We start from the raw sequence: 144179 nt of genomic DNA, 5'->3' as shown, positions 1-144179 counted from the left end.
AGAGGTTCTCGTCCGCACCCAAGCCCAGGCCCAAGGTCGCCTGTGAGTCACCGAGCCCTGCCCTGGGTCTCTCCCAACCCAGATCAAAACACACACCTAGGCTTGGCTGCCAGCCAAGTCTGGAAATGTACCTATTGTAAGAAAAATTTAACCACTACGCTTCTAGCACACTAGAGGGTGCTACATAATAAATTAATTTATATAATTAACTATAATTGAGAATATGCTATTACACACAAATCCTAACTAATTGACTATATTAAATAACTGTATTATTGATTACCAATGATTTGCTTTTAAAAATATGTTACTATATTTCTATGTTAACTCTTAACTGCATTCCAATGCAAGTATTTTTGTCTAGAGAATTTCCTGATCCACTGATATCTCAGTTACAGGAATACATAGTACACATAAATACCAGCTCACAGAGCCCAATCACATGCCTAATTTTTATGACTTTTGCACAGTAGTAGTGTATTTATAACCTTCATTCCAAAAGGAAAAAAACATTCTATGCATGAAGGAAAAAACCTTCTGTGCGCAGCAGCCCCCCCAGCCCACCTTAATTCTTACCGAGCCCCATCTCCAGGGCCGTCTTTAAGGCAGGGCAAAAGGGGCAGCTGCCCTGGGCTCTGTCATTGTTGTGGGGCCCAAAGCAGCTGCCTCATACTTGCCAACTATCCCAGTTTAAATTCCCTCCTCCCTTGAGGTTTTTGTCCCATGCTCTGTCCCAATATCTCAGTGTGAAGTGCTGCTACTAATGCTGCCCAGCTCTGCCCTATTGTTGTGTACAGATGACTCGCCTACAGACCCTGTGTTTACATGTAAATTACTGGCATTCATATGTAAATAGCGGTCAACAAGCAAAAATCATGTGCTGTAACCTCTAGCAACTAATCAGTGAGCCGTAATGTGTGCTGTAACCTCCAGCAACCAGGCAGTGAGTGATAATGATACACTGTAACCTCTGGCGACCAATCACAATAGCTGCCTGATCTGATTCAGTAAACCGATTTTGAGCCTAGCTGCTATTTATTGTATGTCTCAGAGAAGGTGGAGAGCAAAACTGCATGGGGGGGGGGCAAGAAAATATTTGCCCAGGGTCCAATCAATATTAAAGATGGCCCTGCCCATCTCTATTCAGAAATGTGCCTGAGAGCCTCGGCTCTCCCTGGGGACTCTTACTCCTTACATTGGCTGAGGCCATTGACTCCGCTGCTGTCAATCACAGCAGGTGAGTTGATCAGGAGAGGGAGGAGCCAAGCCGAAGCTCTGTGTGTAACTGGACACACAGAACCGTGGCTCAGGAACAAACCTGCTTGGGTGCCCCCAAAGCAGCCCCCAAGCTGCATGCTCTGGAGCACTCGGCAGGAGGGAGGGGCCAGAAGGGGGGGGTGAACCCGAGCAGAGCTGCACAGAGCAGGTAAGTATAACAAGTTTGTTATTTTAAAAATAAAACAAGAAAAAGGGCCTCTATGTGTACTGTAGATTAATACATCCGAAATGTTTTTTTTTTTAAGTAGTAATGTCTAATACAGGTTCATAAAAATTGGAAATAGGGTAATTAAATAAAACTGAGAAAAACAGCAAACAATAACATACAGAAAATATAACAATGGGCACACTTGAATTGGCTTCCTGCCTAACAATTAAAATTCACAGGTGTTACAACTCCCTCTACTGTCCATTCACTAAACACACAAGGGCAAAATGTATTCTTCATTTCCTAATGGAATACCATTGCTTAGAACTCAGTACTAATTAAGAAAAGAAAAAAGGGGTTCCCTAAAATGCATTAATATGTTATGAACTCGGAATGTTTCTGCACATGTTTTATAATGAACTGTATAGAATATATTACATGGTACGTATATAATTTAATTTCTTTTCTCTTAGACTAATTTCACACTGAAAGCACTGGCTGTTTAAGCGGCACTTTTTCGCCGCTTTTTGGTGCTAGCGGGGCACTCCCCCCCCCCCCCCAAAAAGGGTAAAAAGTGCAGTTTTGCTTTCAAAGCACTGCCAATTCATTCCAATAGGCAGGGTGTTTTGGGAGCGCTAATGCTAAATGGTTTGCTAAATGCAAACCCACCGCAAAGATGCTGATTGCATGACTTTTTGGAATGTCGCTCAAACGCACTGCCCCAGTGTGAAAAGACACACTAGAATGAATGGGAAGCAGTTTTCAGGTGCTTAGCAGAAGCTATTTACAGCGCTAAAGCGCCTGAAAACAGCCCCAGTGTGAAGCTGGTCTTACAGTATAAATACACTAGATATTTAATGAGTGTAGTGCAATATAAATGTCAGTAACTTCAAGCAGCAGTCGACACATTTCACAGCTTAGCAGCTTCCTCAGGACTACAAGCTTGAAGATAAATTACATTTATAAAGATAAGTAAAATTGGCAATAATAAAAAATTATATTATCACAATTCTTCACAATATCATTTCAGTCAATACACAAATATCCGATTTCTCTTTTCATATACGAATGCTTTCAAAATGTGCCATTTATGGGGAAATATAAAGAGGCTTGGCTGCCAAAAAAAAATAGATATATGTATTATGAATAAAAATTTAAACAGATACATTCTTTACATACGCAACATAAAACCCCTCACAGGGTGGACCACGGTGGAGTGCCAGCACAAACCCAGGATGTGGGAAAAAGGGGTAACACTAGCCAGAGGGAACTGAGAAACAAGGGCCAAAAATTCATATAAATGCAAAAAAACAAAAAACAAAACAAAAAAAACAGGAGTTAATATACAATTATATTTCCCCAAAGAAAGAAAAAACAAGAGAAAGCCAATATTAGCAGAGAAAAAGTTCATAATAATAAATCCCTATATACCTGACAGTATTTCAGGTATAGATGAGCAATGAAGAATGCACTCAATCAAATCCAGTCATCATATACTTCAAATATGTCTGAGGCTCAGCAGGAGCATCTAACATTGTCAGGATATGGGCATACTTTATTTATTTATTCTTTATTTCTGTACATGTACAATAAGAGGGAGACTGCCATAGCTAAAAAAGCAATCCAACTCTAACACATTTCTACCACAGATTCATAGTTAAACAGATAAAAATGACCTGTGTGCACTAATCTGGGGGTACCAGGCTTGCTTCCACCACAGGACAGGTTCTAATAAGGACAATTACCTGCCTCTATCTCTCCACTAAAACCGCTAGGTACTGGACAATGGGGGCTAAAAAAAAATCACGAGGGCTGGCCAAGGAGGTCCTTTGCCTCTGCTCCCACCCATCGCCCCAACAAGAAGACACTGGCAGAGCACCTTCCCCAGGAAAGGGAGAGGTGTTTTGTAGTCTCAACATAGCAAGCTCACTGAGCAGAAGTGGGTGCGGGTACATATCAAAACCAGGTACCCCCCCCCCCCCCCAAAAAAAAAAGTGCCCAAAAGTTAAAGAAGATGGGGTGGGGGAGGAGGCCAAAAAAATACTCCAGAGAGCCCATGTACAAGAGCCCTTAGAGTTACACTGAATAAATTCTATTTAAGTATGTATTTTAAACTCAACAAAGTGCCTAATATTGCTCTCAGCCTCTTCTAAATCTCCAGATTCCTTTTTCTTTTTTTAAGTGCTGAGATCTGACTTCCTGTTAAAGAGTGGCCATGTTTGTTCTCCATGGTCAACTGTATGTAGGAATGTAGCCACCCTCTCTTGCTCCTTCCTTAGATTGACTAGGGTGGAGGGGGGAGCGGTTTGGAAGCTCACAAAGGACGTTACATAGAGATAGAATGATACAGTAAGAAATGATTTAATGAAAATAAATTGCATGGCCATAAAGTAGTGGATGTGTATGGATAATTTTTAGAGAATAAGGATATCAAGTGTCACTTGCAGCTATCATTAAAATTAAACATGTTGATCTTTCCATGAAGGTTCTTGTTTGGGCACTTCCTGTTAGCGGTGACAATGCTCTGTACCTGTTCTGCCTCCAGCAGGATAATAATTAAATTGATTGCAAAGTCTTGTTTTTTTCCTATAAAAATAATAAACATGTTATACTTACCTGCTCTGTGCATTGGTTTTGCACAGAGAAGCCCAGATTGTCCTCTTCTGTAGTGATGGCCGAACGGTTCGCCCGGCGGTCGTTTCGCGGCGAATTTCCGACTTTCGCCGTCCGCGGGTTCGAACGCCTTTTTCCGTCGTTCGCCCCGGCGGACTTACGTGTTTAATGTATACAAGAACTTTAACCTTTCGTGACACGTTTATCATGTGTTACAGGACAACCAATTGAGACATGACAGCTCATGGACACTTGGACATTCCCCCTAACCTATAAATACACCCGATCCGGTGGCCATTTTACATTCTTTCTTCTGTCACTGTAGGGAAAGGATCCTGTGTGGAGTAGGGACAGAGAAAACGCTAGCTATTTGGTACACAAAAGTTCTTTTCAGGACTGGTATAGGTGTTAGGTCAGCAGCCTGAGTTTCTTTTGTCAGTTTAGATAAAGGGACAGAGCGCTGTATGCTGCTATTTTAGGGACAGCTCAGCCAGATTAGTCTTTCTTCATCATCATCATCATCATCATCATTAGCTGTTACTATCAGGTCCACAAAAGAGCTGTTCCAGCTAATCGTTCCAGCCTACTCTTTTTTGCCAATTTGTATAGGGACAGGCAGGAAGCAGTGTGTCAGGCAGTGAGGATAATTTTAAAGACTTGCTGTTACTATTAGTTCCACAAAGGTTCTTTTCAGGACTGGTATCAGTGGTACGGTAATAGGCTTGTACACGTATAATATTCTTTCTTCCAAATATAGAAAGAATATTATACTTGACTGCTGCCCTTCTGCTGCAGTCTGCTAATCATTCACAACTCACTTGTTCCACAAAGCTCTTTATCAGGACTGGTAACTTGGTCTGTCTAGGGTGCTACGGTACATAGGCTTGGGTGCGGTACAGTCTGCTGTTCTGTAAGGACCGCTATCGGTCCACAATACATAGGGTTGCCGTGCACTACTGCTGACCGCTGCCCTATACTGCAGCAGTCCTTCATTGGTATAGGGACTGACGTACAGTCTGCTAATCACTAACACACAACCTGCTTGGTCCACAAAAGTTCTTATAAGGACTGGTAACTTGGTATAGGGTGCTACGGTACATAGGCCTGAGTGCGTTACAGTCTGCTGTTCTGTAAGGACCGCTATCGGTCCACAATACATAGGGTTGCCGTGCACTACTGCTGACCGCTGCCCTATACTGCAGCAGTCCTTCAGCGGTATAGGGACTGACGCACAGTCTGCTAAACACTAACACACAACCTGCTTGGTCCACAAAAGTTTTTATAAGGACTGGTAACTTGGTATAGGGTGCTACGGTACATAGGCCTGAGTGCAGTACAGTCTGCTGTTCTGTAAGGACCGCTATCGGTCCACAATACATAGGGTTGCCGTGCACTACTGCTGACCGCTGCCCTATACTGCAGCAGTCCTTCATTGGTATAGGGACTGACGTACAGTCTGCTAATCACTAACACACAACCTGCTTGGTCCACAAAAGTTCTTATAAGGACTGGTAACTTGGTATAGGGTGCTACGGTACATAGGCCTGAGTGCGTTACAGTCTGCTGTTCTGTAAGGACCGCTATCGGTCCACAATACATAGGGTTGCCGTGCACTACTGCTGACCGCTGCCCTATACTGCAGCAGTCCTTCATTGGTATAGGGACTGACGTACAGTCTGCTAATCACTAACACACAACCTGCTTGTTCCACAAAAGTTCTTATAAGGACTGGTAACTTGGTATAGGGTGCTACGGTACATAGGCTTGAGTGCGGTACAGTCTGCTGTTCTGTAAGGACCGCTATCGGTCCACAATAGATAGGGTTGACGTGCACCACTGCTGACCGCTGCCCTATACTGCAGCAGTCCTTCAGCGGTATAGGGACTGACGTACAGTCTGCTAAACACTAATACACAACCTGCTTGGTCCACAAAAGTTCTTATAAGGACTGGTAACTTGGTATAGGGTGCTACGGTACATAGGCTTGAGTGCGGTACAGTCTGCTGTTCTGTAAGGACCGCTATCGGTCCACAATAGATAGGGTTGACGTGCACCACTGCTGACCGCTGCCCTATACTGCAGCAGTCCTTCAGCGGTATAGGGACTGACGCACAGTCTGCTAAACACTAACACACAACCTGCTTGGTCCACAAAAGTTTTTATAAGGACTGGTAACTTGGTATAGGGTGCTACGGTACATAGGCCTGAGTGCGTTACAGTCTGCTGTTCTGTAAGGACCGCTATCGGTCCACAATACATAGGGTTGCCGTGCACTACTGCTGACCGCTGCCCTATACTGCAGCAGTCCTTCATTGGTATAGGGACTGACGTACAGTCTGCTAATCACTAACACACAACCTGCTTGGTCCACAAAAGTTCTTATAAGGACTGGTAACTTGGTATAGGGTGCTACGGTACATAGGCCTGAGTGCGTTACAGTCTGCTGTTCTGTAAGGACCGCTATCGGTCCACAATACATAGGGTTGCCGTGCACTACTGCTGACCGCTGCCCTATACTGCAGCAGTCCTTCAGCGGTATAGGGACTGACGCACAGTCTGCTAAACACTAACACACAACCTGCTTGGTCCACAAAAGTTCTTATAAGGACTGGTAACTTGGTATAGGGTGCTACGGTACATAGGCCTGAGTGCAGTACAGTCTGCTGTTCTGTAAGGACCGCTATCGGTCCACAATACATAGGGTTGCCGTGCACTACTGCTGACCGCTGCCCTATACTGCAGCAGTCCTTCATTGGTATAGGGACTGACGTACAGTCTGCTAATCACTAACACACAACCTGCTTGTTCCACAAAAGTTCTTATAAGGACTGGTAACTTGGTATAGGGTGCTACGGTACATAGGCTTGAGTGCGGTACAGTCTGCTGTTCTGTAAGGACCGCTATCGGTCCACAATAGATAGGGTTGACGTGCACCACTGCTGACCGCTGCCCTATACTGCAGCAGTCCTTCAGCGGTATAGGGACTGACGTACAGTCTGCTAAACACTAATACACAACCTGCTTGGTCCACAAAAGTTCTTATAAGGACTGGTAACTTGGTATAGGGTGCTACGGTACATAGGCTTGAGTGCGGTACAGTCTGCTGTTCTGTAAGGACCGCTATCGGTCCACAATAGATAGGGTTGACGTGCACCACTGCTGACCGCTGCCCTATACTGCAGCAGTCCTTCAGCGGTATAGGGACTGACGCACAGTCTGCTAAACACTAACACACAACCTGCTTGGTCCACAAAAGTTTTTATAAGGACTGGTAACTTGGTATAGGGTGCTACGGTACATAGGCCTGAGTGCGTTACAGTCTGCTGTTCTGTAAGGACCGCTATCGGTCCACAATACATAGGGTTGCCGTGCACTACTGCTGACCGCTGCCCTATACTGCAGCAGTCCTTCATTGGTATAGGGACTGACGTACAGTCTGCTAATCACTAACACACAACCTGCTTGGTCCACAAAAGTTCTTATAAGGACTGGTAACTTGGTATAGGGTGCTACGGTACATAGGCCTGAGTGCGTTACAGTCTGCTGTTCTGTAAGGACCGCTATCGGTCCACAATACATAGGGTTGCCGTGCACTACTGCTGACCGCTGCCCTATACTGCAGCAGTCCTTCAGCGGTATAGGGACTGACGCACAGTCTGCTAAACACTAACACACAACCTGCTTGGTCCACAAAAGTTCTTATAAGGACTGGTAACTTGGTATAGGGTGCTACGGTACATAGGCCTGAGTGCAGTACAGTCTGCTGTTCTGTAAGGACCGCTATCGGTCCACAATACATAGGGTTGCCGTGCACTACTGCTGACCGCTGCCCTATACTGCAGCAGTCCTTCATTGGTATAGGGACTGACGTACAGTCTGCTAATCACTAACACACAACCTGCTTGTTCCACAAAAGTTCTTATAAGGACTGGTAACTTGGTATAGGGTGCTACGGTACATAGGCTTGAGTGCGGTACAGTCTGCTGTTCTGTAAGGACCGCTATCGGTCCACAATAGATAGGGTTGACGTGCACCACTGCTGACCGCTGCCCTATACTGCAGCAGTCCTTCAGCGGTATAGGGACTGACGTACAGTCTGCTAAACACTAATACACAACCTGCTTGGTCCACAAAAGTTCTTATAAGGACTGGTAACTTGGTATAGGGTGCTACGGTACATAGGCTTGAGTGCGGTACAGTCTGCTGTTCTGTAAGGACCGCTATCGGTCCACAATAGATAGGGTTGACGTGCACCACTGCTGACCGCTGCCCTATACTGCAGCAGTCCTTCAGCGGTATAGGGACTGACGCACAGTCTGCTAAACACTAACACACAACCTGCTTGGTCCACAAAAGTTTTTATAAGGACTGGTAACTTGGTATAGGGTGCTACGGTACATAGGCCTGAGTGCGTTACAGTCTGCTGTTCTGTAAGGACCGCTATCGGTCCACAATACATAGGGTTGCCGTGCACTACTGCTGACCGCTGCCCTATACTGCAGCAGTCCTTCATTGGTATAGGGACTGACGTACAGTCTGCTAATCACTAACACACAACCTGCTTGGTCCACAAAAGTTCTTATAAGGACTGGTAACTTGGTATAGGGTGCTACGGTACATAGGCCTGAGTGCGTTACAGTCTGCTGTTCTGTAAGGACCGCTATCGGTCCACAATACATAGGGTTGCCGTGCACTACTGCTGACCGCTGCCCTATACTGCAGCAGTCCTTCAGCGGTATAGGGACTGACGCACAGTCTGCTAAACACTAACACACAACCTGCTTGGTCCACAAAAGTTCTTATAAGGACTGGTAACTTGGTATAGGGTGCTACGGTACATAGGCTTGAGTGCGGTACAGTCTGCTGTTCTGTAAGGACCGCTATCGGTCCACAATAGATAGGGTTGACGTGCACCACTGCTGACCGCTGCCCTATACTGCAGCAGTCCTTCAGCGGTATAGGGACTGACGTACAGTCTGCTAAACACTAATACACAACCTGCTTGGTCCACAAAAGTTCTTATAAGGACTGGTAACTTGGTATAGGGTGCTACGGTACATAGGCTTGAGTGCGGTACAGTCTGCTGTTCTGTAAGGACCGCTATAGGTCCACAATAGATAGGGTTGACGTGCACCACTGCTGACCGCTCACCTATACTGCAGCAGTCCTTCAGCGGTATAGGGACTAAGAGTTTTGTCACAGGGTCATTTAAAAAATGACATGCAGAGGAAGAGGCAGGCCCTTCCGCAGGGGTGGTAGGGGTAGGGCAGGAGCAACAGGCTTGAGCCAAAGTGGGAAGTTGCAGAAGGTGCGTTCAATTACTTTAAAGGATGCACCAGACTTGGTTGAGTGGCTCGCTCAGCCTTACTCTTCTGCACCCTCCTCATCCTCTCGATCTGCACCCTCTTCTTCACTCTCTGCTATGTGCACCCCCAAAGACACTACCACCAACAACACGACCACCACCACCACCACCACATACCTTCCGCTTGAGTCACTGGAATTATTTTCCGATCCATATCAAGAGGACATTTCTGATGCGCAGCCACTCTTGGTATTGGATCAGGAAGAGGAGGTAGCAACAAGCGCTACTCAGCAGTCTGACGCCAGTACCCAGATCAGCCCAAGGAGGAGGTTGGTCCCCGGTGTTGCTGCCTACTCTACTTATAGCGGTGGGGAAGGTGACGTTGATGATGACGTGTCTAGTGATGTCACGTGGGTGCCCACAAGAGAGGAAGAGGAGGGGAGTTCAGAGGGAGATATGGACCAGCAGATAGGGAGGAGAAGCAGCAATGACTTACATTGCACAGCAGGGACAAAGCAGACTGCAAATGTATCAGGAGCGAGTCATCGACCATGTACGGTCACATCTGGCGCTCCCAGGACACCGGCACATGGCTCCGCAGTGTGGGCTTTTTTTAACGTGTCCGCTGCTGACAATAGCGTTGCCATCTGCAATCTTTGCAGTCAACGCGTTAGTCGCGGTAAGCCCAATACTCACCTAGGGACGACCGCCTTAAGAAGGCACATGAGCAGCCATCACCGAGCCCAGTGGGAGCAACGGAACACACAAAGCCACACTGCAGGCTCTCACCGTCCAGCCTCGTCTTCTACTTCTCCTTCTCCTCTCTCCTCACAATTGTCCTCCACTCCACCTTCCATCACGCCAAGCTCACATTTTTCTGCAAAAAGGCAGGCTTCCGTGGGCCTAATGTTTGAGCGTAAAAAAATGATGACGCCGGATAACCCTCTTGCCCAACGGTTGGCGGCTGGCTTGTCAGAACTCATAGCCCGCCAACTACTGCCATATAAACTGGTGGACTCGGAGGCCTTTCGCAAATTTGTGGCCATTGGAACACCACAATGGAAGGTCCCAGGAAGGAAGTATTTCTCAGAGAAGGGCATCCCAGAGCTATATGGCCATGTTCAGCGGCAAGTGAATGTATCTCTGGCACACAGTGTCGGTGCCAAGATACATCTGACCACAGACACGTGGTCTAGCAAACACGGGCAGGGAAGGTATATCAGTTTTACTGCCCACTGGGTGAACCTTCTGACGGCCGTCAAGCATGTAACCCGTGGCACCCGTGTAGATTTGGTTTTACCGCCACGGATTGCATGCAGGCCTGACTCTTCTTCTCCTCCTCCTACTCCATCCTCCTCCCTCTCCTCCTCAGCTGCCTCCTCCTTTTCCGCTGCTAGCGTCTCTTCCACTGCACCGCCCAAGCTCCCCAGAACCTATTCCACATGCCAGGTGAGACGTTGCCATGCCGTGCTGCGTCTGTTGTGCCTGGAAGCAAAGAGCCACACTGGCCCGGCACTCCTTTCAGCTTTGCGTTCACAGGCAGATGAGTGGCTAACACCGCTCAATTTGACAGTTGGTAAAGTGGTGTGTGACAACGGTGCCAATCTGCTTAGCGCATTGAAACAGGGCAAAATCACGCACGTGCCGTGCATGGCACACGTCTTAAACTTGGTCGTGCAGCGATTCCTTGTCAAATACCCTGGGGTCCAGGACATCTTGCGGCAGGCAAGGAAAATCTCGGCCCATTTCAGAAGATCTTACACGGCCATGGCTCGCCTTGCTGACATTCAGCGGCGACACCATCTGCCGGTCAGACGTCTTATTTGCGATTGCCCGACGCGATGGAACTCAACCTTCTATATGCTTGATAGGCTGCTCCAGCAGAAACGTGCAGTTAACGTCTACCTGTATGAACTCTGCGAAAGAAACGGTTCTGGGGAGCTGGGTTTTTTTTCACCGCGCCAGTGGCTGCTCATGCGCGACACATGCAGACTTCTGCGGCCATTTGAGGAGATCACCAAACTGGTCAGTCGCAGCCATGGCGCCATCAGTGACATGGTACCTTATGCCTTCTTTCTGGAGCGTGCATTGCGTCGTGTCATTGATCAGGCTGTGGAGGAGCAGGAGCGGGAAGATGAGGAAGTCGCAATGCTGGATGAATTCCCAGGGGGGGCTACTCTATCTGAGACAAGTCAACAACAGGAGTCTGATGAGGAGTCAGAGGAGGATGGTGCCGGGGCGGATGAGCAGGAGCAAGAAGAGCATGCTTTAAACCTTTCTGGGATCCCTGTTGTGCGAGGATGGGGAGAGGAGAATGAAGAGGACGACATTATCCTGGATGATGAGCAGGAGCCAGGCCACCACACCGCTTCCACTTTAGTGCAAATGGGGGCCTTCATGCTCCAGTGTTTTAATAGGGACCCCCGTATAAAAAGCATGAGGGTCAAGGACCAGTACTGGGTGGCAACGTACTTAGACCCCCGGTACAAACACAAAATGGCGGAAATGTTACCGCCGTCGCAGAGGGCTGTCAGAATGCAGCACTTCCAGGCCTTGCTTCGAGAAATGCTGCATTCTGCTTTTGCGTGCGCTGGCAGAGGAGCAATTCCCACTCCCAGAGAAGGATTTGCGGGTACCAATCCAACAGCGCCTGCAAGAAGAGGCCGGTTTGAAGATGTGTTGGTGACTTCGGATATGAGGTCATTCTTTCAGCCGACCCATCGACAGGTGTCATCCGGATCCAGCATCAGGGAACGCCTAGACCGTCAGGTGTCCGACTACATTGGGTTAACGGCCGATGTGGACGCTCTGAGGAGTGATGAACCCCTAGACTACTGGGTGGGCAGGCTTGACCTCTGGCCAGAGCTTGCCCAATTTGCAATCGAACTGTTGGCTTGCCCCTCATCCAGTGTCCTGTCCGAAAGGACGTTCAGCGCAGCAGGGGGGATTGTGACCGATAAGCGTACTCGCCTAGCTCACCACAGTGTTAACTACCTCACATTTCTAAAAATGAATGAGGCATGGATCTCGGAGGAATTCAACACATGTGATCAGTAGACCATGTATATGTCTATAAACAATTTTTGGAATCAAGCACACAGACCTTCTTAATTCATTTGGCTCACTTCCCTGACCCAAAAAAGCACACCGTACTATATGCCCCTACCCTCCTCTTTGAAGAGGTTGAGCGGTGTCATATTTCTACTGGGGCTGCTTATTATGAGGGGTTCCCACCATCCCTGTGCTGTGCTGACTTCCTCCTGGGTGTTCTTATTATGAGGGGCTCCCACCATCCCTGTGCTGTGCTGACTTCCTCCTGGGGGTTCTTATTATGAGGGGATCACACCATCCCTGTGCTGTGCTGACTTCCTCCTGGGGCTGCTTACGGTGCTGCTGTCAGCGCTGTATGTCACGGAGCTGCTGTCAGCGCTGTATGTCACGGAGCTGCTGTCAGCGCTGTATGTCACGGAGCTGCTGTCAGCGCTGTATGTCACGGAGCTGCTGTCAGCGCTGTATGTCACGGAGCTGCTGTCAGCGCTGTATGTCACGGAGCTGCTGTCAGCGCTGTATGTCACGGAGCTGCTGTCAGCGCTGTATGTCACGGAGCTGCTGTCAGCGCTGTATGTCACGGAGCTGCTGTCAGCGCTGTATGTCACGGAGCTGCTGTCAGCGCTGTATGTCACGGTGCTGCTGTCAGCGCTGTATGTCACGGAGCTGCTGTCAGCGCTGTATGTCACGGAGCTGCTGTCAGTGCTGTATGTCACGGAGCTGCTGTCAGCGCTGTATGTCACGGAGCTGCTGTCAGCGCTGTATGTCACGGAGCTGCTGTCAGCGCTGTATGTCACGGTGCTGCTGTCAGCGCTGTATGTCACGGAGCTGCTGTCAGCGCTGTATGTCACGGAGCTGCTGTCAGCGCTGTATGTCACGGAGCTGCTGTCAGCGCTGTATGTCACGGAGCTGCTGTCAGCGCTGTATGTCACGGAGCTGCTGTCAGCGCTGTATGTCACGGAGCTGCTGTCAGCGCTGTATGTCACGGAGCTGCTGTCAGCGCTGTATGTCACGGAGCTGCTGTCAGCGCTGTATGTCACGGAGCTGCTGTCAGCGCTGTATGTCACGGAGCTGCTGTCAGCGCTGTATGTCACGGAGCTGCTGTCAGCGCTGTATGTCACGGAGCTGCTGTCAGCGCTGTATGTCACGGTGCTGCTGTCAGCGCTGTATGTCACGGAGCTGCTGTCAGCGCTGTATGTCACGGAGCTGCTGTCAGTGCTGTATGTCACGGAGCTGCTGTCAGCGCTGTATGTCACGGAGCTGCTGTCAGCGCTGTATGTCACGGAGCTGCTGTCAGCGCTGTATGTCACGGTGCTGCTGTCAGCGCTGTATGTCACGGAGCTGCTGTCAGCGCTGTATGTCACGGAGCTGCTGTCAGCGCTGTATGTCACGGAGCTGCTGTCAGCGCTGTATGTCACGGAGCTGCTGTCAGCGCTGTATGTCACGGAGCTGCTGTCAGCGCTGTATGTCACGGTGCTGATGTCAGTGCTCTGTATTACGGTGCTGCTGTCAGTGCTCTGTATCTCCTGCACCCTCTTGTTTGCCTACCCTGGTCCCTGACCTTCCCTCTCCTCCATTGCCTTCATTAGCTCCATAGTCCTGAATTGTCAGAACAATTTCCCAAATAAAAAAAAAATGCTTGTAGTTATCGATCCCAAATTCACCTCATACATGTATTATGCTATTGTCCAGGTGGTGGGACTACGTGCTACCCCCTAATAATTACCCCGTGGCCGCAAATTCGACCTAAAGGTTTGCGAAATTCGCCTCCCATTGAAGTCAATGGAGCCCGCGGCGAACGGTCGTTTTCGCGAACGTTTGTGTCCGTTCGCGTTTCGCGTTCGCGAAACGTCCCGTCGGAAGTTCGTCCATCACTACTCTTCTGTTCAGTGCCCCCACATCAAGCAGCTTGCTATGGGGGCACCCTGAAGCTGAGTCACAGCTCCCTGTGTCCATCAGACACGGACCCTGACTTGTTCCTCCCCTCTCACTCCTGATTGGCTAGCTGACTTTGATTGACAACAGTGGGAGCCAATGGTGCTGCTGCTGTGTCTCAGCCAATCAGGAGGGAGAATCTTCAATGGCTAAAATACTTGTGGACATCACTGGTCAGAGAGGGACCTCAGGTAAGTGTTAGGGGGGCTGAGGGGGGCTGCTGGACACAGAAGGCTTTTTACCCTAATGCAAAGAATGTATTAAGATAAAAAAATCCTTCTGACTTTACAAGTCCTTTAAGTTGTTTGCCTGCAATATCAGATTTCACCACATGATGGTGGCGGTGGTAAATTTAAATTTTTTGCAGAAACTACAGTGTTTCCCAGAATAAAAGACTGGGTCTTATATTAATTTTGGCTATAAAAAATGCATTACGGCTTTTTTTCAGGGGATGTCTTATTTGTCCCCTGTCTTCTCTCCCCCTCAGCATCTCTGTAATCTCCAAAATAAACCCTAGTTAAAGTCCTTGAAAAATAATTTATTTGCTATGTAAATTGATTATATAATGTCCAGTGTGTGTCTTTATGTAACATTGTAGAAAATAGCTTATTTATAGCGCCGCTGCACCCTCACATGACCCACCAGATCTTTTCTTCCCCGCTCTGAGCACTGCTGAGGGAGATGCCGAGATCCCCACTGACATCAGCCCTGCTCTGAGCACTGCAGAGGGAGGGGGCGCTGACGTCAGCCGGGAGGAGAGGAGGAGAGCTCCAGCGGGTCACATGTGCACCCAGTGGCGCTGTAAATATTATATAAAAATTGTAAACAATAATGTTACATAAAGACACACACTAGACATTATATAATCCTTTTACAGCGTGGATTACATGGACTTTAAATAGGGCTTATTTTTGGGGTAGGGCTTATTTTTGAGGAAACACAGTAGAAACTGTTCACCTTTAAAAAAAGTTCCCATTATTCTTCAGTCTAAGGAAAATAAATAGGTGGATCCTGGGATCTCAGACTCCATCTTAGAGACTGAAAGAAGGAACCAGCTATCAGAGCACATGTTGGACTAAAACTTGCATCTGCTTTCTTCCCCTCAATGCAGCATCGCTTATGAGAATTACTTATCGCCATCTACAGCCTAGCTTATTCATTGCATTTCTGCATATATGCGTATATTTCATATACTGTTTATATGCTTGTTTTTTCGCAATAGTTTCACCCCACCCTCTTTTTTTTAATAAATCTTCAAAATTAAACTCAGTCTGGTTTACTTCAGAATAAGAGAGTTTAGCTGCATGTCGAGCTACACATAGGGAAACGTGTAGCGGGGACAGAACAGTAATGCCGTGTACACACGGTCGGAAATTACGATGGAAAAAGTTGATTGGATTATGTTGTCGGAAAATCAGATCATGTGTGGGCTCTATCGGACTTTTTCTGTTGGAATTTCTGTTGATTGAGAGCATGAAGTTCCGCTTTAATTAGCTAAAAAAGCCATCAAGTCAGATGAAATCGGACCCCAGCAACAAAGTGAAACTAAATCAGAAAGAGACACTTTTATGATAATAAAATTAACAGCAGACAACCTGTGGTGTCTGCTCTTAGCAAGCATTTTCACATCAAAACTTAAAAATGTCGTAAAAGTTCACTTTAAGTACTGCTGCATGCACTGGTAATGTGTTTTGGTTCTGCGCCATCTAAGTCTGCTGTTTAACAAATACCAATATCCCATCTGGCATAGAGAGAAAACAAAAGCAAGCACCTCTTCCCCTCTCATGGGGCCAACCGAGTTGTCATTCCGCCATGCCTCTAAAATGCAACAACAAAATATTTCATAAGATAAATGTCATTCTTGAAATGTGTCAGAATTTTGTCTTCCAGCACAGTGTGCTTTAGGCATTGTGAATTTGTGACATTTTCATTAAATGAATAATGATAAAACGAATAATAAACATAATGCTTAAATGTGCATTCACACCTTTTTGGTGCTTTGTGGTTGAGGTGGGTTAAAAAAAACCCTGCTTACTGTATCTTTGGTGTGGTTTCATATAAACTGCACCTTCATAAGCATATAATGTATGTAAAATGGCACGTCAAAGATGCAATCTACCTAAAACATATTATGGGGAGGTTTAAATCCAAGCTTCTGCTGTTCAATGCTTCCTGATGATGCAGATAGGGTTGCTGATATGATGTCTTCAGTGCCACTCTCTGCATCACTAAACAGTGAGTACAAGGCACGTTGGTGATGCCTCCTCAGGGGCGGGGCCATAACATGCTTTTAGTCTGTTGAGTTGAGTAATTCTGGGCGTCATTTTATCTGGAAGATTGAGGACATCTTGTGGCGGAGAGGAGGTGTTGCAGGGGACAGTTCAAAGGTGAGTAGTGCAGCAAAAACTTAATTTTATTTATCAACTTTAATTTAGACTCATTAAAAAATCCAGAGTAGGGCTTTAAATAATAAAAGGGTACAATAAAGACATAACATGTAGTAAGACATTACCTACTACTGACCCATTAGCCATGTTACTTTTTAAATTGCTGCCCTGAAATGTACACAGATTAAGAAAATCAGAGATTAGCATTTTCCTAAAATTGTGACCAGGCAGGCTTTTTATCACATAAGAGACATGCAATGCACCTACCTGCCTGTTTGCAGCAGCATGTTTTTGGAAACGGCTCCACTGCTACTTTAGGTGTGGTTGCAGTTTGATTCGGCCCCCTTATACTTCAATGAAAATGTACCAAACACATGTACAATGCACGTACATGTGTTTTTGCTGCATTTATGCAAGTTATTAAAGAGGAATTGCAGTCTTCTTACATAATTTGTAATAAAAACATCTTTGCCATCCTGAAGCTTCCCTCCAACCACTTAGCATATTATTTTATATATACTGTGATTCTGTACTTGCCAAATATACTGCAGAAATCTCCCTCTACTGAGTTTGGCTGCATCCAATTTAAATGTGGGCAGTGGGAGCTGCTGCCTGTTCATTTCGTGGATTTACACAGACACACAGAGGCATACCTCCAGCTCTGCAGCTGTCATTGGCCCTCTTATGACTCACTCGCCCCTCATGGCAAACTCCCAGAGAGCTGTAAATGATGTCATAAGCCTCAGCTTTTTACCAGACAAGAAACAGCAAGTGGGCTGTATAAGGTATTTACTGGCAGAAAAAAAAAATGACTATCCAAAGTAAAACTATCCAACAAGGGCAGAAGATTTAATAGGTGGAAAGTTGAAAAAATGACTGAAGGTCCGCTTTAGGGATCTGGGACTGCCGGCACCCTAACAACTAATGGGGATTCTCGGCTGACAGTTGAATGTAAACAAAGGAGCCTGACGGTAAGAAAAAAATTGCCTTGCGCTGAATGACGTCCATGATTCTCCCTGACGCTGAAGAAAAAAATTCATCAACCCAGGGCCCTGGGCTGTGATTGGACACAGACGATCAGCAGGTGATTCATGGCCGCAAAGTGTGCAGGGCTCTGCCCACACAGCTACATCATTCATTCACAGTTTCCTCTGAATAAAAGAACTGCAACTACTGTCAGCCACTGCAGCTGATGGCTTAAAGTGGTTGTAAACCCTTACAAACCACTTTGACCTACAGGTAAGCCTAGATTAAGGTTTACCTGTAGGTCCAAGAAATATCTCCTAAACCTATACGGTTTAGGAGATATTAACCCGAAGACAGCCACCGCTGTCTACGGCGCATGCGCCGTACACAGCGGTGCACAGGTGCACTGGGCAAGCTGCAGATCGCGGCAATATGCTGCAGATCGCAGCGATATGCCGCGAGTGTCGGCTCCCGTGACGTCATCGCGGCTCCGGCGCCGGAGCAGCGAGACCCACCAAAAAGATGGACGCTCGGAACTACAGGGGACAGCGGTGACTTCGCTGGCTCCTGTGGCAGGTAAGTGACACATAATGGACTACTATGCGATGCATAGTAGTCCATTATGCTTTACCTTTGGGCATGGTTTATATAAAATAGTGGGCGTGACTTGCATGGGCGTGGCTCAAATGGGTGTGGTTAGAGTCTGAGATGAATGCGGGATGGAGAGGGAAAGGAGGGGGTGGAGAGAGGAAAGGAGGGGGATGGAGAGAGGGAAGGGGGGGGGGAGAGGGAAAGGAGGGACAAACCGAATTTCACGGGACCTTTCCCGGGACAAAATTAATTCGGGACAAATGTCCTAATCGCGGGAATGTCTCGCGAAATTCGGGACAGTTGGCAACTATGCAGGAGCCCTGCATTGCACCCCTGATCTGCTGATCTTGCTTTGCAAGCTCTTTAGAAAAAAATAATAAATGCACATTTTTTTACCTGCAAAAAACTGTGCATTTATTATTTTTTTTTTATGAAAAAGTGAACTTATCCTTTAACCGCTTCCTGCCCGCCCTATAGCCGAATGCCGGCCTTAGGGCGGGCGGCTTCCCGTGCCTGGCCGTCCCTGGACGGCCTGGTGTTTACTTCCGCAATGCGCGCCGCCGCGGGCGCGCATCGCGGAAGTTCTGTGTTTGCCGTGTCCCCCGGGGACAGACAAACACAGATCGCTGTAAACGGCCAATCACAGCGGCCGTTTACAGCGTGATCGGCGTGTCCAATGGGAGATGATCTCATATGTAAACATATGAGATCATCTCTCAGCGCCGCTCTCCCTCCTCACACAGACAGCGTGTGAGAGGGGAGAGAAGAACGGCTGCAGCAGCCGTCAGTGTAAAAAAGAAAAAAAAAAAAAAAAAAGTAAAAAAAAAGTTTAATAAAAAGTGCCATCCTCCCCCAGAGCCATCCTCCCCCAGTGCCACCCCCCCCCCCAGTGCCATGCCCCCCCCCCCAGTGCCATCCTGCCCCAGTGCCATCCTGCCCCAGTGCCATCCTGCCCCAGTGCCATCCGCCCCAGTGCCATCCGCCCCAGTGCCATCCTGCCCCAGTGCCATCCGCCCCAGTGCCATCCGCCCCAGTGCCATCCACCCCAGTGCAATCCACCCCACCCCAGTGCCACCTGCCCGCAGTGCTATCTGTCCCCAGTGCCACCTGTTGTCAGTGCCATTTGTCCCCAGTGCCATCTGTCATCAGTGCCACGTATAAGTGGCATCTGTCATCAGTGCCACGTGTTATTAGTGCCACATAGTGCCATCTGTCATCAGTGCCACGTATTAGTGCCATCTGTCATCAGTGCCACGTATCAGTGCCATTTGTCATCAGTGCCACCTGTCAGTGTCACGTGCCATCTGTTGTCAGTGTCACGTGTCATCAATGCCACTTATCAGTGCCATCTGTCATCAGTGTCACGTGTCATTGGTGCCACGTATTAGTGCCATCTGTCACCGGTGGCACGTATTAGTGCCACGTATTAGTGCCACATGTCATCAGTGCCACGTATTAGTGCCACGTGTCATCAGTGCCACATATTAGTGCCACGTGTCATCAGTGCCACGTATTAGTGCCACGTGTCATCAGTGCCACGTATTAGTGCCACGTGTCATCAGTGCCACATATTAGTGTCATCTGTCATGAGTGCCACGTGTCATCAGTGCCACGTATAAGTGTCATCATTGCCACGTATCAGTGCCATCTGTCATCAGTGTCACGTGTCATTGTCCTGGTATTTCAAAAGTGTAATAAGTAGTCAACAAGTTAGATGTGTAATTTATGCTCCTAGAACACGTGATGGCGCTCCCTGCATGTTGGGCCTCTCTATGTGGCCAGGCTGCGAAAAAGTCCCACACATGTGGTATTGTAATACTCAGGAGGAGTAGCAGAATTTTTTGGGGGGTGTCATTTGTGGTATACACATGCCACGTGAGAGAAATAACCTATTACAATGACAATTTTGTGGAGAAAAATAAAGAAAATGAAAAATCTTCATTTTGCAAAGAATTGTGGGAAAAAAATGACAACATCAAAAAGCTCACCATGCCTCTTACTAAATACCTTGGAATGTCTACTTTCCAAAAAGGGGTCATTTGGGGGGTATTTGTACTTTCCTGACTTGTTTGGGTCACAAGAAGCGAGATAGGCCACCAGTACATCAGATGTGATCAATTTTGTGCGATTCGCACCACAGCTTGTAGACTCTCTAACTTTCACAAAGACCAAATAATATCCACTAATTTGGGTTATTTTTACCAAAGATATGTAGCAGTATAAATTGTGGCCAAAATTTATGAAGAAAAATTAATAATTTGCATAATTCTGTCACAGAAACAAAGAAATATGCGTTTTTTTTAAAAATTTTCGGTCTTTTTTCATTTATAGCGCAAAAAATAAAAACCCCAGAGGTGATCAAATACCACCAAAAGAAAGCTCTATTTGTGGGAAAAAAAGGACACAAAATTCATTTGGGTACAGTGTTGCATGACTGAGTAATTGTCATTCAAAGTGTGAGAGCACCGAAAGCTGAAAATTGGTCTGGGCAGGAAGGGTGTTTAAGTGCCCAGTAAGCAAGTGGTTAAGAAGAAAATAAAAACACACACACACATACAAACACATGGTAATAAAAGTAGAAAGCTAGTCCGGTAAGGGGAGGAGTGGGCTTTGGAATGGGGAGAGGAGAGTAAAAGTCACAGAGGTGAGAATGATCATAAAACTATTTGATAGTGTGTTAGTGCTAATGAAAAATATATCACAGACAGTACTCAATGGAGGATTCCAAGAATCATAAGAATGTGCTACGGTGTAAACTTTATTTTGCTGATAGGATTCAGTAAATGAGAATGCAATGTACCTATGTTGGGAAGGGACGGAAGTGTTAGATGTTATGGGAAAGCCATATATCACAAAAGCAGGTGTTCCATGAGGCAGACATGGAAGATTGCCATAGATAACAGAGGTGTCCTTACACAGCCCCTGTGTTATATGGCACACCTAAGTAATGGGCTCTGTTTGCTACAAATAAGTAAGGAAATGCAGTACCGGTATATTTTTTAGTATAGTCAGTAATTCCAATGGATTTCTGTAAAAAATACCATTATACTTTGAACCAGTGAAAGGGTTAAAATGTATCCAAACCCAAGAGCAAAAACGTTATACAGTGGGAAAAATAATTATTTGATCCCCTACAGATTTAGTAAGTTTGCCCACCTACAAAAAAATGATGGGTCTATCATTTTTTTTCATAGCTGTATTTTAAATGATAGAGACAGAATATCAACCAAAAATCCTGAAAAAAAAACCACATAAAACAAATGCTCTACATTAAGTTGCAGTTCAGTGAGTAAAATAAGTATTTTCTCCCCAAGCAAAACAGGACTTAGTACTTGGTGGAAAAACCTTGTTGGCAAGTACAGAGGTAAGACGTTTCTTGACCAGGTTTGCACACATCTCAGGCGGGATTATAGTCCACTCTTCTTTACACATCTTCTCTAAATCCTTAAGGTTTCTTGGCTGTCTCTTGGCAACATGAAGTTTCAGCTCCCTCCATACATTTTCTATAGGATTAAGGTCTGGAGACTGGCTAGGCCACTCCATGACCTTAATGTACTTCTGCTTGAACCACTCCTTTGTTGGCTTGGCGTTATGTTTTGGGTCATTGTCATGCTGGAAGACCCATCCACAACCCATCTTTAATGTTCTGGCTGAGGGAAGAAGGTTCTCATTAAATATTTTACAATACACGGTCCCGTCCATTGGCCCCTCAATGTGACCTGTACATTTAGCAGAGAAACAGCCCCAAGGCATCATGCTTCCACCTCTGTGCTTGACTGTAGGGATGGTGTTCTTAGGGTCATAGTTAATGCCAAAGAGCTCAATTTTGGTCCCATCTGACCATAGCACTTTCTCCCAATCCTGGGGGAATAATCTACCTAATAATTAGATGTTCATTGGTATGACTGTACATGCGCCTTCTTGAGGAGGGGGACTCACCGTGTTTGGAGAAATGCTGTCTGAAAATCAATTTATAACATTTGTTTTAACATTTTTTTTCTGTAGATATTCTTTTTTTATAATTTAAAATATACCTGTGATGAAAATTATAGACCATTAATTTCTTTGTAAGTGAGGAATTTTACAAAATCTGCAGGGGATCAAATAATTATTTGAAATAGTGAAATTATCAAGAGGTAACGATAGTCATCCCCAGTAGTGTCTATGAGATAGCCGCAGCTATCAAAAAGCAGCATTTGGATTATTTCACTATTTTCGTTGGTTAATTATTTGAATATTTTCAATAACTATCAAAAAGCTGGAAAAAAAAAGGACTAAATGAATGATCCCCAAGCCATGGAGTAGCGACAAAGGCAGTTCTCAAAGCAAGTGTTAACTTTCTTCTTTTTTCCTTTTTTCAGCAGTTCTCTATCAGCAAGGGCAACAGTCTTAAGAGACCACAGTGTTGATCAGAGGACAACAATATTAATGTACAGTCAATAGAGAACACTGTCAGCCACAGTCATCAGCAGGCGACTTAGCCGCCTGACAAGTCGTGTTCCATTCTGTACAATAGAACCATTCCAATAGTCACTCTGACATAGAAAAAGGTTCCTGTACTACTTTGGGGGCGACTTGAGGCGACTTGCATTGACTTCTATATAGAAGTCATTTTGCAAGACGCCGCCGCTGTATTTTTTAAATACATTTGGCTTGATATACAAGTGATGTCTTGATATACAAGTAGCCTCATGTCACAACTGAGTATAAAAGAGAATCGAGGCGCCTATAAGTGTTGCAACATGGTTACATTTAATGAAGGTACAACATTTAGCAACTCACATGGTTGAGGATTAAAAGAGGCACATCTAAGTCTCAATCGAAAGGTTTTACTGTACTTGGATAAAGTGGTGAGTTGTTAGAACCCTTCGCAGGTTTTTATTGCAGGCTGGTTACCATTGTTTTTGGGACAGAAGTTCATGAGAAATTTAGAATGTTATACTTGTCACCTGACAAACAGAATAGGGAGAATTTTCCAATTTCATCCATGTATTTAATCTCATCCAAGTCTTTATGGACCTTGCTTTGTGCACTGGTGCGCAGTCATGTTGGAACAGGAAGGGGCCATCCCCAAACTGTTCCCACAAACAGGGAGCATAAAATTGTTCAAAATGTCTTGGTATGCTGACGCTTTAAGAGTTCCCTTCAGTGGAACTAAGGGGCCAAGCCCAACCCCTGAAAAACAACCTAACACTACAATTCTCCCTCCACCAAATGATTTGAACCAGTGCACAAAGCAAGGTACATAAAGACATGGATGAGCGAGTTTGGAGTGGAGGAACTTGACTGGCCTGCACAGAGTCTTGACCTCAATCCGATAGAACACCTTTGGGATGAATTAGAGCGGAGACTGTGAGTCAGGAATTCTCGTCCACATTAGTGCCTGACCTCACAAATGCGCTTCTGGAAGAATGGTCAAACATTCCCACAGACGCACGCCTAAAACTTGTGGACAGCCTTCCCAGGAGAATTGAAGCTGTTATATCTACAAAGGGTGAGCCAACTCAATATTGAACCCTAAGGACTAAGAGTGGGATGCCATAAAAATTCATGTGCATGTAAAGTCAGGTGTCCCAATACTTTTGGTAATATAGAGTGATTTATGTAATAATGTCTTAATGCTGACACCTAGTGGCAATCCTTTAGTACCATCTGCTTTTTCTGTGTTTGTCTATGGCAGGCATGTCCAAAGTCCAGCCCGCGGTCGGGCTTTGAACAGCCCACCTGGTCATCTAAACCAGCCTTTCTCAACCAGTGTGCCGTGGGATCAGGGCTGTCAGATGAGCCCGATCCCCTGCTGAACTGTACATTTTTAAAAGGGATTTATTCATGTGTCTGTGCATGTGTGACTGTATGTGTGTGTGCATGTGTCTGTATGTATGTGTATGCATGTGTCTGTATGTGTATGCATGTGTCTGTGTGTGTGTGCATGTGTCTGTATGTGTATGCATGTGTCTGTATGTATGTGTATGCATGTGTCTGTATGTGTGTGCATGTGTCTGTATGTATGTGTATGCATGTGTCTGTATGTGTGTGTGTGCATGTGTCTGTATGTGTATGCATGTGTCTGTATGTGTGTGCATGTATCTGTATGTATGTGTATGCATGTGTCTTTATGTGTGTGCATGTGTATGTATGTCTGTATGTATGTGCATGCATGTGTCTGTATTTGTGTGCGTGCATTTGTCTGTGTATTTGTGTGCATGTGTGTGTATGTGTCTGCATGTGTGTGCATGTGTCTGTATGTTACTTTTAATCCGGACCCCCCATACCTGTACCATCAGAACTGTTTTTGTAGGGCTTGTGTGTGATAGCAGTCAGGACTGCTACTCCTCTGAAAAGCAATCCATGCACAGATCGCATGCACTATACCTCAACTGTGCAATCCACACAGTTGTGGGGTAGTTGCAGTGCAGGCCCATTCACCCTGGGTATACCTCCCGCTGCAGTCACAGCATGTGTACACCCCCATCTGCTCCCTCTGCAGCTGGGGAGAAGTTGGGGGTGGTAAAAACAGCTTAACCATGTGATTTTACTGCCCCTCCAACCTGACATGTGAACAAGCCCTTGGTTCACATCTGTGACAAAGGCAAGAGAATTCTTGTTGGGCAGTGTATTAGGCACAAGTCAAAGAAGATTATGGCCTTTTCATACTTCATATGATTGGTGAACATCCCATCTATGCCACATGCCTTGATCAATGTTGTACACCTGCTGTTGATCTCTGGTGTGGTGTGTTTTGCCTGTGTGTATGAGCCTCATAGGACGAAACACTTTGCACGGAGATACAGTCGTGACGTCATCATGCCCGCTGAGGCATTGATTGAGTTTTGCAGTCAGAGAAATGCTTGTTTTCTGTATATGCTTGTGGGTATATTTTGGTTTCTAATAAATACTGGCGTTACGTACCGTACCATTGAAGGTCTTGCTCCTTTTACATGTTATGGGCTGGCAGACTGTTTGAGACTTGCTGAGACCACTGGAACGTGCTGTAATAGTTAAGTTGGAGAGCTAATATCTTTCCATTCATCTTTGTGGGATTTCTTACCCTAAGGCCCCTTTCACACTGGGGCGGTTTTCAGGCGCTACAGCGCTAAAAATAGCGCATGTGTAACGCCTGAAAAAAACTGCCCCTTTCACTCCAGTGTGAAAGCCGGAGGGCTTTCACACTGGAGCGGTGTGCTAGCAGGACAGTGAAAAAAGTCCTGCTAGCCGCATCTTTGGAGCAGTGAAAGGAGCGGAGTATTCACTGCTCCTAAACTGCTCCTACTCATTGAAATCAATGGGGCAGCGCGGCTATACCGCCGGCAAAGCGGTGCTGCAGTGGTGCTTTGCGGGCGGTTTTAACCCTTTTTTGGCTGCTAGCGGGGGTTAAAACTGCTAGCGGCCGCAGACCACCGCTAAAACGACGGTAAAGTGCCGCTAAAAATAGTGGCGCTTTACCGCCTGTGCCCGCACCGCCCCAGTGTGAAAGGGGCCTTAGTGCAGCCAGACCTCCTTCCTTTCAGGTCAAGGGATCTGGTAAGCAGTTTATCATTGTGGGTGTACACGGTGGTGGAAAACCTGTTCAATTCCTTGGCGAAATTGAGTAGCCACACCACTGCCTTTGGTGTATGGAATTTTTTTGCCCATAGCACTTTACTAATATCTGGGACTTTCTATATCTATTATGAACACATTTAATAAAGTATTGGGGGTTGTGTCTTGAAGAAACACCACCCCCTTTGGTATATGGACTTTTTGACACAAAGCACTTTATAGATATATATGTATGCACTCATTTTTTATGAACACATATATGAATTTATTGTGGATTATACATGAGTTCTCACTTTTTGTATTCTTCCACATCAGTTATTTCTATATGATTGCTGGTTATGTATTTACATAGATTTTTAATCTCTGGTGAAGCACTTCATTTGTTGTGCACTTATTGACAGCACAACACATTTAGATTTAAACTTTGTGAGTATATCTGCTTTTTTAAATCATGTGATTTTTATCCTACTACTCTAGGGTCCTTTTGTCAGGAAGATCCTGCCTGTAGCAAAAGATCTGGACTAGCTGGTGCACGCTTGTGGGTGCCATTCGCGAGCGCGCATTTGCGAGCGGGCTATTTAAACCAGCCTAACACACAGAGACATTTGCTGTCTGATCTACAGTGTTCCTGTGTGTACCCTGCCATCTGAACCTGTTCCCGTGTACTCAGGGCCGCTGATAGAAATCATGGGGCCCCGTACAGCCTATCTGACGGGGCCCCCTTTAGCTCCACCCTGGCCCCACCCCTGGTCCCTCCTTTAGCCCCACCCCTGGCCCCACCCATTACCCCTCCCCAGACCCCGCCTTGAAACAAAGTGTAGGTTTGTCTACAAGTGATATTTGTTTTTCTCCAGTCAGTTATAGTTTTGATTATCCAAAAGAAATACTGTTTTCAGATGAGAACATACCTCTTTAATATCTATATGTAATACAAACCATTAATGAATAAATAAAATGGTATTTTGGAGAGTATTGGCAGGGTAAGTATTGCAGAGTATTGGCAGGGTAAGTATTGCAGAGTATTGGCAGGGTAAGTATTGCAGAGTATTGCCAGGGTATTGGCGGGGTATGTATTGCAGAGTATTGGCGGGGTATGTATTGCAGAGTATTGGCAGGGTAAGTATTGCAGAGTATTGCCAGGGTATTGGCGGGGTATGTATTGCAGAGTATTGGCGGGGTATGTATTGCAGAGTATTGGCGGGGTATGTATTGCAGAGTATTGGCGGGGTATGTATTGCAGAGTATTGGCGGGGTAAGTATTGCAGAGTATTGGCGGGGTAAGTATTGCAGAGTATTGGCAGGGTAAGTATTGCAGAGTATTGGCGGGTATGTATTGCAGAGTATTGGCGGGGTATGTATTGCAGAGTATTGGCGGGGTATGTATTGCAGAGTATTGGCGGGGTATGTATTGCAGAGTATTGGCGGGGTATGTATTGCAGAGTATTGGCGGGGTAAGTATTGCAGAGTATTGGCGGGGTAAGTATTGCAGAGTATTGGCAGGGTAAGTATTGCAGAGTATTGGCAGGGTAAGTATTGCAGGGTATTGGCAGAGTAAGTATTGCAGAGCATTGGCAGAGTATTGGCAGGGTAAGTATTGCAGAGTATTGGCAGGGTAGGTATAAAGTATTGCAGAGTATTGGCAGAGTATGTATTGCAGAGTATTGGCAGGGTATGTATTGCAGAGTATTGGCAGGGTAAGTATTGCAGAGTATTGCCAGGGTATTGGCGGGGTATGTATTGCAGAATATTGGCGGGGTATGTACTGCAGAGTATTGGCAGGGTAAGTATTGCAGAGTATTGCCAGGGTATTGGCGGGGTATGTATTGCAGAGTATTGGCGGGGTATGTATTGCAGAGTATTGGCGGGGTAAGTATTGCAGAGTATTGGCGGGGTAAGTATTGCAGAGTATTGGCAGGGTAAGTATTGCAGAGTATTGGCAGGGTAAGTATTGCAGAGTATTGCCAGGGTATTGGCGGGGTATGTATTGCAGAGTATTGGCGGGGTATGTATTGCAGAGTATTGGCAGGGTAAGTATTGCAGAGTATTGCCAGGGTATTGGCGGGGTATTGGCGGGGTATGTATTGCAGAGTATTGGCGGGGTATGTATTGTAGAGTATTGGCGGGGTAAGTATTGCAGAGTATTGGCGGGGTATGTATTGCAGAGTATTGGCAGGGTAAGTATTGCAGAGTATTGGCAGGGTAAGTATTGCAGGGTATTGGCAGAGTAAGTATTGCAGAGCATTGGCAGAGTATTGGCAGGGTAAGTATTGCAGAGTATTGGCAGGGTAGGTATAAAGTATTGCAGAGTATTGGCAGAGTATGTATTGCAGAGTATGTATTGCAGAGTATTGCAGAGTATGTATTGCAGAGTATGTATTGCAGAGTATGTATTGCAGAGTATATATTGCAGAGTATGTATTGCAGAGTATGTATTGCAGAGTATGTATTGCAGAGTATATATTGCAGAGTATATATTGCAGAGTATTGCAGAGTATGTATTGCAGAGTATTGCAGAGTATGTATTGCAGAGTATTGCAGAGTATGTATTGCAGAGTATTTGCAGAGTAGTAGTAGATGTTGAACTTCAAGCATACACCTCACCTGTGTAATTGTTAGCTCCAGCAGGGCAGCAGAGATCACTTCCTCCCTCTTCTTGAGTGTCCACAATAGCTCGATCGCCGGCCCCTGCACTATGTGCTCCTCTCACTCTGCTACTTCTTCTCACGCGGAGAGAGAGAGAGAGGAATATCACTCCGCAACACCATAGGGTATGCTGGCCTGGACTTGAGCTGTGTGCGGAGCAGGAGGAGCGGGCGCAGAAGGCGTATTCTTCCGCGCCCGAAATACAACAAATAGTCCCTCCCCTGCAGCCTCATACAGCACAGACTAATCACATCTAATAAAAAAAAAAACCTTACCGAACGGGGGTGGGGTTGTGCGGACGATGATCGGTGGAGGAGAATCTTTTTTTTTTTTTTTTTTTTTTTATTTACTTTGCAGTTCAGGTTGCCCGGGCCCCCCTGCTGGTCAGGCCCGGTACAGCAGGGCCAGTTGTACTGGCCTATCAGCGGCCCTGCGTGTACTACCCAGCTTGCCTCTGACTATCCCAGCTATTTGCCTGCATCTGACCCCAGCCTGTCTTGACGTTGCTCCTGCTTGCTCCTCTGGTCCTTCTGTTGTCCGCCTGATACCGATCTGGCTTGTTCCAGTGACCCTGCTTCTGCCTCGGCCTTGTTCTAGTATTCCTGTCTGTGTATGACCCGGCTTTTCTGACCCTTCTGAGCTCCACTCCAGTGGGAGTCTCCTTCCAGTCTGCTGCTCCAATTTCCAGTCTGCTGCTCCAGTCTCCAGTCTGCTGCACTTGCCTGTTGTTCCGGTCTGTTTCAGTCTCCAGTCTGCTGCACCTGTCTGCTGTTCCAGTCTGCTGAGCTCCCTGCACAGTGCCACCTGGAATTCCAGATTGTCCTCCTTGCTGTTGATCCTGCCAGGCACTCATGCTACTCTACACTCCTGTGTTTCTTGTTTATTCTATCAGGGGCCTCGGGTCAGAGGCGTAAGGGAGGCCTTCCTCTGCAGTTCGGGCTCCACTAGGTACATGACACCTTTGTTGTTTCTTCTACCCATTGTTACTCTGAGGTGCTGCCTTTGCATAGCCAGTGAAGGATTGTGAAGGTAGTGGAGTCAGTGGTTCCCTGCGTGGTGGCCCCTTATTTGGATGAATTCTGCAATGTTGATCTCTTGTCATTTGAAGACCATTACTAGAGCGCCCCCCTCCTGAAACATTCCAGGCCACATGCCCTAAACATGAGGGGTTTGCTTTGTTGATAGGTACAAGGGTCTCTTCCTCAGAACCCTGGGCGGTGGTGGTGGGCAGGCAGGGGGGCTTATCGGAATCTGGAAGATCCCTCAGATGCAGGTGTTTGGTCCCCTGGGGGAATTTAACAAGCTGTTTTACCTTCTGGTGAGACTTTTTTGTATACCAGTTACACAAGACATATCATCTTTTTAGATGGAGTTTTCCTAAAAGTTTAGCCGATGTAAGGTCGATAAGAAAAAGTTACATAATCAACTTAAAATTATGCAAATGAGAAGTTAGCTTGTAATTGTCATGTAATTGTTATGTATATACTACATATGTGTCTGTGATATACTTTATTTAAGTGTATTTGGGTGTGAGTTTCAAGAATTGTTTTTAAAAAGTTGGATTCAGACCAAGTCCCACTTTGTCACTGCTTGCCAGTTTCATTTATTTCCTAAGACAGATCATGTTAACCCTAAAGCAAACTTATAGGTGAGACAAGGCAATTAAAGTATAGGCTGTAGCATATAGCTCACAGCTTAAAGTATGTAAAAAAAAAAAAAATACCATATTGCAGTTACCAGTTGTTAGATATGGTGGCTACGTTTGTTTTCTATTATCAGGCTTCTTTTTTTTTAAATTTTCATCTGGTGGTCTTGCAAATAACTTCAACACGCAAATAATGACACTGACACACACCATTATATCTATGAAAGGAACTATGGTTGTCACTAGGCTATTCTCCTGAGTTGAACTACAAACATGTCTTTTTTTTTCATTTCCATGGGGGGAAGGTTGGGATGATTGATTGAGATGATTGATTTACATCATGGGATATGTTTCATTTGTGTGTGTGTTTTTTAAATAAAGAACGTTTTAAAGTGTGTGTGTTTATTTACTAATTATATTTTCTCTATCATACATCATGGGACACAGAGCAGCCCTATTAATCCTCACTTAATTGCTTATGTGCCTCCTACAGGTGATTGGACACTGCCAAAAATAAAGACAGGAAGTACTTCCCTATATAACCCCTCCCATACAGGAAGTACCTCAGTTTTTTTTTGCCAGTGTCTAAAGGTGATGGTCAGTGATGTGCAGCTTTCTGCAAAAAATCTACCAAGTACTCTGACAGTTCCAATAGGGATCAAGAGATTGCTGTTATCCGGAACTGATCCTATAGCTATCATATGAATGGTGCCCGGACCAAACTGCAATAGAAGAAGTCTGGAAGTAGGACTGCCTGTAATGCAACCTCTTGGCTCTGGATTAAATAAACAAAGTGTAACTCTGCGCAGTAATAACTAGCCAAGGTGTTTCTGTTAGGGTGCTATACAGGTCCAGGGCAGTGGTCCCTAAAAAAAGGGATTGAGTCCCTGAGGGTCCTAAGAGACATGGCCCACCATGATGGGTGAAGATAGGATCTTTACCTTCAAAAAGGGATTCTGGGGCAGGAAATGGTAAGTGCCAAGTTTACTTTTGCTAGTAAATGTGTGTGACTATGCCTAGGTGCCTTTTGGTAGGGTCCTTTCTCTGTGGCCACTAGATAGTGGTTGTGACAGACCCAAAAAGGATAGGGGCTTTTGGAGGGGACTGCAGGGCAGCCTCCTGCTTACTGACTATAGGCCCTCTCTGATGATTAAGGTGTCCTTTTCTCATGGTATCATTTCCCCAGTGTGTTCCCATTGTTAATTTAGTCATCTATTGTTTCTGTCCATCTGCTAGTATTGTGCTCCCTTCATCTCCTTACTCTGCAAGTGCAGCTGCTCCAGAGCTTAGTAAATGAGCAGAAGCTCTGCTGACTTCAATCATTCAATCATGTGCAAGTAAAAATGCATTTCTTTTTCTTTGCATGTTATTGGGTACTCTTTGCAAAGTGAAGCTTTACTTGATTTACTAAACTCTGGAACAACTTCACTTTGCAAAGTGCACAGTCCATTTGCCTTTAGTTAATCAACCTCTCAATCTCAACAAGAAAGGTTACCTATCAACATTTTAGAGCTGCAAGCAATCTGCCTGGCTCTGTTGCACTGAACAGTTCAACTGCTGGGTTTTCTGGTAAAAGTCCAATCAGACAACAACACGACTGTGGCATAGATCAGTCAACAGGAAGCTCCGGAAGCCAGGCAGCCCAGGATCAGGTGGTTCTTATCCTGCCTTGAGCAAAACATGTCTCTGCTCTGTCCACAGCCAGCCCATGGGGATTTGACAGGCAGACCTTCTAGGCCAGTGATGGCGAACCTTCGCACCCCAGATGTTTTGGAACTACATTTCCCATGATGCTCATGCACTCTACAGTGTAGTTGAGCATCATGGGAAATGTAGTTCCAAAACATCTGGGGTGCCAAGGTTTGCCATGACTATTCTATGCCATCAGTATTTAGCACTGGGGAAAGTGTGTTATCCACTTGTTGACGTGTTGAAGCACACTGGACGGGGATCTTTTGGAAATCCAGCTCAGTGTGAGTCTGGACAGATTCATTGTTAAGTCCAGGGATGCTCAGGTGTTTAAAGTAGATGTGCCCAGTGACTCCATAGGATCAGTTCTCCCTGATTTAAACTATTACAGTTTCTTCCACGTCTGCTTCACTGGATTCGGGTAGAAGAATTATGGTTGTTATTGAGCCAGCTTGGACCTGAAGAATGTTGTATATCAACGTCATTGGGGGAGGGGCTTTAAACCTATTCAAACCATCTGTTGTAGGGTCATATCTTCCGTCCTTCCTTGTGATCTCTAGCTTTTACTGCATGGCTATGGCAGCCAGAGTCTTGGATGTTAAGCTTGTGTCTGATGCAGTTATTCTCATGCATTTAGAGCCAGGGAAGCTACTTAAAGGAGGCTTGCCATATGACCTGGAAATCAAGGGTTGATATGAGATTGGTCTTAAGTTCAATTGAGGGACAGGTTCTGGCATTGGCAGAAAGTTTCAGAGTACTCAGTATCTGGGGTTCAGGGCCCTACACACTTGGGTAGTCGGGCTGTTGAATGGATCTGTTATTTACTGTTGTACTCAGGAATGCTGTCTCTCTATTTGTCCTTCTAGAAGGACCAAAGAAGGGTCACATAGTTTCTAGTACTCAGTTTCTCTTTGGATTCATCTTTGCATCCTTCGGGCCTATGGTTTGAAAGTGAGATTTGTCATTCTCTGGTGACAGCTTGGTCTGTCAAGGGCATTGGTACCTCTGGGGCTATCAGTCATCAGGCTACAGTGGCTCAGAGTTTCAAGGCCACAATCTGGTGTTCAATTCACCTTTGCATCAGGTAGGTGTTAGAGATTAGGCCTCTGCCTTGGTTGCAGTCTATTACAGGCTGCTGTGTAGTTTTTTTTTTTTTTTTTTTTTTTTTTTTTGCTGGCCTGTCGGTGGTTGCTACAGTTGCAAAAAAGAGTATGTGAACCCTTTTGGAATGATATGGATTTCTGCACAAATTGGTCATAAAATGTGATCTGATCTTCATTTAAGTCACAACAATAGACAATCACAGTCTGCTTAAACTAATAACACACAAAGAATTAAATGTTACTATGTTTTTATTTAACACACTATGTAACCATTCACAGTGCAGGTGGAAAATTATGTGAACCCCTAGACCAGGGGTCTCAAACTGGCGGCCCTCCAGCTGTTGCAAAACTACAAGTCCCATGAGGCATTTCAAGACTGACAGTTACAAGCATGACTCCCACTGGCAGAGACATGATGGGACTTGAAGTTTAGCAACAGCTGGAGGGCTGTTAGATTGAGACCCCTGTCCTAGACTAATGAGATCTCCAAGAGCTAATTGGAGTGAGGAGTCAGCCAACTGGAGTCCAATCAATGAGATGAGATTGGAGGTGTTGGTTACAGCTGCCCTGCCCTATAAAAAACACACACCAGTTCTGGGTTTGCTTTTCACAAGAAGCATTGCCTGATGTGAATGATGCCTCGCACAAAAGAGCTCTCAGAAGACCTACGATTGAGAATTGTTGACTTGCATAAAGCTGGAAAAGATTATAAAAGTATCTCCAAAAGCCTTACTGTTCATCGGTCCACGGTAAGACAAATTGTCTATAAATGGAGAAAGTTCAGCACTGCTGCTACTCTCCCTAGGAGTGGGCGTCCTGTAAAGATGACTGCAAGAGCACAGCGCAGACTGCTCAGTGAGGTGAAGAAGAATCCTAGAGTGTCAGCTAAATACTTACAAAAGTCTCTGGCATATGCTAACATCCCTGTTAGCAAATCTACGATACGTAAAACACTAAACAAGAATGGATTTCATGGGAGGATACCACAGAGTAAGCCACTGCTGTCCAAACAAAACACTGCTGCACGTTTACAGTTTGCACAAGAGCACCTGGATGTTCCACAGCAGTACTGGTAAAATATTCTGTGGACAGATGAAACCAAAGTTGAGTTGTTTGGAAGAAACACATAAAACTATGTGTGGAGAAAAAGAGGCACAGCACACCAACATCCACACCTCATCCCAACTGTGAAGTATGGTGGTGGGGGCATCATGGTTTGGGGCTGCTTTGCTGCGTCAGTGCCTGGACGGATTCCTATCATCGAAGGAAAAATGAATTCCCAAGTTTATCAAGACATTTTGCAGGACAATTTAAGGCCATCTGTCCAAAAGCTGAAGCTCAACAGAAGATGGGTGTTGCAACAGGACAATGACCCAAAGCATAGAAGTAAATCAACTACAGAATGGCTTAAACAGAAGAAAATACGCCTTCTGGAGTGGCTCAGTCAGAGTCCTGACCTCAGCCCGATTGATATGCTGTGGCATGACCTCAAGAAAGCGATTCACACCAGACATCCCAAGAATATTGCTGAACTGAAATAGTTCTGTAAAGAGGAATGGTCAAGAATTATTCCTGACCATTGTGCACGTCTGATCTGCATCGGCAGGAAACGTTTGGTTGAAGTTATTGCTGCCAAAGGAGGTTCAACCAGTTATTAAATCCAAGGGTTCACATACTTTTTCCATGTGCACTGTGAATGTTAACATGGTGTGTTCAATAAAAACATGGTAACATTTCATTCTTTGTGTGTTATTAGTTTAAGCAGACTGTGATTGTCTATTGTCGTGGCTTAGATGAAGATCAGATCACATTTTATGACCAATTTGTGCAGAAATCCATATTATTCCAAAAGGGTTCACATACTTTTTGTGCAACTGTATGTCTACCCTCCCCTGTAACAGGGCCTCCCTCTCCTCGTGAGCATTGCTTTGGGACATCTAATCAAATGATTATTAATAAAGCTGCTTTATTAACCACTTGCAGACCGGACCATTTTGCTGGTCAAAGACCAGACCACTTTTTGCGATTCGGCACTGCGTCGCTTTAACTGACAATTGCGCGGTCATGCGGCGTGGCTCCCAAACAAAATTGACGTCCTTTTTTTCCCACAAATAGAGCTTTCTTTTGGTGGTATTTGATCACCCCTGCGGTTTTTATTTTTTGTGCTATAAACAAAAATAGAGCGACAATTTTGAAAAAACGCATTATTTTTTACTTTTTGTTATAATAAATATCCCCAAAAATATATAAAAAAACATTTTTTTACCTCAGTTTAGGCCGATACGAATTCTTCTACATATTTTTGGTAAAAAAAATCGCAATAAGCGATTATTGATTGGTTTGCGCAAAAGTTATAGCGTTTACAAAATAGGGATAGTTTTATAGCATTTTTATTAATAATTTTTTATTATTTTTTTTTTTACTAGTAATGGCGCGATCTGCGATTTTTATTGTGACTGCGACATTGTGGGGGACCCATCGGACATTTTTGACACATTTTTGGGACCATTGTCATTTATACAGTAATCACTGCTATATAAATGCAGTGATTCCTGTGTAAATGACACTGGCAGTGAAAGGGTTAACCAGTGGGTGGCAGTGTAGGGGTTAAGTGTTCCTAGGGGTGTGTTACTAACTGTGGGGGGGTTGGGCTTTCATTTAGTGTACACTGATCTCTGCTCCAATCACATGGAGCAGAGATCAGCGTCACTAGTTGCTAGGCAGAATGGAGAAATGTTGTTTATACAGCATTTCCTCCATTCGGCCGCTCTGTGAGACGATCGCGGGGATGCCCGCGGCGATCGAGTCCGCGGGTCCCGCGACCGGACTCACGGGGGTCCCGACCAGCGCGGGAGCGCGCCGCCAGCGGCGCGCTCCCGATGGCAGGGCGGCATCGAATATTGGACGTACCTGTACGCCAATATGCCTGCCCGTGCCTTTCTGTCGACGTACATCGTCGTGCGCTGGTCGGGAAGTGGTTAATGAAATTGTGTACTAATCTTCTGTAAATTCCATTTCTTGGAGTACACCAAAGGACACAGAGATCCCTCCCTATTTTGGGATATATTGCTTGCTACAAAACTAGGTACTTCCTGTATGGGAGGGGTTATATAAGGGGGGAAACTTCCTGTCTTTTTTTACCAGTGTCCAATTGTCCAGTCACCTGTATGTGGCACATAACCCATCAAATGAGGATTAATAAGGCTATTCTGTGTCCCCTGATTAACTAAATTAACTGGATTTCACAGGGAAGTACAAAAATATATTTTAATAATTAATGAGCAAGGGTACCCCATTATTCATTTACATGGTGGCATGGTATCGGGGGGTTCCTTTATTTTCAAAGAGGGTCCTCAGATTCTGGTAACCCCTCCCCCCAGCATGCAGAACTCCACAACTACTGGGCTAAGGTTGTGAGGAAAAGGCCTATCGTGTAACAGGTGTGGGAGACCAATGGAGAGAGAGCTTCCCTTGTGACTAAGCTCCAGACTCCCCTGAAGGTGGAACAGGAGGAGTCAGGCTCAAAGAAACATGGGTCGCCTACTGGAATTTCTTGCAGGGATGTTTCTGACTGGAGTGTTGTCAGACAGGATGTTCAGATACTCAGATGAGAAACCAGGATAGAGTCTGCAGACCGGTGGCACCTGTGGGAAGAAGCAGGACTCAAGCAAAACAGTAGTCAGGAGAGAAGCTGTTTCAAAGCCAAGGTCTGGTACCAGGTGAGGACAGGAGAAAGCATGGTCAGGTGGATAGCCATAGTCATACACAGGAGAGCAGGATCACACAGTCTGTTTAACAAGCTGAGGTAAGATCAGGAGCCAGGCAGAAGACAAGTCCAAGGGCAAGCTCAGTCAATAACGGGTATCCAAAGATACAAGGGTAACACAGGAACAAACAAAAACACTGGAGAGCTGAAGATCAAGCGGTACAAAGAAAAAAAAAACCTTTTGATGCCAGTCCAGGCTGGTTGTGTGTCAGCGCACATTTGAAGGGCCATGTATGATGCTGTCTGGAATGCCAGGTCTTCATGAGCTTCTGCTTTGGATCCTGACAAGGCACTTGTCCTAATCAACATGGGGACATGATGCTTTGCCAAGGAGGTCCCCCCTGGCAAGGTACTCTATCCTTGTTGAGTAGCCTGGTATGGTTCAGGAGGGGAGATGTGGGGAGAGGGGATTATTACTGAGGGTGGAGAAGTTGAGAGGGGGGTTATTATTGAGGGTGGAGAAGTGGAGAGTGGGGTTATTATTGAGAGTGGAGAGGGGGTTATTATTGAGGGTGGAGAAGTGGAGAGTGGGGTTATTATTGAGAGTGGAGAGGGGGTTATTATTGAGGGTGGAGAAGTAGAGAGTGGGGTTATTATTGAGAGTGGAGAGGGGGTTATTATTGAGGGTGGAGAAGTGGAGAGGGGGTTATTATTGTGGGTGGAGAAGTGGAGGAAGGTTATTATTGAAGGTGGAGAAGGGGGGAGGGTGGTTATTATTGAGGGTGGAGAAGTGGAGAAGGGGGTTATTATTAAGGGTGGAGAAGTGGAGAGAGGAGTTATTATTGCAAGTGGAGAAGCAGGGAGGGGGGTTATTACTGAGGGTAGAGGAGTGGAGAGGGGGGTTATTATTGAGGGTGGAGAAGCAGGGAGGTAGTTATTATTTAGGGTGGAGAAGTGGGGAGGGGAGTTATTATTGAGGGTGGAGAACCAGGGAGGGGGTTTATTATTGAGGGTGGAGGAGTGAAGAGGAGGGTTATTATTAAGGGTGGAGAAGTGGGGAGGGGGGTTATTGTTGAGCCCACAGCTGTCAATCACTGCCCTGCACTACAACACACGGCAGCCCTGCACTCCCCCAAGAAGTTCTGCAACAGCTGAGATTCCCTGAAAAGTTATCAGAGGTGGTGGAAGGGGGAGCCTGGCTCAGGACAGCACACAGTGTCTCTGAAGGAGACAGTATACTCACTGTGCTGAGCGATGTAGTCCGGCAGTCCACAGAGGAGGAATGAGAAGGGCAGAATGCAGCATGTCACTGGGGAAGAGACACTGTGGGGACGTGACTTCACTTTACATGTGCCAAGCTGTAAAGAAAGGCATTTTTATTATTATTATTTTTTTTACTAGTAATGTCGGTGATCTGCGATTTTTATCGGGACTGTGAAATTATGGCGGACACATTGGACAATTTTGACACATTTTTGAGACCATTGGCATTTATACAGTGATCAGTGCTATAAAAATGCATTGATTACTGTAAAAATGCCACTGGCAAGGAAGGGGTTAACACTAGGGGTTGATCAAGGGGTTAATTGTGTTCCCTAGTGTGTGTTCTAACTGAAGGGGGGGGGCAGCCACTAGTGGCCACAGGGAAAAGCGATGTTACATGACATCGCTTCGCCCAGCCGTGCCATTCTGCCGCAGTACAACTGCGGCAGCTGGTGGGCAAGTTGTTAAGTGTCAACCCACAATTTTCTTTGGAATTTTCTTTCACTTTCACTGCCAATGTAACGGAAAGCATGACAAATAGAGAGGGTGGATCTTCCTAGCTGACGCACAGACAGCAATAAAAACGTGATAGGTATTCTAAATACTCTCCACTCTACCCAACACTCCAACACTAAAAAAGGTTTTGCCTTTAGTTATACTTAAAGCTTTAAGCACATATCTCAAGGGAACAACTTCTGTCTCCAACCACAGTGAAACACTAGATGGATAAGTGGTTGGATGTGCTTAAGGCTATGTTAAATAAATGTAAATAGTGACTTGAAAAAGCGTAGGTTATTAGGAGAGCTCCAGGTGTCTCAGATTAGTCACAATGTAACACAAACTTAATATCTTAAACTGAAAGCTATCTGCTACAAGTTTTCTTTCCCACAGGTCTCCACTAAGCATTTTTGATTCTAAATTAATCACGTAACCCTGAATACAATTTTGAGAAAACTAAAACCTAAAACAGTATTTCTCAACCAGCACACATGTGACCCAGTTTGCTCTAGACCAGCATCGTGAGTTGCCATGGTGCGGGTGGGTCGACAACCATAAAATCCAATGACGCACTAAGGCCAGGACACATGGGATCATTTGTTACTATGGTGATGGCAGTAGGGCTCTAATATTAACATGTGTAATTGGGGTTCTCTATGATGGAGGGACTGTGTGATTGGGGGGCTCAGTGATGGGGAGCTGTGTGACTGTGGGACTTTGATGTGATGGGGGGGGGGACTCATTTACAGGGAAGCCTCTGATATGGTGGAGGCATCTGACATGAAAGTGTGACTCTGATGTAAAGGTGAGACTCTGATGTGATGGGGAACCTCTGACATAATGGGGGACCTCTGATATAATGGGGTACCTTTGATATGAAGGGAGGACTCTGATGTCAACGGGAACCTTTGATCTGATGTGAACTTAATTTCATCAAGGCAGCTGTGTGCATTGTCCCAGGCTCAGGTCTCCCATTGATAATTAACATTTAAATGTTAAAAATTTTATACGGGGTGCCTTGAGATTTAGCTTGCATTAAAAGTGTGCCGCAACTGAAAAAAGGTTGAGAAACTGTAATCTAAGAGATCTTGTAGATGTCCTCTACATATATGATGCCAGGGGCACCAAGTAGATTATGGCTAACTCTGTAGGCAGTAACCAGTGGATTTGACAACCCTGCACTTCTATAGCGAAAGAGAGCTCTGGATCCATGACATATGTTTAGGAGAAACTTTCTAGCCTTGATTTCTGGATAATCCATAGTAGCTGGGTTGGAGGAGTTAATAGATATTATGGGCCATTCCTGGCTCGGTTGTGGAATAGTGGTCCCAACCCAATTGCTTGGATTACTGTCTTTGAACTTCCTCCCGTCCCCTTATTGGCAGGTGAAAGATCCCTTTATTTGTTGTCCCTCCTTTAGGGATGCAGTGGGTGGAGTTGGTTCCCTTTATATGCCAGCTGTGGGTGGCACCTAGTGAAGTTGGAGTATGGGAGCAGGACACCCCTGATCAGCAAGATGTAGATCTGTGTTTGGAGGAGAAAGAGAGAGCCCTCTACAGGAACGAACTATCAGGGTGACCAGAGAAGGACACATAGGGGGAAGATGAAGAAACCTTGCTGTCCCTGACCTTCTCCTAGCAGGTCCTATGGTTTGGTTTTAGCCATCATTAAGGATAATAAAGGTTTTCTTCAAAGCAAATTATTCAGAAAGCTGACTGCTGGCAACACTATTCTGTCAGTAACCAGCTTTCACCCCAAACCGTTACTCCAGTCCATCCCATTTGCTCAGTATCTGAGAGCAGGACGAATTGTTCTACTGATGCTCTTTTTGATCAGGAAGCTGCTCTATTGAGAGACAGACTCCAAGCTCGGGGCTACGCCAAAAAAATACTAAAAATCGCATACAAAAAAGCCAAGGCTAGACCTAGACGTGACCTTCTTGCTAAAACACAGGCCACACAACACTCTCCCCTACGCATCATTACCACATATTCGCAACAGCATCACCAGATTAAACACATATAGTCTAAATACTGGCAGATACTTACCACAGACAATTGCCTTGCACCTTTCGTACCTACACAGCCATTCCTCACATACAGGAGAGCTCCATTTATACGCGACAAACTTGTTAATAGTGAATATTCTATAAACACTTTTAACACCACTAAATTTCGAGGCACCTTCCAGTGCGGGAACTGTGGATATTGTAAATATATGGATACTGCAAAAAAAGTAGTCCTGCCCAATGGGCATCCTTTTCGTCCACATCATTATGTCAATTGTCGCACGACTGGTGTAGTTTATCTCCTGTCATGTGAATGTGGCTGTTATTATGTAGGGAAAACCATGTTACCATTTTGGAAACGGATTTATTGTCATACCATCAGTATTAACACAAAAGATCCTGATTTTCCCATCGGGCGCCATTGTCGCCTAGTCCATCCTGACCATACCCCAAAAATACATTTTTTGGCCCTAGACCAGTGATGGCGAACCTTGGCACTCCAGATGTTTTGGCACTACATTTCCCATGATGCTCAACTACACTGCAGAGTGCATGAGCATCATGGGAAATGTAGTTCCAAAACATCTGGGGTGCCAAGGTTCGCCATCACTGCCCTAGACCATATCCCCCAATTCCAGAAATTGTTGTTGCAGAGTGAATTGAGGTGGATATTCCACCTCAATGCTACCGTACCCCCTGGCTTTAATGAGGCGTTCAGTTTCAAACCTTTTCTTGAGGGCTTTCAATCTGGGGCTTGTGAATTAGACTTATAACATTGTGTCTCTTTTTGTCTATTATGCTACACTGCCTGTTATTCATCACTTTGGTACCGCAATGTCATCCTGGTCCCTTTGTCTACATTCTATTCCTACTAGACCACTGTACTGTTGACCGTTTATATTTTATTATAATACTGTTATACAATGTAGCGAACTTAGCGGTCATTTTTCTACTACCCATTTGTTTTTGATCATACTTTCCTGTTATACATTGATGTGTATGTTTAATTTTTGCAAATTTTCATGATGCATTTTTATAAACTTTTGCTGTACTAATTTTCAATGTTATTCTACATTATGTGTTATATTTATTTACAACAATGTTTCATATATCATGTTACCACCATTACCTCTAATGCCTGTCTGTTTTTTCATCGATGTACTGCTTTACTTGCAAGCCTGCACTACCCTTTGCTCACCACCAGGGGTTCTTCAGGGCCTTCCCCTATACTTTCCCTCCTTACATATGTTTTGTATTACTGTCCGGTTCCTGTCTATGCCTGCCCGGCACGTGGGTGACTCCACAGGCCCCTCGCGATTGCCGCTTGATGCCTGTGGATCGTTTGCCCGCTCGGCGCAGGGGTCCCCTGCGCTCTTCCTGTTTGCGCTCCATCCTGGAGCGCAGGCAGCCGGGTGTCCACCCCGCACCGTCCCATCGGGAAGCTCACCAGACGGACTTAGGGCAGCCAATTGGCACACCAGTCCGTCTCAAATGGCCTCAGCTGTGGAGGCTGCCAATGGCGCCTGCCCACAGCTGATTGCAATGGCGATTAGCACGCCGTGGACTGCACGCCATCAAGCACTGCTCTTACTTGCATGTTGCTCTCAGGTTAGTACCTTTTTCACCAGCATACTCTCTATCGTATACCTCAATACCCAGGCATACCAGTTTGGTTGCTAATTATCATACAACTTTTCTTTTTTTGCCAGACTTTTATGCTGTGTACTCCTGCTGTTTTTCCTGTTGTTCGGGTCATATAACCAGACAGCTGAGCTCTTGCAGCCATAGCATTTCCAGACTCCACTGCATAGTAATCTGGTCTGCCATTTTTGGCTTAAACATTACCATACCATCACGTGCAATCCATCGCCATACTCCATGTTTTAAATCTACTAGAGTACTTTTACCCCCCGCTGTTGACCATCAGTGTTTGTGCTAGACTTGTAAGTATCTCCATTTCTGGTAACACTTATTATCAATGAAATTGTTGAGCTATGCACATTCTTATCTGTTCTTACCTTCTTACATGTATATTTTAGACAATGTATTTACAAGATGTTTGTTTTGCCTAAGAAAAAGGACGGATAGTCCGAAAAATGTCAGCAACATTCTCTATACTACATGGGTCCAAGCCTGTTCCAATTCAGCATTGTGAAGTACTCTTTGTATATACGTAATACGTGTTATACTATTTTTCTTTATTTAATAAAAATGATATATATATATTTTTAATTACTGACTGGTCTATTTGAATTAATATCCCCAGGGGTATCTGCTGTGCCTTGTGCACTAGGCTTTTTTTCTTGTTGTCTTATTTTGGGATTTGATAGACCAGCCTTGACTTACCACCATCCTGCACACATTTCTCATTTTTTATGGTTTGGTTTAGGACAACCTCTGAGCCTAAGTGAAGAGCATCCAGTGTTGGTACAAGGTCATCCAGCACCCAGGCGGAGATGGTAAACTACCCCCCCCCCCAGGTGGAGGGGACAGGGCTAAAAGCGGTGCACAGAGCACCTTTGCAGATGTGATAGAGTGCATGGTTTTGTGCAGCACATATACACTAGGGCAGTGCATTAATTTCAATGGGCTGCCCTACGCGTGAAGGATGGAAAAAACAACCTTATTAAAAATCACGCTGCACTAAAACGCACGGTACTTTATCATGCATTTTGTTGCAGGTGACTGAGCACAAAAACAAGGTGTGTGTTGTGCAATTGAGAATTAACATTGCCAGTGCACACCTGTAAAATAGCTGCATGCATTTGTGTATTGCAGGAATTTTGCACATATTTATGCAATGCACAAATGTCTACCTAAGGAAGAGGGAATTAATTAAAATTCAACGAGGTTCGGTTGCTAAAATTCCCAACTCTCTCTCTAATAAAATATTAAAGTAGGCCAATCACATCCACATTTCAAGTAAAAGAAAATAAAACCGCTTAACATAAGGTGTCCTCATCAGAGTCCCCCTTTACATCAGGTGTCCCAATCAGAGTCCTCTTTTACAACAGTTGTCTCCATCAGCATCCCCCTTTACATCAGGTGTCCCCATTAGAGTCCTCCTTTAAATCACGTGCCCCCTTTTACCTCAGAGGTTCCATCAGAGTCCTCCGTTTACATCAGATGTTCCAATCAGCATCCCTCATATCAGCAGGTTTCCCCATCAGTGTCCCCCTTCACATCAGATGCCCTCATTAGAATCCCCCTTTACATCACGTGTCCCTATCAGTGTCCCTCTTTACATCAGGTGTCCCCATCAGCATCCCCCTTTACATCAGGTGTCCACATCAGTGTCCCCCTTTCACATCAGGTGTCCCCATCAGCATCTCCCTTCACACCAGGTGTCCCCATCAGTGTCCCCTTTCACGTCATGTGTTCCCATCAGCGTCCCCCTTGACATCAGGTGTCCCCTTCAGCATCCCCCACTTGTACTCACAGCTCTCCTGAATAAAGGCAGCTTCTTCTTCCTCTCTTCAGTCATGCGATGTTACATGACAGGCGGAGAGAGGAAAGGAAGTCTGCCAGCTGCCTATGTCCCTCTGCAGGTTGGAGGGAGATGAAAGCCTAATTCTCCCTCCACAAGGTTTCGGCAGCTGCTCCTCCCAACAGGAGTGAAACTGTGATCACTCCCGTCAGTGAAGAGCGGCTCCAGGAGTGCCCTCCCTCACCACAGCGCCAGGGGCAGGTGCCTGCTTGGCCCAAGCCCTTGTACATGCCCTAGGAGAACCCTATGTATGAGAGATGGACATCTTCTGTGTGAAACAACGGTTGGAAGAGAAACATCTGGGAAGATGGCTGCAATGGTACTGTGACTATACCAAGTGTTCTGCGCCAAAGGTTCTACTGTCAGAGAGTTCTGTTATGAGGGTATAGTGTTTCACGCTAAACACTTCTTTCAGGGAGTCGTGGTAATGACTGTCATTTATTGAAGAAGAACTGTCATTGTTTCAATGTCAATGTGATTAAACTGTTGCAGTAAAAATGCTTTTGGACTGTAAATTCTTTATCCTGGGTAACAGGCCTCAGGCCAGGAATATGTACAAAGGTGGGCCTCTGGCCAGCAGAGTTCTTTCCTGAAGACAGGCATGTGACTATCCCATCTGGGGGAATAGTGGGGTGGGACCCGAACAACCTTGGCGAGAACAGCCACCCAATCAGGCCCCTCTTAGCCCCTGTACACATGGTCAGAGATTTCCACAACCAAATCAGTTGGATTTTGTCTGGCGGATCTTGTCCGAAACTGTTGCATACACATGGTCGGACAAAGTTGGCGAAAAATCCGATCTTTCAGAACGTGATGACGTAATTTCGTTACGATGGGACTATATTCAGGCTAGTAGCCAATAGCTTTGATGTAGGAATTTGATCTGAGCATGCGTGGCACTTGGTCCGATCAAAATTCTCTACACATGATCGGAGTATGTCTGATCGGCCCAGTTGGTCGGGAAATATTTCCAACATGTTGGAAAATTGGGTCCAACGGATATTCCGACGGAATCAGTCCGATGCATACCACACACAGTCGGATTATCCGACGACACGGTCCGATAGGGCACATTCCGACGGATTCTCCGACCGCGTGTACAAGGGCTTACAAATCCTCACCCATCTTTCCTGCTTTGTTGTAATGGCAAGGTTTATTGTGGGGTTTACCTTGCAAGTGTCTGGCCTCAGATATTCGGTATTCAAAAGCTTGTCCTGAACTTATCATTAGGACAGGAATTTAGGTGAGGATATAACAGTTGAGAGCTCACTTTTCTGGGACCCTTTTGCTCAAATGTAACGTTTTTATGTGCTGTTCTGATAGGATAGGTGTGTGGGTGTTTTTTTTTTTAACAATTGGAGCTGTAACCTTGCCCATTCCAACCTTATTATTGGGCAAGGTCCTCTTTGAACAGTTCTAGTATGTTATTAATGAAAAAGACACATGCCGAAGCACCAAATATGTAAGAAGAATGTAGTATTATAGAAAATGGCACACAGCCATGAGATCAAAGCATCTTTCTGTAGATGGCATGTCATTTTTCAAGAATTGAAATCTCATGAAAACAGAAACAAAAGCTTGTATACAGCAGGTAAAATAAGTATTGAACACGTCGCCATTTTTATAGGTAAATATATTTCTAAGGGTGCTATTGACATGGAATGTTCACCACCACATGCCAATGACAATCCATGCAATCTATACATACAAAGAAACCAAAACAAAGAAGTTCAGAAATGAAGTTATAATAAAATGGAATGACACAGGGAAAAAGTATTGCATACGCTAAGTGAAATTTATTTAACACTTCGTACAAAATCCTTTGTTGGTAATAACAGCGGCAAGGCACCTCCTGTATGGAGAAACTAACCGCATGCGTTGCTCAGGTGTGATTTTAGCCCATTCTTCCACACAACAGTCTTCAAATCTTAAAAGTTCTGTGGGCCTCCTCCATGAACTCTGCTCTTTAGTTCTTTCCCTAAATGTTCTATTGGATTCAAGTCAGGTGATTGGCTGGGCCATTCTAGCAGCTTTATTTTCTTTCTTTGAAACCAATTGAGAGTTTCCTTGGCTTTGTGTTTGGGATCATTGTCTCACTGAAATGTCCATCCTCGTTTTTTCTTCATCATCCTGTTAGATGGCAGCAGATTTTTATCAAGAATGTCTTGGTAAATTTTTCCATTCATCCTTCCTTCAATGATATGAAGTTTGCCAGTACCATATGCTGAAAAAGAGCCCCATACCATGATGTTCCCACCTCCAAACTTCACTGTTGGTAGGGTGTTTTTGGGGTGATGTGCAGTGCCTTTTCACCTCCAAACATGATGTGTATTATGGCATCCAAAGAGTTCACTTTTGGTCTCATCTGACCAGACTATTTTCTCCCAGGATTTCACAACTTGTCTAAATGTTGTGTAGCAAACTTTAAACAAGCTTCAGCATGCTTTTTCTTCAGTAATGGAGTCTTGCGTGGTGAGCTTGCATATAGGTCATGATGGTTGAGTGCATTACTTATTCTTTGAAACAATTGTACCTGCTAATTCCAGGTCTTTCTGAAGCTCTCCACAATGGTCTTTGGCTCTTGGACAACTCTTCTGATAATTCTTTTAATTTCTCTGTCAGAAATCTTGCGAGGAGCAACTGGTCGTGTCCGGTTTATGGTGAAATTATGTTCTTTCCACTTACAGATTATGGCCCTTACAGTGCTCATTGGAACATTCAAAAGTTTAGAAGTCCTTCTATAACCAATGCCATCAGTATGTTTTGCAACAACAAAGTTGCAAAGGTCTTGAGATAACTCTTTGCTTTTACCCATCATGAGATGTTTCTTGTGTGACACCTTGGTAATGAGACACCATTTTATAGGCCATCAACTGAGACCGAACCAGCTGATATTAATTTGCACTGACAAGGGACAGGATTGCTTTCTTATTACTGATAGATTTCTACTGGTGTTTTGGCTTTCCATGCCTTTTTTTGCACCTCCCATTCTTCATGTGTTCAATATATTCTTTCCCTGCATCATTCAATTTTATTACAGATAACTTTATTTCTTATTTGTTTCAGTTTCTTTGTATGTATATGTAGCACTAACCCCCGAAGGAGCTGCTGGTTATTTTTGGTCTTCCTGTTACCTTCTGTTCTCCTTGTGGCACGTCTAGGGGATGTCCCATGGTAGATGGCCCAGTAACTTGAGACTGACAATAGATCCACTTGAATGGATTTTATTTGCAAAACTCAAACCATTGAACAGTCTTTCAACTTGGGATCAGAGAATTGGAAAGGAGGTTCAGGTACTCTCAATGTCAAAGTCCAAAAACGTTAAAGAACTTGCTTGCTTTGACTGCATCCAGAGAATAGCCATTCGCAGCTGGATAAACACTCAGGTAGGACAGTCCCTCTCTCACAAGGCCTAGCAGCCATCAAGGTGCTTGCTCGGGAACAAAGTCTTTGTCACAGACGTTGTTGCAGAACACGTAGGGAAACTAAGCTATAGAACACTTGTAGGATACCAGGATCTTTCAGCCTGCTCCTATTCATAAGACCGGATTCTCTCGGTTACTTCAGCCCTTCCAGGCTCTTGTTAAGAAAACCAACCCATATGTGGTGTTCTTCTAAAGAGTCCTCCCCTGGAATGCTTGAAGCACAATGGGTCTCTCCCGAACCGGAGACGGCACCCATCCACCTCAGAATCCTCCTTTAGTTTCCTTGTCTTGGGCTAGCCAGCCCCGAGACATTAAAGTCATGTGGATTGGCACCCCAGGCCATAACCTTCCTGGGGGCTGGTCAGGAGGACCAGGACCATGTAATCAGCACTTCATACTGGACCGGAACTCCGAACCACATGACGTCCTCTCCCAGAGGGCACAGCGAGAGGGCCACTCCCACTGACCTGGCTCCAAAAGAAGAGTAATTTAAGCACCTGACCAGACCATAGTTCCACGCCTGCCAGAAGAGACAGTGCCCCTTGTGGCCAGGCTGAGCATTTCACAGTCCAGTCAGACTGATGCTGAAGTCCAATTTAGACAAATAGACCTAAACCAAAACTGCAGTTTAGACAACTTTAATTTTAGAAAAAAACATAGTGTGTGCTCCTCAGGAGCCGCCGCTACATATAGATTGCATGGGTTGTTACCGACATGTGGTTAAAATTTGATGTCAATCGCACCTTGGGAAATATATTTACATAGAAAAATGGTGACGCGTTCAATATTTATTTTACCCGCTGTATACTGGGATAAATGCACAACTCCATATAAAACCTCTGTTAAAGATAGGGATGAGCTTCATGTTCGAGTCGAACGTACGTTCGACTCGAACATTGGCTGTTCGTCCGTTCGGCGAAATCCGAACACTTGGTCCGTTCGCGTCAAAATTCGCGTGGCGCTCACGGCCCACAATGCACTGTGATGGCGCAGTGCATTGCTGGCTCATGATTGGCCAAGCATGCACTGTGACCCTGCATGCTTGGCCAATCGCAGCGCCAGCAGCGAGGAGAGCCATGATTGGCCACAGGCAGGATGCCTGTGGCCAATCATAGCTCAGGCTGTGTAGTGCACGCCCCACACTATATAAGGCCGCCATTGAGGCGGCCTCATGTAGTATGTTGGCATCTGAAGCAGTGGGTGTTCTGTGTACCTTCAACACAGTACACACCGATCTTTTTTTGGCTGATTTCCTATCTTGCTGTTGTGTAGTGGTTATTGTCTGTGCCCTGACAGCAGTATACACCACTATATTCACCTCACCTATATAGCTAGTGATCTATCTTTAATAATAGAGCTTGCAGTCAGTAGTGTTAGGAGATAGTGCGTGCTGTCTGCGTGCTCTGTACCCAGTACATACCGCTATAATCCACCTACATAGCTGTTCTCTATTTGAACCCAATTGCCATCTGCAGGAGTTATTGGAAGTTGTGTGTGCCTCCAGCACAGCACAGTATACATCTGTATATACCCCTTTATCTCTGCTGTTTTCTGGTTATTGTCTGCGTGCCCTGACCGCAGTATACACCGCGATATTCACCTCACCTATATAGCTAGTGATCTATCTTTAATAATAGAGCTTGCAGTCAGTAGTGTTAGGAGATAGTGCGTGCTGTCTGCGTGCTCTGTACCCAGTACATACCGCTATAATCCACCTACATAGCTGTTCTCTATTTGAGCCCAATTGCCATCTGCAGGAGTTATTGGAAGTTGTGTGTGCCTCCAGCACAGCACAGTATACATCTGTATATACCCCTTTATCTCTGGTGTTCTATAAAAAAGGCATCTGCAGGAGTTAGTGGGTGTTGTGTGCCTCCAGCACAATATAAACTACCCAACTGCTGTTTTACCCAACTCCCTTCAGGCCATTACCATGTCTAGAAGGCCAGCAAGGAGAGGCAGACAGGCGCGAGCCGATAAAAGAGGGCAAGCAGGCTCTGTGTCTAGAGACAACAGTGCTGGTCGTGGACGCGGTGCATTGTCATCAGCACGTGGCCATGGGACATGCTTGTCCTTCTTTTCGGCAGCTGGACATGTTGAACCACAACATGCCAACGACTTGGTAGAGTGGATGACCAAGCCCTCTTCATCCTCCTCATCCTCTCTCACCCAGTCTCAGGGTAGTAGCAAAGCAGCTGCCAACGCATCGTCTTCCCTCCTCTCAATGTCATCATCAGTGACTCCTTCCCTAGACCCACCACGTCCTCCTGAGGAGTCTCCTGAACTCTTTGAGCACAGTGTTGGGTACATGCTCCAGGAGGGTGCCCAGTGTTTGGTGGGCTCTGATGATGACACTCAGCTAGAGGAAGGCAGTAGCGTGAGCGCAGAGAGAGGGGATGATCAAGAAGGACAGCATTCTGGCAGTCATGTTCCACAAGCTGCAGCATACTGCCAGGTTTGCTACAGCGATGAAGAGGGAGGGGATGATGAGGGCACTGACTCCACGTGGGTGCCTGGAAGGAGGGAGGAGGAGGAGAAGGAGGCACATGTCCAACGAGGCAGGATGCCCTCCGGGGGCCAGCTTAGGGGCAGCACACCGACTGAATCACACCGCAGAGCTCCGCCTGTGCAGGGCGCTGCCTCTGCGCGTTATTCTAAAAGTTCTTTGGTGTGGGCCTTTTTTGAGACGAGTGCATCAGATCGCACCGCTGCTATTTGCAACATATGTCTCAAGCGTATCTCACGTGGCCAAAACATCAGCCGCTTGGGCACCACATGCTTGACCAGACATATGTTGACCTGCCATGCAGCTCGTTGGCAAGCGTACCTCAAAGACCCACACCAAAGAACAAAGCGGACCTCTCCTTGCTCCTCATCAGCTGGCATCTCCAACCCCACTAGACCTTCAGTCCTCTCTGAAACCTGCTCTGAGAGGAATGAAGGTGTAGAATTAGGTGTGTCACAGCCAAGTACTTCCGGGAACTCTGCTAGTGGTACACCCACGTCCGATTATAGCAGGCAAATGTCCCTGCCCCAGTGGCTGGACCGGCGTAAGAAGTTTACTCCCAGCCATCCACATGCCCAGCGGTTGAATGCTAGCTTGGCTAAATTGCTAGCACTTCAACTGCTGCCTTTTCAGTTGGTAGACTCGGCCCCCTTCCGTGAGTTTGTACAATGTGCGGTTCCTCAGTGGCAGGTCCCCAAACGCCACTTTTTCTCACGGAAGGCGATTCCGGCTCTCTACCGGCATGTGGAAGGCAATGTCCTTGCCTCGCTGGACAGGGCGGTCAGCGGTAAGGTGCATATTACCGCTGACTCATGGTCCAGCAGGCATGGACAGGGACGTTACCTGTCTTTCACGGCCCATTGGGTCACTCTTCTGGCTGCTGGGAAGGATGCAGGACAAGGTGCAGTAGTGTTGGAGGTTGTTCCGCCACCACACCTCCAAAATGCTACTATTTGTTGTGACACACCTCTCTCCTCCACCCCCTCCTCTTCTTCTCCAGTGCTCTGTCCTCAGAACCAGCGGTGCTCCGTAGGCGTTCCAGGGGCTACGCAAGTACGCAGGCAAAACAATGCCATGCCGTGCTTGCGCTGGTTTGTTTGGGGGACAGGAGCCACACTGGGGCGGATGTTTTGTCAGCTCTGCAGGGGCAGGCCGAGAGGTGGTTGACGCCACACCAGCTTAAGCCAGGAATGGTGGTTTGCGACAATGGCACCAACCTCCTCTCCACCCTCCGACAGGGACAACTGACCCATGTGCCCTGTGTAGCTCACGTCCTTAACCTGGTGGTGCAGCGGTTCTTGGGCATGTACCCCGGCTTACAGGATGTCCTGAAGCAGGCCAGGAAAGTCTGTGTGCATTTCCGCCGATCATTTAATGCCTGTGCTCGGCTGGCTGAGCTCCAAAAGGAGTTGAACCTGCCCAAGAACCGCCTTATATGTGACATGCCCACCAGATGGAACTCAACATTGGCCATGCTGCAGCGGCTGCACACGCAGCAGAGGGCCATCAATGAGTACCTGTGCGACTACGGCACCAGGACAGGGTCAGGGGAGCTTGGTTTTTTCTCACCACGCCAGTGGGGCATGATCAGGGATGCATGCACTGTCCTGTCACCGTTTGAGGAGGCCACAAGGATGGTGAGCAGTGACAGTGCATGCATCAGTGACACTGTACCTCTTGTCCACCTCTTGGAGCATACGCTGCGTGGAATAATGGACAGGGCACTTGAGGCAGAACAGAGGCAGGAAGAGGAGGACTTCCTTGCCTCTCAAGGCCCCCTTTATCCAGACAGTGTTCCTGCTGTGCCACCCATCAGACAGGAAGAGGATGAGGAGGAGGAAGAGGAGGAGGAGGATGATTGTGTCAGCATGGAGGTGGAGGCTGGCACTCAGCAGCAGCAGCAGCAGTCTTATAGGGATGATTTACAGTCCCAAGAAACACGTGGACTTGTACGTGGCTGGGAGGAGGTAGCTGCGGATCATGTTGTCCTTAGTGACCCAGAGGACTCCGGACCGAATGCCTCAGCTAACCTACGCTGCATGGCCTCCCTGATCCTGCAAAGCCTGCGGAAGGATCCTCGTATTCTTCGGATCAAGGAGAGGGACCATTACTGGCTGGCCACTCTCCTTGATCCACGGTACAAGGGTAAGGTTGCCGACCTTATCTTGCCATCGCAGAGGGAGCAGAGGATGAGACATCTCCGGGAGGCCTTGCAGAAAGGTCTGTGCAACGCGTTCCCAGAGACTGGGAGGTTACAAACTCCTGGTCCTGGACAACGTGTTGCTGAGGCATCGGTCAGAAGGAGCGGTGGAGAAGGTGGCCGTCTGACTGATGCTTTCAGACAATTTTTTAGTCCGCAGCCCCAAGGTATGATTGGTTCCAGCACCCATCACCAGCGTCTGATTTACATGGTGCAGGAATACCTAGGGGCAAGGTCAGACTTGGACACCTTTCCCACCGAAAATCCTCTGGCTTACTGGGTCTTGAGGATGGATCACTGGCCAGAGCTTGCACAGTATGCAATTGAGCTACTGGCCTGTCCTGCATCCAGCGTTCTTTCGGAACGCACCTTCAGTGCTGCTGGTGGCTTTGTTACCGATCACAGGGTGCGCCTGTCCACCGAATCAGTTGATCGACTGACCTTCATCAAGATGAATCAGTCTTGGATCACCCACAGCTACCAAGCACCTGAAGCTGATGTAACCGAATAATTTTTTTTGAAATACCACATCCCTTCAAGACTGCCTATGCTGATGCTGAGTGACTGTCCTGTTATGTTGATTGTCTATCCTCTTCCTCCTCCGCTGATATGTTGGAAGAACATTTTTGGTTCTGGGTGATGCCAGCAGCCCAATTTTTCTGCCCCTGTTTAACAGGGGCATTTAATTACAATTTTTGATGCAATGCTTTGCAGCAGGGCTAATTCCTGCAATAAAACTAGAGTATATGGCAGAGGTTGCAGTGTGGTGGCACCAGCACCAGTGCCTAAGGCCCAATTTTTCTGCCCCTGTTTAACAGGGGCGTTTAATTACAATTTTTGATGCAATGCTTTGCAGCGGGCTAATTCCTGCAATAAAACTAGAGTATATGGCAGAGGTTGCAGTGTGGTGGCACCAGTGCCTAAGGCCCAATTTTTCTGCCCCTGTTTAACAGGGGCGTTTAAGTACAATTTTTGATGCAATGCTTTGCAGCAGGGCTAATTCCTGCAATAAAACTAGAGTATATGGCAGAGGTTGCAGTGTGGTGGCACCAGCACCAGTGCCTAAGGCCCAATTTTTCTGCCCCTGTTTAACAGGGGCGTTTAAGTACAATTTTTGATGCAATGCTTTGCAGCAGGGCTAATTCCAGCAAAAAAACTAGAGTATATGGAAGAGGTTGCAGTGTGGTGGCACCAGCAGCAGTGCCTAAGGCCAAATTTTTCTGCCCCTGTTTAACAGGGACATGTAATTACAATTCTTGATATAATATTTCACAGGAGGGCCCCTTCCTGTGCCCACCCAGAGTAACGGTGAGGACTTATAGTGTTGTGGCACCAGCACCACAACCACCAAAGGTCAATTTTTCTACCACTGTTCAACAATGGCATGTAATTACAATTCTTGATATAATCGTTCACAGTAGGGTGCTCCAGCGCCCACCAAGAGACACTTTGAGGGCTTACAATGTTGTGGCAAAACCAACACCTTGTTCCGCCATTTCTGCAGAGCATATAGGGCAGGCCCCTACTTTCAAACATCCAACTTACAAACATCTCCTACTTGCAAACGCAAGGAGACAGCAGCAAGTGAGATGAAAAAAGATGGACGACAAAACAAATTATACAGGGGTGATAACCCTTCCCTATGTTTTCCAAAAAGCTTAAAAATAGTTTTTTTGACTGGAGCTACACTTTAAAAATGTACCAGTTGAAAATTACAAACAGATTCAACTTAACACAACAAACCTACACAGTCCCTGTCTTGTTTGCACCGCCTGTATACTGCTGTTCTGAGTATTTAGGGCCTGGGGGCCACACGCATTTCCTTTTTTTAATATGGGTACAGGGTTCCCCTTAATATGCGTACAAGACCCAAATAGGCTGGTAATGGGCAGGGAGGGCTACCCATGCCATTTTTCTGAATGATTTTCAACCATATTGCAGGAACCAGATATAACATTAAAACCGCAAGCAGTTTTAAATGGTGTTATTTCCGTTAAATGTCATTTTGTGCAGGGACTGTTCTAAACACGGGAAACACGTGGCACTTCACAGGTATACTACAGACACCCCACAGGCACCATATTTAAAGGAATATTTCACTTTTTTTTTTTCACTTTAATCGTCATTAAAATCAGTGCTCCCGCCAAAACGGCAGTTTTTAAAACTTTTTTTTGCATTGACCCATGTCCCCTGGGGCAGGAGCCAGGTCTCCAAACCCTTTTTAGGACAGTATCTTATATATTAGCCGTTAAAATTAGCACTTTCCATTTCGAACGTTCGAGTCCCATAGACTTCAATAGGGTTCTAACGTTCGTAACGAACGTGGGGTCCGTTCGAAAATTCTGGTGCGAACCGAACCGGGGGGTGTTCAGCTCATCCCTAGTTAAAGATACAACTATAGAATTAAAACAATATCTTAAACAATGCAGCAATAGTTTCTCTACCACTCCTAAGTAGTTTCATTTTACCAAAGGCAGATTACACTCTGTCAAGGCTTTAGATGCCAAACAGGCACACGCGTACAATCCAGTTACTGAATTATCGTTCTAACAAAAGATCAGGGCCTGCCCTGTATCTTAAAGCCGAAAGCATCTTAAAGCAGAAGTCCAGAAATGTTTATACATGCTGTTTTAGGCACAATACTGAAATCTCACAGCTGCCTTGGCATTTGGTCATGTGGTCTTTGCTGAGCTCCCACAGCAACGACTTTTACAGCAAAAGTATTTTCAAGGCTGTTGTTAGTTTTATAGATCTTATGAAACAGGGTAGTAGGAGTGTGTTATATGACAGTTCAAGGATAGGTAGATATGAGTTGCTGGACTCCAATCTACAGTATTATCCATCAAATGAACTGTGATGGTGAAATTTAGTAAAATAACCTTGGCAGCTTCACAAGGCGAAAGCTGAGAACAGAGAACAATGCTTTATTGCCAATGGTAATCTGATAACAGAGAGAAAAGCAATATCAATTTAACTGGGGGCAAACAAATTTCCCATGTGGCAGAAATCTTTACTAGACTCGCTTAAAAAATCCTAAACGTTAATCTAAAGCAGGAGAGAAATGAAAGAGCTGTGTCAATGGACATGTAATAAATATGCTTATTTATTACATTTCTGTAGCGCTACCCTACACAGAAGCCATTGGTTGTATTGGGTTATCTTTTCTTACCTTGACCTTTACAAAGACCTTTGCACCTCTGACACCTTGGGTATGCACGTCAATAGACACAGACTGTTAACCTTTGGTTAAAACCTTGGGGTCACCCTGAAATGAGACTTGAGGCCAAAGACTGATAACTTTTAGTTAGTACCTTGGAGTCACCCTGAAATGAGACTCGGGACCTTGGGGTGGAATGACAAAATATATTGAGAATATGAATGCTCAAAGAAAGAACAGGATATTACAATGCGGAACACTTTTCAACATATACAGTTTTAAATATCAAACAATATAGGAGGAGTGCCATCATAAGATCTGATAAGGTGAGCTTAAACTGTAGCTTAACCCACTGAAAATGAACAGCCTAAGGTGACGGTACAATTGGTATGAAGAGAATAATGGCTAAGTTGCCTAGAGTCACTTATGGTGAGGAGGCTAGGCCTAGGCTATAATTCAATAATGACAAAGTAATCATAAACTCTTGACTATGCAGGATAACAGGTACTCTAGCACAGTCCGTAAAGTAAGTCTCTGGCCAGCTAAGTTGGAGCTCTTGAAGAAGCTGGTGGGGTTGTAGAACACTAATTGCCTAAGAGCACTGAGTGGAGAAGTGTACAAAAATGGGAACATTATCAGAAGTATAATATTAGATATACAGTATCTAACAAAATTAAGTACACCCCTCACATTTTTGTAAAACATTTTTTATACCTTTTCATGTGACAACACTGAAGAAATTACACTTTGCTACAATGTAAAGTAGTGAGTGTACAGCCTGTATAACAGTATATATTTGCTGTCCCCTTAAAACAAGTCAACACATAGAAATTAATGTCTAAACTGCTGGTAACAAAAGTGAGTACACCCCTAAGTGAAAATGTCCAAATTGGGCCCAATTAGCCATTTTCCCTCCCCATCGTCACGTGGCTCATTAGTGTTACAAGGTCTCAGGTGGGAATGGGCAGCAGGTGTGTTCATTTTGGTGTTATCGCTCTCACTTTCTCACACTGGTCACTGGAAGTTCAACATGGCACCTCCATGGCAAAGAACTCTCTGGGAATCTGAAAAAAAGAATTGTTGCTTTATGTAAAGATGGTCTAGGCTATAAGAAGATTGCCAAGACCCTGAAACTGAGCTGCAGCATGGTGGCCAAGACCATACAGCGGTTAAACTGGACAGGTTCCACTCAGAACAGGCCTCGCCATGGTCGACTAAAGAAGTTGAGTGCACGTGCTCAGCATCATATCCAGAGGTTGTCTTTGAGAAATAGACATATGAGTGCTGCCAGCATTGCTGCAGAGGTTGAGGGGGCGGGGGGTCAGCCTGTCAGTGCTTAGACCATACGCCCCACGCTGCATCAAATTGGGTTGCATGGCTGTCATCCCAGAGGGAAGCCTCTTCTAAAGACAATGCATAAGAAAGCCTGCAAACAGTTTGCTGAAGACAAGCAGACTAAGGACATGGATTACTGGAACCATGTCCTGTGGTCTGATGAGACCGAGATTGTTTATCTTATTTTTTTTTTTTTACTTATTTGGTTCAGATATTATCAAACTTGTGCAGTGGCAACCAATTGAGGAGTACTAAGACAGGTGTGTCTTGCCTACAGTCAAGCATGGTGGTGGGAGTGTCATGGTCTGGGGCTGCATGATTGCTGGTGGCACTGGGGAGCTATAGTTCATTGAGGGAACCATGAATGCCAACATGTACTGTGACATATTTAAGCAGAGCATGATCCCCTCCCTTCGGAGACTGGGCCACAGGGCAGTATTCCAACATGATAATAACCCCAAACACACCTCCAAGATGACCACTGCCTTCCTAAAGAGGCTGAGGGTAGAGGTGATGGGCTGGCCAAACCTGTCTCCAGACCTAAACCCTATTGAGCATCTGTGGAGGATGTCTCCAAGGTCTCCAACATCCACCAGCTCCGTGATGTCATCATGGAGGAGTGGAAGAGGACTCCAGTAGCAACCTGTGAAGCTCTGGTAAACTCCATGGCCAAGAGGGTTAAGGCAGTGCTGGAAAATAATGGTGGCCACACAAAATATTGACACGTTGGTCTCAATTTGGACATTTTAACTTAGAGGTGTACTCACTTTTATTGACAGCGGTTTAGACATTAATGGCTGTGGTGTATTGAGTTATTTTGAGGAGACTGCAAATTTACACTGTTATACAAGCTGTACACTCACTAATTTACATTGTAGCAAAGTGTCATTTCTTCAGCGTTGTCACATGAAAAGATATAATAAAATATTTACAAAAATGGGGGGGGTGTACTCACTTTTATGAGATATGGGGTTATTTACTAAAGGAAAATCCACTTTGCACTGCAAGTGCACTTGGAAATAAAGTCGCTGTAGATCCGAGGGGGACATGCAAGGAAAATAAAAAACTTGCATTTTAGCTTCCACATGATTGGATGATAAAATGAGCAGAGCTTCCCCTGATTTCAGATCTACCCCTTAGATTTAGAGCGACTGCACTTTCAAGTGCACTTACAGTGCAAAGTGGATTTGCCTTTCGTAAATAACCCCTACTGTATCACTGTAGATGTTCAAGGCTACAGTTCTGAGCAGCAGGACTGTTGCAGTACTTCAGTGGGTAATAGGTGGTGCTGCCTTTAAGAGGTATAGTGCAATATCATAGCTCCCAACTGTCCCGGATTTCGAAGGACTATCCCTGATTTGGGGCAATGTCCCTCTGTCCCTCATCTCTCCTCATTTGTCCCTCATTTTGGTCTGATCTATATAGTTGTATATAAAATGCACTTTTTATCTATGCAAAACTGTTTTCCAGCGCTAAACCTTTCATCTGATTTCTAAATTGCTGCATTTGTAAATTCAAAAAGCCAATAGAAAGGAATAGTAGTGGTAAAAAAAAAACAATTATGGGTTTAACCAATCTTGTTTTTTTTGTACAATTCTCCTATAAGGGGGGGGGGGGGGGGGGGCATGCCAAGGGGTGTGTCCTATGCCTGCATACTTTTGCTGATAGGTGTCTCTCATTCCCATCTCAAAATGTTGGAAGGTACGCAATATGACTTTCAACTGATTTCACAACAGAGTCTGTCAGTATGTCACAAAGAGTTAATATATGCCACTCACCAAATCCACAGTATGTGTAGTGGCAGGTATGCGATGCAGCATCAACCTTCAGCTAGGCTCGCAAGCGTCAGACCAGAAATCAGCAGGTCTGGATCTCTAGCGGCTCTGACACTAGGCCCCAGGATGATCCCCTGGCTTAAGCGGACAACGCATGGACACAGATTGTGGCAGCTTTCCCAGTTCTCTGGAACTGACAGACACTGGGCGATTATTTACGAAAAGGCAAATCCACTTTGCACTAAAAGTACACTTGAAAGTGCAGTCGCTCTAAATCTAAGGGGTAGATCTAAAATGAGTGGAGGCTCTGCTGATTTTATCATTCAATGTGCAAGCTAAAATGCTATTTTTTATTTTCCTTGCATGTCCCCCTCGGATATACAGCAACTTTACTTTCAAGTGTACTTTCAGTGCAAAGTGGATTTTCCTTTAGTAAATAACCCCCCAATGTCTCTACTGTAATGCACAGCCTTTCCCTGTATCTTCCTCCTTCTCTCTCTTTCCTTCTGCACACACCAGTGTCTCTTTCCCAGACTGCCCTGTGTTTTTTCCAGGCTTTCTAATTCATACGACCCCTTTCTGCATTAAGGCATACTGGATTTTGTAGTTTTCTGGATCTGATTAGTAATGGAGTTTCTTCTGGCTGGGACCATGAATCCTAAAGTGCAATGCTCTTAAAATGGTTGTAAACCCTTACAAACCACTTTGACCTACAGGTAAGCCTAAATTAAGACTTACCTGTAGGTCCAAGAAATATCTCCTAAACCTATACGGTTTAGGAGATATTTAACCGAAGACAGCCACCGCTGTCTACGGCGCATGCGCCGTAGACAGCGGTGCGCAGGCACACTGGGCAGGCCGCAGATCGCGGCAATATGCCGCGAGTGTCGGCTCCCGTGCACATGCGCTGGAGTGACGTCATCGTGGCTCCGGCGAATCACAGTGCCAGAGGAAGTCGCTCCGGGATCCATGGCAGCGGCGAAGAGGAAGACGGAGGACGGCTTCGGGGGCTTCGTTCTCAGGTAAGTTATTCATAATGAGCTAGTATGCTATGCATACTAGCTCATTATGCCTTTGACTTGCAGGGTGTGTTTTTTGTTTTTTTTCCCTTTACTTCCTCTTTAACTAAAGATGAATCAAGAGTCCACAAAGCTCCATCTTAGGGCAGAAAAGGGGAACTTCTTGCAATGAATGTTAACTATGATATTGCATTATTAAAGGGGAAATAAACCCTGATGAGTTTACTTCCTCTTTCATTCCCTGCAAAGGCAAAGCATAATGGACTACTATGCATCGCATAGTAGTCCATTATGTGTCACTTACCTGACACAGGAGCCAGCGAAGTCACCGATGTCCCCTGTAGTCCGGCGCATCCATCTTCTCGGTGGGTCTCGCTGCTCCGCCGCTGTCATTCGGCGAAGCCGCGATGACGTTACTCCCGCGCATGCGCACGGGAGCCCACACGCACATGCGCACGTGAGCCGACACGCGTGGCATCTTAGTCATTGACTATGCCACGCTAAGTGCACCTGCGCGCTGCTGTCACCGCCGTAGACAGCGGTGCCTGTCTTTCGGCAAATATCTCCTAAACTGTGTAGGTTTAGGAGATATTTCTTGGACCTAATGGTAAGCCTTAATCTAGGCTTATCTGTAGGTCAAAGTGTGTTGTAAGGGTTTACAACCACTTTAAACCCGCACATTTCAGTTACAATGAGTCTCATTACATATCTATTGAGACAGCTACCTTTTTTTCCTCCTGCTTGAGAAAAACTTTCAGGGCTTTTTATTACAGTCCAATAGACATTTCTGACATTTTATAAGTCATGAGGAAGGGGATTTTTTTGGCTCCTGAAACATGTCGTCTATCACTCCTCTTCCTGTTATCAAATTAATTATGGCAATAAAATATTGTGGACTCATAACATTTGGCGCTATGTTCTCAGTTTTTTCTTACGATGACAGGACCACTTTAAATTCCAGGGAAGACAGAAGTCTTACCTAGCTTTTTTTTTGCCCTAAAATTTACTATGAGCACGCTTTGCTTTTATACATACCATAGTTCAAGTGTTTTCTTTGTAATCTTCCACATCATCTATAGCTCCAAGGCATTAACTGCACTAGTTTTACTCTGCTCTGTACACTACTCGTGTCGTTCCACAACCGCTTCCTACATCAAACACATACCATAAGCCCTCTGCTGCTCAGCAACTATTGCGGCACTGCCTATAGTGTCACCTACTACACAATTACCAGCAAGTTCTACCACTGTGCCGAGTGACAGTGACTTTAAGAGATGGTCCCTTCTTAGAAAGAATGCCTGGAAGCAAGTGTGAGGGGAACAGCAGCTAGAATACCGCAACTCTGGCTGAGCCAGTTGAAACTTACTATACGTGGGTTAAATAACTTGAAAGTACAGCACATACTTATTATACAGCAAGCATTCCTGTTTTTATCATATGTAGATTTTCTCTGATTGCATGCAAACCTACAGGTGTGTCTGCTTTGGGGCGCGGTCAGGTTAGCAGTACATTGCTACATTTCTGTGTGCGGCTCTGAAAGACTAACAGGTAAATAGCCCGCAATAGTACATGTAAGCGACTAACCTGGCAGATAAGGGTCTACAGGACCTGAGAGAAGAGGATTGTGAGAAGTTTACAGAACAAGGCCACCGGATACTGCAAGTCTTCTCAGGTAAAAATGTATGGATATTGGATAACGATAAATCAAGGCTCTTCATAACTGTGTTCTAAGTAGTAGCAAGATATTGTTTTATACATCTCTGGTGACATAGGCGATAATAGGACAATATAATAAAGTAAGCATGTGTTTCCTTTAACTTTCTTTACAACATTAAAAGTTTAGGGGGTAGATTCAAAAAGACATTTCCAAACATTTGCTGTGATCTGTCGGGTGTCGAAAGACTTGCATTAATTTCATGAAAATTCTACGATATGTTTTTATTAGTACCGACATGTGTGAGAAATTCAAGTAGCTTGTATTTGTGATCGTTTTACTGTATGTTTCTATAAGCAAAGTGGTGGTAGGGAAAGTGATGGTAAGGGATGTGGAGGCAAGGAAAGTGATGGTAGGGGAGGTGGTGGCAGGGAAAGTGGTGGTAAAGGATGTGGAGGCAAGGAAAGTGGTGGTAGGGGAAGTGGTGGCAGGGAAAGTGTGGTAAGGGATGTGGTGGTAGAGGAAGTGGTGGTAGGGAATGTGGAGGCAGGGTAAGTGTTGGTAAGGAACATGGAGGAAAGGAAAGTGGTGGTAAGGAATGTGAAGATAGGGAAATGGTGGTAAGGAATGTGGAGGCAAGGAAAGTGATAGTAAGGAAAGTGGTGGTACGGAATGTGGTGGAAACGAAAGTGGTGGTAAGGAAAATAGCAGTAAGGAATGTGGTGTTTTCTGATGCATTTTCCATTTTGCTGAAATGTATTTTTTTAACATGGGTTCCTATTGAACAAGTTCACATCAATGCATTTTTGTGCCTCTGCATTTTTGGAAGAGGATCGGGACATTTTTCCCCATAAAAACAGCATGTAATAGACTTCAATTGCCCCGCATCCAAAATGCAAATACCAAGTTTTTACCACGATTCGTGTTTTTTCTTACACTGTATATAGCTGGTTGCTAAGGAGAGGGCCAGGAGTCATCAGCTGTAAGCGGGCTTCTCTGCTGACAGCTGAATGTAAAAAATAAGAATTGATGGCTAAAAATATTGCGAAAAAACACTGTGTTCAGTCCCCCCCAGGTCCATAGCAGGCCCTTGGGTCTAGTTTGGATTTGGAGGGGACCCCCCCCCATGCCAAAATTTTAACATTTTATAAAAAAAATGCCATGGGGTCCCCCCAATATCCATACCAGACTCTTATATGAGCATGCAGCCTGGCAGGTCAGGAAAGGAAGGGGACAAGCGAGCGCCCACCCCTCCTGAACCAAACCAGACTGCATGCCTTCTTCAGCATTAGGGGGGTGGGTGCTTTGGGGTGGGGGGGGCTCTGCGCCCCCCATCCCAAAGCACCTTGCCCCTCCCCCCATCCCAAAGCACCTTGCCCCTATTCACCAAACAAAAGTAGTGTAATGTGACAAAAGACGATAGACAGTTTTTGACAAGTCCTTTATTAAAAATGCCTTCTTCTTCCCCACTTCTTCCTCCTCCTGGCTTCTCCTTCTCCCGCTTCTTCCTCAGGTCTTCTCTTTCTCCAGCTTTTTCTCCCGGTGTTCTTCTTTCTCCTTTGTCTGGTCTTCTTACTCCGCCACTGATCCCACTGACGACCCGCCAACAATGCTGCATCCAGCTAATCTGTCTCTGCCAATGTCAAGCATTTCTTAGATAACTATGGAGCGTGATCATTGTATGACGTCATCTGGAGGCCCCACCCATTGTGACTTCACCACCTGGGGCATGATGGGTCTGTGATGTCACAAGAGGGCAGGGTCTCCGGATGATGCCATCTGCCATCTGTTATCTAAGGAAAGCTTGACATCCGCACGGACAGATCAGCAGGGTGCTTTGGGGTGGGGGGCACAGAGCCAAAGCACCCACCACCCCCATGTCGAGGGCATGCGGTCTGGTATGGTTGGGGGGCACTCGCTCATCCCCTCCTTTTTCTGACTTGCCAGGCTGCATGCAAGGGTCTGGTATGGATTTTGGGGGGCCCCCTTCGAATGCATACTAGACTCAAGGGCCTGGTATGAACCTGGAGGGGTACAGTTTTTTTTTTTTGCCAGCAATTTTTTTTTATTTATATTCAGCTGTCAGCAAATGCAAATCGTGGCAAAATCTTCTGGTTGGAGTTTTTGAGAGCAGTTTTCTGGCAGATAAAAACGCTAAACACTACTAAACGTTGCTTAATGCTCCTAAGAGCCTGTACAAAAAAGCTCTATATGTGAGTTTTTTTTCTGCCAAAAGAACAGTTTTTTTTTTAAGCCCTGTGTGCATGGACTCTAAAACTCCACCACTTCGTAGGAAAGATTTTGCAACAGTTCTGTCACAGAACAGATTCATATAAAATAGCGATTCATATATATCTTACATAAATATGTTGCAGATTCTACCATTTGCATCCTATGCATTAAGGTGAAAAAACATGGGGGTTTACGACCCTTTTAATTGCTAACCATATTTACACACATACCCTAAAAAAATAAATAAAAAAGAACATCATGAAGGCGCTTCTGACACTGACCGCCCCCCCCCCCCCGTTTTACTGGAACCCGTTCATTACCTCAGGGGAGACGCGCTGTACCTCTCTACCCGGGGTTCTCGGCTCTTGGTTGTTCTCGGCTCTTGGTTGGATAGATTGATAGCATTGCAGCCAATGGCTCTTACTGCTGTCAATCAAATCCAATGACGTGGGCACCGGGGACGGGGCAGAGTCTGGCATTCTGTGTCTATGCACGCAAATGCTGGACTCGGGAGCGCGCCTGCACGGTAGCCCCCCAGGGAGATCGTAAATCTCCCAGGGGATTTACCAATGCATAGGGGAGCAGTGAGCGCTGCCGGGGGAACCTAGAAGAGGAGGTTCGGGCCACACTGTGCAAAACGAACTGCACAGTGGAGGTAAGTATGATATGTTTGTAACCCTTTGTTTTTTTTTGTTTTTTTTTAAATAACAATCACTTTAAGATAAACTGATAGATAGATGTATGGATAGATAGATAGATTGATAACTTAGCTTCTCTCTGGTGCTGTCCCCCACACAAAATCTGCTTCACTCCCATCCTCCACCGTCCCTACCCATTGAAATCAATGGGTGCCGCCGCCGATGCATCTGCAAAGCTCCTGCAAAGCGCTTCGGCAGCGGAGCTTTTCAGGCACAATTAACTGTTTCTTTGGCCACTAGCGGGGGTTAAAAGCGCCCCGCCAGTGGCCGAAAAGCACTGATAAAACAACGGTAAAGCGACCCTAAAACGAGTGGCACTTTACCGATAACGTGGATCGGTGCCAGTGTGAAAGAGGTCTTGAAACATAACTGTTATATTTGTTCAATAAGTGAAAAAAAACCCTGCCAGAAATACAACGTGCTCCTAAAACGTCATTTGCACTCTTCTGCACTGAAAACTCAGGCAGTGGATGCAGAATACCCCCTTTCCCCCTATGTTTTGAGATGAGGAGAGGGATAGGTATTCTGTAGTACTAACTTCTCCTATTTTCCTAAGGTGTCCACGCAGCGCCTCCATAGATACGAGGTGTGGTTATCCTAGACAGGAAGTGTATTACTGGCAGGATCACCAGTTACTAATAAAAAGAAGAGAAAACAAATGCAGCCATAACATCTAAGGACTAATAAAGTGCATTATTACTTGTTTGTTTTGGGTTTACATTTTAAAGTAAACTTTTCCTGCAAAAAAATATAGCAAATGCTGTTGCTGAATTGCTTCTAAAATTGCTAACTGTCTATCTCACCCAACAACGTCAATACTTTCTCAATGACCTGCACTTTCCATAATTCTGTACCTGCATACTTGATGTGGGTTAGGGGTTTACGGGCTTACGGCGTCAGCATGACAATCAAGCCAATAGCATTTGCTGAATAAGAAATCAGCAACTGCAGCTGCCTTTTCCAAAACAGGATTCTTTTATTTTTGTTCATAGGCTGAGTCATACAGTGCTTATTTCTGATAAACCCCCCTTATGGCATTGCAAAGGCTTTTAGAAGGTCTTTCATATGACAAGGCTTGCACTTTAGATGTAGATGTCTGGGATGTATAATGTCATAAAACTTAAAATAAGAAAAACCTTTATATAAAAGAGCTTTTATATAACATTTCACCCTGCTCCCAGACCTCCATTAGACACACTTTTCAGTCAATGAACAGTCTTTTGCTTGTTTTTGTTGTTTTTATTAGAGGATTGAACCTGGTTGGGGAAAAGGGACATGGGATGCCCATAGGATAAATTGTACTTTATAGAACAAGATGGCTGACCCTAAACTTGACAGGCTTTTACCTCAGAACACTTCTTCCAGCTCACTTCCTCCAGCATACTACTTCACTGTCCAATTTTAGTAATCCTGTCACACCATTAGAACATGACTAGGCCTCACTGTGAATAAGTCCCAGTGTCTTTACCTGATGGCCCTTTGTAGGTCGGAGCCTGTAGTATCCCTTTGTGGTAGCAACTGATTTACTTGAGAATATTAAATGTACTCGATGGACTACTGATCCCAGCAAGTCTGACTTGCAAATTCTGCCCTCCCTCCTGGCTACATCCACTTGACACAACTCCCAAAGTCTCTCCCTCTGCCTCTACATTCAGCTCTCCTGGCATGTCTCTTCCAGAGCTTTCCACTGTGCTTTCCACTCACCGACACCTGCCCTGGATCCTTCCTGAATGACTTCTCCGGACGTGCGTACCAACCTTTTCCAGGACACCTCTCCATGACCGTGTAAGGAAAGGCTCCCCCCAGCTCCCGAGCTCCCTTCTGCCTGAGGTACACCCCCCCCCCCCCCAAAAAAGGGGTTTCTGTCAGACACGACAGTCTAACACACGTTCACCCAGCCGTCAACTCCTCCCCCAGCAGGCTGACTGTGGGTATATTTAGGAGGCCTGCCCCCTGCCAATCCTAGTTGGGGATTGATCAGAGCTCCCTTACATGCACCCCATGTCACCCTAGCTCTCTGCCCTTCCCCTTTTCCAGAACATTCTCCCTGGAAACAGAGGAGGCGCCCAAGAGCTGAAGTATGTCAGTCATCTACTGCTATACTAAATCACTCCCCTGCCCCAGATCAAAACAAACAGGCCTAGCTCACAGGTCACATCAAGGGCCTGCTTAAATTTACCTGCCCTGGCAGCTTCCACAAAACCTACACTAGCGCCTACCTACCTAAGTTAGAGGGTGCTACATTTACATTTGCCATGAAGCCAAAGATACTCGAGAACATCACATGACAGCTGCATGTTCTGAAGGCCAAAAGTCTTATTGAATTAGCCATATTTCCGCTAGCATACATATCCCAATGGGACAATGATCATTTATTCTCTGTAGATACCATGATATAACAATGTCTTCAGTCTATCCTATCTAAACTGGAAAAATAACTTAAAGTTAGGCAACCAGTGATATGTTCTTATGCTTATAGATTTCTTCTTGACTACCCTGGGAGGGTGGGAGATACTTGTTTAAGGAAATTTTGATGCAAGCTGTAAAAGCCTTCTAGATCAATAGGGGAAGACAGAGTTAGACTTACTAGCTCAAGTCAAGATTTAAAAAAAATAGCTCTCTAGTTGAACAGGCTTCCAACATGCCTATATTTCATTCATGCTATCACTTTGGACATTATTGACTAATTACATGTTTACTGTATGTACATGAAGTGGTACCCCCGTGAGGCTGCTAATAGACTCTGTACCCCACTAATTATCTCAACTCTGCAAATCCTCCATTACCTCTGACACCCTGGATTCAGTCATCTTACCAACTGTAGTAGTAAATAGAGACTCACACAGTATTAACCAGTTCCCGACCAGCTGCCACAGTTTTACTGCGGCAGAATGGCACGGATGGGCGAAATGAGGTTACGCACATCGGGCGTGCGCATGCACCCCCTAGGCGGCCGCGGTGATCAGATTCGTTTTGGGAACCGATCAGCCTCCAGACCCAGGCCAATGATTTCTGGCCTGGACCTGCTGATCGGTTCTGATGAATAAAATGCTTCCCCTGCCTATAAGTGTAAACACAGGCAGGGGAAGTGATGTCATCTCCCTCTCTGGAATTCTTTTCCATTCCAGAGAGAGGGGAGGGGACACTCAAACACGAGTTGCACCAACACAACATTGACACAGTACACATAGGCACACATTTCACCCCCCCCCCTCCCCCAATTAACACCTTCACTCCCTGTCACTGTGTGACCCAGTGCAGTGTTCATATTTTTCTTTGATCATTGTACTGGTGTAATTTGTGACACTAATCAGCAGTAGGGTACTTAGTAGTAGGCCCAGATAGGTCTTGGGACCCCCCCTAAGCCCCTGTTATAAAGGTTTAACCCCTTGATCACCCCGTCACCAGTGATCACGATATTAGTGTCACGGGTGAAGCTGATTATTTCGTAATTTTTTATAGCATCAGCGTCAGATTAGTGCCAGTAGTGCTAACCCCCATGCATGCACCATACATCTCCTTTAGTAGTATAGTGTCTGAACGGAACGATATCTTCGATCTGATCACAACTATATTAGCGTCCCCAATAGTTTTGAGTTCCCAAAAATGCAGCGTTAGCGGGATCAGCACAGATACCTGCTAGCACCTGCATTTAGCCATTCCGCCCAGCCCAACCCACTCATGTGCAGTATCAATCGATCACTATCACTTACAAAACACTAAACACATATCTGCAGCATTCGCAGAGTCAGGCCTGATCCCGGCGAACGCTAACAGTTGTTTTGGTAGCGTTTTGAAGCAGTCCCTGACAGTCAGGTGCTCTTTTTTTCCTGTGAGTCTCGCTAGTTGTACCAGTTAATTTAGAGGCCAAAATGTCCAATCGAAAATACACTAGTGAAGAGGCCTACACGTTTCTGAGCATCACAGATGAGAGTGAAGAGGAACTCATCCATCTGTCAGATTCAGGCTCAGAATATGAACCTGTAGACAGCAGCGGCACCCTGACAGATAGCTCTGACGATGGAGTAGTTTACTCCCGATCAAGTGGTCTGCGTTGATGAGTCACTGATTAAGTTTTCTGGCCGCTTGTCATTCAAACAGTATCTTCCCAGAAAGCCTGCCAGATATGGGGTCAAGATGTATAAGATCTGTGACAGGGCAACAGGCTATACATATAGTTTTATGGTTTTCAAGGGAAGAGATAGTTGCGTAGAGCTGGAGAACTACATAGGGAGCGCTGGTAAGATTGTGTGGGACTTGGTGTCACCCTTATTCGGAAAGGGGTACCACTTGTATGTGGACAATTATTACACAAGCGTGCCACTTTTTACTTGTTTGACCATGGAATTGGCGCATGTGGCACCGTGCGATCTAATCACCAGGGGTTACCCCAGCAGATTGTAGATTCCCGTCTTAGGTTGGGGGAGAGGGCCTGCTTGAGATATATTAATTTGCTTGCTGTAAAGTGGAGGGATAGTAAGACATGACGGTCCAAATTCAAATGGTGACTGGTGTTGTGGTGAAACCCCTCTGTCCACGAATACAACCTTAACATGGGAGGGGTGGACCTCAATGACCAGCTGTTGGCGCCGTACCTAATTGCTGGAAGGCCAGACATTGGTATTAAAAATTGTCTGTATATTTATTACAATTGGCTCTGCTGAATGCTTATGTGTTATACAAAGCTTCAGGACGGACTGGATCCTTCCTTAAATTCCAGGAAGTGATCATTACAGCCCTTATGTTTCCAGATGGTGCTGTGGCCCAACTTCCCAATCCAAATGCATGAGAGGCATTTTCCGTATGTCCTCCCTGGTACCCCTACCCAAAGAAATCACCAAAGAATATGTTGTGTTTGCAGAAATGCGGATATAGGCGTGACACTCGTTTTTATTGCCCCTCCTGTCCTGACCAACCTGGTCTTTGCATTGGTGAATGTTTTGAACGCTACCACACACTAATGAAGTATTAGGGTACAGCATTGTACAGTCCTAGGGCATACTTACACAGGGTCTTGAAAGATGAGATGGCTATCACATTTTGAGAGACCCTAATCTGGAACATTTACAGTTTACAGTTTATGTAAAAGTGCAAAAAAAAAAATCACAAAAACACAAAAAGAATAAAGAAAAATAGTTGTGGTTTTATTTTTATTTTCTCTCTATTGTTCTCTTTCTATTGCTACTGTATTTTAGAACTGTAATATTTTATTTTTACTATGTTTTATTGTACTTGCTTTGCTGTAATGTTACTTTGTTTTATTGTTAACCATCATTTTCTTAACAGATACGCCATTCAGCTGCAGCACGGGTTTATTTATTCTGACAGCAACAGCGTTTGCTCCCACGATATGTAAAGCCGTGACTCCAGCGCTGTAGGAGGTGATTTCATCACCATAGTTAAAAAAGAGCATATATCCCGAAGCATGGGGGCAGGGATTTGCTCCTAACAGTAGGGGTGGATTGTCCCCATGCTTCGGCGTATATTTTTTAGGCACAGATTGCGTTAAAAAATCAAGTTGTTTTATTGAGTTAATGTTTTATCGTTACCATTGTTTGCTTTTCAGGTACGCCAGCGTTTGCTCTCACGATACAAAAATCAGTGACTGCCCATCACTAGAAGTAGGTGGATGAAGGGCAGTATTCTAATGGTGGGCATACCCAACGATCAATCTCTTTTTTTCGTTTAGCCCACAGGCTGCATGAAAAAAAGAACATTACAATATATGACCAACAAGGACCAGCAACATACTGGTATGTTGCTGGAGTTTGAGTGGTTATAACAGAATGATGCCTGCAGGTTTAGGTATCATTCTTTTCAGTCAGCAGTCAGCTTTCACGTAAAAGCAATCCTAGCAGCTAAAACAGGGAACCCAAGAATGCCTGAGCTGATCGGAGACCAGAACGGCTCCAATCATCTCTACGACCTAGGAAACTGGACGCTACAAGCATTTCATGAATTAGGTTTCTCCAGATATAAACAGCGCCATTGGGAAATTGGGAAAGCATTTTATCACACCGATCTTAGTGTGGTCAGATGCTTTGAGGGCAGAGGAGAGATCTAGGTTCTAATAGACCCCATTTTTTTCAAAAAAAGAGTACCTGTCACTACCTATTACTATCATAGGGGGTATTTACATTCCCTGAGATAACAATAAAAATGATGAAAAAAATAATAAATGAAAGGAACAGTTTAAAAATAAAATAAAAATGCAAAATAAATAATAATAATAAAAAAAGCAGTAGAAGAGGAAATAGAAAAAAGAAAGAACTGCGCTAACCACGAATACCCAAATGTGAGTAGGGTATGTATATGTGCCAGACCCACGATATGGGTCTTAGTGTCTTAATGTCTCCAAGACCACCTCCAAAGTATAATGCAAACCATATACAAATAAGTGCAATTTGAATGCAAAAACAAACCATAAATACGTGTCAAGAGTGTGAGTTCCCCAAACACAATATGAGTAAATCAAATTCAGTGCATATACCTCTAGAAATAAAGAGTTAAAAAATAGAATAGAATATGAAAAAAATATTTGCAATTTTTTTACATAAATGGAATATCAAGAAAAAAGATTATACTTAGAGACACCCTATATAATGTCCATATAGTCATATGTCAAAAAATAGTAAAATGTCCATATAGTAAACAAACACCAGTGAAGTAAAGCTTCAAGTGGAGTGCAGCAGTGAAGGACAAACTTCAAACAGCTGAGTTATGAGTACACAAAATAAAATCTTCTCCAAAGATGTACTGTGCTTTTCCCAACACCGAATGAGTGAATTGGCTTCTTACCAGATCCAAGCGACCCCCCGTTACAGAGGGTCACCACAGGCGACAATAGTCAAAGGGTATCCGGATAGCGATTCCTCCTCAAGCGATCCTGAATCTTTCACGCGGTAGGGTTATGGCTGTTATTCCACATATCACTCCCAACTCAACGTGGTATCACATAGGGAAAAAACATAGGCTCCAGATAGTGTAAAACCAAAAGACTTTAATTTGCAAAAACGGACGTATACACTTACATAAAAGACTTTAAAAGCAGGTTCAAAACAGAAGCGTGCACCGGCCGGATGCACGCCAACGCAGAGACCGACCCGTCCTTCCTGGTCCAAAAAGCACGAACACGACTGGGGTGACGTCGACACGACAATAAAAAAAGCACCCCTGTCCCCGCGTGCTCACACTCAAAGGCAAACGCAAACGTCGGTCTGGTGTCATATGTAAACAGCAATTGCCCCATGCATGTGCAGTATCACCACGAAGGTCAGATCGAAGGCAGTAATTTTAGCAGTAGACCTTCTCTATAAATCTAAAGTGGTAACTTGTAAAGGATTTTAAAGGCTTTTAAAAATGTATGTAGGTTGTCGCCGCTGCACAATTTTAAAGCATCGTGTTTGGTATCCATGTACTCTGCATAAGATCATCTTTTTTATTACATCAAACATTTGGAAAATATAGTACATTCAAATTTTAAAAAGTGTTTTTTCACAAAAAATTGAGTTTGAAAAATCACTGCAGAAATACTGTGTGAAAAAAAAATTTGCAACACCCACCATTTTAACCACTTACAGACCAGACCATTTTGCTGGTTCGGCACTGCGTCGCAAACGCAAACGTCGGTCTGGTGTCATATGTAAACAGCAATTGCCCCATGCATGTGTGGTATCACCACGAAGGTCAGATCGAAGGCAGTAATTTTAGCAGTAGACCTCCTCTATAAATCTAAAGTGGTAACTTGTACAGGATTTTAAAGGCTTTTAAAAATGTATGTAGGTTGTCACCGCTGCACAATTTTAAAGCATCGTGTTTGGTATCCATGTACTCTGCATAAGATCATCTTTTTTATTACATCAAACATTTGGAAAATATAGTACATTCAAATTTTAAAAAGTGTTTTTTCCCAAAAAATTGAGTTTGAAAAATCACTGCAGAAATACTGTGTGAAAAAAAAATTTGCAACACCCACCATTTTAACCACTTACAGACCAGACCATTTTGCTGGTTCGGCACTGCGTCGCAAACGCAAACGTCGGTCTGGTGTCATATGTAAACAGCAATTGCCCCATGCATGTGTGGTATCACCACGAAGGTCAGATCGAAGGCAGTAATTTTAGCAGTAGACCTCCTCTATAAATCTAAAGTGGTAACTTGTACAGGATTTTAAAGGCTTTTAAAAATGTATGTAGGTTGTCGCCGCTGCACAATTTTAAAGCATCGTGTTTGGTATCCATGTACTCTGCATAAGATCATCTTTTTTATTACATTAAACATTTGGAAAATATAGTACATTCAAATTTTAAAAAGTGTTTTTTTCCCAAAAAATTGAGTTTGAAAAATCACTGCAGAAATACTGTGTGAAAAAAAAAATTGCATTTTAACCACTTACAGACCAGACCATTTTGCTGGTTCGGCACTGAGTCGCTTTAACTGACAATTGCGCGGTCGTGCGACGTGGCTCCCAAACAAAACTGACGTCCTTTTTTTCCTACAAATAGAGCTTTCTTTTGGTGGTATTTGATCACCCCTGTGGTTTTTATTTTTTGCGCTATAAACATAAATAGAGCGACAATTTTGAAAAAAACGCATTATTTTTTACTTTTTGTTATAATAAATATCCCCCAAAAATATATAAAAAAACATTTTTTTTCCCTCAGTTTAGGCCGATACGTATTCTTCTACATATTTTTGGTAAAAAAAATTGCAATAAGCGATTGATTGGTTTGCGCAAAAGTTATAGCGTTTACAATATAGGGATAGTTTTATGGCATTTTTATTAATAATGTTTTATTATTTATTTTTTTACTAGTAATGGTGGCGATCAGCGATTTTTTATTGTGACTGCGACATTATGGCGGACACATCGGACATTTTTGACACATTTTTGGGACCATTGTCAGTTATACAGCAATCACTGCTATATAAATGCAGTAATTCCTGTGTAAATGACACAGGCAGTGAAGGGGTTAACCAGGGGGTGGCAGTGTAGGGGTTAAGTGTTCCTAGGGGTGTGTTACTAACTGTGGAGGGTTGGGCTTTCATTTAGTGAACACTGATCTCTGCTCCAATCACACGAAGCAGAGATCAGCTTCACTAGTTGCTAGGCAGAATGGGGAAACGCTGTTTACAACGGCATTTCTCCATTCAGCCGTCCCGTGAGATGATCGCGGGTATGCCCGGGGCGATCGAGTCCGATCGAACTCACGGGGGTCCCGACCGGCACGCTCGCGATGGCAGGGCGGCATTGAAGATTGGACGTACCTGTGCGCCAATATGCCTGCCCGTGCCATTCTGCCGACGTACATCGGCGTGCGCTGGTCGGGAACCAGTTAATCTGTAGGGCCTTTGCTTTAAAAAAATATATAATTTTTGGGGGTTCAAAGTAATTTTCTAGCAAAAAAAATATTTTTTCATGTAAACATAAGGTGTCAGAAAGGGCTTTATCTTCAAGTGGTTAGAAGAGTGGGTGATGTGCGAAGTAAGCTTCTAATGTTGAGCATAAAATGTCAGGACAGTACAAACTTTTTTTACATTTTTATTTTTTTTGCACAAAGTTGTCACTAAATGATATATTGCTCAAACATGCCATGTGCATGTGTGGAATTACACCCCAAAATACATTCTGGTGCTTCTGAGTATGGGGATACCACATGTGTGAGACTTTTTGGGAGCCTAGCCGTGTACAGGACCATGAAATCCAATCACAGCCTTCAGGCTAAGGGCGTAAAATGGTGATTTCACTTCCTCACTACCTATCACAGTTTTTGAGGCCATGAAATGTCAAGATAGCATAAATTCCCCGCCAAATTACCCCATTTTGGAAAGTAGACACTTCAAGCTATTTGCTCAGAAGTATGTTGCACATTATAAAGAAACAATATACAGACTATTGTATTCAAATAGCCTGGCTCCCTTTAGATGAAAGTGGAGGACCACCCTAAAAAAAAAAAAATTCACAAAATTGTTCCTAAAAATCAGAAAAAAAAAAGATTTTTTTTTTTAACTTACCAGAAATGGCTGTTGCTAGGCAGATCATCCTAATTTGCCACTTCCTACACCGCGATGATCTTCAGTCTCTCCTCCTCCCGTTGTCTTCTGGGGAATGGGGCGCACTGTGTTCTGGGATCTCTGTGTGTCCCAGAACACAGCCAGTCATTCACAAAGTGCTGCGCAACTCGCGCATGCGCATTAGGAAATGGGCAGTGAAGCTGCAAGGCTCCACTGCCTGTTTCCCTTAGTTATAACTGGACAGGTGAGTGTGCTTATTAAAAGTCAGCAGCTCCAATGTTTGTATGTTTTTTTTCAGCTGGCCCACCGCTTGAAGTCCAATAAAAGTAATTAAAGCAGATGAGAAAAAGGGTAATAAAAGGATAAAGGGTATTCCTTGAAATCCAGATATCTTCAGCTAGCTTCTTTGTGTTGCAACTAAAGTAATCATTGATGACAAGGTATAGCAAATTTGGCTGAATCAATAATGTGAACTGGGCTTAGATGTCTGCTTTCAGTGTTCCTTATAACATAAAATCTAACTTCTGTGGGACTACAAGTACCACCAGCTGAACTGTTGCGAATGATGTCTGAAATCAGTGTCTTTAACTATAACATGGGTTATACCCGCTCTCTATACTGGAACTCAGATGAAGCTGGCAATGATGCAGATTATGAGAATACTCTAACAGGAACTCTCTCTCTCTCTCTCTCTGTATCCTGGCTCTAGGAAATGGCGCGTTCCATATAGTAATTGGTATTGGCGGGTACTAGAGAAAAAGTATTAGTACTCATACTTAAAAAACTGGTATTGGTGCATCCCTATTATATAGTGCCATCAATTTACACAGCACTTCACATATATTTTGTACAGGCAAATCAGTCCCTGCCCTCAAGAAGCTTACAATCTATGGTCCCTAACTCACATAATAGGGCCTATTTAGACAAAAACCAATCAACCTACTAGCATGTTTTTGGATTGTGGGAGGAAATCCATGCTGGTCCACCGTGAACATACAAACTCCTGGTTGGGATTTGAACCAATAACCCTAGTGCTGCCAGGTTGAAGTGCTAACCACTTAGCCACCATGCTGCCCACACACACAATTAAAATATCATAGAGATCTGTATATGTGAACTAATTTGTCCTTAAAGTGAATCTAAAGGAAAAAATGAAAGAAAGGGAAAAAATAACAAATATGTTATACTTGCCTGCCCTGTGTAGTGGTTTTGCACAGAGGAGCCCCAATCCTCTTATTTTTGGGTCCCCCACTGGTGGTCCTGGGCCCTCCCCCCTGTGGAGTGTCCCCAATAGCAAGCCTCTTGCTATTGGGCACTCAAGTAGGCTCCTTCCTGAGCTGCGTTCTGTGTGTCCATTCATACACAGAGTGTGGCTCAGCCCCGCTTTCTCCTCATTGGCTTACTGGCATTGATTGACAGCAGCAGTAGCCAATAGCTCCCATTGCTGTATGAACCAATGAGGAGAGAGATACCTGGAAAATCAGCTACTCTCATGTACAGTACATTGCTTGATCAAGATGGGGCTCTAGTATGTATAAGGGGGGAGCTGCACCCAAGAAGATTTTTTATCTTCATGCATAGAATGCACGAAGATAAAAAAAAAACTAGCCTTTAGAACCAATGTAAGCCTCTATTCCCACTTGATTGTTTTTCTGCTTGTTTTCCTACACCTGACTATGCTGAACATGCAGAATTACATTCCTTCTAATTGTTCCTGTTATTCTGTGCTCTATGCCCTACGTCGAAAAAAATACTAGAGCTTTTTTGAGCGTATTCAGGTGTTTTTGGTCCCCCATAGACTTCAATGGAAGCACCTGTATACTAGCGTTTTTGCACACGTCTTTATGTATAAAGCCCCTCCTCTTATAGAACTCTCCTCCTTTTGCCCAGCCCTGGAAACTAAATACACATTCAAAAACACTTGTAATATGCCTAAAAATGCTTAAAGACTACTTCAAGATCACCAGGAATACATTCTGATCAGGTTTTGAAGCAGGATTAAGGTTACTCTTCCTTTAAGTAGACAGTGTGATGCATAGAAGTATATATTTGCTTGTAATAAAGGATTGTTTTACATGTATCAGAAGAGAGAATATGCTGCCCTAAGCTAATGTGAAACCTAAGCGGCCCAAAGCATGTCAGCCCTTGCAAATGTACTGCATGGAACCAGCTGTGTATGAAATTATAATGTAGCAGTATCATTATTTTAATAACCACCAACGTTTTCATCACCTGGGTTATTGTGGGAATATACTTAGTATAGTAGTGAGTACGCTAATATGCTCACTGTTAATTCAATTTTCTGTAAAGAAGCTTATTTAAAGGAAAGTTACTTTTGACTCTGTTTTACACGACCCCACTAATATATTTCTAAAATCCAACAGTATTGTCCTTTGTAAAGTGTGCTGTCCTTTATCTCACATGATGTGTGACTATCTTTTTCAGTGGCGGCTGGTGCTCAATATTTTCGGGGGGGGGGGGGGGGGGCGGTAAAAAACCTACCCCCCTCACTGGCACATAAGCTACCCATGGGAAGCAGACGGGAAGGCAGTAATCAGTCAGGCCTTACCTTAGGAGGCTGCTCCTTGCTCCAGGCTCCCGACTGAACAGGAAGTGGGTCCTGATTGGCCAGGAGTCCTAAGACTTCCTGATTGGCCAGGAGGAGAGCCAGGAAGACATTAGCGAATATTAATTCACTAATGTCACACAAGTGGGTGGGCGCAGAGCACTGCGCCCTAAGTCCACCCTTTTTTAATGCCATTTAGAGCCTCAGGCTCTAATCATGTGCTTAAAAGAAAAAACAATGATTGAAATCCAAGTGTCTGATGCCCTGCATGTATATTAGGGGCCAGGCGCATTGGTTTAGGGGGCCGGCACCCCTGCGCCACTAATGGAGCGGCCGCCACTAATCTTGTTATAGCTTAACCCCTGCCTTATCTTCAGTGCTGCACAGTTGAAGAGGTAAGTCTGTTTTTTCTGATTTCACTGCAAACTGTGAGCCTCTCGCTGTCTGCATTAGAAGCTGCAGCAAGTTAGAGTCCAATTTACAGCATCATCTAGCCCTTGCTATACCCAACATGCTGCTTTCACTTATTGTATTTCATTTTTTTCTAACATGAAGGCTCAGCATCATATGCACACTTTACCAGTGTGCATGCAAATGTAGTCTGCCTAGGAAAACCCACTTCTCCTGAATGACATCTATCCGCCCTTCCATCCATCCATGCACTATATAGATAAGCACGTAGACCACATCACTGTGTCTGAAATAAGGTATATAATTAAACCAAGAAGGTTGTGTTTTTTAATGTAACTAACATGTTCAAATAAAGCTAAATATAGATAGATGTAGATTAAAATTAATTTTTAATATGCTCAAATCTGGCATTATAGAGAGCCTATTGACTATTTTCATTGTTTGGAAGTAACTGCCTGTATTGGTGGGCTTTTGTTCACAATCAGCAAAATACAAGTCAGAAGGAGGTTAATTGCATTTGTCAATTAATTCTGAATGATGTCAAAAGTGTCTGAAACGAATGTCAAGCTAATGCCATTGACACAAGTCCAAAGCCTGTTGACGTAGGCCCTAAAAGTATGCACAGGTTCCACAAGATATTTACTATTACTCTTATTAGACAGAACCCCTCCTTTGTACACCTTTTTATTTGTTTTTATCTTTGTTACTGGGTTAAGTCTTGATCACCTGCCTGTACCTTGGCCAAAAAGACTACCCCTAACAGCCAGTGAAGTGTCCTTATTGCATCGAGGGATGGCAATCAAATAGGACCAGGCCACAGGTCATGTAACCCAGGTTTCTATAAACCAAATGAAACAAAATCAGAGATGTGCAAAGAAAATGCGTATTTGGATAATGAAGAGACAGAACATTTGCTTTTATTGTTCAAAATAGCTGATGGGTATTAACTCCACAAACTGTAACTGTCAGTAACTGTCAAATGCACATGCTTAATTGCAGTAACAGCATCATCCTTTTAGAATACCCAAGCACTCGATGCCAAACATTGCTCTGTAAATATAATTTTACAAATGCCAACTGTAAAAACAAGAGGATTGATTAATCAAAGTAGAATGTAAATTAACCTTACTATGATAGAGAAGGCAAAGCGGTATCAGAAAACTGGGTTTGGGGACCAGTCACACCGGCGCACTGGACAATCACAAGTTGTATCCAACCTAGAGCCAGATAACTAGCATTTTTACAAGGAAAGGCCATCAATACCTTCCGTGTTTTATATTTCAAATTTCCTTTAACAGTTATGCAGAAAGTAAACACAGCAGTGAACAGGATCTGGTAAGGAGTATAAAGCCTGAACCCCAGGCACTATAACAATAATAGGAATATGAATTCTTGTACTTACCAGATGGTGTATATCTCAAGTTATGCTGTGTGTCCCAAAATAGTCAAAACAGCAATAGCCAGCGGCAAGGTAAAAAAAAGTCTTGAATTCAATGGTTAAAAGTACATTACAATACAGGAGCTCAAATTATCCCGACAGGTTTTGTGTTTTATACAAACCCTTTCTGAGATAATACTATGCTTGCTCACCTGTAAGTCCAAGAATTCTGGCATACTGTAAGCTATGCAGAGGGGTCTTAAACTGAATGTGTGCTTGACCTGTGCTGAGCAAAGTAACAGGTTAATCTTAAAGCCAGCCCATGCAGTACCTTCTATAACTTTCTACTTCTATAACCTTTTGCTCCCCTGGCACTTTTTTCCCTGCCCAAAACTAGAAGAAGCCGTGTGTGAGCTCCATTAGAGGTGGCATCCTACAGTTACATATAGCGGTGTGGAAAGTGAAACTGATGTCATCATGTCAGCGCTGTTCTCTGCATGTCCACCACCTGAGAAGATCTGAAGAAGAAGAGGACTGTGTTCATCATGTAATTAACCTGTGGTTAGGAGTAAGAACCTGCAGTTGGGCTTTACATTTTTGTTCCTTCAAACAAAAACTACATACAACAGTCAATGACGTGACAACTCATACCCTGGTTCATATGGCCTTCATTTAATCCTGGGCTTTAGGAGAGGGGGGAAGGGATTTGCTGAATATTGAAGGATCCTTATTGTGCCTCACTTCCTGTTTTTTTCCTGATGAAGACAGTGTTTCACCAAGACATTGACTTCATCAGGGAAAAGTAAAAAGGCTGTCAGACAAAAAATGAAGAGAACAGCAGTGATAAATGAACATGTGATCTAATACTACTCCCTGAATGAAAAGAGAATTAGACCCTGAAATATTTACCTGCCAGTTAGAGTGGCTCCCCACCAGGTCTGATTTGTCAGAGTCACAATTCTGCCTGTGGGCAGGGCACTGATAGGCTGAGCGACAGCCATTATGTGTTTCGGACTCATACAGCATCTGCTCCTTAATGTGGTTGCTTCCAGGACTCTGGTTAGCTTTTGGGGTGAAAAATAAAATAAGAGACATACAGAGAAAGCGAGGGAGAGAAGACGGAGGAGACCTTCTGCTGTAGTGCTGTTACACAAAGTGGCTGGTAAATCAATAAAAAATATTAAAATGGCTGTGCAATCACTCACATCTGATGAGATTGTGGGTAAACACAAAGGTGGTGTGTTCTCACCCATGCGATACAATTCTTGCAATCACACTGCATGTGATCTTTTTTGGGTTGTCATTCATTTACCATTGACTCCGGTGGCAAATCACATGAATGGAGTGTAAGTTCAGTGAGGTGTGGGAAACGCTCAGGATTTGCTGTGTTTCCCGCACTGCATATATGTGAACTGAGCCTTAGTGAACACCAAATCTGTTATATAATAAATCCAGTTCTTCCCTTTTAACTTTGGAATAGTCAAGCAGTGGGGATAGGAGTACCAAACATTACCATAAAGTGGAAGAGAACAAATAACAGATAGGGATCAATCAAATGAGGAATTAAATAAATCAAATTCCTCTTATGGAACTTTCAAATGTTCAACCAGTGGGAATAGGAGTACCTAAAATTCCCATTACTTTTAAGATACTTTTATGTACAGATAAAAGAACAAGTCAAAGAGGACATCTACTTCTTAAAAGGTTAATTTATTGAACAACAACCTTTTAAGAAGTTGATCATTATCTTTTATCTGGGTGCCTCTGCCACCTGATGGGAAGTTTTGGTACTCCTATGCCGCCCAGGCCAAAAGGTCTGCATCCTGTCAAGTAGGTATTTCAAGATTCATTTGACTTTTCCAGTTATGGGTCAGCATGAAGGAAGTAGCAGATTTTAAAGTGGTAGTAAACAACACTTTTTATCTAGTACCTACAGGTAAGTCTATAATAAGGCTTATCTGTAGGCAGGGCCAGGACAAGGAGTGGGCAGGAGGGCCCCTGGCGCAATGGTTAATTGCATTGGTAGGGGGCACCCTGACCCTGACCCTAACCCTAAGGGAAAGGATGGCACAGTTTGGCGTCTTTGCCCTGGGCGCTGGATGATCTTGTCCCGGCACTGCCTGTAGGTACATTGAATATCTCCTAAACATGCACCATTTAGGAGATATTTACAGTACATGTGCAGCAGCTGGTGACCTCACTCCAAACAGAAATTCACTCCTCACATCACATACATTATATGTGTTGCCACATTTAATATCTCTTATAGCTTCCAGGAGTCATCTCAGATTATTCTGTAAAGTCATGATTCATATACTGGCCTTCCAGGTAAAATAGCTCATTATCTGATATTAAGCTAAAAGCCTAAATTGCAATAGAAAAAGCTCCTCCACATAGCACTATCATGTTGCCCATTCACCTTCACCTGCCTCTGCTTCTGTGATAGCTGCTGTAAAATACCCAGTACCTCTAGGTATGGGGTAGCATGTGAAGAAGCAGCAAAGAAGCAATTGAGAAGTGAGTATGACAAAGGACAGGGGTATTAAAGTAAAACCCCTTTTTTAAAGTTCTCCTAGACAAAAACAAGCATTTAACCCTAACAGCATGAGGGAAACCCCAATGCAAGGGTAGTTTTTGAATTTCTCCAAAGATCAACCTCAAAGTTGATCCCAGCTTAGCGGAACTATACTCACCTTGAATCTAGTGATGTGCCGTTCCAGGAAACTCACTGCTGGCCACTGACTTGTTCGAGTGGCCAGCTTCCAGGTCTCGATTGCCAGCTGCTGTCATTGACCAGGCTGAGACAATGTCACTCCTGCACATGCATGGGAGTTCCATCAGATTCAACATTGCCAAGTGTGTGCAGTGAGCTGCACTTACGCAGCTTACTGTACAAGGGCGGACAGACAGGTAAGTAGCTTTAATGCAGAAAAGACAAAGCATGTCTCTTTTGCATTAAAAGTCCTGCATTGGCTCCCATTTTCATTGTGGAGCCTAAAGTTCCACTTTAGTTTCTTTCTCCAATAATGAGGAGAAATGCCCTGTGCAAGTCCTGAGTCAGATTTCAGTTGGTGCTGATGCAGGGCTGAGGACTTTCTTCTAGCCCCCATGTTATAGCTCTAGTGCATTAGCAGCCAGTTGCCAAGCATCAACACATTTGCTTGGAATGAAGGGGAATGAGCAACATTAATGGCATGTACGTTAACCTGTGCTTTGCCGTTCATGGGCAAAGCACAGCTTCGTTGTTTTTATAGTGTACAAGCAGTATCCATGGGCTCTCCACACAGAAATGAACTGGAGGATTTCTTGGCATTATTGTTAGTTAAAAACATTATAAATGAAACATGGTCATATTCCCAAACCCAACAGCTGCGTCATCCATCCACAAAGACCTGAGAATTTAAATACTACAAATTTCATCTATCACCACGTCAGAGGGACCTACAGATCTAAAAGGGCCATAAGTGAGGTTAGGTCACCACACTTGTAGTCCAATGGTCACTAGGGTTGCCACTTTTTCTTCAAGCCAAACCCGAACACTTTAGCAGCGCACAGTAATTTTTTTTTTTTGGTATACACTATAGCAGGGGTCTCCAAACTTTCTAAACAAAGAGCCAGTTTACTGTGCTTCAGACTTTAGGGGGGCCAGACTGTGGCCATTGGGAGTAGAAAGTATCCAGATGTCAGTGGGAAAAATGCCCTATTGTTTGTTTCAATGGAAGTAATTGTGCCCCATCATTGGTCCCAGTGGGAGCAATTGTGCCCCATCATTGTTCTCAGTGGAAGGAACTGTGCCCCATCATTGGTCCCAGTGGGAGGAATTGTGCCCCATCATTGGTATCAGTTGGAGGAATTGTGCCCCTTCATTGATGTCATTGGCCCTCATTGCTGGTATCATTGAGAGAAATTGTGCCCTATTTTTTCTGTAATTTGGAAGATTTGTGCCCAATCATTAGTGTCAGTGGGAGGAATCATACTCCATTGTTGGTATCAGTGAATGAAATAGTGGCCCAAGGGCTGGATAAAAGCAAGCAAGGGGCTGCAGTTTGAAGACCACTGCACTATAGGATTGTAACAGACCTGGCACACCTTTCGGCACTCCAAAGAAAATAGAAATGCGACACACATGGTGCCCCCTCTCCCTCCTGTCTGGCCCTATTCTGAGCCACATTCCTGTCTGAATAATGTGTCCAGGTTTCAGGTGGCTTTAAACCCTGACACATGGTTCCAAACCTGAACTGTCCGGGTGAATCCTGGACAGGTGGCAACCCTAATGGACACCCATGTTGCACTGATTGTGATTGCAAATGCTCTGCAAGCTTCAAAGAGCGAACTTTAAAAGTCGAACTGTGCCTTTTAATACAACTAACAGACTTGCATTAATCCATTAAGATCTAGAATCAGAATAACACAATCCCAGAGAGATATCAAGTGGGTGATTCAGCCTATCAGCATCTACCCAAAAATATCCAGGTCTACCTAATATCCAATTGGAGAGGACTGATGCTTTCATAAATTTTTTATTACAGATAAATATAAAATTGTAAGCTAACCCTTAATGATCCACTTTTGCAAGTTTCAACAGGGCCAGTGAGGGTGTAATGGCTCAGGGGTGGGGCTGGGAATTGGCAGGTCGTCCCCTGTCACACCTGAGCTTCAAAGCAGGTTGCAAAAATGCAAATTAACAACCAAATGGCTGAAAAGCACAATGCATACCTAGCAAGAGAATATTTTTCAACGTTCTTATCTAGAGGCTTGTATCACACTACTGACTGATGGCACGGGCCTTCGATTATCAGTGGGTTGCTATGGCAACTGTAACTATAGCAGCACAACAGAAAGTCGCATTGAAATGAAAATGATGCTATTATGACAAACCCGAGCAAGAACATTTATCACAGTATCTGCAATATGTTTGCAGGCCATTGCTACTGATTTATTATATCAGAATGTTTGGACATAGATATACCAAAACATATGTACACAAACACACACACTGCGCACGCACATGCGTATCTACAGCTATAGAAACATTGGACCAGTACTGAATTTGTTATTAGTATCTGGCAAGATCTGCTTTGCATTGCATATAGGATGGCTGGGGTGCTAATTTTCATGTATTCTATATTATATACTATTCTTTAATAATTCTAACATATATATATATATATATATATATATATATATATATATATATATATATATATATATATATATATGTATGTAAATTACATGACACAAAATTGTCTCATTATATAATAAGGTGAATGGCTTGCTCAAATATTGCAAACTACAATGATCCACCATGACTGCTGATATGCTGGTTTCCCTTTGAATCCCTTGCTGCGTACTGGTTTGCCTTTGAACTCCTTAGCACATATTGGTTTTCCTTTGAAACCCTCACTACTTACTGGTTTGCCTTTGAACCACTACTTATTGGTTTGCCCAGGGCTGGTGCAAGGATTTTTGGACACCCTAGGCGAAACATCATTTTTCTGCTCCCCTTGGCTCCACCCCTGACTCCACCCCCTTTGCCCTGCCCATGTATACCCCACCTTTTTAATGAAGTGCCCATCAAATGCAGCCCACCAGCGCCCATCAATGCAGCCTACCAGCATCCATCAATGCAGCCTCACTAGCGCCCATCAAATGCAGCCTCATCAGTGCCCATCAATGCAGCCTACCAGTGCCCATCAATGAATGTTTGCTTGTTTCCATTCATTCAGAAGTCGGGACACAGACACAGGGCTTCCATCTTAACCTGGTCTTCCTTCTGGGTTTGTGGATTGTGGCAGCTTGAATGGCTGAGCCGCGATGATGTCCTTCCCATGCATGCAAGTGGGAGACGTGGCCACGGCACAATGCTCTGAAGGAACAGCATAGGTATGCTATTCCTTCAGAACACATGCGCCGGTTACATTAGCGGCTGCCAAAAGAGCAAATATCTCCTAAACAGTGCACATTTAGGAGATATTCATTTTACCTACCGTGAAGCTTACCTGTAGGTAAGAATCACAAAGTGGACTTTTCTACTGCTTGAACTGATAAAGGGTGTAGAGAAGGCCATCTTGTTAGAGGATATCATAAATGTTCCTGTAACTGTTGTTCCAATAAATAGAGGGCACATAATCAAGTAGCAGCAGGAGACGTCCAGAAAGCACAGATCCACAGGATTAATAAAACAGAAGCAAAAAAAAGAAAACAATATTTTTTACTTTCTACTATAATACATATCCCAAAAAACTATATATATACAAAAAAAGTATTCACCAGTTTAGGCCAATATGTATTCTTCTACATATTTTTGGTAAAAAAAAAAAAATCACAATCTAAGTGTATATTGATTGGTTTGAGCAAAAGTTATAGCGTCAACAAACTATGGGATAGATTTAGGACTTTTACATAGTTACTTATAATATATATAATTAGTCAGGTTGAAAAAAGACACAAGTCCATCTAGTTCAACCATAAAAAAAAAAAAAAAAATATCATACAATCCCATATACCCAATCCTATACCCACAGTTGATCCAGAGGAAGGGAAAAAGCCCCCAGAAAAGCAGGATCCAATTTGCTACAGCAGGGGAAAAAATTCCTTCTTGATCCCAGAGAGGCAATCGGATTTTCCCTGAATCAATTTTACCTATAAATGTTAGTACCCAGTTATATTATGTACATTTAGGAAACAATCCAGGCCTTTCTTAAAGCAATCTACTGAGCAGGCCATAACCACCTCTGGAGGGAATCTATTCCACATTTTCACAGCTCTTATGCTGCGTACACACGATCTGAATTTTGGTCAGAAAAAGCTATGATGGTTTTTCCGCCGGAATTCCGATGAGATTCCGCTCAATCTGTCTTGCATACACACGGTCACACAAAAGTTCTCGGAACTTTTGGCCGCCAAGAACGCGGTGACATAAAACACTACGACGAGCCGAGAAAATTAAGTCCAATGCTTCCGAGCATGCGTCAAATTGTTTCTGAGCATGCATAGGAACTTTGCGTGTCAGAATTTGTACAGACGATCGGAACTTTTCTGACCCAAAAATTTAGAACATGCTCTCAATCTTTTGCTGGCTGAAATCCCGCCAGCAAAAGTCAGATGGAGCATACAGACGGTCGCATTTTCCAATCAAAGCTCTCATCTGACTTTTGCTGGCGGAATTTCCAATCGCATGTACAGGACATTACTGTGAAGAAACCTTTCAGTATTTGGAGATGAAATCTCTTTACCTATAGACATAAAGAGTGCCCCCTTGTCCTCAGTGTTGGCTGTAAAGTGAATAACTCAATACCAAGTTCACTATATGTACCCCTTATATATTTATAATTGCATATTTTTTTTATTGTTTTCTCTGGTGTGACACTTTTTGGGGACCAGTGACTTTATTACAGTGATCAGCGCAAAAAAAAAAGGCACTGATCAATGTATAAATGGTAGGGAAGGGGTTAACACTAGGGGGCGTTCAAGGGGTTAACCTGGGTTTTAACTGTGTGGGGGATGGACTTACTGGGACAACACAGAGATCGCTGTTCCTGATCACTAGGAACAGCAGATCTCCATATTGTCCCGTCAGAACGGGGATCCACCTTGTATCTCATGCAGGACCCACTTACATACTTACATACATACTTACACATACCTGTTCGGTTCCCGGAGCCAGGTATATCTGCGGTGGGTGGTCTAGAAGTGGTTAAGTGACCAGAAAACAAAAAGTTTCCTCTTGCATTCTGCTTGTCCTTTGCATCATCGTTAATGGTCTTTATACTGTAGATTCAGAGAATGTAGTAAAGTGGTTATCGGCTGGACAATAAAGCTAGCAGTATTATTAACACTTTGTAAACCCTTTTTAGAATAGAACAAACATCAGTCCTAAGCAGGGGCGGACTGACCATTCAGCCACTCGGGCACTGCACGAGGGCCCCGGGCCACTAGGGGGCCCCATCAGGGTTGCAAGCCTCAGTAAAACCAGGAACAGTATGTAAAAATCTGTGTTTTTTTTTTTTACATCTGTCTCTGAAATATCCCTTAGGCCCCTTTCACACGGGACGGATCAGTAATGATCTGCCCCGTGATGATCCGCTTGCTCAGCGGAGATCGCTCCGTTGTCCCCACTGAGCCAGCGGATAACAGGTCGGTCCCTGCACACTGTGCAGGGACCGCCCTGTCAGCTCTCCGCTCTCCTCTATGGGGGATCAGATGAACACGGACCGTCTGTCTGTGTTCATCCGATCTGCTCTGCAGACGGATAGAAAAATAGGATTTTCCTCCGCCTGCAGAATCGGACAATTGCGGAGGAGGACGATATCGGGTGTCTGCGGATGTTCACCCGCCGACACCCGCTATCCCATAGGAATGCATGTATGTCTGTATTTCATCCGCAAACGGATGGATGAAATGCGGACATAATGTCCGCATGTGTGAAAGGGGCCTTACTGACATTCTTTTGGTCTAAAAATCCTGAGATTATAGCTGCCCCACCTCTCCAGTACCTTCTCAGCCAATAGAAATATGTCTGTGTATACTGTGTGTACATGTATGTGTATACTGTGTGTGTGTGTATACTATGGGGCCCCATAATCTCAGATTTCCTGGGGGCCCCATAATCTCCTATTGCCCGGGGGCCCCATGAGTTGTCAGTCCACCCCTGGTCCTAAGGCCTGGTTCACACCTATGCAGATTGCAGTTGATGAATATTCCAGGTGCATTTTGCATTTTTCAATACATGTTTTTGATCCACTGATGTCTATGGAACTAAAAAAACAACCTGCTGGTCCCTGGCTCTTTCCATAAAATGCACAGATGTAAACTACCGTATTCATCGGCGTATAACACGTACTTTTTTCCCCTTAAAAGCACGGGAAAATCGCAGGTGCGTGTTATACGCCGATCCCCCGCAGTTCTGAGCCTCTGGGCGGCTTTCAGCCGCCTTTGACTCTTCTCGGCAGCTTTCAGCCATTCTCAGCAGCTTTCGCCTGCCTTAGGCTCTACTTGGCGGCTTCCGGCCTCCTTCTGCCGTTCACGGTGGCTTCTGGCCGTTCTGGGCAGCCGAAAGCTGCCCAGAACGGCCAAAGGCGGCCGAAAGCTGCAGAGAACGGCCAAAGGCAGCCGAAAGCTGCCGAGAAGAGCCAAAGGCGGGTGAAAGCTGCAGAGAACGGCCGAAGGCAGCCGAAAGCTGCCGAGAAGAGCCGAAGGTGGGCGGAGGCCGCCGAGAACTACCGTGCGCTGCCGAGATACACAGGACATCCTGGTCTGTATCTCGGCGGCAGCATTTAAAAAAAAAAAAAACTGAAAAGGCTGACTGACAAGGCTGCAATGATGGACAAGGCTGCAGATGTACACTGATAAGGCTGCATTGATGGGCATTTAAATGTAAGTTTTTTTTTTTCCTTAAACTTCCCTCCTAAAAGTTTTTTTCCTTAAAATTCCCTCCTAAACTTGGGGTGCGTGTTATACGCTGATGCATGTTATACACCGATAAATACGGTACATCCATAGGAAACCGTGTTAAATGGACTGTAGTGTGTTTTTTCAAAACTGAAGACTAAAAATGCATAGGTGTGAACCAGGCTTTAAAGAAGGAATCACAGTGCAGGAAAGAGGAACAGAGATTATGGTCCTGAAGAAGGACTGCTGAAGGACATGCAGAAGTGGAACAGTTTGGAGCTTTGCAGGGAGCCCCAAAATCAAATAGCGACTTTGATAAGGTCAAGCTCTTGCCCTGCCTCCAGTGCTCTTCTATTGGTTCAGCCTGGTAAAATACAAGAGAGGGGATGTTCAGCTCAACATTAGGAAATAAACTTGATATTTGCATAACAGAGTGCAATGTTTTGAGACTCCCAGGTAATGAAGATATGTCAATATGCATAGTTTACAATCCTAGTAGCAAATTACTATGTTTATCCTGGTGACAGTTGATGGGACAGTAAAATGTGTACTTCAAAAAGTTCCCCAAGCACATACCATGTAGTCAGGACAGAAAAAAATGTCTTAACTACAGCATTTTTTTTCATACATCTGCAAATACACTATATTGCCAAAAGTATTGGGACACCTGCCTTTACACGCACATGAACTTTAATGGCACCCCAGTCTTAGTCTGTAGGGTTCAATATTGAGTTGGCCCACCCTTTGCAGCTATAACAGCTTCAATTCTTATAGGAAGGTTGTCCACAAGGTTTAGGAGTGTGTCTATGGGAATCTTTGACGATTCTTCCACAAGTGCATTTGTGAGCTCAGGCATTGATGTTGGACAAGAAGACCTAGCTCGCAATCTCCACTCTAAGGCTGGATTCACACCTATTTATTTTAAGTGATTTTTGCATTTTGCAGATTTGCACTACAGCCCATTTAACATGGTTTCCTATGGAACACGTTCTGTAGTACAAATCTGCAAAATGCAAAAAGCACTCAAAATGCATAGGTGCGAATCCAGCCTAATTCATCCCAAATGTGTTCAGGTTGAGGTCAGGACTCTGTGCAGGCCAGTCATGTTCCTCCACCCCAAACTCACTCATCCAAGTCATACATCACAGTCATGCATCACACTACAATATTTACAAAAAGTATTTCTTCCTCCACTTAGCATCTGCAAAATCTTTAACTTACGCTGGTCATAGATGGGTAGGCAGGGACCGGCCAAGATTCGATTAATTTATGGGCAGGTCATGGGTTTTAACCAGCCTGTCAGATTGAGTGAGACATGACTGGAGCTTGACATGGCTGCAACCTGGACAACTTACTTAACCACTTCAGCCCGGAACTGGCACTGCGTCGCTTTAACTGGTAATTGCGCAGTCATGTACCCAAACAAAATGTGCGTCCTTTTTTTCCCACAAATAGAGCTTTGTTTTGGTGCTATTTGATCACCTCTGGGGTTTTTATTTTTCGCTCTATACACAAAAAAAGCGCCAATTAAAAAAAAAAACTATATTTTTTACTTTTTGCTCTAATAAATATCCCCAGAAATGTTTTTAAAAAGCAAATTTCTTCATCAGTTTAGGCCAATATATATTCTTCTATATATTTTTGGTAAAAAAAAAAAAAATTGGAAAAAGCGTATATTGATTGGTTTGCGCAAAAGTTATAGCGTCTACAAACTATGGGAAAGATTTATGGCATTTATTATTTATTATTATTTATTTATTTACTAGTAATGGCAGTGATCTGCAATTTTCACACCCATGTTCACACCCATGCGATCAGATTCCTGTCTGAATTGACAGTTCACACTGCAATATGCGAACAGACCTTCTGGTGTCATTAACTTTCTATATACACTCCCAGCGGTTTGCATAGGGCAGTGTAAACTGCATGTGGGTCAGGTGCGATGCGGAAACCCACAATGGATTTGCAGGGTTTCCCACATCGCACCAATGTGAACAGAGCTTTACTAAGCTGTGGAACAACTCTTGCAAAGTGCACAGCCTATTTGCCTTTAGGAAATCAACCCCTTTGTGCCCCATAAATAGTTTACTAGTCTTTCCCATCCAGGTGTGGCTGATGACTGTGGTTACATGTAGACACAAGGTTTGGATACAATTTTACATGCTAATTGAAACAAAACAACTGCTGTGCTGAAGTATGTAGCCAAACTTTTATCTAGTTTTGAATGCAGGAGAAAAAGGGTTAGACCCCCCCTCCACTATCAGGTTTTTTTTTTTCCTGTCTGTGACTCCATGTCTTTAAATGGGTTCTAAAAGCAGAAGGTTTTTTTTTTTTTTACCTTAAAGCGGGAGTCCGCCGGGAGTTCCGCCGTTTTTTTTTTTTTTTTTAAAGCCAGCAGCTACAAATACTGCAGCTGCTGACTTTTAAAATAAGGACACTTACCCGCCCAGCGTGCCCGCGATGTCGGCACCCGAAGCCGATCTCTCGATCGTCTCTCGGGTGCTGCCGCCGCCATCTTGGGTATGGAATCAGGAAGTGGAGCCTTTCGGCTTCATTTCCCGGTTCCCTACTGCGCATGCGCGAGTCACGCTGCGCAATAAGGATGGTCCAGCTGTCTCTGGGATCTGTGTGTTTCCCAGCAGGCAGCGGGGGACTTGAATCTACGCCCCTTTCCGCAGATATCTATCCTGGAAGTGGGTGCAGATAACTGTACTGTACAGGTACCTGCACCCCCCTCCCCCCTGAAAGGTGCCAATTGTGGCGCCGGAGGTGGGGAGGATTCCAATGAGCGGAAGGTCCACTTTAGGGTGGACCTCCGCTTTAATGCACATGCATTAAGGTAAAAAATCGTATGGGTGCAGCTCCCCCCAGCCCTCCTTATACCTACCTGAGCCCAATCTCCATCCAGTGATGTGCATGAGAGCAGCGGCTCTCTCGGTTCTCTCTCTCCTTATTACTACCTTCAAGGGTGCAGCGCTCTCCTTCAATACATTAAGTGCATAGATGAATTCATATATATATATATATATATATATATATATATATATATATATATATATATATATTTATATATATATATTAATTAATATATAAAGTATTAATTAATCTATCCACTTAAGGTATTGAGCCCTGGTTGCTACTTTAAAATCGCGCTACTTCCCTTGAAGTAGCGCAATTTCAAAGTAGCAAGGTCAGCGCAATTTCAGCTGCTAATTGGTAGATGTCTGTGTGGCTTCATGCACACTGAAATCAGCAAAAGTAGTGCAGGAACTACTTTTGCAAATCGGTGTGGCGCCACAAAATCGGTGTCACGCCGATTGGAACAGTGCTGTTGCCTCCAATAGGCTGCGACTTGTCATGTGATTTGATCTCTCAAATTGCATGACAAATTGCTCCAATGTGAACCTAGGCTGAAGGAGAGTGCTGTGCCCTTGAAGGTAGTATATACTATTTGCATTTGCACAGGTGGTTGGATGCAGACTGGTGTTTAGCTACCTCCTAAACAGGCATACCCTGCTTTAAAGTGGAAGTAAACCCTCCTATCGTTTTCAGTCAAGGAAGCTGCCATCTTGGCCTCTAATAATTCTTCTACTGCCATAATGCTGCACATGTCATCAGTTATGACATCAGCCATTGGATGGTTTGAAAGTTTGGTTGAGAGCACAACCAATGTGAAAGTTAGCATTTCCGGCATGCCGGGAATGTAAATGTTTTTTGAAACTGGGTTTACTCCCGCTTTAAATACACTCACTTTACATACACTCGCGAACACGGACATACCCATGGGTGTATGTAAAGTGGCTCTCAAGCTAAAGCTGCAGCTGTGTAATCCGTGCACGGATAGTTTAGATTCCCCGCTACTTGGAAACACACTCCCTGACACCCCCCACTACAGTCCCTGTCCCCCCCTCTACAGCCCCTGACACCCCACTACAGTCCCTGACCCCCCTCTATAGTCCCTGACACCTCGCTACAGTCCCTGACCCCCTCTATAGCACCTGACACCCCCACTACAGTCCCTGATCCCCCTCTACCGCCACTGACACCCCCACTACAGACCCTGACACCCCAGAAGTGAAAAAGGGTATTGCTTCATTTTAAGTTCATGTTCGTTTTACATACATGCTTTGGTCCCATTGCATACTTAAAAGTGGGGCATGCCTGTATCATTTCGTTTTGTAGCACGGTGTTCTTAGAATTAGCTATATCGATAGCGTGGAAGGTTTACTTATATATACATTTATTCTCTCTCCTCATTGACTCATACAGCAGCGGGAGTCATTGGCTCTTGCTGCTGTCAATCACAGCCATAGAGCCAATGAGGAGAGAGCAGGGGAGGAGCCCAGCCATGCTCTGTGTGTGAATGGACAATGTCCATTCACAGAAGCACGGCTCAGGAGCAAGTCTGCTCGGGTACCCCCATAGAAACAGGCTAGCTATTAAGAGCACTTGGCAGGGGAGAGGAGCCAGGAGCACTGGTGGTGGACCAAAAAGAAGAGCATTGGGGCTGCTCTGTGCAAAACCATTACACAGAGCAGGTATCACATGTTTGTTCTTTTTGTTTTTGTTTTTCTTAATAATCCCAACCTTTAGAATCACTTTAATTGTCCGGGTAACCACTCAAAAAGAAAAGAAACTAATGGGAATTCAAAACTTAAAGTGATATTGTAAAAATCTTTTTGGCAGCCCTACATTACAGCAACTTGTCATCCTTGCAATACATTACTATTTTGATGATTTTCAGTTAGTAATTTGTTGCTGGACAGAGGATAACTGACCAAGCACAGTGCATCTTTATAGCTTCAATAGACCATGGCTAGGGGCAATCCTGCAATGAAAGTTCTTCCATTTTAGTGTATGCATTATATATGACAACACTTTCCATATTATTCTCCTATACAAAACACTGTATTCTTGTATTCGACATGTATAAATCAGCCCATTCCTAGAGGGCATTTTACTATCCTTCTATAGATAGTACTTAAAGAGTTTTTCAATAAGAGCCATTTGCTAACAGATGTCATGTATCATTATAGGGAACACTGGAACAGGAGGAGACCATGGAGAAAATGACTCTACTGCTACTTCTGTCCATTTACCTGTCATCCCATAGTCCTACCAGCCTGGCAGCCCTGGTACCCCCAGACTCTAATCAAATGTCCGATATCTGGAGGAATCTTCCAATGGGACACAAGGTGGATGGATTTTTGTCTGTGGGTATGCCCGTCAGGTAAGAACTGGATACACATATTTATGCTTATATGAGAAATGGAGGAAATACACCAGGTCTAGGCTGATTAGGTTAACCACAGAAACCAGACATAGGAGAAAGTTTATTGCATGACTACTGAGTGATTTCAGAAGTTCAAACAAGTGATCCATCACATCTGACATTGTTTGTAAGCTGATAAAGAGATGTATGAATGAGTGTGTACAATCTACAGACACAGAGCACTAAGCCCCAACATGACCTGACCGCTAAACATGATAATAGGTTACTTAGAGTTGATCTCACCCACAAATCTATGGTCGAGAGTGCCCAAAGGGTGTTCGAGTTCAGGGACAAAAATGGGAGACTGCTTGCGTGGTTGGCCAAGGGCCAGCGCGGTGTCACCCATATTGCCCAGGTGAGGGATCGGTCGGGTGGACTCCTGACTTCGCCTCCAGAGATTGCGGAGAGATTTCTGGAGTTCTATCAGGCACTGTATTCCTCTAGGGTGACTTACGATGACTCGCAACTTGCTCAATATTTAGAACAGATTGAGCTCCCTGTCTTGGATCCGGACCAGCGTGCCGAACTCGACAGGGATATCACTCTGGAGGAGGTACAGGAAGCTCTAGGTACTATGCACTCGGGGAAAGCCCCGGGGCCTGATGGCATACCCGTTGAACTGTACTCTGTTTATCAAGAATACTTAGCCCCTAGATTTACATCCCTAGTTCACAAGAGCTTGGAAGCGGACGCGCTCCCAGATTCACTAGCTGAAGCGGTGGTGGTCTTGGTGCCTAAGCCTGGTAAGGACCCGGAGGAGTGTGCGTCGTATCGGCCTATCGCCTTGATAAACGCAGACGCTAAACTGCTGGCCTAAATTCTGGCCCTTCGCTTGCGGGGGGTCATTGAGGATTTGATACATACGGACCAAACCGGGTTTATGCCGGGTAAGGGCACCGATGTTAACATCCGCCGGCTTTTTTTGAATCTGTCTGCCCGTCACACGAACGGGGGTAAGAGAGTCATAGCCTCTCTGGACGCAGAGAAGGCTTTCGACTCAGTAGAGTAGAGGTTCCTCTGGCAGGTATTGCATAAGTTTGGGATGGGTCCTAGGTTTCTCCAGTGGCTACAGATGTTGTACAGAGCCCCGAGGGCGAGAATTAGAGTGAATGACTCCCTCACGGGATCCTTTCTCCTTCAGAGGGGCACCTGACAAGGATGCCCACTGTCTCCTAGCCTTTTCGCCTTAGCTCTGGAGCCGCTGGCGGCTCTGGTCAGGCAGTCCGAACAGATAGTCGGACTTAAGGTGGGCCCTCTGGAGGAGAAAATCTCCCTATACGCGGACGATGCCTTACTATATTTGCAGGATGCGGAGGCATCTCTACAGTCTGCCCTTGAGATATTTGACGAGTTGTGGAGGTTTTCGGGTATACGGATTAACTGTTCAAAGTCGGTGCTCTTCCCATTGGATGAACGGGAGGCGGGTCTGGCGCCTCGGCTGTCGTTGCGGTGGGTTGAGGAGTTTACTTACCTGGGCATTAAAGTAACAAGGGACCTCCAGTCATACCAACATCTGAATGTCCGCCCCCTGATACAGCAAATGAAGGATCATTGTGCCAAATGGACCTCTCTCCCTTTGAATTTATTGGGACGTATCAGCATTATTAAAATGGTCTATCTGCCTAAATTTCTTTATTTCTTTCGCAACTGCCCAGTGCGGTTACCCCGGACTCTTTTCAGAGAACTGGAGGGATACTTGGGAAGTTTTCTATGGCAGGGCTCCCCCCCTAGATTGGCCAGGGCTACTCTACAGCTGCCGGTCAGCGGGGGAGGGCTGGCAATGCCTAACCTGTTGCTGTATTACTGGGCGGCCGTGCTAGTCACGGTACGGTGGTGGCTTGTTGGGCACAGGGGGAATGCTGCAGTTCACCTAGAGGCAGCTATGGTTGGTCCCCTAGTGGAGCTGAGCAGTATGGTACACTCTGGATCCACACATCGCCGTGCTCTGGTGGGCCCCACCAGATCCGTGATACAGATCTGGGAGGCCGCTGTGAAGCGCTTCGCAGGCCCTAATAGGTGGTCCCCCCGTTGCCCCTTGTGGGGAAACCCGTTACTTCCCCACTTCAGAACCACCCCGGACCCGCAGCTGTGGATCAGGTATGGTATTAGGACCCTGGGGGATGTCATTTGCAATGGGACTCTTGTCCCTTTCCGGGAGTTGGTTGGGAGGCATGCTGTGCCTGGTAGCATGCTCTTTCGGCATTGGCAGTTGCGGCATGCCTTTAGAGCACAGTTTCGGGAACCACCATCTCTTGAACTGGATGCACTCGAGGACCTATTAGCTCAGGATTCATTTAGGAAACCCCTCTCTGCATTATACTTAGTGCTGATTAATAACGCATCTCCTAGATTGGAAACTTTATGGGGAAAAATGGAGAGGAGACATTCCAAATTTAGATAGAGAAGACTGGGAGGACTGCTTAGAGGGGAGTATCAGGCTGCTAATATCTTCTAAAGATAGGTTGATACAAACAAAGATTTTACACAGGGTACACTTCACGCCTCAGAGGCTGCACAGAGTCTTTCATGACAGATCCCCACTCTACCCCAGATGTCGTTCCTCTGAGGGCTCTTTCCTACATATGTTCTGGACATGCCCGCGCATATCGCAGTACTGGTCTGCGGTTATGGACTGCATTAATGAACGGCTTCAGTTGAGTGTCCCATTAACAGCTGAGCTGGCTCTTTTGGCTATTCATGATGACGTGCAAAGGCCCAGACACACCAAAACATTGATCTCGCTATTGCTCTTTTATGCCAAAAAGCAAATTCTTATTAAATAGATCTCGCCTCTCCCGCCTACAAGGAGAGCCTGGGAAAAGGCTATTGATGACGTGTTGCCAATGTATAAATTGACTTATGCCAGCAGAGGATGCCCCCAGAAAGTTACACGGGTGTGGCAACCGTGGGTGGGCTCAATGGATTAACAGACATTGATCCTCATTTTCCTACCTCCCGGATGGGAGAGGTACGCTAGATACCTATCCCCCTATCTCACCTCTCCCCTCCCTCTTTTCTTCCCCCACCTTTTCTTCTCCCCTACTGCTGCCCCCCCTCTTCCTTCTCCTCCATCCCCTTTCTCTCTTCCCCCCCCCCCTTTTTTCTCCTGTCTTCCATCTGTGGTGGGTGAACCCGATATTAGTAAGATGGTTGAATCTCTGGCTATTCATTCTGTTGTGTGATGTGCTCTGCATTTGCGATATGTACCGTTACTGTGTACTACTTGTCAATTATTTGCTCTCTTTCTAATAAAGACCAACCCTTTTTGTTAAAAAAAAAAACCATGATAATAGGTGCCTACAAGCTTAAAGAAACCCCTATGCCCCCTACACACGATCGGACTTTCCGACAACAAAGCTGTGGATTTTTGTTCGAAGGGCGTTGGTTCCAACTTGTCTTGGTCAAACAAATGTTGGCCAACAATTACAAACGTAGTGACGTACAAGACGTACGTGATATCTCCATTAAGAACGCTAGTTTTACAAGACCGTGCCCTTCCGGCTTGTCCTTGATTCTGAGCATAGGTGGACTTTTGTGCGACGGACTTGTGTACACACGATCAGAAAGTCCGACAACAAACATTTGTTGGCGGAAAAATTGAGAACCTGCTAGCCAACATTAGTCGGCGGAAAGTCCGACAACAAATGTCCGATGAAGCATACACACGGTCGGACTTACCGCCAACAAGCTCACATCCAACATTTCCCGCTGGAAAGTCCGATCGTGTGTGCGTGGCATAAGATGACATAAACTGCTGTTGCTGTGCTCACCTTCTGAAGATTCTGGTTGCCTGGCTTTTGTTGATTCAAACCTTTCAGCACTTTTGAACTTGCTGACCTGGAACAAAAATGCAGATCAGCGTTTCTCACTTTCCTGTGACTTCAATAGGTACATGCTGCTTTTGAGTCAGTAAATCAGAAAATGGTCAGGCAACTTAGAGATTAGACATGGCAGGTCTATTTTTTTTATCTAACATGGTTGTTAACCTCAGACATGAAATATGAACAACGCATATCCTTCTATAGTGTATTTGTGTCAATTAAGAGTACTAAGTGTCATTTCTGTCTGCTGCTTCCTTCCTCTGCTATCAGCATGAATCCCCTCTGACAAATTTTCCTGACACCAAGGGAAAAGTGGTGACAGGGGAGGGATCTCCAGCTGATTGACAGCCTCAGTTCTGTTCCTGTGACCTGTGTGAAGGAGGGTGTGTCCCTTATCTCCAATGAGCTCTGCAGAGTGTAACTTCAGCTCTCCACCCCCTTTTTTTGTGAACTCTCAGACAAGCTGTATACATTTAGCACTTTGAACAGATGTAGAGAAGAGAAGACTGCAGATAACTAGGTACAATTTACGTAAGATTTGTTTCCCCTCTGTGTATCTCAAGAGAGTCCCAGAGCAAGAGACAAAAAAGTATAAGCACAGGGACGGCATAACAGTGCTGGACTGCACAGTCGCCGCTTTAAATGGTTGTTGTCAGCGCTTTACGGAAAGGGGAGTGGTTACAAGGGGCTGGGCGATGCTCAGGCAACAGTATAGGGAAAAGAAAAAAGGAAGTGACATCAGTCTGAGCTGTGGAAGAAACGATTCCCACCCACCCGCCCTGTATGGTTTAGGGGATGGGGTTGATTAATAAGTTCCCAAGGCCAGGCAGTCTTTTGGGTCACTGGAAGAGGAGAAGGAGAGGTACATGTTTGGAACATGTTGTACCCATCCATGGGATGGGAGTGGTTATTGTACTTCGGGGTCAAGAGGGGTTAACCCGAAAGGGTTAAAAAAGGGTAAATCACTGTGACAGGTTGGGTACGACCTCCGAGTCCGGGGTTTCCGACTGGAGGCAAGAGTTCAAAGTTCAAGGAGTTGTTCACAGTGACCAGTGGTTGGTTGTTTCCTCCTATTCATGACCTATTTAAAAGATTTTGAAGTGACGGTTAAAAAAGTTAAAGACGTTATTTATTGAACTTTATATATTATTAATAAAAGGCCGGCTGGCCATTTACTTCACACCTTGTCTAGTCGTTTGTTAATAGTGGAGTGGTGTTCGGGTTATGGGAAAGGTTACCGGGTATCTGGGCTTAAGTACTACAGATGTCATGAGACCAGTTATTTCACTGGGTGGAACTAAACTTTGAAAGTTAAAAACTGTTAGCAGAGAGATATTTTAGGTAGAAGAGGCCCTAAAATGTTTCCTCCTGTAATTAGGTTTTTCTGAATTGTACACATGAGGGACCTTCTATGCGGGATAGTTACTTTATCCTTGACTGGATAAGCAAGATGGCCAAAGACGCCTGAACCTAGAAGAAAATCAGAAGAAAGTGGACATGCCAGAAATGACATTGTGGATATTGTAACACTGGAGGAGGTCACTTCAAATAATGTTCAAACTTCAAGTCACTTGCCATAATGTGCAAATATGCTTTGCATACCTTCACATTATTTCCAAAGCTTTGGTGAGGCCAAAGGTTTAATTCTGCTTTTAGGCAGAGATCCCAACTGTCCCTGATTTTGAAGGACTGTCCCTGATTTGGAGCAATGTCCCTCTGTCCATTATTCCTCCTCATTTGTCTCTCATTTTGGTCTGATCTATATAGTTGTATATAAAATGCACTTTTTAGCCATCAAAAAGTGTTTCCCAGCACTAAACCTTTCATCTGATTTCTAAATTGCTGCAGTTATAAATTCCAAAAGCCAATATAAAGGAATAGTAGTGGTAAAAAAAAGCACTTGTGGATTTAACCAATCTGTTTTTTTTGCACAATTCTCATTTAAGGGGGGCGTGGTAGGTGGTGTGTTCCCATACTTTTGCTGATAGGTGTCCCCCATTCCCATCTCAAAAAGTTGGGATGTATATTTTAGGAGTGGGCTCTGGAGGATTATTTTGAATTGGATGCCATGGCCATAGCTTTCTTTAAAGTGGAACTTCAGTCCACCTAGTATGGTGGCTCCTTGGGTGCCAACATAATGGCACATGCACAAATGTGCCCCAAAAAGTTCTGCACTAAGGTTGTTGGTTTAAATCCAAACAGTGGCACTGACACTACCTGCCTGAAGTTTGCAGGTCCCCTCACACTCCAAAGACATGCTGGTAGGTTAATTGACCCCTTGTTTGAATGTGAGTTAGGGACCTTAGAATGTAAGCTCCTTGGGTGCAGGGGCTCACCTGAATGTTCAATATAAATATGTAAATTGATGGCACTACAGTATAGAAGTACCAAAAATAAATAAACTAGCATTTTCAGATGTAGGTTAGAAATGTCAGCCTCAAAATTTTACCCAATACAGGTCATAAATAGTCTTATTGGGGTCTAAAAAGCCCCAGTAATCACTACGGAAGATAGAAGCCCCCCATATTGACCATGTACCCACTAAGCACCCATTATGAGTCTTCTTTGTTATTTTTGGCCTGTGTGCAGCAGCCCTGGCTGTAGAGGTAATACATTACAATAAAAGGAAGCACAGATACTTAAAAAAAAAGGAAACTTCAGTGGTTTTACCTGAAATAAACTCCTCTAGGTCAGGATTATTGTGTCATCTGTGTTTTTTCTTTACTGGATAAATCTCAGGAGTAATAATTCTCTTTTGTCCTTACATCACCTTACACTGGGTAGTGTGACTGAAATGACTAATATGGCTATTCTGCGTCTGTCCTTACAGTGATAGTGCAGACAGCTATAGACCGATCACCGAATTACTCACTGATCCCCGCCATGCTCTGGAATTCACATTCCAAATAATTCTGTAAAGGAAGGAAGAACTTCAGGCAAACATCTAAATACATAAATGAAATACATATAAGGGAGCTGTTTTACTGACTAAAGTATTTGTATTTTTGTTATCCAGTCCTAAATTTCCAGAGCTCTGCCACACCGTACAGCTCCATTTGGCAGGACAGAATACCTTTTCTTACTCTATTGGAGTTAATTATTATGTACAGGTCTCCTCTCCACCTCCGCCATGGGACTGGACAGTGAAGCAAAAGTAGCAGACTTTGTTACGCTCTCTGCTTTCTCCTCCTATCAGCATGCTCTTTGTAATGATTGTATTGGTTCCTTGTACTGCTTCTCTCCTTTTCTGTCTGAGCTCTGCTGTACAGGGTCTGCAACAGTTTGATGCAAAAAACAACTCAGCTGCTTAAGGTGACACTAAATTCTTGGAAAAAAAATATTCTATTCAAGTTTTACTGTATTCTTAAAGTATTACTAAACCCACAACAGTAAAATCAGTCTGTATACGCAGTAAAGTATGCTTATTATACTCACTGTGGAACCTAAGTGGTTAATCCTCTGCATTGTGCAAAAAGGTTGTTTGAGTCTGTCTTCTCTAATCCTAACCTTCTTCCACTGTCCCCAATCTATCTCCTGATAAGACAGAGTCTTTGGCATCACTCTGCACATGCTCAGTTTGCTGTGTATTGCTGGAGAGTTTTTTTTTTCTTAGGAAGGTGCATGTGATCAGCACTGTCCAGACAGAGGCTCAGGGGTCATGCAGCCTAATAGGACGGTCAGAGGAGAATGAAAACTCTCCCTACAAGCTTTAACCAGACACTGATAGAAGTCATAAGACTCCTAGATAATGCTGATGAGAAATGGTACTTAGCCACTTATATATACTAAAATAATAGCATTTTCATGTTCTGTGTACTGTTGGAGACCAGATATAGTAAATGCAGGGGAGTGCCCCCCTAATCCATGCGCCTGGCCCCTAATCTACATGTAGAGTGCCAGACACAAGGACTTCCATTTTTTTTTTTTTAAGTACGTGATTAGAGCCTGAGGCTCTAATTAGCTTCAAAAAAGGTGGGCTTGGGGCACAGAGCACTGCGCCCTGAGCCCACCCAGTTGTGTGACATTAGCAAATTAATATTCGCTAATGTCTTCCTGCTTCTTCTTCCAGCCAATCAGGAAGCGGGTCCTGAGATCCGATTGGCCAGGGAGTCTTAGGTCTCCCTGGCCAATCGGGTCTCAGGTCCCACTTCCTGTTCGGCCGTGATGAGAAGCAAGGCCCCCTCAGAAAGCTGGCGCAAGGAGCATCATCAGCCTCCTAAGACTAAGTGCCGCTCTCCCGTTTCCATAGAGCTGGCACTGGGCACCGTCCTCCTAGCAGAGCCTATAGCTCAGACGAGCAGGTCCTCCCAGCCACGAATCTGCCCCCAACTTCACTCTCTTAGCACAAATCCTCTCTTCCCCCAAAACTTCTCCCCCCAGCACAAATCACCCCTCCATATCCCCCTCTTAACAAAAATCCTTCCCCATCCCCCAGCATAAATCCTCTCTCCTCCAATCCACCTCCTAGCACTAATCTGCTCCCATATCCCAGCACAAATCCCCAACACAATTCCTCTCACCCACCAAAATCAGCGCAAATCTTTCCCCCAAATTCATTTCACCCTCTTAGCACCAATCCTGCATCCCCCACCTCCCAATTCTAACTTTCCAGCATAAACCTCCCAGATCTGCTGCCTAGGGCGGACATATGTTCCTGAGAAGGGTAGGTTGGAGGCTGGGGCCTGAAGCTTGCACTGGTTGGCCAGAGGTGTTGCCTGGGAGGGATGAAGCTGAATTCTAGACTGGATCACCAGAGAAGAACTTGGTCTACTGAAGAGCAAGGTGAATGCTTAACACTCCAGGAAGTCTGTAGGCTTGTCCAATGGGTTAACTGCTCAAAGTTGGAATAATACAAACTGCCAATCTGGCATAAGGGCCTTGGGTTAAAAAAGGAGGCTTTAAGCATCACTCCCCACTGGGTGGAATTAAGACTGAGGGAGCCCAATAATAGCCAGCAGCATGTGCAAAAAGGTGGTGTCCATACTGGCTGAATCGTCTACAGATTTAAACTCTAAACTCCATTTCTACTGGCTGGAGGGCACAGGCACAGGGGGGATACTCAGAGCAGGACTTAGGGTGGTGGGGGCCCCTGGGCTTTAGTCACTTTCGGTCCCTACCTTCTATACATTATTGTATTTATCGGGGTATAACACGTGCCGGTGTATAACATGCACCCCAAGTTTAGGAGGGAATTTTAAGGACAAAAATTTTTAGGAGGGAAGTTTAAGGAAAAAAACTAACATTTAAATGCCCATCAATGCAGCCTTATCAGTGCCCATCTGCAGCCTTGTCCATCCATCTGCAGCCTTGTCAGTGTAGCCTTGTCATTTGCAGCCTTGCCCCAGTGTCATTGCAGTCTTGAAGTTTAAATATGGCGGCAGGTCCTCTCGGGTCCTCTCGGCAGTCCCGAGCGGCGCTGAGAGTAGCCGTGTGTACTCAGCTTGGCTCACGGTCACGCCCAGTCCCTGTGTTATATCCATCAAAGGGCGGGACTTGCTGTGACTGTGAACGGAGTGGAGCCGAGTACACTCGGCTATGTATCTCGGTGGGGCCCCCTATTGGGTGGGGCCCATGGGCTTGAGCCCAGTCAAGCCCAATGGTAAGTCCTGCCCTGGGGATACTGTGTGCCCAGCTGGCATACGCCTATTGCCTGATGTGACACTGTGGGCTCATTGCTCAGATGGCTGAGCTCTCATCTTTGGCAGTGGTTGGATTGGAGGAATCTGCACAAGCTACTGTTGCAGGGACAGGATAAATAAACTCTTGTTGTGGAGAACAGAGGTACCAACAGCTGTACCCTACCCTTCCTTGCTGTTCCCAGGAGAGCTGTGGGATATCTTTCCTAAGCCAGAGAGGGTTGTGATCACTGAAAGGTTCCTACTGCCCAAGCTGAACTTCAGAATACAATGGACCACTGCAGGGATCACCTTACAGAAGTGGTCCAGAGGATGCACAATTTGTCTCGACACCACCACTGGCAGACAGCCAGAGGGAGACCCCGTTAGCATTTGAAGAGAGCTGCATTATTGCTATCTCTGTAAAAGGTCTCTGTTCGCCATGCTGGATGTTTGGAGGAAGAGCCAGTAGGGCAATGTTTCTCAACTCCAGTCCTCAAGTACCCACAACAGGTCATGTTTTCCGGATCTCCCTCAGATATAACGCCTGTGGTAATTACTAAGACAGTGAAACTGATCAAATCACATGTGCAAAATAATTGGAAAGCCTGAAAACACGACTTGTTGTGGGTACGTGAGGACTGGGGTTTAGAAGAATTGCAGTATAGGACGCAGAGCCTGCTGCGGTGGTGCCAGAGGGGTCATGAGAGGACCTTCTCAGTTCATACCATATTGCCTTATTTGGGTTGTGAATCCTGTAGTGAAGAGTAGGCAGGATAGATGTCTAGGTAGCTTCCAGAGGACCCCAGAGTAGTGAGTTGGTTGTATCATAGGTTACAAGGAAGTGCCAGACCTGCCCATGCCAGCATGGGGCATTCTGGGTAGAGGGCTCTGTATAAATAGTCTGGTGGGAGTTCATCTGTGCCAGTTGGCCATGGGAAGCAGTGCAAGATCTAAGGCAGCAAAGACTAAAATTTTGAGGATCTAGCTTCTGGGAGCTTAGAAGAAAAGTTGCAGGACTACTCACTTGCCTTAAACCCCTAAAGATATTGGGTACTCCTTGACTTGGTTCTCTAATCTGCTGTTATTGTTTACAACTGAAGGAATGTGCCATCACTGTTCAAACTCCTGAAATGTGAAACTATGTGCATGAACTGTGTTTTAGTAAGGTGTTGTTGCACGTATGGAATCTAGCTTCTCCTAACCTCATAATTATTTGAAACATCCTCTGGAAACAAAACGTTTGCTGGATGGGCTGCTGCTTGGGCCTGTAAGGCATGAGGAGGTCATGGAAGGGCTGTTGGGTGGCGTGAGAGGACCCTGTGCCCTTAGCACCTCACTGAGTATAGTGGGCCAATTTACGCCAGGCAGGATCAGGTTAAAGTGTACAGGTGTTCCCTTACCATATGGCTGTAGATGCGGAAAACATGTAACCCAGCATGGCTACACAACAACACCAGTAAACAATGCCCCCCATTTACACCATTACATAAAGCCAATGCTAGGAATATTATGACAGGAAGAGGCAAACTGAACTGCAGATGTCCATGCAATATCTAGTATTCAGGTATAAAGTTTTCAGTTTTGAAAATATAATGTATAAAGAAAAGCTTTACAACTGTGCTGTGCCCCATGTTACACATAAGAATGATGTTTGTCTGTGATAAGTTCACTGACAAGGCTGTGTTAGGACAAAGTTTACTCACGTGTTCCAAGTAACCTACTTCAAACAAATAGGTGAAAAATAGCCAAGTCACCATTTTCTGGCCAACACTGCAACACGCCCAGAGGTGTAATGAAAAGCCAAATAGCTCTGCAGGAGAAATTGAAAGGTGTGTTTGTGTGTAGGTACATATTGTCCTTATTTTCTTATGGCCAGGGCTTTAAATAATTTAAAGTAAACTGCTTTTACATGTAGGTGTGTATTGCTGTCTGTTTCCCCATTGGAGAAATCTGTCCTCACTTCCTGTCATAGTGATGAGAATCAGGGGGACAAAAAGCGATGGGAAATCTCATTAAAAGACAGCAACAACATTACATTTTTTGGTGGACCCTGATTCCCCTGATTTCTTGTCTAGGTGTTACAGGCATAAAACAAATCACCCCAGTGATGTCAGAACTTGTAGTAAAAATCTGACAAAAGTTCCCCACTTTATTTAAAAAAAAAAAAAAAAAAAGTTTTCATGGAATTTTGGGCTTTTGTATTACATAAAAACATTGAAGAGTGACAGCAGCCTTCTCTGAAATTCTCATTGGAAGCCAGCAGGTGGGGAGTTAGGCACTTTTCACATTTCCCAATATCCCCTTAGTTGTTAAAAGCAAGTTATTTATAGAGATCAATAGCTCAAGCTGAAATGTATACACAACTTGCCAGCAACAGGAGACATCAACACTACTTGTGCAGGTAAGCTAGTATTCCTCTGCAATGCCCTGTCCTGCAGAGCGATCCTGTCACTTGTCAACTTTACAGTCACAGGTTTGCAAGTTTGACATAAGCCTTAAGCCTCGTACACACAATTAGAATATTAGACAAACAATCATTTTTTTTTTTTTGCATGCTAGTCTCATATGGAAAATAAAGAGGTTACTGAAATTACGAAACAAATATAATGTATTGTATTGTGTTGTAATGGATTCTTTCGTTTCCTAGAATGTGCAGTCTTGGTCACTCGATTTTTTTCGGACGAATACTGTACTGGTTAAAACTTAAATCATTTGTTCTGGTATTTTATGAGAAAAAGTTAAACGTGCTTGTCCCTTCGGTTAATTTTGCATGAATTGTCATAATCGGCCCTCAAACTGTGTACAAGCGATCAGATTACCGTACGATCACTCCAAAAGTCTTATTTTTCATCTGATTTTCTTATAATGTGTACTAAACATTACTCTATAGAAAATAGAATGAGTGCACAGCTGACTAAAGCAGTATTCACAGCTGGATCTCCTGGTCTCATTAAATAGAATCAGCGGTACCATCTGTATTTAGTCCTATTATTACTTTTACTATTCATATAGTCCTGAACTAGTGCTCAAGGCCTGCAATTTAACCCGGCCGTACACATTACACTCTGAGTGTGGGAGGCCTGTCTAAACAAGTCCCATGAGGCATTGCAAGGCTGACAGTTACAGGCATGACTCCCACAGGCATGATGGTACTTGTAGTTCCACAACAGCTGGAGGGCCGCCAGTTTGAGACCGGATATTGTTAGGTTTTGGACAATTCCTATATAAAAAAAATGTGTCCTGCGATGTGCATCCATCTTCAATCACGGCGCCGACAGACCCGAAAAATAGAAAAAAAAAAGCTCTGCCTTGATGGTAGGCATCTGTGACAGCTGTTATATAGGCAAGAGCAGGGCCACCTGGTGACATAACTAGGTGACCCGCCCCTTTTGAGATCATGTGACGCTAGAGTGGGGACAGGGTCACCCATTTACGTCACTGGGTGGCCCTGCCCTTGCCTATACAACAACTGTCACAGGGGGACCCCAAAGTACCCTCTCCATGTTGAGGTCATGCAGCCTGGTACGGTCCGGAGGGGGGGCCTGAAGGGCCTGGTATGGATTTTTTTTTACATTTTGGCATGGAGTTCCTCTTAATATCCATACCAGACCCCCCCTCTTATGGACTGGGGGGGGGGGGGAACCGCGTGCTGTTTTTTACATTTTTTTAGCTATATTGCCGGGAGCTGACAATACATTAATACATTACAGCCGCAAGCAATTTTAAATTACATTTTTCCCTTTAGAAATGTAATTTTGCTGCGGGACTGCAAAACACAGAGGAAAGATCCGCTGTTTCACTTTAAGCATTATTTAAAACGCTGCTCCTGAAAAAAATGGTTGTTTTAAAACCTTTTTTTTGCATTGATACATGTTCTCTGGGGCACTATGTGGGTCCCCATATACTTTTTATGGCAATAACTTGCATATAAGCCTTTAAAATTAGCACTTTTGATTTTTTATGTTTGTGTTCCATAGACTTTAAAAGTGTTCACATGTTCGCACAAATTTTGCCTGTTCGCATGTTCTGGTGCGAACCGAACCGGGGGTGTTTGGCTCATCCCTAGTGTTAAGCCCTGCTCTTTGCCACTAGCACATACTCCTTGTGGTTCAGAATGTTCTGGAATGTGTAGGCTGTAGTCCCTCCACTTCACATAGGCAGAGAAAGTGTACGGCACATTCCTTACCCACAAGAGGGTCCAGTAAGAAACTTTAATGTAGGGAAATCATTAATGGGATGCTGCTAATTTCCCTTAAAGTGTTCCCAGTGTTGCCAGCTCTCTATATTAGTGACTTCGTTGTCAAGAGGGTGTACACTGATTACACTAGTGGGTGGTACCACTTCTATGGCCTAGTAAAAACCTACGCCAGCCAGAGGAGGTTTCTAGAGATAGGCAGAAGAAGAAGGGAGTGCGGTCCAGGAGTTCAGAGACTAGTTAATGAGGCTGTGGGGGGTCCTTTTGAGAAGCATCTGGTAAAATTATCCCTCTTGGTTGCCAATGGAAAAGGCTTTCCCTCTACTGCAATGCTATGTTTTCTTCTTTCTCCCCTTACACCCCCAAAAATCCTTTTAATGTTCGAGGATATAGATTAATGATATTTCATTCATTCATTCATTCACTCTGTCTTTTTGGGATTTTTTTGGGAAAATTTCACTGTGTATTTGAAACTTTGGTTGTGATGTTTGGCACTATTGTCAATTCGGGGTATGTCTTTTTCACAGATATTACTTTAACGTGAACAGAAGTCAAAGCACGGTGATTATAAGAGTGACACCTTGTGAATCGCCAATCCTGTGGACACTGGATTTCCTAACTGCTCATGGTATGAAGATAACCGTACAGATAATGTAGTAGAGGACTGCAAAGGAGAAACTTATATTTTATAGTTTGGTGAGGAACAGCAGGATTTAGGCAAAAAAAGGCAGATCAAACACTATGGTCAAGTAATAAAAAAAAAAATTCTGGTCTACTAAAAGGGACAAGGTACCTACAGTAAACACTTACCTTAAATAGAACCCAATATTGACAATGATTCCAAGCTAAAACTCCCTTGACCTGTAAAGAGATATTGCATTGTGGGATGCAAGGGCCAAGCCAAATCCATCACATAACTTTAATTAGTTGATTCTAATAAAGAATTTTCAATGCAATTTACATAATTTGTCAAGCCAACAGAACCTACTACAGAGCATAATTGTTATATCTTTAAAATTATGACAGTATACAGTGTATATTGATCTTCAACACAAAATTTTGTTAGGTTGGTGGACATTTCAGCTGCATCCCAAAATCCCTGCCCACTTAAATGTAATTCCCTATAGTCTGATAATATAGCAACTATAGCAAAAAAGCCTCCTGCCTGTTTACACGTATCTTTATCTAATAGCTGTATGCAAATTTAGGAAGTTTCCTGAAATTGCATACAGCATCGGGACATAATTTTGAGTAGCAGTAGAAGAGAAGGACTCAACCAAGGTTTTGTTACCATGGCAAAGGAACTTGCTTCTCAGCAGGCCAGTTTTCCTGATATGTTATTGGTCCCTTTGCTTGTCAAATTTCCAAATATACAGTATCTCACAAAAGTGAGTACACCCCTCACATTTCTATAAATATTTTATCTTACATATCTTTTTATGCAACAACACTGAAGAAATTACACTTTGCTACAATGTAAAGTAGTGAGTGTACAACTTGTATAACAGAGTAAATTTGCTGTGCCATCAAAATAACTCAACACACAGAAAATGTATGGCTAAACTGCTGGTAACAAAAGTGAGTACACCCCTAAGTGAAAATGTCCAAATTGGGCCCAATTAGCCATTTTCCCTCCCCGGTGTAATGTGACTCGTTAGTGTTACAAGGTCTCAGGTGTGAATGGGGAGCAGGTGTGTTAAATTTGGTGTTATGGCTTTCACTCTATAATACTGGTCACTGGAAGTTCATCATGGCACCTCATGGCAAAGAACTCTTTGAGGATCCAAAAAAATAATAATTGTTGCTCTACATAAAGATTTGATCAAATGTTGTATGGCTCAGAACAGTGGAAAACAAAGTCTTACTTTGGAAGTTTGCCATCAGGGTGTCCAAGCCGAGGTGTCCTCCCACACACCAATAGACAAACGGTCATCAAGAAAAAGAAGCAGCCAGCAACTCCATAACATCAAGCGTATTTATTGTAAAGAGTACAGTCAGCAGCAGACTAGTTTCAGCGATAAGCCTTGTTCACAGTACACATATATGTTGAAAAGCATGAACATTTATACATAAGAGACTATCACATGACTACTGCTCCTCTCCAATCAACAATGTGTTCAATTGAAATCAGGTGATTGGTTACAAATTGTCAACAGATGTGAAGATGCAGAGAGTCTAGCTATAATACAACACATGAGATACAAAACACACAAAGACTATCTTGACATGGGAGAAAATACATATATTAAAAGCTCTATAAGAGAATCTTTAATGAAAAAATATATACATTTAAAAATGCATAAGATGTGAACTATAAAGACTATACTACAGTGGTGTGAAAAAGTGTTTGCCCCCTTCCTCATTTCCTGTTCCTTTGCATGTTTGTCACACTTAAGTGTTTCGGAACATCAAACCAATTTAAACAATAGTCAAGGACAACACAAGTAAACACAAAATGCAATTTGTAAATGAAGGTTTATTATTAAAGGTGAAAAAAAATCCAAACCATCATGGCCCTGTGTGAAAAAGTGATTGCCCCCTAAACCTAATAACTGGTTGGGCCACCCTTAGCAGCAACAACTGCAACCAAGCGTTTGCGATAACGTGCAATGAGGCTTTTACAGCATCCTGGAGGAATTTTGGCCCACTCATCTTTGCAGAATTGTCCTAATTCAGTTACATTAGAGGGTTTTCGAGCATGAACGGCCTTTTTAAGGTCATACCACAACATCTCAATAGGATTCAGGTCAGGACTTTGGCTAGGCCACTCCAAAGTCTTCATTTTGTTTTTCTTCAGCCATTCGGTGGTGGACTTGCTGGTGTGTTTAGGATCATTGTCCTGCTGCAGAACCCAAGTTCGTTTCAGCTTGAGTACACGAACAGATGGTCGGACATTCTCCTTCAGGATCTCTTGGTAGACAGCAGAATTCATAGTTCCTTTTATCACGGCAAGTCTTCCAGGTCCTGAAGCAGCAAAACAGCCCCAGACCATCACACTACCACCACCATATTTTACTGTTGGTATAATGTTCTTTTTATGAAATGCAGTGTTCCTTCTACGCCAGATATACTTGGACACACACCTTCCAAAGAGTTCCACTTTTGTCTCATCGGTCCACAGAATGTTGTCCCAAAAGTCTTGGGGATCATCAAGATGTGTTGTGGAGAAATTGAGACGAGCTTTGATGTTCTTTTTGCTCAGCAGTGGTTTTCTTCTTGGAACTCTGCCATGCAGGCCATTTTTGCCCAGTCTTTTCCTGATGGTGGAGGCATGAACGCTGACCTTAACTGAGGCAAGTGAGGCCTGCAGTTCCTTGGACGTTGTTGTGGGGTCTTTTGTGACCTCTTGGATGAGTCGTCGCTGCGCTCTTGGGGTAATTTTGGGCGGCCGGCCACTCCTGGGAAGGTTCACCACTGTTCCATGTCTTCGCCATTTGTGGATAATGGCTCTCACTGTGGTTCGCTGGATTCCCAAAGCTTTGGAAATGGCTTTATAACCCTTTCCAGACTGATAGATCTCAATTACTTTCTTTCTCAATTGTTCCTGAATTTCTTTGGGTCTCGGCATGATGTGTAGCTTTTAAGGATCTTCTGGTGGACCTTACTGTGTCAAGCAGCTCCTATTTAAGTGATGCCTTGATTGTGAACAGGTGTGGCAATAATCAGGCCTGGGTGTGGCTAGAGAAATTGAACTCAGGTGTGGACAACCACAGTTATAGTATGTTTTAACAAGGGGGGCAATCACTTTTTCACACAGGGCCATGATGGTTTGGATTTTTTTTCACCTTTAATAATAAACACCTTCATTTACAAATTGCATTTTGTGTTTACTTGTGTTGTCCTTGACTATTGTTTAAATTGGTTTGATGTTCCGAAACACTTAAGTGTGACAAACATGCAAAGGAACAGGAAATGAGGAAGGGGGCAAACACTTTTTCACACCACTGTATACTATACTAGCCTGGTCGTATACCAACAGGACAGCAGCTTGGGCCGCAGAAGCACTGTGTCACTCTGTAAATATTTACATGCCTTTATTCATACAATTTTTTATTTTATTTTTTTTCCATAAATTTTTATTGAAAAGTAAAAATCTGGTTTACATTGTATTATAACTCAATGCCAACGGCAGTAATATCCAATATAAAGTTTTAAACAACAATGGTGAACAGCAATAATTGGTAACAGTAGTTGCAGTGAAAACGTTACAGTTTAATACAACAGAGTGTGGTATGAGGAAGACATGAGGTTCGGTCATGGTTATTTTGCTAAATGGTCGTGTTTAACCCCTTGTCAGATCTTCTACTTGGAGCTAATATCAACTTACGTGTTTTGCGTCTCTGAAATCGGGTGTTTGCTTGTTCATGGGAAAATTTCCAACTCTGAGTGAGTAGGTCCTTTTAACAACTACAGGGTCGAAGTTGGTGATAACTCAATAATGGGTGAGCTGGAATCTTAGTTGATATATATAGAGAATTGGGTTGTAAACCCAAGAGGGGGAGGTGAAAAGAAGGGGAAAAAAAGAGAAGAGGAGAGAGAGAAAAAAAAAAGGGGGGGGGGGCGAACCGAAAGGGGGGGGGTGGGTAAGGAATGGAGGGATGGGGTAGTGGGGGGAGGGGGAGTGCTGGATGGGATTAAGGGAAGGGATAGGGAATATTAAGTTGCCTCGCAGTCTCCGCTATTATGGGAAGGGTTAAGGCACTAGGGCTGTGTTTGTTAGGGTGTTGGCTTATAAGGTCGTGTACGGTCCTCTCTCAATCTCCCCTTGTGTGGGGGAGGGAGGGTCATCCTCTCAAGCTTCATGACTAGTGAGCCGGGTCGTTAAGGCGTGCAAATGATTTAGGGTGTTTGGTTCATCAGGGATTGGTTTGTTAGTAGTTTAAATTTGGTTGTGGTGCGAAAGTGGGACCAACATGCCCACGTGTGTGAGAATTTAGTAGGACAGTCCTTGGCTATGGAAATTAACTCATCCATTTTCGCAATTTTTTCTACCCGTCTGAGCCATTCAGAGATAGTTGGAGCCTGGGTGGAACCCCAATAAAGAGGGATGCACATTTTGGCAGCATTTAACGGGTGGTATCAGTGTTCTTCGGTAGTGGTGTGTCGGTAGGCATGAATGGTGGAGGAGGAGTTGAGATGGGGTGTGCTCCAGGGTGTATGAAGAAATTTGCGATGTCAGTTCTCGAACTTGAGTCCAAAATGGCTGAATTAAAGGACAGGTCCACCAAATATGTACTAACGTACCTGTGTCCCTGGAGCATCGCCAGCATTTTTCAGAGTAGGCGGGATTATATTTGTGGAGAATTACTGGGGTTCTATACCAGCGCATTAGAATTTTATAACTGTTTTCCTGAATCGAGACATTGAGTGAACCTTTCTGAGCTAGTGTAGCTATATGTTCCCATTGTGTCATCTCTATTTGCAGGTCTCTTTCCCAGTTTACACTTGATTTGTTAGTTTTCATCAAGATTTTAGCAGAGAATAAGTTGTAGATAGAGGTCGACCGATATGGGTTTTTCTCTGGCCGATGCCGATATTTAGAAATCATGGCGGCCGATAGCCGATATATGATGCCGATTTTTTTGGGCCGATATGTTAGGCCGATTTTATTTTATTTATTTATTTTTTTCCTTTTTTATTTATTATTATTATTTTTTTAATCCCCCTTGATCTAACACACCTTTCCCATTGGGGCGTTTTTCAGGCGCTTTTGGGCTAAAAATAGCGCCTGTAAAGTGCCTGCAAAATGGCTCCCCTGCAGTCTGTGTGAAAGACAGAGTGCTTTCACACTGAGGCGATGCGCTGGCAGGATCTTAAAAAAAAGTCCTGCAAGCAGCACGTTTGGAGTGGTGTATACCGCTCCTCCACCACTCCTGCCCATTGATATGAATGGGCACCACTGCCGAAGCGCATGCAATGCGATTTGGCAGCAGTGCTTCATGGGCGCATTTAACCTCTTCCTTGGCCGCTAGCTGGGTTATATGTGCCCCACTAGCAGCCAAATAGCACCGCTAAAATGATGGTAAAGAGCCGCTAAAACTTGCGTTTTAACATCAATAGTGATGGCCGAACGGTTCGCCCGGCGGTCGTTTCGCGGCGAATTTCCGACATTCGCGGTCCGCACGTTCGAACGCCTTTTTCCGTCGTTCGCCGCGGCGGACTTACGTGTTTAATGTATACAAGAACTTTAACCTTTGGTGACACGTTTATCATGTGATACAGGACAGCCAATTGAGACATGACAGCACATGGACACTTGTACATTCCCCCTAACCTATAAATACACCCGATCCGGTGGCCATTTTACATTCTTTCTTCTGTTACGATAGGGACAGGTTCCTGTGTGGAGTAGGGAGAGATAAACCACTAGCTATTTGGTACACAAAAGTTCTTTTCAGGACTGGTATAGGTGTTAGGTGTTGATAGGTTTGCTGTGCTGCTGATTCTTGCAGCAGCCTGAGTGTCTTTTGTTAGTTTAGAGAAAGGGAAAGGACGGTGTATGCTACAGGGACAGCCAGATTAGTCTTTCATCATCATCATCATCATCATCATCATTAGCTGTTACTATCAAGGTCCACAAAAGAGCTGTTCCAGTAACCACTAATCGTTCTCTTTTTTTGCCAATTTGTATAGGGACAGGAAGGAAGCAGTGTTGTCAGGCAGTGAGGGTAATTTTAAAGACTTGCTGTTATTATTAGTTCCACAAAGGTTCTTTTCAGGACTGGTATCAGTGGTACAGTAATAGGCTTGTACATGTATAATATTCTTTCTTCCAAATATAGAAAGGATATTATACTTGACTGCTGCCCTTCTGCTGCAGTCTGCTAAACATTCACAACTCACTTGTTCCACAAAAGTTCTTATAAGGACTGGTAACTTGGTATAGGGTGCTACGGTACATAGGCTTGAGTGCGGTACAGTCTGCTGTTCTGTAAGGACCGCTATCGGTCCACAATAGATAGGGTTGACGTGCACCACTGCTGACCGCTGCCCTATACTGCAGCAGTCCTTCAGCGGTATAGGGACTGACGTACAGTCTGCTAATCACTAACACACAACCTGCTTGTTCCACAAAAGTTCTTATAAGGACTGGTAACTTGGTATAGGGTGCTACGGTACATAGGCTTGAGTGCGGTACAGTCTGCTGTTCTGTAAGGACCGCTATCGGTCCACAATAGATAGGGTTGACGTGCACCACTGCTGACCGCTGCCCTATACTGCAGCAGTCCTTCAGCGGTATAGGGACTGACGTACAGTCTGCTAAACACTAATACACAACCTGCTTGGTCCACAAAAGTTCTTATAAGGACTGGTAACTTGGTATAGGGTGCTACGGTACATAGGCTTGAGTGCGGTACAGTCTGCTGTTCTGTAAGGACCGCTATCGGTCCACAATAGATAGGGTTGACGTGCACCACTGCTGACCGCTGCCCTATACTGCAGCAGTCCTTCAGCGGTATAGGGACTGACGTACAGTCTGCTAATCACTAACACACAACCTGCTTGTTCCACAAAAGTTCTTATAAGGACTGGTAACTTGGTATAGGGTGCTACGGTACATAGGCTTGAGTGCGGTACAGTCTGCTGTTCTGTAAGGACCGCTATCGGTCCACAATAGATAGGGTTGACGTGCACCACTGCTGACCGCTGCCCTATACTGCAGCAGTCCTTCAGCGGTATAGGGACTGACGTACAGTCTGCTAATCACTAACACACAACCTGCTTGTTCCACAAAAGTTCTTATAAGGACTGGTAACTTGGTATAGGGTGCTACGGTACATAGGCTTGAGTGCGGTACAGTCTGCTGTTCTGTAAGGACCGCTATCGGTCCACAATAGATAGGGTTGACGTGCACCACTGCTGACCGCTGCCCTATACTGCAGCAGTCCTTCAGCGGTATAGGGACTGACGTACAGTCTGCTAAACACTAATACACAACCTGCTTGGTCCACAAAAGTTCTTATAAGGACTGGTAACTTGGTATAGGGTGCTACGGTACATAGGCTTGAGTGCGGTACAGTCTGCTGTTCTGTAAGGACCGCTATCGGTCCACAATAGATAGGGTTGACGTGCACCACTGCTGACCGCTCACCTATACTGCAGCAGTCCTTCAGCGGTATAGGGACTGACGTACAGTCTGCTAATCACTAACACACAACCTGCTTGTTCCACAAAAGTTCTTATAAGGACTGGTAACTTGGTATAGGGTGCTACGGTACATAGGCTTGAGTGCGGTACAGTCTGCTGTTCTGTAAGGACCGCTATCGGTCCACAATAGATAGGGTTGACGTGCACCACTGCTGACCGCTGCCCTATACTGCAGCAGTCCTTCAGCGGTATAGGGACTGACGTACAGTCTGCTAAACACTAATACACAACCTGCTTGGTCCACAAAAGTTCTTATAAGGACTGGTAACTTGGTATAGGGTGCTACGGTACATAGGCTTGAGTGCGGTACAGTCTGCTGTTCTGTAAGGACCGCTATAGGTCCACAATAGATAGGGTTGACGTGCACCACTGCTGACCGCTCACCTATACTGCAGCAGTCCTTCAGCGGTATAGGGACTAAGAGTTTTGTCACAGGGTCATTTAAAAAATGACATGCAGAGGAAGAGGCAGGCCCTTCCGCAGGGGTGGTAGGGGTAGGGCAGGAGCAACAGGCTTGAGCCAAAGTGGGAAGTTGCAGAAGGTGCGTTCAATTACTTTAAAGGATGCACCAGACTTGGTTGAGTGGCTCGCTCAGCCTTACTCTTCTGCACCCTCCTCATCCTCTCGATCTGCACCCTCTTCTTCACTCTCTGCTATGTGCACCCCCAAAGACACTACCACCAACAACACGACCACCACCACCACCACCACATACCTTCCGCTTGAGTCACTGGAATTATTTTCCGATCCATATCAAGAGGACATTTCTGATGCGCAGCCACTCTTGGTATTGGATCAGGAAGAGGAGGTAGCAACAAGCGCTACTCAGCAGTCTGACGCCAGTACCCAGATCAGCCCAAGGAGGAGGTTGGTCCCCGGTGTTGCTGCCTACTCCGAGATCTCTACTTATAGCGGTGGGGAAGGTGACGTTGATGATGACGTGTCTAGTGATGTCACGTGGGTGCCCACAAGAGAGGAAGAGGAGGGGAGTTCAGAGGGAGATATGGACCAGCAGATAGGGAGGAGAAGCAGCAATGACTTACATTGCACAGCAGGGACAAAGCAGACTGCAAATGTATCAGGAGCGAGTCATCGACCATGTACGGTCACATCTGGCGCTCCCAGGACACCGGCACATGGCTCCGCAGTGTGGGCTTTTTTTAACGTGTCCGCTGCTGACAATAGCGTTGCCATCTGCAATCTTTGCAGTCAACGCGTTAGTCGCGGTAAGCCCAATACTCACCTAGGGACGACCGCCTTAAGAAGGCACATGAGCAGCCATCACCGAGCCCAGTGGGAGCAACGGAACACACAAAGCCACACTGCAGGCTCTCACCGTCCAGCCTCGTCTTCTACTTCTCCTTCTCCTCTCTCCTCACAATTGTCCTCCACTCCACCTTCCATCACGCCAAGCTCACATTTTTCTGCAAAAAGGCAGGCTTCCGTGGGCCTAATGTTTGAGCGTAAAAAAATGATGATGCCGGATAACCCTCTTGCCCAACGGTTGGCGGCTGGCTTGTCAGAACTCATAGCCCGCCAACTACTGCCATATAAACTGGTGGACTCGGAGGCCTTTCGCAAATTTGTGGCCATTGGAACACCACAATGGAAGGTCCCAGGAAGGAAGTATTTCTCAGAGAAGGGCATCCCAGAGCTATATGGCCATGTTCAGCGGCAAGTGAATGTATCTCTGGCACACAGTGTCGGTGCCAAGATACATCTGACCACAGACACGTGGTCTAGCAAACACGGGCAGGGAAGGTATATCAGTTTTACTGCCCACTGGGTGAACCTTCTGACGGCCGTCAAGCATGTAACCCGTGGCACCCGTGTAGATTTGGTTTTACCGCCACGGATTGCATGCAGGCCTGACTCTTCTTCTCCTCCTCCTACTCCATCCTCCTCCCTCTCCTCCTCAGCTGCCTCCTCCTTTTCCGCTGCTAGCGTCTCTTCCACTGCACCGCCCAAGCTCCCCAGAACCTATTCCACATGCCAGGTGAGACGTTGCCATGCCGTGCTGCGTCTGTTGTGCCTGGAAGCAAAGAGCCACACTGGCCCGGCACTCCTTTCAGCTTTGCGTTCACAGGCAGATGAGTGGCTAACACCGCTCAATTTGACAGTTGGTAAAGTGGTGTGTGACAACGGTGCCAATCTGCTTAGCGCATTGAAACAGGGCAAAATCACGCACGTGCCGTGCATGGCACACGTCTTAAACTTGGTCGTGCAGCGATTCCTTGTCAAATACCCTGGGGTCCAGGACATCTTGCGGCAGGCAAGGAAAATCTCGGCCCATTTCAGAAGATCTTACACGGCCATGGCTCGCCTTGCTGACATTCAGCGGCGACACCATCTGCCGGTCAGACGTCTTATTTGCGATTGCCCGACGCGATGGAACTCAACCTTCTATATGCTTGATAGGCTGCTCCAGCAGAAACGTGCAGTTAACGTCTACCTGTATGAACTCTGCGAAAGAAACGGTTCTGGGGAGCTGGGTTTTTTTTCACCGCGCCAGTGGCTGCTCATGCGCGACACATGCAGACTTCTGCGGCCATTTGAGGAGATCACCAAACTGGTCAGTCGCAGCCATGGCGCCATCAGTGACATGGTACCTTATGCCTTCTTTCTGGAGCGTGCATTGCGTCGTGTCATTGATCAGGCTGTGGAGGAGCAGGAGCGGGAAGATGAGGAAGTCGCAATGCTGGATGAATTCCCAGGGGGGGCTACTCTATCTGAGACAAGTCAACAACAGGAGTCTGATGAGGAGTCAGAGGAGGATGGTGCCGGGGCGGATGAGCAGGAGCAAGAAGAGCATGCTTTAAACCTTTCTGGGATCCCTGTTGTGCGAGGATGGGGAGAGGAGAATGAAGAGGACGACATTATCCTGGATGATGAGCAGGAGCCAGGCCACCACACCGCTTCCACTTTAGTGCAAATGGGGGCCTTCATGCTCCAGTGTTTTAATAGGGACCCCCGTATAAAAAGCATGAGGGTCAAGGACCAGTACTGGGTGGCAACGTACTTAGACCCCCGGTACAAACACAAAATGGCGGAAATGTTACCGCCGTCGCAGAGGGCTGTCAGAATGCAGCACTTCCAGGCCTTGCTTCGAGAAATGCTGCATTCTGCTTTTGCGTGCGCTGGCAGAGGAGCAATTCCCACTCCCAGAGAAGGATTTGCGGGTACCAATCCAACAGCGCCTGCAAGAAGAGGCCGGTTTGAAGATGTGTTGGTGACTTCGGATATGAGGTCATTCTTTCAGCCGACCCATCGACAGGTGTCATCCGGATCCAGCATCAGGGAACGCCTAGACCGTCAGGTGTCCGACTACATTGGGTTAACGGCCGATGTGGACGCTCTGAGGAGTGATGAACCCCTAGACTACTGGGTGGGCAGGCTTGACCTCTGGCCAGAGCTTGCCCAATTTGCAATCGAACTGTTGGCTTGCCCCTCATCCAGTGTCCTGTCCGAAAGGACGTTCAGCGCAGCAGGGGGGATTGTGACCGATAAGCGTACTCGCCTAGCTCACCACAGTGTTAACTACCTCACATTTCTAAAAATGAATGAGGCATGGATCTCGGAGGAATTCAACACATGTGACCAGTAGACCATGTATATGTCTATAAACTATTTTTTTAATCAAGCACACAGACCTTCTTAATTCATTTGGCTCACTTCCTTGACCCAAAAAAGCACACCGTACTATATGCCCCTACCCTCCTCTTTGAAGAGGTTGAGCGGTGTCATATTTCTACTGGGGCTGCTTATGATATCCCTGTGCTGTGCTGACTTCCTCCTGGGGGTTCTTATTATGAAGGGATCACACTATCCCTGTGCTGTGCTGACTTCCTCCTGGGGGTTCTTATTATGAGGGGATCACACCATCCCTGTGCTGTGCTGACTTCCTCCTGGGGCTGCTTACGGTGCTGCTGTCAGTGCTGTATGTCACGGTGCTGCTGTCAGCGCTGTATGTCACGGTGCTGCTGTCAGCGCTGTATGTCACGGTGCTGCTGTCAGCGCTGTATGTCACGGTGCTGCTGTCAGCGCTGTATGTCACGGTGCTGCTGTCAGCGCTGTATATCACGGTGCTGCTGTCAGCGCTGTATGTCACGGTGCTGCTGTCAGCGCTGTATGTCACGGTGCTGCTGTCAGCGCTGTATGTCACGGTGCTGCTGTCAGCGCTGTATGTCACGGTGCTGCTGTCAGCGCTGTATGTCACGGTGCTGCTGTCAGCGCTGTATGTCACGGTGCTGCTGTCAGCGCTGTATGTCACGGTGCTGCTGTCAGTGCTCTGTATTACGGTGCTGCTGTCAGATGCCTCTATCACGGTGCATGTGTCATTCCGGTATGTCACGCTGCTGGTGATCATCTCCTGCACCCTCTTCTTTGCCTACCCTGGTCCCTGACCTTCCCTCTCCTCCATTGCCTTCATTAGCTCCATAGTCCTGAATTGTTAGAACAATTTCCCAAATAAAATAAAAATGCTTGTAGTTATCGATCCCAAATTCACCTCATACATGTATTATGTCATTGTCCAGATGGTGGGACTACGTTTTACCCCCTAATAATTACCACGTGGCCGCAAATTCGACATGAAGGTTTGCAAAGTTCGCCTCCCATTGAAGTCAATGGGGCCCGCGGCGAACGTTCGGTTTCGCGAACGTTTGGGTCCGTTCGCATTTCGCGTTCGCGAAACGTCCCGTCGGAAGTTCGTCCATCACTAAACATCAACGCTCCAGTGTGAAAGCAGAAAATACAGAAAATTTCTTACATTTAAACATTTATTAAACAAAACAAACCTCCAATCAGTTTACTTGTATGTATGATTTAGATAAAAAAAAACAAAAAAAAACTATATATTAAATAAAAACAGGTAGTCAAAACTTTTGGACGAAAAAAAAAAATGGGCTAACTTTACTGTTTTTATTTTATTTTTAAATAGTGTATTTTTTTCCCAAAAAAATGCATTTGAAAGACCTCTGTGCAAATGCCGTGTGACATAAAATATTGCAACAACCGCTATTTTATTCCCTAGGATCTCTGCTAAAAAATTATATATAATTTTTGGGGGGGTCTAAGTGATTTTCTGGCAGAAAATACAGGATTTTTACTTGTAAGCATCAAGTGTCAGAAAAGATTTAGTCTTTAAATGGTTAAACTGAGAACTTCTACACACAGAGATGATTTCATTCATTCAAGTGTAAACATTGTATCATTTAGTTATTTTCTTGGCAGTCTGCCCAGAGAGGAGGAAAGTGTTGCTATGACGACTCAGGCAACTCACACTGACTTCTTACAGAAGTAATTTCAAAGTCCCGCTGTAGTTCTAAATCGGCTTTTTATCAGCAAAATCGGCCGATGCCGATTATTTAAAAAACGGCAAATATCGGCCGATATATCGGTCGACCTCTAGTTGTAGATAGTTGAGATTACATGCTGTTGGGGAGTAGAGAGAGAGCATAGCTGTTCGAAAGGAGTGAGATGGCGAGAGACGGCGGAGGCACGATCTGCTTTTTGTAGGAAATGCCTGACCTGGAAATACGTCCAGAGGGGAAAGGGATTGTTATCCCCATTAGCTGGTAGGGAAGAGCGCTCTAGAAATCGACCCAGTCGAAAGAAATGATAAGATAGAACCTCTGGATGTTGCCAAATGTCTGCTAGAAAGTGTGTGGACATACCAGGTGGGAATGCTGGCTTTAGCCTTACAGGTGTTAGAGGTCCAGGGTTAGAGGAGATGTGTAATTTTCTACAGGCGTTTTCAAAGCACTTAAGTGTGGGTTCAATGAGGGGGTGGTCTTTCAGGATCTGTGGGGTATGTCGGATCAAGGTCCAAGGGAGAGAACGTAGTGGTAGAGGAGAGAATGTGTGTTCGAGAGTAACCCAGTCTTTACAGTGGCCATGTAGTGACCAGTCAACTATTCTAGCAAGGTGACAGGCCCAATAGTAATGCTGTAAGTCTGGGAGACCAATGCCTCCTTTATCCTTTGGCTTTGTTAGTTGTTCATAAGCTATTCTTGGTCTTTTCTGGCTCCATAGAAACCTAGTGCATATTCGTTTATATGATTGGAAAAAGGACGGGGGGAGCCTAATGGGGATAGTCTGTAGGATATATAAAATGCGGGGAAGTACGTTCATTTTTAAGATTGCAGCCCTTCCAAACCAGGAAAAATTAGCTTTGTTCCATTTACTTAGGTCTTTTGTGATGGATGCGAGGATGGGCTGATAATTTTTTGTAAACATGTCTGAGATTTTTGTTGTCAGGTATATCCCTAGATATTTAATCTGGTCTTGCTTTCATTGGAAGGGGAAATTGTTCTTACATTGTGTTACCATACCTGGTGTGAGGGAAATATTGAGGGCATGTGATTTTGCAAAATTAATTTTAAAATTGGAGATATTCTGAAAGAATCTAAACTCCTTCAGAAGGTTTGGGATCGATGTGTGTGGATCTTTCAGGAATAATAGTATGTCATCGGCCAAGGCGGCTAACTTGTAGGTGCGATCAGCGATGGGAAAGCCTTTGATATTGTCATTTGATCTGAGACATTGGAGGAAGGGTTCGAGAGTTAGGATGAATAAAATTGGGGAGAAGGGGCATCTCTGTCTTGTTCCATTACTAATTGAAAAGGCGTTTGACAGGCAGCCATTTACACGGACCCTGGCGGTTGGAGCTGAATATAGGAACATTATGGCCTTAAACATCTGATCCTGGAGGCCAATATGTCTCAGGACCGCTTCTAGGTAGTCCCAAGCCAGCCTGTCAAACGCCTTCTCCGTGTCTAAGGATAGAAAGAACCCTTTCTGGTTGTGTTTAGTCATCCAGTGGTGTATATTCAGGGCTTTGATTGTGTTATCCCTGGCTTCTCTTCCAGGGATAAATCATACTTGGTCTTTCCCTATCAGGGAGGGCAGGAAGGGTAGAAGACGGGAGGCTAAAATTTTGGAGTACAATTTTATGTTGACATTCAGTAAGGATATCGGCCTGTAATTACTAACTGACGTAGGGTCTTTTTCCTCTTTGGGGATCACTGTAACGTGGGCTTCCAGTAATCAGTGGAAGGGAAGGGTGGATGATGTTAGGGAGTTAAAAGTCTTAGTAAGGTGTGGAGTTAGAGTATCTGTAAAGGTTTTGAAGTACGTGGCTGTAAACCCATCAGGACCGGGGACAATTTTTTGTGAGTAGTCATTTGGCTTTGATTTTTAATGATTAAATAGTGTGTTTTTTAAATACTGCACTTAGTGTGGCGCACCTGTTCTTTCTTCTCTTTGTCATTTCAGAGTGTTTGCTTCTACTCTAAGGGTCCATTCACACAGGGGCAACACGACTTTCAACACGACTTTTGGAGGCAACTTGGACACAACCTGAACATGACTTGGGGCGTCTTACAACACGACTTTAAGTCGCCCCAGGCCAGGCGACTTTTGCCGCTGCCAATCAGAGAATGAGCTCTCAAGGGGGAACTCCACGCCAAATTTATTTAAAAAAAATTTGCCGTGGGTTCTCCCTCCGAGAGCATACCAGGCCCTTAGGTCTGGTATGGATTTTAAGGGGAACCCCCTACGCCGAAAAAAACGGCGTGGGGGTCCCCCCCAAGATCCATACCAGACCCTTATCCAAGCACGCTACCCAGCCGGCCAGGAAAGGGGGTGGGGACGAGCGAGTGCTCCCCCTCCTGAGCCGTACCAGGCCACGTGCCCTCAACATGGGGGGTGCCTTGGGGGGGGCGTGGCCCCCCCCCCAAAGCACCTTGTCCCCATGTTGATGAGGACAAGGGCCTCTTCCCGACAACCCTGGCCGTTGGTTGTAGGGGTCTGCGGGCGGGGGGGCTTATTGGAATCCGGGAGCCCCCTTTAATAAGGGGGCCCCCGGATACCGGCTCCCCACCCTATGTGAATGAGTATGGGGTACAATGTAACCCTACCCATTCACCTGTGAAAAAAAATGTAAAAAAAAAACACAACACAGGGTTAAAATAGTTTATTGCACAGCTCCAGGGGTCTTCTTCCGTCTTGGGGGGTCTTCTTGCTGGACTCCTCCGCTATCTTCTGCTATCTCTTTTACTAGCGGAGGAGCCCGGCTTTCTTCTTCGCCGCCGCTGCCCTCTTCTTCCGACTTTGGGGGTCTTGTCCCCCTCTTCGGGGGTCTTGTCCCCCTCTTCGGTTCTTCTTGCCAGGCCACCGCGCCTTCTTCTAGCTCTTTTACAAGTGGTGGCCTGGTCTTCTGTTGCTGCTGTCTTCTGGCCTTCTGTTCTTCTCTTCTCGTTGCCTCGTCGCTGTCTCCGGTCACAATGACCGGACACACGCCGTGCGGCGACTTATATAGGGACATCACCGGATGATGTCCCCGCCCATTATGATGTCACAGTCCCAGAGGATGCTGCGACTGTGACATCATAATGGGCGGGGACATAATCCGGTGATGTCCCTATATAAGTCACCGCAGGGCGCGTGTCCGGTCATTGTGACCAGAGACAGCGACGAGGCAACATCTCCAGAAGAAAAGAGAAGAACAGAAGGCCAGAAGACAACGGCGACAGAAGACCGGGCCACCGCTTGTAAAAGAGCTAGAAGAAGGCATGGTGACCCGGCAAGAAGAACCGAAGAGGGGGACAAGACCCCGAAGTCGGAAAAAGAGGGCAGCGGTGGCGAAGAAGAAAGCCGGGCTCCTCCGCTAGTAAAAGAGCTAGCAGAAGATAGCGAAGGAGTCCGGCGAGAAGACCCCCGGAGCTGTGCAATAAACTATTTTAACCCTGTGTTATTTTTTTTCACAGGTGAATGGGTAGGGGTACATTGTATCCCACACTCATTCACATAGGGTGGGGAGCCGGTATCCGGGGGCCCCCTTATTAAAGGGATTCCGATAAGCCCCCTGCCCGCAGACCCCGACAACCAACGGCCAGGGTTTTCGGGAAGAGGCCCTTATCCTCATCAACATGGGGACAAGGTGCTTTGGGGTGGGGGGGCCGCGCGGCCCCCCCTTCCCCAAGGCACCCCCCATGTTGAGGGCACGCGGCCTGGTACGGCTCAGGGGGGGGGGGCGCTCGCTCGTCCCCACCCCCTTTCCTGGCCGGCCAGGTAGCGTGCTCGGATAAGGGTCTGGTATGGATCTTGGGGGGACCCCCACGCCGTTTTTTCTGACCTAAGGGCCTGGTATGCTCTCGGAGGGGGAACCCACGCCAATTTTTTTTAATAAATTTGCCGTGGAGTTCCCTCTCGAGAGCTGATAATTCTGTGAGAGTCGCCTCCGTATAGACAGAGATCCGACTTGGAGGCGACTTCCATTGAAATCAATGGGTACCAGTCGCCTACAAGTCAGAAGTAGTACAGGAACCTTTTCTGAAGTCGGAGCGACTTCAGTAGTGTGCATTAAGACGGCTCTCATTCACTTACATTGATTTTTACATGTAGCACGACTAGGGGTGACCTGAAGTCAGATCTGAGTTGCCCCTGTGTGAACGGACCCAACGGACCCAAAAGGTTGCTGCCTACAGTGCTTCCCTATGAACTTATTTTATCTTATTTGAATGACTTGGACTTATTTTAATTGATTTATTTTAAGCACCATCCATTTTTTTCCTGTGCCCCCCCGCTGTAAGTAATAATGGATATTCAGTTGATTTTTGCGCCATTCATTTTTTTTTTTCCTAAGAGCCCACAGTGTTCAATCAAGTTTTTTTTTTTGTATTGCTGCAATTCAAACAAACCTTGGGACAAAAGGCCTTTCATAGCATTTTAGCACGGCGGCTTGAAAACCTACAGTCCGTCCTACGATTTTTTGCCAAATCTCCATCCATGCAAAGTATTGGTAAATATTTATCTATAATGTTTTAAATTTTTATTAAATTCCAAGGAGAAGGCAAAAAGTGACTGAACTTGTTTTCCTGACGCATCATGGCAGCACACACTGGGTTATGACTCTGCCCCCACAACCTGACAGGATTGGTTAGCTATATATTTGAAGGAGAGGCACCCCACTTCATTCTCTTTTTTTTTCCACATCCGACAACATTGGAAAGACAAGACTCTGCACCCTTACCGTATTCGCCCCACCAGGTTAGCCTCTCCTGTTTGGAAGTCTCTCCTGTTCAGCAGGGATGAGCCGAACACCCCCCGGTTCGGTTCGCACCAGAACTTGCGAACGACCCCCGCGTTCGGCACGAACGTTAGAACCCCATTGAAGTCTATGGGACTCGAACGTTCGAATTGGAAAGTGCTAATTTTAACGGCTAATATGCAAGATAGTGTGCTAAAAAGGGTTTGGCGATCTGCCTCCTGCCTCAGGGGACATGGGTCACTGCAAAAAAAAGTTTTAAAGACTACCGTTTTGGCGGGAGCACTGATTTTAATGACGATTAAAGTGAAAAAAAAAAAGTGAAATATTCCTTTAAATATGGTGCCTGGGGGGTGTCTATAGTATGCCTGTGAAGTGCCACGTGTTTCCCGTGTTTAGAACAGTCCCTGCACAAAATGACATTAAACGGAAATAACACCATTTAAAACTGCTTGCGGTTTTAATGTTATATCTGGTTCCTGTAATATGGTTGAAAATCATTCAGAAAAATGGCATGGGTAGCCCTCCCTGCCCATTACCAGCCTATTTGGGTCTTGTACGCATATTAAGGGGAACCCCGTACCCATATTAAAAAAAGGAAATGCGTGTGGCCCCCAGGCCCTATATACTCAGAACAGCAGTATACAGGCGGTGCAAACAAGACAGGGACTGTGTAGGTTTGTTGTGTTAAGTTGAATCTGTTTGTCATTTTCAAGAGGTACATTTTTAAAGTGTAGCTCCAGTCAAAAAAAATATCTTTAAGCTTTTTGGAAAACATAGGGAAGGGTTATCACCCCTGTATAATTTGTTTTGTCGTCCATCTTTTTTCATCTCACTTGCTGTTGTCTCCTTCCGTTTGCAAGTAGGAGATGTTTGTAAATTGGATGTTTGAAAGTAGGGGCCTGCCCTATATGCTCTGCAGAAATGGCGGAACAAGGTGTTGGTTTTGCAACAACATTGTAAGCCCTCAAAGTGACTCTTGGTGGCCGCTGGAGCGCCCTGCTGTGAACGATTATATCAAGAATTGTAATTACATGCCATTGTTGAACAGTGGTAGAAAAATTGACCTTTGGTGGTTGTGGTGCTGGTGCCACAACACTATAAGTCCTCACAGTTACTCTGGGTGGGCACAGGAAGGGGCCCTCCTGTGAAATATTATATCAAGAATTGTAATTACATGTCCCTGTTAAACAGGGGCAGAAAAATTGGGCCTTAGGCACTGGTGCCATCACACTGCAACCTCTGCCATACACTCTAGTTTTATTGCAGGAATTAGCCCTGCTGCAAAGCATTGCATCAAAAATTGTACTTAAACGCCCCTGTTAAACAGGGGCAGAAAAATTGGGCCTTAGGCACTGGTGCCATCACACTGCAACCTCTGCCATACACTCTAGTTTTATTGCAGGAATTAGCCCTGCTGCAAAGCATTGCATCAAAAATTGTACTTAAACGCCCCTGTTAAACAGGGGCAGAAAAATTGGGCCTTAGGCACTGGTGCCATCACACTGCAACCTCTGCCATACACTCTAGTTTTTTTGCAGGAATTAGCCCTGCTGCAAAGCATTGCATCAAAAATTGTACTTAAACGCCCCTGTTAAACAGGGGCAGAAAAATTGGGCCTTAGGCACTGGTGCCATCACACTGCAACCTCTGCCATACACTCTAGTTTTATTGCAGGAATTAGCCCTGCTGCAAAGCATTGCATCAAAAATTGTACTTAAACGCCCCTGTTAAACAGGGGCAGAAAAATTGGGCCTTAGGCACTGGTGCCATCACACTGCAACCTCTGCCATACACTCTAGTTTTTTTGCAGGAATTAGCCCTGCTGCAAAGCATTGCATCAAAAATTGTACTTAAACGCCCCTGTTAAACAGGGGCAGAAAAATTGGGCCTTAGGCACTGGTGCCATCACACTGCAACCTCTGCCATACACTCTAGTTTTTTTGCAGGAATTAGCCCTGCTGCAAAGCATTGCATCAAAAATTGTACTTAAACACCCCTGTTAAACAGGGGCAGAAAAATTGGGCTGCTGGCATCACCCAGAACCAAAAATGTTCTTCCAACATATCAGCGGAGGAGGAAGAGGATAGACAATCAACATAACAGGACAGTCACTCAGCATCAGCATAGGCAGTCTTGAAGGGATGTGGTATTTCAAAAAAAATTATTCGGTTACATCAGCTTAAGGTGCTTGGTAGCTGTGGGTGATCCAAGACTGATTCATCTTGATGAAGGTCAGTCGATCAACTGATTCGGTGGACAGGCGCACCCTGTGATCGGTAACGAAGCCACCAGCAGCACTGAAGGTGCGTTCCGAAAGAACGCTGGATGCAGGACAGGCCAGGAGCTCAATTGCATACTGTGCAAGCTCTGGCCAGTGATCCATCCTCAAGACCCAGTAAGCCAGAGGATTTTCAGTGGGAAAGGTGTCCAAGTCTGACCTTGCCCCTAGGTATTCCTGCACCATGTAAATTAGACGCTGGCGATGGGTGCTGGAACCAATCATACCTTGGGGCTGCGGACTAAAAAATTGTCTGAACGCATCAGTCAGACGGCCACCTTCTCCACCGCTCCTTCTGACTGATGCCTCAGCAACACGTTGTCCAGGACCAGGAGTTTGTGACCTCCCAGTCTCTGGGAACGCGTTGCACAGAGCTTTCTGCAAGGCCTCCCGGAGATGTCTCATCCTCTGCTCCCTCTGCGATGGCAAGATAAGGTCGGCAACCTTACCCTTGTACCGTGGATCAAGGAGAGTGGCCAGCCAGTAATGGTCCCTCTCCTTGATCCGAAGAATACGAGGATCCTTCCGCAGGCTTTGCAGGATCAGGGAGGCCATGCAGCGTAGGTTAGCTGAGGCATTCGGTCCGGAGTCCTCTGGGTCACTAAGGACAACATGATCCGCAGCTACCTCCTCCCAGCCACGTACAAGTCCACGTGTTTCTTGGGACTGTAAATCATCACTACAAGACTGCTGCTGCTGATGCTGAGTGCCAGCCTCCACCTCCATGCTGACACAATCATCCTCCTCCTCCTCTTCCTCCTCCTCACCCTCTTCCTGTGTGATGGGTGGCACAGCAGGAACACTGTCTGGATAAAGGGGGCCTTGAGAGGCAAGGAAGTCCTCCTCTTCCTGCCTCTGTTCTGCCTCAAGTGCCCTGTCCATTATTCCACGCAGCGTATGCTCCAAGAGGTGGACAAGAGGTATAGTGTCACTGATGCATGCACTGTCACTGCTCACCATCCTTGTGGCCTCCTCAAACGGTGACAGGACAGTGCATGCATCCCTGATCATGCCCCACTGGCGTGGTGAGAAAAAACCAAGCTCTCCTGACCCTGTCCTGGTGCCGTAGTCGCACAGGTACTCATTGATGGCCCTCTGCTGCGTGTGCAGCCGCTGCAGCATGGCCAATGTTGAGTTCCATCTGGTGGGCATGTCACATATAAGGCGGTTCTTGGGCAGGTTCAACTCCTTTTGGAGCTCAGCCAGCCGAGCACAGGCATTAAATGATCGGCGGAAATGCACACAGACTCTCCTGGCCTGTTTCAGGACATCCTGTAAGCCGGGGTACCTGCCCAAGAACCGCTGCACCACCAGGTTAAGGACGTGAGCTACACAGGGCACATGGGTCAGTTGTCCCTGTCGGAGGGCGGAGAGGAGGTTGGTGCCATTGTCGCAAACCACCATTCCTGGCTTAAGCTGGCGTGGCGTCAACCACCTCTCGGCCTGCCCCTGCAGAGCTGACAAAACATCCGCCCCAGTGTGGCTCCTGTCCCCCAAACAAACCAGCGCAAGCACGGCATGGCATCGTTTTGCCTGCGTACTTGCGTAGCCCCTGCAACGCCTACGGAGCACCGCTGGTTCTGAGGACAGAGCACTGGAAGAGGCCGTGGAGGAAGAAGAAGAGGAGGGGGTGGAGGAGAGAGGTGTGTCACAACCAATAGTAGCATTTTGGAGGCGTGGTGGCGGAACAACCTCCAATACTACTGCACCTTGTCCTGCATCCTTCCCAGCAGCCAGAAGAGTGACCCAATGGGCCGTGAAAGACAGGTAACGTCCCTGTCCATGCCTGCTGGACCATGAGTCAGCGGTAATATGCACCTTACCGCTGACCGCCCTGTCCAGCGAGGCAAGGACATTGCCTTCCACATGCCGGTAGAGAGCCGGAATTGCCTTCCGTGAGAAAAAGTGGCGTTTGGGGACCTGCCACTGAGGAACCGCACATTGTACAAACTCACGGAAGGGGGCCGAATCTACCAACTGAAAAGGCAGCAGTTGAAGTGCTAGCAATTTAGCCAAGCTAGCATTCAACCGCTGGGCATGTGGATGGCTGGGAGTAAATTTCTTCCGCCGGTCCAGCAGCTGGGGCAGGGACATTTGTCTGCTATAATCGGACGTGGATGTACCACTAGCAGAGTTCCCGGAAGCACTTGGCTGTGACACACCTAATTCTACACCTTCATTCCTCTCAGAGCAGGTTTCAGAGAGGACTGAAGGTCTAGTGGGGTTGGAGATGCCAGCTGATGAGGAGCAAGGAGAGGTCCGCTTTGTTCTTTGGTGTGGGTCTTTGAGGTATGCTTGCCAACGAGCTGCATGGCAGGTCAACATATGTCTGGTCAAGCATGTGGTGCCCAAGCGGCTGATGTTTTGGCCACGTGAGATACGCTTGAGACATATGTTGCAAATAGCAGCGGTGCGATCTGATGCACTCGTCTCAAAAAAGGCCCACACCAAAGAACTTTTAGAATAACGCGCAGAGGAAGCGCTCTGCGCAGAGGAAGCGCTCTGCGCAGGCGGAGCTCTGCGGTGTGATTCAGTCGGTGTGCTGCCCCTAAGCTGGCCCCCGGAGGGCATCCTGCCTCGTTGGACATGTGCCTCCTCCTCCTCCTCCTCCTCCTCCTCCCTCCTTCCAGGCACCCACGTGGAGTCAGTGCCCTCATCATCCCCTCCCTCTTCATCGCTGTAGCAAACCTGGCAGTATGCTGCAGCTTGTGGAACATTACTGCCAGATTGCTGTCCTTCTTGAGCATCCCCTCTCTCTGTGCTCACGCTACTGCCTTCCTCTAGCTGAGTGTCATCATCAGAGCCCACCAAACACTGGGCATCCTCCTGGAGCATGTACCCAACACTGTGCTCAAAGAGTTCAGGAGACTCCTCAGGAGGACGTGGTGGGTCTAGGGAAGGAGTCACTGATGATGACATTGAGAGGAGGGACGACGATGTGTTGGCAGCTGCTTTTCTACTACCCTGAGACTGGGTGAGAGAGGATGAGGAGGATGAAGAGGGCTTGGTCATCCACTCTACCAAGTCGTTGGCATGTTGCGGTTCAACATGTCCAGCTGCAGAAAAGAAGGACAAGCATGTCCCATGGCCACGTGCTGATGACAATGCACCGCGTCCCCGACCAGCACTGTTGTCTCTAGACACAGAGCCTGCTTGCCCTCTTTTATCGGCTCGCGCCTGTCTGCCTCTCCTTGCTGGCCTTCCAGACATGGTAATGGCCTGAAGGGAGTTGGGTAAAACAGTAGTTGGGTAGTTTATATTGTGCTGGAGGCACACAACACCCACTAACTCCTGCAGATGCCTTTTTTATAGAACAGCAGAGTTAAAGGGGTATATACAGATGTATACTGTGCTGTGCTGGAAGCACACACAACTTCCAATAACTCCAGCAGATGCCAATCGGGCCCAAATACAGAACAGCTATGTAGGTGGATAATAGCGGTATGTACTGGGTACAGAGCAGGCACACAGCACGCACTATCTCCTGAGTGACACTGCTGACTGCAAGCTCTATTGTTAAAGATGGACCACTAGCTATATAGGTGAGGTGAATATCACGGTGTATACTGCGGTCAGGGCACGCAGACAATAACAAGAAAACAGCAGAGTTAAAGGGGTATATACAGCTGTATACTGTGCTGTGCTGGAGGCACACACAACTTCCAATAACTCCAGCAGATGTCAATCGGGCCCAAATAGAGAACAGCTATGTAGGTGGATAATAGCGGTATGTACTGGGTACAGAGCAGGCACACAGCACGCACTATCTCCTGAGTGACACTGCTGACTGCAAGCTCTATTGTTAAAGATGGACCACTAGCTATATAGGTGAGGTGAATATCACGGTGTATACTGCGGTCAGGGCACGCAGACAATAACAAGAAAACAGCAGAGTTAAAGGGGTATATACAGCTGTATACTGTGCTGTGCTGGAGGCACACACAACTTCCAATAACTCCAGCAGATGTCAATCGGGCCCAAATAGAGAACAGCTATGTAGGTGGATAATAGCGGTATGTACTGGGTACAGAGCAGGCACACAGCACGCACTATCTCCTGAGTGACACTGCTGACTGCAAGCTCTATTGTTAAAGATGGACCACTAGCTATATAGGTGAGGTGAATATCACGGTGTATACTGCGGTCAGGGCACGCAGACAATAACAAGAAAACAGCAGAGTTAAAGGGGTATATACAGCTGTATACTGTGCTGTGCTGGAGGCACACACAACTTCCAATAACTCCAGCAGATGTCAATCGGGCCCAAATAGAGAACAGCTATGTAGGTGGATAATAGCGGTATGTACTGGGTACAGAGCAGGCACACAGCACGCACTATCTCCTGAGTGACACTGCTGACTGCAAGCTCTATTGTTAAAGATGGACCACTAGCTATATAGGTGAGGTGAATATCACGGTGTATACTGCGGTCAGGGCACGCAGACAATAACAAGAAAACAGCAGAGTTAAAGGGGCATATACAGCTGTATACTGTGCTGTGCTGGAGGCACACACAACTTCCAATAACTCCAGCAAATGACAATCGGGCTCAAATAGAGAACAGCTATGTAGGTGTATATAGTGGTATGTACTGGGTACAGAGCACGCAGACAGCACGCACTAACACTACTGACTGCAAGCTCTATTATTAAAGCTAGATCACTAGCTATATAGGTGAGGTGAATATAGTGGTGTATACTGCGGTCAGGGCACAGACAGTAACCACTACACAAGAGCAAAATAGTAAATCAGCCAAAAACGATTGGTGTGTAACTGTGTTGAAGGTACACAGAACACCCACTGCTTCAGATGCTAACAAACACTACACGAGGCCGCCTGAAAGGCAGCTTTATATAGTGTGGGGCGTGCACTACACTGTCTGAGCTATGATTGGCCACAGGCAGGATGCCTGTGACCAACCATTGCTCTTCCCGCTACTGGCGCTGCGATTGGCCAAGCATGCGGGGTCACAGTGCATGCTTGGCCAATCGTGAGACAGCAATGCATTGCGCCATCGCAGTGCATTGTGGGCCACACGAATTTTGCCGCGAACGGCCCAAACGTTCGGAATTCGGCGAACGCACGAACGACCGATGTTCGAGTCGAACATGCGTTCGACTCGAACACGAAGCTCATCCCTACTGTTCAGCCTCTAAAGGAGTCTTTATAAAGAGATTTATAGAGAGTGGTGGTCTCAGGGGCAAGGATTTCTGGCACATACAAGCTTTAAAGAAGCTTAACAAAATTGCAGTGGCTTCCAACCCTACACTCCTGTAAGTGTGTAATTTCCTTTAATTTTTGTGTTTTAAATTTCTGCTGGGCTCCATAGTGCCACAGGCAGAGGGGAGTCTCCAAGATGGCTTCAGTGTCCTCCTCAGCTCTCTGCACAGGCGCCAGGGGAAGTGAGGTCATACTACTGGAACTTTTTCCCTTCTACAAGATGGCGCCCGGGACTACACAGCGATACTGCACATGTCCGTTGATGGAGATGGGGAATTTAAAAATCTTTGTAATCTGTCAGTTTTTGCTGATGGTTACAGGCATATTACAAAAGGATTTTCCTTGGCATTTTTGCTGCCCTCAGTCTCAGGTAAGTCCACATCGCTTTTGCTTGTATTAATAAGTGATCTTTTTATGTCTGTGACTTCTTGTGCAATCCTGTACTCTATGCTTTCTAGATACTGTCTTCTGGTGCACTGTTTTCATGGAAGTCAAGCAGACCATCCTCCTCATATGAGATAAGAGATGCCAGCATTCATGGTAGGTATGAAGGAGAGAAAAACAGAGTGCATTTTCGCTAATCATGTGATTTCTGCTAGCCCTTCCAGGTCTAAATCTCCAAGCATAACGGACGCTCCAGTCATACTTCAGGTCATGGGAGATCTAGGAGAAGTCACATAAGATCTTCATCTCGCCATCGTCACTCTGGTCGCAGCTACTCTCATTATAGTCGCTCACACCAGAGTTGCTCATATAGAAGGTCACATTCTCCCCTTCACGAAAGGAGCTATCACACCCACCCTGCAGCAAATGCTTTCTGGGTGTGCGGAGCTCCAGCTTTGCCAGACAAATTGGCCTGCCAGGCATGCTTCAATAAGCAATCAGAGAAAAGGAATCTGATGTAAGAGAGGTGATGGACCTCATCTGAGAGTCTGTACTGGAGACTATCTTGGAGGCATCACTTTCTGAACAAGACAAGACCGGCCCGAGCACATTTTCCGTAGCTCTTAATCTGCCTGTAGATTCGGATTTAGATTCTGACAATGTTGATGCGGAGACCGCTACTGGATTTGACTTTACTCTAGTGGAGCCCTTCATAAAGTCAGTGAAGGAAGCCATAGGAAGAACTGGAAGATCTCATCAAGGATGAGTGGGAGAGAATGGACAAGAGAGCTAATCTGAATAATAGATTTACTAAACTGTATCCTCTGAAAGAACAAAAGGTGAATTCGCTATCCCAACCACCGGTGGTCGATACTTCCTTGATGCGACTTGCAAGACACTTTACTTTACCCATAGAGGATGCAGTAACTTTCCGGGATGTGTTGGATCGAAAAATTTATCAAGACATGGCAGCAGGTGGTGCATGCAAACCTGAGATAGCATCAGCCGCAGTAGGAAAAGCGATTTCTGGTTGGTCTGCTAATATAGAGAAATCTGTTCGCGAGGGAGCTGACCAGGAGAAGATAATCAGTTCTCTTCAAGAATTGGAACTGGCAGGTGATTTTGTGGCAGAAGCTGCAGTGGATGTAATTCATTCCTCTGCCAGGGCTATGCTGGCATCAGTTATGGCCAGAAGAGCTCTATAGCTCAAGCCATGGGTGGCAGATGCTGTATCAAAGTCTAACTGGCGCAAGATCCCTTATGATGGAGTTAACCTCTTTGGATCAAAGTTGGATTCAGCAATCTCCAAAGTAACAGGTGGAAAGTCAGGCCTGATTCCTTCTGAACGGCGTCCCAAACCACAGAAGGGTCCTACCTTCAAATGCAATCTCCCAGAGAGATACACGGAGACGAAGATATACAAACCAGGTAGAGAATTCAAAAGGAATTGGAAGAATCCACAATCATCCTTTTTGAGACTTTAGAAGTCTAAGACCACCTCATCAGGGGAAAACCAGAAGTCTTTTTGAGGGTGCACCCATCTTACCAGGGAGAGTGGGAGCCAGACACAAAAAATTTGAGCAGGTATGGATGGAACACATAAAGGACTTGTAGACACTGTCCACAGTAAAGTATGGTCACAGATGGAAGTTTATAGAAGAAACACCAAAAAAACATTTTCAGTTAACCAGACTGCCATCATCTCCAATCAAGAGAAGATTACTGCTCAAGTATGTGGCAAAGCTAGTAATGAAGGGGCAATATTGGAAGTTCCAATTTCCCAAAGAGGAAGGGGGTATTACTCCCCTCTGTTCCTGGTAAGGAAAAAAACAGGCGACTTACGGCCTGTTATGGACCTAAAGGGACTCAACAGAAGCATTCAAGTAGAAGCTTTCAAAATGGAGAGCCTCCAATCAATTTTGTTAGCTGTAAACTTTGGAGATTGAATGCGTTCTGTAGATTTATTGGATGCTTATCTTCACTTGCCCATACACCCCGCTTTTCAAAAGTATCTGTGATTCTCGGTCAACCATCAACATTTCCAGTTTTAGCGTCTCCCGTTCGGTATCTCCTCCCCTCCCAGGACATTTATCAAGACTCTTCTTCCTGCAATCGCGTTCCTAAGAGAGAAAGGCCTGCGGCTCCATCATTATTTAGACGATATCCTGCTCTTAGCGGACAGTCAGGAAACACTGATTCTTCATCGAGATATACTGATCAACACGTTTTAAAGTTTCGGGTGGTTGATCAATTGGAAGAAGAGTCAGTCTACCTCAGGAAAAGATAGGGCCCTTATTACAGAAGATAAGGAGGCTAATGGCGGCAAGATATCTTCCAGCAAAAATCTGTCTGAGCATTCTAGGTTCAATGTCGGCTACTCTACCGATAATCCAGTGGGCACAATGGCATATGAGGACATTGCAGTACTCATTCCTTACCCACTGAAGGGGAACAGCAATGCTCCAGTCGATCACCATTCATTGAACCGTGAAGCAGTCAATTTGGTGGTGGATGCATACAGACAATCTAAGGAGACACAGACCGATAGTCCATCCAAAACCCGAGGTGATCACCTTGGATGCCAGCCAGTCAGGTTGGGGAGCCCATTATCTGAACCAGGCGGCTCAAGGACAGTGGCAATTCCAAGCAAGGGATTTAGTGCCGAATGTCCTAGAGCTCAGAGCAGCCTTCCAGGCCCTCCTATCATTTGGCCCATCCTTGAATGGGAAAAGTGTTCTAGTCTTGATGGACAAGAAGGTGGCAGTAACGTATATACAGAGACAAGGAGGTACCAGAAGCAATATATTGTTGGAGGAAGTCCATCCCATCCTAGAATGGGCTCAGATATTTCTATTAGATCTGCTAGCAGTATATGTCCCGGCAGCTCAGAACCTGCTAGCCGACTGTTTGAGCAGAGAGTTCTTATCAAACAATGAATGGTCTCTGAACCTTCAAGTCTTCTTCAAATCTCCTGACCCAAACTTGGGGAATTCCGGAAATAGATCTGGCAGCAACAACCTCAAACTCAAAGTGTCAGTGGTTCCTATCGAGACTGGTATTCCCATCTTCTGAGGGAGCGGACTGCCTTCTCCATCAGTGGAACTTCCAATTGGGGTACATATTTCCACCAACGCCTTTGATTGCGAGGTTCCTATCGAAGCTCAGGATATCTTCGGAATCAGTGATAGCGATCATTCCCACTACCTCTTCCATCCATTATCACAAGATCTTCTTCACCAAGGTTAGTTCCTCCATCCAGCCCCAGAGAAGCTCCATCTGATGGCCTGGATGTTGAGAGGATTAGGTTCCTAGAGCAAGGTTGCTCACAGGAGGTTGTTTGAACATTACTTCAGGCTAGGAAATACATGACTAATGTCACTTATGACAGAATATGGGACAAGTTTACATCTATGGCCCAGCAGCATGTTTGGGATCCCTTATCTCCAGAAGTGCCGCAAGTTTTGGAATTCCTTCAAGCAGGTTTATCCAGAGGGCTCAATTCAAGTACACTCAAAGTACAGGTTTCAGCTCTTTCAGCTAAGACGGATGTCAAGTGGGCCAATCACCCTCTTCTTATATAATTTATAAGAGCGTGTGTCAAGATCAGGCGTCCAAGAAGACCGACTTTCCCAGCATGGGATTTATCGATAGTCCTGAAAACCCTATCAGAGTCTCCTTTCCATCCAGCTGATTCAATCACACTATGGAACTTAACTTTAAAACGAACATTTCTTATAGCTATCACTTCTGCTAAAAGAGTTTCAGAAATACAGGCGTTAATGATTTCAGAGCCATACATGGTCTTTTACCCAGACAAGGTGGTCCTGAAACCCTCAGACCAATTCACTCCAAAGGTTTCATCATCCTTTCATTACAATCAAGAAATCAATCTTACATTGTTTACAGATGATCAAGGTCAACCACACGCTTTGGATGTTAAGACTACTATTAGAAATGATCTATCATCTACAGTCTCTTTCTGGAAGACCAAAAGCCTATTAGTGATCATCCCACACTATCGCATCTTGGTTGGTCAAGACAATCAAAAAAGCTTACTACATTCAGAATTTGCCAGTACCCGGAGGCATCAGGGCTCATTCAACAAGGGCAGTGGCAGCTTCCTGGGCAGCGTATTGCAGAGTGTCTATGAGACAATTTGCAGGGATACTTTCATGTCGAACTATAGAGTGGATTCGGCTCAGTTATCAATGGTAGATTTTGGAAGAGCCGTTTTTCGAGCCAATTCTTCAGCTATATAATAAACACTACTACTTTAACTTGCACCCACCCAGCTGGCGAGTTATTTCCCAGTGTGTGTTGCCATGATGCGTCAGGAAAATGGAAATTGTATACTCACCTTTCTGTAATTTTCCTTTCCTGACGCATCCCCATGGCAGCACACAGCATCCCACCCCTTCTTTAGGATGATAGTTACAGAGAATGAAGTGCCTCTCCTTCAAATTTATAGCTAACCAATCCTGTCAGGCTGTGGGGGTGGAGTCACAACCCGGTGTGTGCTGCCATGGGGATGCATGAGGAAAGAAAAATGAAGGAAAGGTGAGTATACAATTTTCTGTTTTTCTGTCATTAGAACTCTTACTGTTACTATTAATAAAGCTCTTTTTACAACCAGCATTCACCAAGAGGGTAATTCTATTTTTCTCCATGACGAGACAGGCTGCTCTATCTATGTTCCATTTGTCGTACTCTCGTGAATGAAGTGATGAGGCTACAATGCTGCACTCGTTATTAAAGCCTTCCTCAGTAGAGCATTTACATCTGGCCCTGGTGAACTCCCCCATTGGAATGGATTGTTTGGTGTGTGCAGGATAGCAACTAGCAGCCAGAAGTAAGGCATTGCCCTACAATATAGTTGTAACCAGGCCATGAGCTGCACAGCCTGTTAAAGTAAGATCTACAAAATGTATGGCATCCTTATGACTATCAAAATTAAATTCCAAATTGAGATGTTTTTTTTTGCCAAGAATACAAAGGTAACACAGTCCATAAGGGAACTATCCCATACAATTAGCAGGTCGTCTATGTAGCGACCGTAACTAACTATAGAACCTGCACATGGGTTGTGTCGGGAGAAGAGAAAACTCTCCTCCCACCAGCCCATGTACAGGTCTGCCAGGGATGGTGAAAACCAGCCCCCCATCAAGGCCCCCCTACATTGCAGATAGAAAACTCAATCGAACATGAAATAATTGCGGTTGAGAAGAAATGCAACTGCCATATTAATTATGAACTCTCTCAGACTAGTGTTGTAAGTACTGTAACATGTAAGATGATGTTTGTGGGCTTTAAATTGCAAGGTCATGTGGAATACAGGAATCTGGTGACTTCACATCCATCATGAGCCACTGATACTCCTTCCACACCACTTCCTGTAAAGATGTCAGTACTGATGTAGTGTCTTTGATATAGCCAGGCAATCTTACAACCAATGGTTGAAAATACTGGTCTAACCAATGACCCAAATGCTCAAAAATTGAACCAATACCTGCCTGCCACTATTGGTCTACCTTGTACTGGAATGATATTCTTGTGGGGTTTGGGCATGTGATGGAAAATGGGGACTATAGGTGAATTGACCATAAGATGCTCTGCTACTTTTCTCTCAAAACCCCCCATCCCCATACCTGTGTGCAGAAGATTGATCATTTGATGTCTGAAGACAGGAGTGGGATCCCTATCCAAAATTCGATATGTGGCAGTATCCTGCAACTGGTGCAAAGCTTCTTCCTTTTAATCACTTGCATTTAGAAAGATGACTGAGCCTCCTTTGTCAGCTTTTATCACTAGGTCAAGGCGTGATTTGAGAGCGACAATAGCATCTCTTTCTGATTTAGTTTGATTGTCCTTGTATCGGATAGGCTGGCTCCATCTGCAAGTTTGACTAAATCCTGCTCTACCAAGGCTGGAAAAGTGTCTATTGCTGCATTTCTGGAGTTGATTGGGTAAAAATAGCCAGGGGTTCCCCAGTGACGTGTGGGTGACCCCGCCCCCTCTGATGTAACGGAAACGTTACATCAGAGGGGGCGGGGTTACCCACACGTCACTGGGGAACCCCTGGCTTCCCTCTGCAGCGTCAGAGGGGCGGGGTCAGGTGACGGGTGGCCCCGCCCTCCTAATATAAGAAACGTCAGCGCTGGGATCTCTGCAGTGTCTCCGGAGTGGAGACAGAAGAAGGATGTATGGACAGCGCTGGACTGAGAGATCCCCCGTCGCTGGATATGATCATCCATCGCTGGACCCCGGAGACCCGTCACTGGATAGCAAGAGTGGATTAGCACCGCTGGAATCTTTTTTTTATTTTTTTTATTTTTAATAAAGGAATTTTTCAAAAGTGTGTTCGTCTTATTTAACCATTTTGACACTTTCTTTGTGAAATGGTAGGGGTACTTTTGTACCCCCTTACCATTTCAAACAGGGGGGGGCCGGGATCTGGGGGTCCCCTTGTTAAAGGGGGCTTCCAGATTCTGATAAGCCCCCCGCCCGCAGACCCTCACAACCAACGGCCAGGGTTGTGAGGATGAGGCCCTTGTCCTCATCAACATGGGGACAAGGTGCTTTGAGGGGTCACAGACCCCCAAAGCATCCTCCCAATGTTGAGGGTATGTGGCCTGGTACGGTTCAGGAGGGAGGGGGGGGCACTCTCTCGTTCCCCCCTCTTTTCCTGCGGCCTGCCAGGTTGCGTGCTCGGATAAAGGGTCTGATATGGATTTTAAGGGGGACCCCCCACGGCAATTTTTTTTTAAAATTTGATGCGGGGTTCCCCTTAATATCCATATCAGACCTGAAGGGTCTGGTTATGGATATTTAGGGGGACCCCCACGTCAAATTTTTTTTTTTTAATTTGACACGGGGTTCCCCTTAATATCCATGTCAGACATGAAGGGCCTGGTAATTGAATTTAGGGGAACCCCCACGCTTTTTTTTTTTATCAATGAATGAATGAATTGTCGGCTAATGCAGAGAACACTCATTGAGTGTTCTCTGTATTACGGGACCCGACAATAGCCGCAAGTGATTTTAAAAGACTTTTTTTCCTGCACAAATGACACTTTGTGCAGGGATAGTTCTAAGCACCAGAAACATGCGCCCCTTGACAGGCATACTATAGATACCCCCCAGCTACGAAATTTAAAGGAATATTACACTTTTATTGTTTCACTTTAATCATTATTAAAATCACTGCTCCTGAAAAAAACTTTTTAAAACTTTTTTTTGCATTGATCCATGTCCCCTGGGGCAGGACCCGGGTCCCCAAACACTTTTTAGGACAGTAACTTGCATATTACCCTTTAAAATGAGCACTTTAGATTTCTCCCATAGACTTGTATAGGGTGTTCCGGCTTTTCGAATTTGCTGCGAACAGCCCAAATTGTTCACTGTTCACTGAACAGGCGAACAGGCAATGTTCGAGTAGAACATGAGTTCGACTCGAACTCGAAGCTCATCCCTACTCATGACATTTTGTTCCAATAAATTAAGTGATGTGGTGAGATCTTCATTCAAAGAGGAATAAATCGGTAATTGTTGAAAAGCTTTTAAAGAAACTTTTATTGTGTCAATCTCCTTGGTGAGTGTGTGCAGCAGGGTGCTTTATGCACAATAAATACGCTTGATGTTATAGAGGTGCCGGCTGCTTCTTTTTCTTGATGACCATTTCTCTACGTAAAGATGGCCTAGGCTATAAGAAGATTGCCAAGACCCTGAAACTTAGCTACAGCATGGTGGCCAAGACCATACAGCAGTTTAACAGGACAGGTTCCACTCAGGACAGGCCTCGCCATGGTCAACCAATGAAGTTGAGTGCATGTGCTCAGCGTCATATCTAGAGGTTGTCTTTGAGAAATAGATGTATGAGTGCTGCCAGCATTGTTGCAGAGATTGAAGGGGTGGGGGGGTCAGCCTGTCAGTGCTCAGACCATACACCACACACTGCATCAAAGTGGTCTGCATGGCTGTCGTCCCAAAAGGAAGCCTCTTCTAAAGATGATGCACAAGAAAAACAAAAAACAGTTTGTTGAAGACAAGCAGACAAAGGATATGGATTACTGGAACCATGTCCTGTTTGATGAGACCAAGATAAATTTATTTGGTTCAGATGGTTTTAAACGTGTGTGATGGCAATCAGGTGAGGAGTACAAACAAAAGTGTGTCTTGCATAACAACAGGAATGATCTAACGGGATTTATTCCCAAAAAATGGTAGTGGGAGTGTCCTGTCTGGGGCTGCATGAGTGCTCCTGGCACTGGGGAGCTACAGTTTATTGGGGGAATCATGAATGCCAACATGTACTGTGACATACTGAAGCAGAGCATGATCCCTTTCCTTTGGAGACTGGGCCACAGGGCAGTATTCCAACATAACAACCCCAAACACACCTCCAAGATGACCACTGCCTTGCTAAAGAAGCTGAGGGTAAAGGTGATGGACTGGCCACACATGTCTCCAGACCTAAACCCTATTGAGCATCTGCGGGGCATCTTCAAATAGAAGGTGGAGGAGCACAAGGTCTCTAACATCCATCAGCTCTGTGATGTTGTCATGGAGGAGTGGAAGAGGACTCCAGTGGCAACCTTTGAAGCTCTGGTGAACTCAATGCCCAAGAGGGTTAAGGCAATGCTGGAAAATAATAATGGCCACACAAAATATTGACACTTTGGGCCCAATTTGGACATTTTCACTTAGGGGTGTACTCACTTTTGTTGTAAGTGGTTTAGACATTAATGGCTGTGTGTTGAGTTATTTTGAGGGCAAATTTACACTGTTATACAAGCTGTACACTCACTACTTTACATTGTAGAAAAGTGTCATATCATCAGTGTTGTCACATGAAAAGATATAATAAAATATTTACAAAAATGTGATGGGTGTACTCACTCTTGTGAGATACCGTATAAATTTAAATTTCCATTAACATATTTATAAACTGATATAGGAGCACTAAATATTCATAAATCAATTTTTACAATTCCTTGAGTTGTTGTTTTTTTTTTTTTTAGATTCTCCTGAGCAATGGGGATCCCGGCAGAAACACTGGCACAGAGCTCCTAAGGCATTATTTGCATTTGAAGGAAATGGAGAGGAGACATTCTCTTCAGAGATTACTTCAGATGGTTTTTTCTTACTCGATATCATTTCACTTGAGTCTGACACCAGCTTCCAAATCTTTGTCTGGAACAGTCAAGATGACATTCCACCGTGGCCTCAGCTTCCCTCTGATCCACGTGTAGATGTTTTGTCTGTACACGATGATAAAGTCAAGCTGTCATGGAAGCCAAGCATAGGACCTGCTGAAACTGACCTTGAGTATTGTGTGTTCATAAATAAAAAACATAACTTCAAGACATTTTGTGCTACCCAGTTAAACACAAAGAAAGTTCTTGAAGGTTACCATGACTCTGAAGATGACATGACCCTAAATGTTATTACAGAACAGTTACAAAATACCGCTAATGCATACCCCAAACGCTCTAAGAGTTTGAGGACCCCAGAGTTGGTCGAACATGAAACTAAAGGATTTTTTTCTTCTCAAAGCTTATCAGGAAGTCAAAGAGTATGTGTTGGGCCATGGACCAATGCCACAATTCATGGCTTAAAACCTAAAAGTCTTTACTACATTGATGTGTTTGCAGTAAGTCAAAAGCATGGTACTAGTGTGACTTACACAGGAACCTTTGCTGAAACTAAACCAAAACACAAATCTCAAGTGTCCAAGCTCCCCAATGATGAAATGGTGAACATATTTCTGAAAAACAAAGGTGTAAAAGTCATTGCTGTTGACCCACCTTCCTACGGATTCAAATGGCTTTTTGTCCATTCCTGTCTTCATAAAGTACATATTCAAATCATGATAAATGGACAAGTCCAGCTGTCTCAAAGTCTTTATGGAGCTCAGAATTTTGAACTAGGTGGACATTCAAAGGGTAACTTTATTATTAGTTTAAAATCAAGTAAAGGAAGTCTGGGTTTGGTAAAGCTCTTTACTACCAACATGCACAACAACCTGCCATTTCCCAGCCTACCCTCTGCTACTAATTTGTCTGTTTCAAAAAGATCGTGTTCCTCTGCAACTTTGACATGGACAACCAGTGGATATGGAATCAAATATTGTATTTATGCCAGACACATAGAGCAGAATTTGGATCTGAGGCTCATCCAGAAACACCAGAACAGCTGCTTAAGCACCAGCTACCGATCTCCAGCTGAGAAAGTACTCTGCAGAAAAGGAGGAAGCAAAACTCTCATACAAGAACATATCACAGATCTGAAACCTGGAAAAGCCTATCTTTTTGATTTGTACTTCATTGGTCATGACAACACCACAATAAAATTTCCAAGTCAAGCTTCAAAGACTCATGAATGGTGTATCTGAACATATTAATGTCCTCAGCCTAAGGACATCTGGACTCTTGGCAGCTTTTAGGCTTGCCATTAGGATGTTGCAGGCAAAATGCCAACTTCCTGGCATTAGGTAAGAAACTGGTGGCTTATTGCAGACCCTTTCTACAATAGGGCGTTTTAAAAGAAGGCAAACAGTTATTTCTAAAATGTTCACAATATAAATATATTTACTATAATAAAAAGGCTGTGTGGTGGATCCTGCTAATATAAATCAACAAAAAGAATTTCAGTTCTTTATACTCTATATAGTCAGTCTTGATGGCACATTAACAAGGGGGCCTAAAAGGTCCAAAAATGCTGTTTTTTTTTAAACCTGTTTCCATAATAGCTTTTGTACCTTTGAGTGTGACATTTGGTGTATAAGCAATTTTTACTATATACAGATGTTTATGGCACCTTCTGTTGACTTGCAAATGAGGTGAAACAAATGTCAATGTAAAATAGAGACAAATAATTCCACAGTAGCCCACTAAATTAATCTACAAAACTCCTAAATATTAACATTGTGAAACGATCAACATAAAACACCCATTCATAATGAAAAGTGTCCATATGGCATATCCCAAAAAATATATATGTGAAAAAATATATATGCTCCAACATATGCAAATCAATATGGTAATACAGTCCAACATAAAGCGATGAAAAAATTGTGAACCAAAACCTCGTTGATCCACCAAAATCCTTCACCAAAGTGATGTGTGCCAATTCCAATCCCTTAAGAATAAAGCTCACCAGATGCTGTTGCCATTCACTGTGTCTGGCAAATATCGCCTTATTAGATGTTATTGAAGAGTCGCTTATACATGCCAATCTCCATCCAGATCAATAAAGACACTCTCCATATGTGGGGATAGAAATTGAGACAGAGTCTCCAATACTGTAAAAACACCTTAAGGTAATTGGCTTTTTAAAAGTAATGCACTTACATCATAAAAGATTCAAAATTGTCATCACAGAGGGTCTTGTGACAAAGACCAAAGTGACAAAATGTGTCGGGACGTGGCAACATGGCAACGCTGAAACGGTGACTCCATGTGTATGAAGGAAGCTAAGAGGAGATCACAACACTGAGTCACCTGCCATGTTTGGAATTTTAACAAGGTGATTTAGAATCTTTTATGATGTAAGTGCATTACTTTTAATAAATCAATTTACCTT

General features: G+C 45.0%; 1 protein-coding gene across 2 annotated transcripts; it reads left to right on the top strand.

Moving 5' to 3' along the window:
• The first annotated feature begins 60647 nt into the window (after positions 1–60647).
• On the top strand, positions 60648–143808 carry LOC143960046 (protein NDNF-like). 2 transcript variants are annotated; one of them, XM_077468317.1, is made up of 4 exons: positions 60648–60941; positions 92649–92842; positions 107046–107146; positions 141617–143808. In XM_077468317.1, exons 2-4 carry the CDS (start codon positions 92673–92675, stop codon positions 142987–142989), a joined length of 1644 nt encoding a protein of 547 aa, XP_077324443.1. In that variant the 5' UTR covers positions 60648–60941; positions 92649–92672; the 3' UTR covers positions 142990–143808. The 2 variants fall into 2 exon arrangements, with proteins under 2 accessions (XP_077324443.1, XP_077324444.1); XM_077468318.1 differs by lacking the exons at positions 60648–60941; positions 107046–107146 and having other exon boundaries at positions 92669–92842.
• The last annotated feature ends 371 nt before the right edge of the window (positions 143809–144179 follow it).

The sequence above is a fragment of the Lithobates pipiens genome, unplaced genomic scaffold (assembly GCF_037356315.1).
Source record: "Lithobates pipiens isolate NorthernLeopardFrog02 unplaced genomic scaffold, aLitPip1_a1.2 Scaffold_8, whole genome shotgun sequence".
Classification (NCBI taxonomy): Eukaryota; Metazoa; Chordata; class Amphibia; order Anura; family Ranidae; genus Lithobates; species Lithobates pipiens.
Note: the sequence above shows the minus strand (reverse complement) of the source record. Positions and strands in the feature narration are given on the sequence as shown.

Excerpts from the sequence above, each read along its gene's own strand:
- LOC143960046 (XM_077468317.1), top strand. The coding sequence starts at position 92,673 with ATGGAGAAAATGACTCTACTGCTACTTCTGTCCATTTACCTGTCATCC. Across the intron at positions 92,843-107,045 it reads TCTGTGGGTATGCCCGTCAG|ATATTACTTTAACGTGAACA; the intron begins GTAAGAACTGGA and ends TCTTTTTCACAG. Across the intron at positions 107,147-141,616 it reads GGATTTCCTAACTGCTCATG|ATTCTCCTGAGCAATGGGGA; the intron begins GTATGAAGATAA and ends TTTTTTTTTTAG.